Source organism: Micropterus salmoides, unplaced genomic scaffold (assembly GCF_014851395.1).
Source record: "Micropterus salmoides isolate LMB-PRFRI ecotype aquatic unplaced genomic scaffold, ASM1485139v1 Ms_hic_scaffold_6, whole genome shotgun sequence".
NCBI lineage: Eukaryota > Metazoa > Chordata > Actinopteri > Centrarchiformes > Centrarchidae > Micropterus > Micropterus salmoides.
In genome coordinates, this window is record NW_024044348.1 from 4440421 (window position 1) to 4584599 (window position 144179).

The 144179-nt window shown below is 40.1% G+C and overlaps 6 protein-coding genes and 2 long non-coding RNA genes across 14 annotated transcripts in view; 3 read left to right on the forward strand and 5 right to left on the reverse strand.

Moving 5' to 3' along the window:
- The window catches only part of LOC119889708 (potassium voltage-gated channel subfamily G member 4-like), a 14427-nt gene extending 7675 nt beyond the window's left edge, over positions 1-6752 (forward strand). The window contains exon 3 of the mRNA XM_038700503.1: positions 4988-6752. Coding sequence (XP_038556431.1) covers positions 4988-5830 — 843 coding nt within the window. The 3' untranslated portion in view covers positions 5831-6752. The remainder of the gene's footprint in view (positions 1-4987) is intronic.
- An 8307-nt stretch (positions 6753-15059) lies between these two features.
- On the reverse strand, positions 15060-33261 carry LOC119890662 (C-C motif chemokine 7-like). 3 transcript variants are annotated; one of them, XM_038702024.1, is made up of 4 exons: positions 32098-33261; positions 31881-32007; positions 31479-31620; positions 15060-15423 (listed from the first exon to the last, which is right to left on the reverse strand). In XM_038702024.1, exons 1-4 carry the CDS (start codon positions 32159-32161, stop codon positions 15418-15420), a joined length of 339 nt encoding a protein of 112 aa, XP_038557952.1. In that variant the 5' UTR covers positions 32162-33261; the 3' UTR covers positions 15060-15417. The 3 variants fall into 3 exon arrangements, with proteins under 3 accessions (XP_038557952.1, XP_038557951.1, XP_038557950.1); XM_038702023.1 differs by lacking the exon at positions 15060-15423 and adding an exon at positions 25199-25609 and having other exon boundaries at positions 32098-32638; XM_038702022.1 differs by lacking the exons at positions 15060-15423; positions 31479-31620 and adding an exon at positions 25199-25751 and having other exon boundaries at positions 32098-33255.
- On the reverse strand, positions 23243-24366 carry LOC119890663. The gene is made up of 3 exons (XR_005442270.1): positions 24178-24366; positions 23989-24095; positions 23243-23376 (listed from the first exon to the last, which is right to left on the reverse strand). It is a non-coding gene; the product is annotated as an uncharacterized LOC119890663 (long non-coding RNA).
- Positions 33262-46137: 12876 nt separating the features above from the next.
- On the reverse strand, positions 46138-58844 carry LOC119890309 (gamma-aminobutyric acid receptor-associated protein-like 2). Its single transcript, XM_038701507.1, has 4 exons — positions 58621-58844; positions 55972-56027; positions 55707-55879; positions 46138-46296 (listed from the first exon to the last, which is right to left on the reverse strand). Exons 1-4 carry the CDS (start codon positions 58652-58654, stop codon positions 46206-46208), a joined length of 354 nt encoding a protein of 117 aa, XP_038557435.1. The 5' UTR covers positions 58655-58844; the 3' UTR covers positions 46138-46205.
- A 3602-nt stretch (positions 58845-62446) lies between these two features.
- On the reverse strand, positions 62447-85819 carry nqo1 (NAD(P)H dehydrogenase, quinone 1). 3 transcript variants are annotated; one of them, XM_038701510.1, is made up of 8 exons: positions 85469-85810; positions 84345-84523; positions 68912-68993; positions 67093-67260; positions 65551-65681; positions 64782-64895; positions 63960-64061; positions 62447-62905 (listed from the first exon to the last, which is right to left on the reverse strand). In XM_038701510.1, the coding sequence occupies exons 3-8, from the start codon at positions 68922-68924 to the stop codon at positions 62585-62587; spliced, it is 849 nt and encodes a 282-aa protein (XP_038557438.1). In that variant the 5' UTR covers positions 68925-68993; positions 84345-84523; positions 85469-85810; the 3' UTR covers positions 62447-62584. The 3 variants fall into 3 exon arrangements, with proteins under 3 accessions (XP_038557438.1, XP_038557436.1, XP_038557439.1); XM_038701508.1 differs by lacking the exon at positions 84345-84523 and having other exon boundaries at positions 85668-85819; XM_038701511.1 differs by lacking the exon at positions 84345-84523.
- Positions 85820-97551: 11732 nt separating this feature from the next.
- On the forward strand, positions 97552-111557 carry LOC119890567 (beta-1,3-galactosyltransferase 2-like). Of its 3 annotated transcripts, XM_038701894.1 has the most exons (4): positions 97552-97599; positions 98077-98136; positions 99703-100796; positions 108758-111557. In XM_038701894.1, the coding sequence occupies exon 4, from the start codon at positions 108795-108797 to the stop codon at positions 109836-109838; it is 1044 nt and encodes a 347-aa protein (XP_038557822.1). In that variant the 5' UTR covers positions 97552-97599; positions 98077-98136; positions 99703-100796; positions 108758-108794; the 3' UTR covers positions 109839-111557. The 3 variants fall into 3 exon arrangements, with proteins under 3 accessions (XP_038557822.1, XP_038557820.1, XP_038557821.1); XM_038701892.1 differs by lacking the exon at positions 97552-97599 and having other exon boundaries at positions 97645-98136; XM_038701893.1 differs by lacking the exons at positions 97552-97599; positions 98077-98136; positions 99703-100796 and adding an exon at positions 104056-104311.
- A 13361-nt stretch (positions 111558-124918) lies between these two features.
- LOC119890787 lies at positions 124919-127970 on the reverse strand. Its single transcript, XR_005442305.1, has 3 exons — positions 127540-127970; positions 125968-126170; positions 124919-125860 (listed from the first exon to the last, which is right to left on the reverse strand). It is a non-coding gene; the product is annotated as an uncharacterized LOC119890787 (long non-coding RNA).
- Positions 127971-133462: 5492 nt separating this feature from the next.
- On the forward strand, positions 133463-140383 carry LOC119890596 (interleukin-17C-like). Its single transcript, XM_038701924.1, has 3 exons — positions 133463-133471; positions 133579-133832; positions 139342-140383. Exons 1-3 carry the CDS (start codon positions 133463-133465, stop codon positions 139577-139579), a joined length of 501 nt encoding a protein of 166 aa, XP_038557852.1. The 3' UTR covers positions 139580-140383.
- Positions 140384-144179: the final 3796 nt, after the last annotated feature.

Consider the following 144179-nt stretch of genomic DNA (forward strand, 5'->3'; position numbering starts at 1 on the left):
TTCCTTCTTAAGTTTAATGTGCTGATTGAAAATGCGCATATAAACAGTTGGATGGAAACCACATACACTTGGGAACTAGCTGGTGAAGAAAATGGCTCAGAGTCAGATATTTTTCTCAGGTGCTGGTGGAGACAAAAAGCTGTTGTTCCCCTGCAGTAATCTCATGTATGAATAGTATGAAAGAAGCTATAGTTGTCAGGGTTGGCTGAGTGCGTGTGCGGTGGAGCAGGTTCTTAGGACCCAAACGCAGGACAAAGGCAGGATCAGATTCGAATGCAGGTTTTATTACTCCAAAGCACACACACACACACACACACACACACACACACACACACACACAAGCACCCACACTGGCAGGGCCATTAACAGACAGAACACAGACATATAAAACCAGACGGAATAAACCAGAACCATGAACAGAGGCAGACAGATCACAACCAGATATACAAAAACACGAGTCCGGGCTAAAACTATCATATAAGATTAACCTACACAGAAAAGAACACAGGGAGACTGCACACAAGATGTCAGTGACAAAACAAACAGAAACTGGACTGAAAACCGAACGGTTAAAGCAGACTATAAAACTGAATAACACAGGTAACCTCCACAACAAGACACAGAACTGATAAGGAAGCCTGACTTCATACTACGGCTAAAATACAGCACTAAGAACTAAGACAAGATGAAAAAAAAGCAAAACAAGGCTGAACAGTGGAAACACAAGGCATGGAACAAGACAGGAAAACTGAACAACCATGAAACAAGAATCAGAACTCAACACAGACAAACTCAGGCCAGGATTACGGAACAGACTAACATCACACAACCAAACAGGGAGAGGTAAATAATCAAAGCAAGCAGGATTGCGACAATAATCACATAATAATGATTCAGTATAAACGTAAAAAGTTTACAAACAAGAGAAAGATGTTCAAAAATAATTTAGTAATCAGTAGAGAATCAAAAGCAATAAAAAAGTGACTCAATTATTGTAATTTAACAGTTTGCCTTGATAGCGATAATGATGTACCGTATATTGTTGGTTTTACAGCCTTTTCAAGGAAGAACAGTAAATAATCACAGCCATGAATTAAATGAACTCTTGCCTGTATAACATAGAATTAATAAATAATTATAAATAGATAAATATTATTCAAAATAGCTGAATTGATTGGAGACTGTCAATCACAGTGAAAAGACAGGGTTGATTTCAAAATAAAGTCAAAGCCAGGGTTATTGTAAACCAGCATGGGGTGAGGAATTGTTAACAAGATTGATTTGCCAATGTGAGTGTTAAATCATAGATTTCTGCAGGGATTCTTCAGGAGACGGGCTGTGGAATTGATTGTATAACTAATTGTCAGTGTGAAGAGTCTCAACTGGGCGATGTGTTTGTGTTTCTAAGCTGGAGATTTCTCCTTGATGTGCAGTCGATCGCTCTAATCAAGACAAGGGAAAAATCAAAGCATGGACGCGTTCAGCTTAGAAACTGAAGCGCACAAAACAATCTTTCATATGTTATTATATGTAATTTATGAGAGTTGAGACTGAACAAACATCTGGAGCTGTGTTTCTAAGTTTGGCTCTGAGGCAAAAGCAGAGCCAAGATTCCTTTTAATTTCTGGAAAGGGGTTTTGTTTGCAGTTTTGGCTTTCTGGCAGACGTGTAAAGTTAAATGTAGGCCAGCTTTTATTTTGCTTGACAGGCAAATAAGGCTGATAAAAATTAGATAAAGCTGAAAGTTGGCTTGTCAAAGAAAGCAAGTTTACAAAGGGACTAAAATTTGTGGTAAGTGACTTTCAGACAGAAGAAGACAAAAGCAGTTTTGCCAGCTGAAATAACTTCTGTCACTATCAGACTGTGGCTAGCTAGTTAATTAACAACACCCCTTGAGTTGGCATTAATGGCTCTTGTCTTAAATATGCATTTAATGTGACATAATTCTAATTCCACGCTGCTTAAGAAAAAATTAAGGAAAATTATTTATTTAGTTATTCTTGTATTTCAAGAAATAAATGTAAAAACCAAATTATTATTATGATTAAACATGTTTACTTTAGATTAGATAAGAGTTACTAACAACATTAACATTAACAAAAATAATAGATTTATGCTTTATTTTTAAACAATCTCTTTTAAACAAAGGGGATTTGAGGATGATGTGGATCATGGATCATGTCCTGTAAACGTCCCCAAATCCAGACATTGGCTTAAGCTCTGATATAGGGTTTAGCATTTTTGGTTGTAAAGTAACCAAAAAATTATTTCTTTTGCTAATGATTAAGCTAACTCTTTGCCTTAGAAGAAACGCTAGGTTACTACTGCAGGTGTGTTTGTATGTTGGAACAGAAAAAGCTATGTTTAATCCGTTCGTTGCACTTTCACGCTTGTATTTTTTTGGAGTGCTAAAAACCCTTGACCCTTGAGGCTAGGGGTGACCAGAGGAGAACAGGTGAAATTTGGGACAGTTTGGGGTAAGGCTGGGCGATAGGGCCAAAAATGTAATCACGATAACAAATCTCATTCAGTATCAATAATTATCAGGATAATTGTAAAATCATTATTTCGTTCAAGTTTAAAGGCAGATTTTTGCTCCCGAGTGAAAGTTTGAAGAAACCAGATGGTTAATTGTGGTTCTGGTCAGAATAAACACTTGATGGCAAACAGTGGATCACTTCACAAATCGGAGGCAAAACAATTATGATAAAATCTGTTTTCAGCAAATATGCATAAGTAAAATTAAATAAAGTATTTTTTCAGTCCCTTTTCCTCAACAAAATAAATATGATAATAGAAAAAATATTGAATTAACAATACAAATTTATTGAAAATTTGTTATATTGTTATAATATTGTTATATTGCGATGATTATCATTATTGTTTTATTGCCCAGTGTTAGTTGTTGGGGGTGGGCGTGGCCATTCAGTGTCAACGACATCAAAACTCAACGCTAAAATTAATTATTTTTGTTCATCAAGTCAACTGTCTGTCATTAGGAAAAAACAGAACGACGTGTTGTGTAAATCATGATCTGTTACATACAATTTATTTAATTAATTTCATCAGCGCTGTCACATCTTTCTGTGCAACAAATGTCAGATCTCTCCTTCTCTGTGGCTGCCTGCAGCTCCCCTGTCCTCCGTGACCGTAACTTTCATCTACACTAGAAAACAGAAAGAGGAAAAGAGCATCCATGTTACTTTAGCGCTATAACAACACTGAACACAATGTCCAGATACCCTGCAGTCCCTGCTGTAGATGGAGAGCTGAACATTGCCCATCTGTGGGAAACATTAAATAACCATAACCATGTAAAGTATCAGCAAGCCAACTAACCAGAGTATTGTGTTAATGTGTACTGTGTGTTATGTGCTTATTATGTTCCAGAATAGAAATAGTAAATTGTTGAAATTATGTAGTAAGTTAACTCCTTCACAAACACTTAATTATTTTCCCTCTGGTAACACAATATGCACACTTCTAGATTAAGTATTGATTTTAATACTGAATTGAGTGTGTAGGTTTTAGTGGCGTCTAGTGGTGAGGGTTGCGAATTGCAACAAACGTCTCACTGTGCATTCACGTGCTCCTCTGGACAGAATAAGAACGTTATTATAAATGTATTAATTCTAATGGCAATTGTAAATTCAGCAGAAAAAAAACCTAACTTTGTACTTTTTCTCCATGAGGTTGTACATTACATCAATTTAATTTCCAAATCCAACAACAAAAAGGCTGAAAACTTTCAACACATCTTATAATATCTGTATATAATATAGACTACACAGTAGTGTTGTAGTCTAGACCGCCCAAACCAAGACTAGAGTTTATCAAGACCGAGACAAGACCGAGACTTTTAGGGGCTGAGACCAAGTTCAGACTGAATGTGGAACGAGATCATAGATCTGAAAGATCCACATTCCCATTAAAACACCCACATACAAACACTAAGAGCTGAAATCAACGTAAGCATCTTTATTCAACACTCCTTTTGCATGCGGCCCATCACAGGGAGGGGGGACGGTCGTTACGGTAACAACACATTTTTAATTAGTTATTGGTTGCATTTGAAGCAATACGTTGTGCATCCAATCAAAGTTAAGACGTTAACAAATAAATCAGACAATGCAAAAGCAATTTATTGATATTCCCAAAGTTATGGTTTTGAAAGAATATTATAGCGTTTCTAAATAGCCGGCTACTTGAAATAGACCCGCGAGGAACCGCAACATGCACACAGCTGTCAGCAGCTAAACTCTACACCGGTGAATGAAAGGTGAGGGCGAGAGAGCGAGAGAGAGAGAGAGAGAGAAAACAGCCCTAGTTTATATTATTATTAAAATAAAAACATGAAAAATTCACAATACAAAATCATATCATGATAAATAATAAATATAAAAATATATATATAGCTTTATTCTAACCTTAAGGTCTCACGTCCAATGTAAAATAACCCTGATGACAATATCAAGAAGTATGTTCTCAGATGTTGAGGACAGTGAGGAAGTATTCGGATACTTCACTGGAGTAAAAGCTTGGTTGTTGTGTCCAACAGGTAACAGTTATTAACAAACATGACAATTATTGAAATCATTCAAAGGAAAAGCAGCAAATCTTGTTGGAACCATGTTGTGTTTTTACATGAAAAATTACTTCAAATCAAATTCAAGATAGTTGCCATTAAATTGGTTAATTATTACTGATAATCAATAATTGATTATTAATTATTATCAATACATTCTATTTTCATATGTTTTGTATAACTAAAGCTGTCAGATAAATATAGTGAAGTAAAAAGAACAATATTTACCTCTGAGATGTGGAAGTAGAAAGTACCTCAAATTTGTACTAAAGTACAGTACTTGACTAAATGTACCACCACTGCTCCTGCAGGAGACGTTACACTCTCACAGGCTGCTAACCATCGTGACGGTTGTGAAATTGGTGCAGTGACCCTTTAAAGGTCGTGTCTCTGTGTCTGCAGGGCGAGTGCTCCCAGAAGTGCCGCAGCATGTTTGTGGTGGAGTCCATCTGCGTGGCGTGGTTCACCTTGGAGTTTGTGCTGCGATTTGTCAACGCTCAGAGCAAGCTGGCCTTCGCTCGCGGCCCCCTCAACATCATCGACGCCATCGCCATCCTGCCGTACTACGTGTCCCTGGTCGTCGATGTGAGAGATGAGTCACAGGAGGATGTCATCATGGGCGCCGGCAGAGGCTATCTGGACAAACTGAGCCTGATCCTGCGCTTGCTGCGGGCCCTGCGGATCCTGTACGTGATGCGGCTGGCTCGCCACTCTCTGGGCCTGCAGACGTTGGGGCTCACCATGCAGCGCAGCATCAGGGAGTTCGGCCTGCTGCTGCTGTTTGTCTGCGTGGCCGTGACCCTGTTCTCACCTCTGGTCCATCTAGCGGAGAGTGAACTGGCGCCATTTGCCGCCACGCACCACCAGCACAGCTTCAGCAGCATCCCGGCCTCCTACTGGTGGGCCATCATCTCGATGACCACGGTGGGCTACGGCGACATGGTGCCGCGCAGCATCCCCGGACAGATAGTCGCACTGACCAGCATCCTGAGCGGCATCCTCATCATGGCGTTCCCCGCCACGTCCATCTTCCACACCTTCTCCCGCTCCTACCAGGAGCTCAAGCTGGAGTATGAGCGGCTGTGGAAGGAGGAGAGAGGCGAGGAAATAGCCGCGGAGTCGGAGGAGAGTTGGTCCAAAGTCGATCTGTCACCAGATGAGCTCACGTCTGTGTCCAAGGAACACAATGACGGGCGGATGTCCAGCAGGAATCATCCATCCACACTTCCATCTACAGCTTTCTGACGGACCAGGAAAAGCGCAGGCAGACACTTTCATCCACTCAGTACATGTTAAAAATGGTGACAACACACTCTCTCCTATATAAGCACATTTAGACTCTAAAGGACTGTTATATTGTGTTACACTTTATTTATATTTTGTGTTCTGGATTCATGCTTTAATAGCTTTCAACAAACTCTATCTAGCACTTATGAGGTTAAACTAAGCTTTTTTTCCCATTACGTGCATCACGACATAATAAACCTTTAATGACGATTTGAACAATAGGGGAGAGCGGGGTGATTTGAGCCTGCGGGGAAGTTGAGCCAGCCCTTGTTTCTCTGCAGCCATAGACAAAATTGGTCATCCAATTTACTGACCCTGTGAGGCCCGTGGAATAAGTGATCACATTTTATGTTCAAGGAGTCATGATTCTTGTGTCTGAACAATTACAGACAAGTTTGAAAAAATCTCACACGTGTTAGAGCTTTAGGAATATGAGGCTATACTGTTAGCATGACAAAAGACCGGGGGGAAGTTGAGCCAGCTATTTTACAGTGATTCCGCACTGCATTCTTACATTTTTATCACCGAAGTGAATTTTAGACCAGAAACCACCATGCCATGCTTCTGTAAATGGAGGACAGACAGAGCTTCAACTCCTCTTGTGGATTTGGACACAGCGGTTGGAGAGGTATAGAACGGGAAGTCCATACGTCAGGTGGGATAGGAGATCAACAGGATGACTTTAAAAAGTGATAAATTGATATAAACCAAATAGGAGACCCGTCAAAAAGTTCAGTGAAATGTTATGAACTAACATTTCAGTTTGCATGATGAAATTTCATTAGGGATGCACCGAATGTTCGGCCACCGAAATTAATTAGCTGAAAATAGAAAAAAAAAGTGCTTTCGGTGTTCGGCCTAATACATCAGAAGAAATTTTACCGAACAATTAGGCTGACATGTCGGCAGTGTGGAATTCTGCTGAATTGTCTCCGAGAACATCCACTCAATCTGTGGCTGACTTCTTAGAAAATAACTGCTTTGAGTGTCTCTGTCACTCGTTTGTGAGAAGGCAATTAAGCTAGCCGCACCTAAATTTGGAGTGCACACGTATTCAAGCCTTTATGGTAAAGTGAAGCGGCCCAGAGCGAGCTGACAGGCAGGTTAGAGACTTTATCCTGTCAGTTTGTCTCTTTACAAAGACAAGTGCAGCTACCTGAAGAGAGGCTGTGAAGTCTTCATGTTACGCCGCACGAGAACCACATACAATATTATTTGTCAAACTGGGTCGGACTGGGTGAATTTAGCGCGAGGAGGAAACACATGTGACAATGTCGGGTTTTCTAAATAAGGCGTCTGTAGAGGATGGAAATAGGATTAATTGGATTATATTCACAAAAAGTAAGTAAATGGACACATGTAATTTACTTTACCGGACCCTCTCGGGCCCCGGACCCCCCCACCATAGTCTCCCCACATCCTGTGGGAAACACTGAGGGGAAAGCTCATTTTGACTATTTAATTTATGCAGTGGTAAAAAAAAATAAATAGGCAAAATAAATGGGAATGAACTTGTTCGGTATTAAGTATTTGGCAAATTTTTTCATTGTATTCAGTTTCGGCTTTCAGTGCATCCCTAAATTACATTGACGTCCCTGACCCCCATGTGGCTCAACTTATCTTCTACCACTTTGTTTTGGAAGGTCATATTTTAAAAACTGTTTACTTTAGATCCAAAGTGATTATTCCCATCGATGCGCCACATCCTGAAATATTTGTAAATTTTTTTAGTTGGAGAAATTATTGTTGTCCTCACTTTAAAGACGCCTAAAGAAAAAAAAAACTGGCTCAACTCTGCCTGCTCTCCCCTGATGTTGCTGCAGCTATTGTGCACATTTTTCTACTTAAAAAAAAGCGGTTATATATATATATATATATACACACACACACAGTATATATCAGGCTAATATGTGCAATATATAAATATTGGATATATATATGGGTGTTTGCCAGCGTTGATAGGAGACTGTCATGCTGTTTAGCCTTCGGATGTTGATAAAAAGCTTTTTCAACAAGCTCACACAGCATAAGCTGTCAGCTGTTAGCGTTTTTATACATCTGTCCCTTTACAATTATCAAATATTTGGAGTATCGTGTTGTTATGTACGTGCCCCATTCAGCTTAGCCTAGCTTGATTGTGTTAACTTTTAGGTGTTTTCGTACATGTGTTCGTTCTGCTTTATAGAAAACGAGGGGTTCTAGCTAACGTTAGCTGTCTCTCTTTCACGGGTCCAGTTGTCGTGACGTTAAATAACCAGACTGTTAAAACTCTACGTTACTCTGCGATTCATGTCGGAGCAGCCGATATAAGGAGAGCTCAAATCACAGACAGGGCTAAGCATCAGGTGACGCTGCGGCTGAACTACCTGTTGCACGTTAAGTAAGATATTTTAGTTCGTAAGACACCAATCAAATGACGAAGGTATCAGTAGTCAGCCATCGACAGTATAAAACATTAATCTAAGGGCCGATGTTACTACAGATAAATAAATACAATTCTTCTTTGTATCAAGTCGACAAATAATAGGAGCACAGACGAGAGACGTTCACTTTATCCTGTCCATAGCTTCATTGTTTGCTTATTGTTTGTCCTGTGGTGTGTTCATGTAACCAACTCTCACATTTTGGATGTTGGAGTGACCTTAAATGCACCTTGAAGAAGAGCTTTAACTTGCAACTTGAGACCATAGCTGTGTCTCTATTCGCATACTTCCGTTAGTACACTAACATGCAATACACTGTGTACTTATTTGTGTAGTGCTACAGAGTGGTGTTGTCTCAAATCGAACACGGATGTGGTGCACTTAACAGAAATGACAATCGCAACATCTGACTGCTTCTTCTCCTTCTTTTTAGGGGTAAATTGTAACCAGGTGGCTCATTATCGCAAACATTTGCATGTGATTGTCGCCCCGGGTTGTTTGCTCAGTTGACTTCAATGCAATTATATTAGAAATTACTAAAAAAAAACTTTTATGACTGCAACCGTTGCAGCTTCCTCTGTCGCTATCTTGGCTTTCCACACTCTTTGACCATTATAAGTGCACCATCCGGGTTCTAATAGTGCACTGGAAGGGCACGAATTGAGACACAGCAAATAAAAAGTGACTAAATCTTCACTGTGGTAGATCACACAGCACATGTGTCATGTTGATTTTTTTAGTGGAAATTAGTGGCTGCCTGGACAGGAAGACAGATGATTTGTGAGCAGCTGTGTTGAACGCGTGTGTTTTTAACGGTCCTTTAATGTGCAAATTAATTTCATCCTCCACTCAAACATCTTGTAGCTCATCTAGTGTCGCTGTTTGTCAAACTTCCAGTCATTTTTAATATTAAATAAACTCTTTTATGCTTTTGCTTGTATTTTTAACTTCCTCAGGGGATACTTTGCATGAAAGTTTGTAAGTTGTCCTGACAAACAAAACCTCACACTCTGACCATATCAGACCATATGCTGCTATATTAATTATTTAAGGAACCCAAAAGGGAAAATACCGTAGAAAAGTAAAGGTTAATATACCGAGGGAGAAAGTTGGAAGAGCTTTCGAACCAGATGTTAGTGACTGCTGAGCTTTTGATTGAAGGACCTGGTGGGTTAGATGGTGTTCTTAGTTTTACACTACTAACTAGTGACAATCAGCCACTCAGAGCTGTTTATAAATTAGATCCTGTCAATGTTACTGCGTTTTCTTGTAAACAAACTAAAGTTGTGTTTTCATTCAGTGCTACTGACCAAAACTCACTCTGTTTCCTCGAGTTCTAACAGATGTGCTGAATGCATTTCCTTCTTAAAATGTTTGAAACTTACATTGTTTCCACGTTTTCTAGCGTGCACTCATCTTCTTCTTCACTGTCTTTGCATTACAAATACAAGGTACTTTACTTCCTTGAGTGTTTACATTTCATGCTACTTTATACTTCAAGACATTGTCACTCCCAACTCGTCACAAACTGTAAGTCTTGATCAAGACCCCTTTGGGTCATCCTGGGTTCCCCTTTAGCATAGTTTTTTCACGTGTAGGGCCCCTCGGTCAAGTTAGCAGTAATAAATATGCAACGTCCGGTTACACTTTCATCATAAAACTAGTGTTTACCGTCAAACGTTGCAGTTTGGTTAGGTTTAGGCACTAGAACCACTTTAGTTAATCTGTATAGCACATTTCAGCATCACGGCAATTCAAAGTGCTTTGCAGAAAACACCATCAGTTTATCTTGGTCTCATCAGACCACAGGACATGGTTCCAGTAATCCATGTCCTTAGTCTGCTTGTCTTCAGCAAAATGTTTGCAGGCTTTCTTGTGCAGCATCTTTAGAAGAGGCTTCCTTCTGGGGACAGCCATGCAGACCAGTTTGATGCAGTGTGCGGCGTCTGGTCTGACCCCTGACAGGCTGACCCCCCTCACCCCTTCAACCTCTGCAGCAACGCTGGCAGCACTCAGACGCCTATTTCCCAAAGACAACCTCTGGATATGACGCTGAGCACGTGCACTTTTTGGTCGACCATGGCGAGGCCTTTCTGAGTGGAACCTGTCCTGTTGAACCGCTGTATGGTCTCGGCCACCGTGCTGCAGCTCAGCTTCAGGGTCGTGGCAGTCTACTTACTGCCTCGGCCATCTTTATGTAGAGCAACTGTTCTTTTTTTCAGGTCCTCAGAGAGTTATTTTCCATGAGGTGCCATGTTGAACTTCCAGTGAGCAGCATGAGGGAGTGTGAGAGCGACGACACCAAATTTAACACACCTGCTCCCCGTTCACACCTGAGACCTTGTAACACCAACGAGTCACATGACACCAGGGAGGGAAAATGGCTGATTGGGCCCAATTTTGACATTTTCACTTAGGGGTGTCCTCACTTTTGTTGCCAGCGGTTTAGACATTAATGGCTGTGTGATGTGTTATTTTGAGGAGACAGCAAATTTACACTGTTACTGTACACTCACTACTTTACACTGGAGCAAAGAGTCATTTCTTCAGTGTCGTCACATGAAAAGATTTAATCACATATTTACAAAGATGTGAGGGGTGGATTCACTTTTGTGAGATACTGTATCTACTTCCACCACTGCAGTGTTTTCATACTATTATCTACGTCTTCAGATTATGGGACACCAATATCACTAATTAGTCTGTGTTTTCATTCATCTGGTATGATAATAATAAAAAACTAAATGTCGCCTTTCATTACATTTTTTATTATTTCATGCTAAATGGAACATTTATGAATTTGTTTGCAAGTTTGTCCACTGATGAATTTGAAACCGAGCAAACTCTCATCACACTGACATCTGTTGTTATGAAGACACAGATGGAGTGTTTTGAAGAGCCTCTATCTATTGTATCTCTGCTGAACTTATTAAACACTGTTGCTGGCACAATTACTTTCGCTCAAACCAGAAACAATGGAAACATTGATAAGTCCAACAATGACTTGTTCTTGTCCTACCACCTCTTCCTTCCCTCCCCATATTTTCTTCTTTCATTTTGTCTCTGTTGAACAAAAATTACTGTGATATTAGCGTTTAGACACAAAGCTGCATGGGGGGAATCTTACTGAAGCCAGACTGAGTGTCTTCTGTAGGCTGTGACTTAAATGTTACGCAGTTGCTCATGTAAATGTGTGATAAAGTAATACAATGTATAATTAATTTCTCTATTAGATAAGTTGCAGGTCCAAAGAAGGCTATTTAATTACGTTAATTACTGTTACTGCACAGTAGATTGGTTCAATCAGTGTGAGATTTTAACCGTTCTTTAACCTGCTACTTGTGATTGTGCTCAGCTTTCTTTGGAATGAAATTAGTTGGCAACTGTTTTCCTTCGCTTTGCTTTCTTTCTTTTCTTTTTTGGTACCTTGATTTCTCTTTCTTGGGGACAGACGTAACTGTCACGAGGCATGTTGATGCTCCAGCATCAGCCGTCACTCTGCTCGATTAGACCGTTTAGAGATGAATCCTAGTAGTAAGTGATGAGACGGGCCGCAGAGCCTCCACTATTTTTTATATTAAACAAAGTTCATTCTCTCAACCGATTTATTCAGCCAGTTTTAATGTACTTATGAAACTACGTGCTTAAAAATAAAAACGATGCGAACAAAAACAAACTTTTCATTCCAGGCTTTTCAAGGGACCTTCCCCCATTGGGGCCCTGGGTAATCAGTCCCACTTCTCCCCCAACTTCAACGCCCTCGGTGTTGACCATGACACTGTGGGCCTTTCTCATTTCCCAAATTTGTGCCTCCTCGCCTCCTCGATGGCTCGAGCCTGTGACCCAGAAATCAATCTCAGCGCGCCATCTTGAAGGACATCTCAAGCCCTAAAATGCACCTCGAGGATCGAGGAGGCACAAATTTGGGAAATGAGAAAGGCCCTGTGTCTCGCTCATATCAGGAGACGTGACGACGCACGAGAACGAGATGAGAAGATTTTTAACAGTATTTTGAAGAAATATGAAGTGCTGAAATATACGAGCGCAGGGTCTAGGGGAAAATCTTGAGCTTTAAACACTTCATTTTCTGCATTCTAGAGACATTTTCTGCTCCAATTTATTTATATAAAAGGAAAAAATCAGCTGGTAGGTGACAATTCAGAAATCTAAAAATATGTGGTGTAAATGACACCTATGGTCTCACTGTAGGCTTGAACATCTTTGCTTCTGCTGTCATGCTGCTGGACATCAAGTCGTGACTTGCCCTGCCCCCCTTCCCCCGTTAGAGCCTGGTGTTCCCCATCTTCAGGAAACTAACTGGCCCACGTGAGCAGGGGACTGGTGGAGAGCCAGATGACATGTCCCCAACAAGATCAAGATGAAGACCTTGAATACATTTACTCACAGTTCTGTGCGTCAGCCGGAAAACTTCCCTATGGCGATATTTCAAAATACCCAGCCCATCTGCTACCGCTGACCTTCCCTATACCGACGTGTTGATCCACGATGCTGTTGAACCGCTTTCCATGTTGGTTCAGGTCGAAATCCGTCTCTCCTACATCAGTTGCGATTGTCAAACGTCTGTCCCCTTGCTCATCATGGAAGGTCAATGTCACGACCTCATTCTTGGCAGCAATGAAATCAAGCATCTCATTTAAGTACTGACGTATTCAGGGGGTTTCTGGGAAAATGCGTCTCTTGCATGTCAGACTGCAGAGGAGAAGAATTTGTTGCAAATGTTGGCCTCTGTGGAGAAATGGGGCGGAAATGAGGTCACTTAAAAGGTGAGAACTGTTAAACTGAAGCATGCCGTGACTGTGGGGCTTATGAAAGAACACCTTGTTTGAGGTGTGATGGTGGGCCGTGTTGTGGGGCGACAGATGGGTTCCAGATGGGTGACTCTAAGACGCATGTGTTTCCATGTGTGCTTTCACACTACTTGTATGAAAATGACTCACCTGACAATGTGAAAACGGCCAACTTCAACAGCGAAGGCAGTGAGAAGAGTTTGATTCTGACTCTTGAGTGTTCTGCGCCAGGTAAGTTCTGACTTGGGCTTGCAGGACATTGACATTGACTGTTTCTCAATACCGAGTTCGCCAAGTTTGGGCTTCTGTACTTGGAAGCTCGGACTTGGCAAGCTCGGCTCGGGAGTACAAACTCCCATGAACAGGTGGCCACAGTCCGTCATACAGCAATTGGGACAGCAGCGGGATCTCCAAAAACGTCAAATCAATGTCAGTACAACATTATTTATCAAACTGGGTCGGACTTGATGAATTTAGCGCACCCGAGCACCATAGTCTCTGCAAATCCTGTGTGAAACACTGAGTAAAAAGCACATTTTGACCAAAGGGCAAAAATGTGAATGTACTTGTTGGGTATTCGGCAAATTCTTTCATTATATTTGGTTTCGGCTTCGGCCAAGAAATTTCATTTGGGTGCATCCCTAATACTTGGTCCACACAAGTCACCACCGATGCAGGCTCGGTAAAACGGGCAGAGCGAGAAAACATCCTGGTGTTTCACTATACTTGAGCTGCGACTGATGACGTTTCACAAGTCCAAAAGAACACAAGTACAGAACGCAGACCGAGAAACAGCTGTTGACTCGAGTCATCTGGTCTCCTTGTTGGCTGGGTCGATCTTCTCCCGCCGCACGCTGGACTGTTGCAAAGCCAAGGGTTTCGTCCTCCGCACGTCGCCGCCTGAGAAGTTGAATGGTGGAGCGTGACATCATAAGGAAGTCCACGAGTGAGTATCACCTTCACATTTACTCATTTAGCTTTTATCCAAAGCGGCTTACATTTGGAATTTAGGTCACACCGGGCCTAAGTGTCTGGCCAGAATGATAATGTGAGCAAACTTTATGACTAAGTTCAAACAATTTTTAACAATATTTTGTTTTTCTGTGTTTTTGGTTTTATCTACCAAAAAATCAATCAATGCATCTTTGAGACCTAAAGGTCCGTTAATTGACCTTGAAAGCTTAAATCGAATATCAAAACAAGTCAAATCACTCGTGGTGCAAACCTGCTGCAATCATTATACTTGTTGCACATTAAAATAAAAAAATAAAAACATGTGAAATATATCACAGCATCTCAGCAACTTTAACAGCAACACCCACTAATATTATTACCATTATTAGATGATTTTAATGCAACTATTTAAATACTACCAGAATGAACTAATGTTATATTTCTGCAAGCTCAACACAGAAGTTCACTTACATCAACATTCAAAAGTAAAAGTACTCATTGAGCAGACTGGCCCCTTTCAGACTAATGTATAAAATGTATTATCATATTGCTGATGTATAATTATTGTTGTGTTCTTCACTTAATGTTGCAGTTTTTAAAGGTGAAGATAATTTTAATTGCCTCTTTATATATTGCTGTGTAGCCTGGGAATCAATAAAGTCTAAACTTAACCAATGATTAAACATCATCATTTGATTGTTGGTTATATTTTATATTATTAATCTGAATCTGCAAAGTAACTTAAGTTATTAAATACATGTTGTGAAGTAAAAAGTACACAATGTCCATCTGAATTGTATTGGAATTGAAATATAAAGTAGCAGAAAATGGAAGTACTCAAGTGAAGTACCTCAAAATTGTCCTTAAGATAGACTTCCCACACTGGGGAATTCAACCTCAGACGTAATTCCCATTTTATACTATATATAGTTTATTGTAAATATTAACAGCCTTTATGCTCTTGACTCACGGCCTTCAAAATAAAGAGAGCAGAACACTAAATACAAAACTAAAGCTTTTATTTAGAAAGGGTCAGCACTTTGTGTAGCAAAAACAAACATTCATTTCAAATGTTCTCCTGTAATGACTGAAACATTAAGTTTGGATGACGCTGTACATATTTGAGTATAGAAAATCAATTCATATAAACTCAGGCAAACACAGTAATACATTAGTTCAGGCCTTTTAAGATGAGTTTTCACATTTTTACTTTAAACTTTCCAAGACCACAGTGTCAGTTAAAGATACTTCTGTTTATAGTCATCATTAATTAATCTGCTGTTGGCTGGCAGACATGTTTATAAAGAACATAATATACATGTAATTGTGACACTCAAAGGAACAACACCCTCACACTTTTTTAAACCTTCCATGTACACCGTGTGACATTGAAGGGGGCAGATGGTGGCGAGTTGTTGGCAGTTGATATCTCAAATTCTTTCAACAGATTCTTCGCCCAGGTCCAGTTGGGATCAATGCAAAACTTCTTATTGCACACAGTCGTGACTCTGTAAGAAACACACAGTTCATTTTACTCACTCACTACACGAGTCTACTACATGACGATACTTTGTGCTGCTACAGAAAGATTTATATACAAACCCTTAGAAAATATGAAGCGTTATTAAATAACCCCACAATATAAAGAAGTTTGATTTAATTTAAAACTATACAAGGAGCTAGATCCTTATAGAAAGTTGTTTTACTTTTACCCTAAAGGTGCCCTGTAGTTATTGCTTTAATTGCAACACACGTTGCACATCGTCAGAATCACAAATACACAATGTTAATCTGCAACGCATCATGTTTTAATATGAAAATTTAAATCTGCTAAGTAACTTTTGGAAACTTGAAGTTGAATTTGTTAGTGAATTAAGTTTTTTAAGTATTATAATAATAATATTATTAAATGTTTAGTTTTGGCTGTGAGCTTCGCACTGCAGTTTTTAAGGATGCTTATTTTATAAATACTTAAGAAAGTATTGAAGTACTGTCATTGTATTTGAGTACTTCCATTATCAGCAACCTTTTATTTCACTAAACGGAAATATTGTACTTTTTGCGCTCAGCTTTAGTCTGTAATGTTTAAAACGAAGCCAGATATCTCGACAATGCCAGCTGTCACCTGAAGAACATGTCAAGGGTTTAAGGACGCAGCTGATGCAGAACTTTGCTGCTTGAGTCCTCACTAAAACCAACAAAGTGGGTCATATCACTCCAGTTCTGAGGTCTTTAAACTGGCTTCCTGTCTGTTGTAGAATTGATTTGAAAATAATTATGATCTTTGTTTTTAAACTTTTGAAAACTCATCTTATAATCTGCTTCACAAGGGTAGAAAAAACAAAACAGACAGTCATAAAACCATCAGGTTAAAACAAGTTAACAACAGTTAAAAACCAAAGAATTAAAATACACTTAAAAGGAAAATTAAAGTCGAATTTAACCAGTAAAGGGTTACAGTTACTGCTGCTGGTTTGCTGAATGGTTTAGGGCCAATATGCATTTCTGATCTTCTGCTACGTTAAGAACCATCCAGACCTCTCAGGCCGTCTGGGATCAGGTCTGCTTCCTGTCCCAGAGTCAATACTAAACTTGCGTTCAGTTTTGATGCACTATATATCTGGAACAAACTCCCAGAAAACTGCAGGTCTGCTGAAACTCTCTAACTTTTCTTTTTACCGCTGCCTTTTTTGTTAAATTTAAAAACATATGTTAGGCGTTAATATCTCACACTGCAATCATTTTACTTTTTACTGCACTTCCACTTGTCTTGTTTTTGTTTTCTATTTAACACTTTTGAAATTTATTTAAATGTCTTTTTATATTACCCTGTGTTGCTTTTATTTTTTATGTAAAGCACTTTAAATTGCGTTGTTGTTGCTTTAGCAAACAAAGGGCTACATGTGAATAACATGAACAATCTAATTCAGCGTCTTTGTATACTTACACAATTGCTTGTTGTTCACAGTCACTCGGGGTCATCGCCACGTCTGTTATCTTTCCCTTAGGAATATACATCTGAGTGGAGTTTGGACAGCATATTTTCTTCATCAAGATACTTGCTGCAACTCCAACTGTGAACACAAACACAAACATTTAATAGTTTGTCTCCTAAACACAGTTTAGACCGACAGCTCACAGATAAATCCAGCAGAGTTACTGACCTGCAGAGCTGTAACTCAGGAAGCAGACGAGAGTCAGAAGTAGGATGGTCACCAGAGTCCTCATGTTTCCCCAACAGAGACAGACGAGATGAAAAGCCTTCAATGTTCAGGGCTGATCTGTGCTGGAGACCTGCTCTGTGCTGCCGTTATATACAGCTGAGATCACCATACTGTTCACAGTGAGTTCTGTTCTAAGGAACATCTGGTGGTTCCCCCTCTGTTTCCTCTGCTTCTCTTTTCTACGTCACTTGTTACACAAGCTATTTACTGCCCTTGAGCGCATTTTTGTCCCCCCCCCCCCCCCCCCCCCCGCATTCTTTCATACCTCCTGCAGATGGCAATGATGTGATGATAAGACATGATAAGATCTCCTATTTTTAGTAAGACGAGTTTAGTGACCTCATGGGTAATGGAAGATGCATTTCACTCTTTTGCATGTCTGTATAGGGACAATAAAAAAATATGTGTATGAACCTCTAAAGATGCTTATTCAATAGGTTTCTGAGAAAAAAACTACACACATATAGATACAGTATATATAATGATAAATATATATATATCAAATGTAGATTAAAATTTAAGGGCCTAGATTGAAGAAACTAATAGAGTTTCAAAAGGTTTCCTACCTTCCTTGGATAACTATAACCTGGATGACTGACAACCTTCACACACATACAGTATATATACAGGTGCATCCCAGAAACCACTGAGCAACGGTCCAGTTCTTTTAAGCCCAGGTGAGACGCTTCTGACGTTGTCTCTGGTTCAGGGGTGGCTTGACAATGTGACGCTTGGATTTCATGTCTGTGCCTGGTGGCTCTTGATGACTCCAGCCTCAGTCCACTTCTTGTGAAGCTTCTCAAAGTTCTTTGCTTGACAATCCTCTCAAGGCTGCGATCATCTCTGTTGCTTGTGCACCTTCTCCTACCACACTTTAACTTTCCAATAAAGTTTCCGTGAATATGCTTTGATCCAGCACTCTGTGAACAGCCGGCACTTTCAGCAGTGACCTTCTGTGGCTTCCCCTCCTTGTGGACGGGGGTCAGTAAATATATTCTGGACCGCTGTTAGGACAGGGGTCTTCGCCATGATTGTGGTTGTGTGCACTGAACCAGACTGAGAGATTGAAGGCTCTTCTCAGGTCGGCATTTCTGTTTTAGTCTTTATTGTAATATTTTGAGATATGGATTTTTGATTTCCACAAGCTGACGAGCAGAGTTGACATAAATAAATGTAGAAATATATAAATGTGGAACAGATAGATGATGTAAATATATAAATTGACAAAATATAAAAGAATAACGATTAACACTTAACACGCAACAAATATGTGCAATATACCAGGTATGTGCAATGATGTGAAATGAAATCATTTTTACATGTGCAAAGATATACAGTATTTGAGAGGGAAGGAGGGAGTGTCAGAGACGGACGGCCTTGTTAATGAGCCAGTGAGTAGTGTTGTAGTCAAGACCGCCCAAACCGAGACCAAGTCAAGACCAAGACCGAGGGAGGGCCAGACCGAGTCAAGTCCAAGACCAGTTCCCCACATTACATGACATACAATAAAATGTGGAACGAGATCACAGGTTCTTCTCAAATTGATCTTCTGTTCCCATTAAAACACCCACATACAAACACTAAGAGCTGAAATCAACGTAAGCACCGCAGGGAGGGGTGACAGTCGTTAATGGTAACAATATATGTTTAATTAGGGTTATTGGTTGCATTTGAAGCAATACGTTTTACATCCAGTCAAAGTTAGGATTTTAACAAATAAATCAGACAATGCAAAAGCAATTTATTGATATTCCCATATGGTCTTGAAATAAAATCCTGAGTCCTCAATGTCCGAGACCGAGACAAGACTGAGTACAAATGCGGTCGAGTCCGAGACGAGACCAAGACCATCAAAAAGTGGTCTTAAGACCAGTCTGGAGTACTACAACACTACCGGTGAATGAGTTAATAAGCCGTAATCAACTAAATTAAAACAAAGAAGATCTAGAACTATTTCACTTTGTATGTAATGAATCTAGAATATATGAAATTCTCACTTTTTGACTTAAATAACAACAAAAAAAAATGTTCTCACAATATTCTAATTTTCTTAGATGCCCCTGTACATACTGTGTTTCGAGAGGCTTCTTCAGTTCTGGATGAGAGGCGAAATGTCTTTGAGTATCTCAAAGTTGCCCTTGATTTTTAACCTTCCTTGGATAACTATGACCTGGATGACTGAGAACCTTAGGAAACTTTTATATATCCTATACATATTTAAATATCTCTGAGGTGAAGTTCCTGAGCAACAGTTTCATGAGTTCACAACGTTCCGTAACGAGATGATTAGTTTAGGTTATGCAAAGAAAACCTACAAAACAGCAGCAGGATCCTGGCAGAGGCATGGCGTGGTATATCCCTCATCATGGCGTATGTCATCCAAGGAAGAGGACTCTGTTGGACTGTGGTGTGAAATTCAAGGGAACATCACTGGGCCATAAACTTTAGCAAGGTCCCTACCTCACTTGAACTGAGGCGGTGAGTTCTGTTCTAAGAACAGTAGGTGGTTCCCCCGTTTCCTCTTCTTCCCTTTTCTCTGTCACTTGTCTCAAGGGCTATTTTTCGCACTACAGAGAAACTGCGAGGGTGGGTGAGAAAACATTTTTGCCCTCCACCCCCTCCTTCCATCCCCTCCAGCTCTTAAATGGCAGCATATTGTGATATGACCTCATTTCGGTAGGACGATGTAAGTGACCGCAACGCCTGAGTGGAAGGAAAGATATATTTAATTCTTTTGCATGTTTAAATAGAGATAACATCACAATTTAAAAATATGTACATGCGAACCTCTAAAGAAGGATATTCGACAGGCTGGTGGCCTCTAGACCTAACTCCAATGGAACCCATTCACCATCAGATAATGTACTGATTTAAACCCAACTAAACCTAACGAAAACCAGGATCTGTTCAAAAACCTAATAAAAATCATGATCCTTTCCTAAACCTAACCAAAACAATGATCCTTTCCTAAACCTAAAGGTGTTGCATACAGACGATGAAGGGCACCTTGTCAAATATAGACGCTTTGTCAGTTTTCTCAAAACGTCTATCTGAGATGAGAACATGTTGGCCAGGCTGGGCCAGGGATCCTCCAGGGGGACTGGTGGAGCTTTCACTATTTCTGGCTCTCCGATGGTGGTAGTGCCAAGCCAGGGGAGAGTGATGTAATTTTCAGCCAGCCTGGATGTTGCTAAGGCAACTATTGAGTCAGTGCGGTGCTCATCCTCGCAGCTCTGGTGCACGGTTGAAACTCGGCCCTCCAGCTCAGCGATCCTCTGACTCAGGTGGAGGCAGCTGTTGCATCCGGGTGGAGAGGTGAGCGGAGGCACGGTGCTTCTGTGTTTGTTCTTCTTACTCTGTTCCTTGTTTCCCCTCTGTGGCTCTCTGTTGCATGGTTAAACACCTCTCTCACGACTCTCTGATCAGACGAGCAGATTATGGTGTTTATTTAGCATGAAGCAAGATCCAGTTACAACAGAAATAAGGTCACATATCTATTTATTACTCCGGTTGTGCTGCCTTACAGTAAATGTCACAGCGATGAATCAGAACTGAATCAGATTTTTCTGAAATTTTTACAAAGAGAAATTCAAAATGAAAGTAATTCAGTACAAAACCATACATGTTCAATATACATACATGGATAGAAGAGCTACAAATATAGAAATACAACAGTGCTGGTCAACCCTGTCGTCTGCATGTGGCCACAAGTTCTCATCCACATCACACCTTCTACCCTCTCTTGTAAGGATCTTTTCTTTCATTTGATCCATCCCTGTCAGTCTGTCAGTGTCCAGACATCCAGCATTCATTGTGTCACAGAGCAAAGGCTCACAAAAAGTCTGTGACTGGAAGAGAGGGTGAAACACCATGTCGTCCTGTACAATTGCAAAACCTTTCGGATTCAGCCTCACCTGCCCGCCTTTCCTCTCCTGGAACAAGTCTTTTATAGAGGTAATCTGTGAAAGGATTAGGGCCTACACCTCTGTCACCCTCCATTTCCCTCTCTCACTGTGCTTAGTTACAGAAACACTCCTGTAACTAAGCACACTAAGAGAGAAGTGACTCCATCCTGGGCCGGACTGTTAACCACTTTGCGACTGGATGAAAATGAAAATGTTCTCGTCTCACCTGCCCCCTTTCCTGGCTCAAGTCTTTCATAGACGTCATCTGGGAATAAAATGAGGGGCTCGTCGTCCCAATTAAGTTTGAGGGAAAGACATGGTTGTTAAATACATTTTTCTGTGCGTAGAGTTTTGAAAAAGTGAACTTGTTTAGAGAAATGTGGCTTAGCAATTGTAAAAAAAAACAAAAAACTGTAATCTAAAGCTGAAGAGTAACGGGTCACTGTGCAAATGACCTGGTGTACTATGGGTCTGATTATTGGAAATGAGAACAGGCGAGCGAGGAAGGAGGGCCAGATGCAGGGCAGATGAGGGAAAGTCCGAGGGCATCTGGTGGATGGATGGAGAACAGCAAAGGTCTGCATGGGCATAGGAGAAGAGAAAAGTGGACCGGGAGGTGTAAAAAGCAGAGTATTTCCCTCTTACATGTAGTGAAGTAGAAATATCAAGTAGCAGAAAACGGTAATACTCAAGTAAAGTACCTTAAAATTGTACTTAAATACGGTACTTGAGTAAACTGGGTAGACTAGACAGTTGGTTGCAATTTCTAACCTCATTTCAAGGTGCCACTAAATCTTTCAACCTTTAAACAGCGTAAGCGGGTTGCCTGAAAGTGTCTCTCAGTGTCTCAACTCAGGACTCAAAGAGGAGTTTGGCTCTTAGAAGCCGCTGGTGTGTTTTGATATTTTAGAAGTTATTATTTAGGTCACGTTGTCAGTTAAAAGCAGCACCTTTAACCTACAAAGATATTTTTGTGTATAATCATCATTAATTAATCAGCTGCAGGGCTGACAGACAGTGACAGGCATGTTTATAAAGAACATAATCTACATGTAGTTATGATACTCAAAGGAACAACACCCTCACACATCCAAAATTTTCCATGTACGCCGTGCAACACTGGAGGGGGCAGATGGTGGCGAGTTGGCAGTTGACTTTTCAACAGATTCTTTGCCCAGGGCCATCTGGGATCAAGACAAATCTTTATATCACACACAGTCGTGACTCTGTAAGAAACACACAACACATGCTGAACATGTTAGAATCACAAGGGTCACTGACTCAAAGCAGCTAAAACTGAAACCGAAATGAAACCTGAGTCAACACCTCACGAAGGAGGATTGTTGCAGGACTGTTGAACTGAGTGTATATTAAATTATTAGATTATTACACTAACAATTGTTAAAAAGTCGTATTCTATTGTACTGCTGATGCATAAACATCTAAGATGTTTGTTTGTTGTTTTAGAGCTCTTTACTCTGTATAATGTAGTTTAATATAATCTGTAACTGAACCCTTTTTTTTTGAACTTCTGTATATTTATTTTCTTGTAAAATGTGAATCTGCAAAAAAACTTCTAACTACAGCTGTTACTGTAGTGGAGTAAGAAGTATAATATTTACCTCTGAGTTGTAATGAAGTATAAAGTCCTATAAGTAAAAGTACTATAAATTGTACCATTTACAGTAGCAGCCTTTTTTTTACCATCAGGTCAATTTGATTAGATTTTATTTATATAGCGCCAAATCACAGTTATCCCCATAAAAGAGCAGGTCTAGACTCTGTGATGTGTGTGATATTCAAAATAACTGAACAGCTCCCTCCTCTGTAGTCTTCAAATTGCTAAAGCAATTGTTAGTGAATTAATATATAACTGTTATAATAATATATTTAGCAAATGTTTGGTTTTGACTGTGAACTTCTCATTTGATGTTTTTTTAATGACATTAAATTTGATTGTTGATTATTTAATAAAATAATTAATGTTAAAAAGAGTTGCAACTTGAAGTACTTTCACTGTGTTTGAGTACTTCCATTATCAGATACTTTATATTTCACTAACAGGAAAAAAAAAGAGAGAGCTGTAACTCAGGAAGCAGACGAGAGTCAGAAGTAGGATGGTCACCAGAGTCCTCATGTTTCCCCGACAGAGACAGACGAGCTTCAGGTCGGATGAAAATCCTTTAAGAGCTGAAAAAGAAATTCTCTTCTTTGCGTTTCTTTTAGAAGATTCGAATAAATCTGAATCAATAAAATGAAGCAGACAGTTCTGAGCTTTTGAAGATCTTCGTTTTTATTAACTCACACAAAAAGACCTGAGTTAATTTCTGCAGAAAGAACTGAAGTAGTTTCAAAAATCCAAGCATTATATAGACAAACCCCGCCCGGTCCAGAGTCTCTCTTTTACCACATTAGGAGAGACTTCCACCAATATTCCACTAAATGTTTCCACAAGAACAATCAGTTTTGATCTTGGCGAGAATTCTGCTTTGCACAGTGTGAGCATCGCTGTGGTAGATCAGTTTGAAGGTTTTGGCTCAAATCAAACAAGTAGGAACAAGAAAACATCTGGTTTTCAGCTCTCTAATATCTAAGAAGTCTGTATTGTGTGTCAAACTTTTGGCTGGAGTCTATGGAGTATCTGCAAAGGCCTTTCAGAGTCACAGAGAGGCTAAACTGAGCCCTGAGATGCTTCATGTTTCCTGCGTCACTATGCATTATGCCATAAATTACATAGATGCATTGTAACAAATCAAAGATTATCCAGCACACTGCCTTTATAAACAGCTGAGGTCTCCATACCTTTCTGTTCTCAGTGAGTCCTGTTCTAAGAAACAGCTGGTGGTTCCCTCGGTGTGTCCTCCTTCCTCTTCTTCTCTTTTCTCTGTGACTTTTAACCAGGTTGTGCACTACAGAGAAACAGACTGTAAATCACTCTGTGGCTGGAAGAGACTGTGAAACTCCACGTCCTCCTTCTGGACTCGGCCTCACCTGCCTCCCTTTCCTCGGGTCCAGCTTCTGTAGTGGATTTTGTTCTTTGATGTTTGTCTAGTAATTCCTGTTCTTGGCCTGACTCCTGCCTCGTCCACCTTCTCCTTGTGTCCAAGAGGGAAATCTGATCATGTGGCTGCTGGTCAGAAACTTCCCACCTCCATGAGGACAAGATTTCCTCTGAGGGGTTGCTGAATGGAGAGTAGAGGTAAAAGGAAAAGTGACTCCACCCTGAGTCGGACTGCAAACCTCTCTGTGACTGGAAGAGACGGCGCCTCACCTGCCCCCCCTTGTGCCTCTTCATAGAGGTCAAATGTAAATAAAATGAGGCGCTCAGTGTCCCAGTTAGGAGTTGATGCATTTTTTTGTGTGTCAATACAGAGTTTTGGTTGAGTTTGAGTGACGAAACAGCTCATGAATTTTGAAAGGCGCTGTCATTGAATGCATTTCACATCCAAGCAACAGAAAGTGATCCACAGTTTAGTTTAGTTAGTTCATTGATTTCTGCTGAGCTGACTGTGTGAAGAATTTTGAAAAAGCTAACTTGTTTAGAGAAATTTGGCTTAGCAATTGTAAGAAACAAACCAACTGTAATGTGAAGCTGCAGAGTAACTGGTAACTGTCGAGGTGGAAATGACTGCTGGACTGATTGTTGGAAATGGGGGGCATCTGGTGGATAAATGGAGAACAACAAGGTCTGCGTGGGCACAGGAGCGAGAAAAATGGACCGCATTTCCCTCTGATATGTAGTAAGTAGAATTATCAAGTAGCAGAAAATGGAAATACTCAAGTAAAGTACCTTAAAATTGTACTTAAGTACAGTACTTGAGTTATTAGTCACTTTCCGTCAGTGTTGAATTCACACAAAAGTCGCAGTATTTTAAAAGGGGCCTTTTAAACAACATATTTCTGATTTATAAATATTGAACAGCGTGAAAGTTTCTCTCAGTGTCTCAACTCAGGACTCAAAGAGGAGTTTGGCTCTTGACTCACGGCCTCCAAAATAAAGAGAGCAGAACACTTAATACAAAATGAAAGCTTTAATTCAGAAACAGGCAGCACTTTGTGTAGCAATAATAAACACACATTTCAAATATCCTCCTGTAATCACTGAAAAACATTTAATTAGGACACAGCTGTAGAGATTTGAGTATAAAATATCACTTCATGTTGACTCAGTCATGCACACTAAACACTTGATAGTTTCTGATCTTAGAAGCCGCTGGTGTGTTTTGATATTTTAGAAGTTATTATTTAGGTCACGGTGTCAGTTAAAAGCAGCACCTTTAACCTACAAAGATATTTTTGTGTATAATCATCCTTAATTAATCAGCTGCAGGGCTGACAGACAGTGACAGGCATGTTTATAAAGAACATAATCTACATGTAGTTGTGATACTCAAAGGAACAACACCCTCACACTTTTTTAAACCTTCCATGTACACGGTGCGACATTGAAGGGGGCAGATGGTGGCGAGTTGTTGGCAGTTGATATCTCAAATTCTTTCAACAGATTCTTCGCCCAGGTCCAGTTGGGATCAATGCAAAGCTTCTTATTGCACACAGTCGTGACTCTGTAAGAAACACACAGTTCATTTTACTCACTCACTACACGAGTCTACTACATGACGATACTTTGTGCTGCTACAGAAAGATTTATATACAAACCCTTAGAAAATATGAAGCGTTGTATTAAATAACCCCACAATATAAAGAAGTTTGATTTAATTTAACACTATACAAGGAGCTAGATCCTTATAGAAAGTTGTTTTACTTTTACCCTAAAGGTGCCCTGTATTTATTGCTTTAATGCATTTTCTTTGTATACTTACACAATTGCTTGTTGTTCACAGTCACTCGGGTCATCGCCACGTCTGCTATCTTTCCCTTAGGAACCTGCATCTGAGTGGACTTTAGACAGCATACTTTCCTATTCGACATTCCTTGCAACTGGATCTGTGAACACAAACACAAACATTTAATAGTTTGTCTCCTAAACACAGTTTAGACCGACAGCTCACAGATAAATCCAGCAGAGTTACTGACTGCAGAGCTGTAACTCAGGAAGCAGACGAGAGTCAGAAGTAGGATGGTCACCAGAGTCCTCATGTTTCCCCGACAGAGACAGACGAGCTTCAGGTCGGATGAAAAGCCTTTAAGAGCTGAAAAAGAAATTCTCTTCTTTGCGTTTCTTTTGGAAGATTCGAATAAATCCGAATCAATAAAATGAAGCAGACAGTTCTGAGCTTTTGAAGATCTTCTTTTTTATTAACTCACACAAAAAGACCAGAGTTAATTTCTGCAGAAAGAACTGAAGTAGTTTCAAAAATCCAAGCATTATATAGACAAACCCCGCCCGGTCCAGAGTCTCTCTTTTACCACATTAGGAGAGACTTCCACCAATATTCCACTAAATGTTTCCACAAGAACAATCAATATTGATCTTGGCGAGAATTCTGCTTTGCACAGTGTGAGCATCGCTGTGGTTGATCAGTTTGAAGGTTTTGGCTCAAATCAAACAAGTAGCAACAAGAAAACATCTGGTTTTCAGCTCTCTAATATCTAAGAAGTCTGTATTGTGTGTCAAACTTTTGGCTGGAGTCTATGGAGTATCTGCAAAGGCCTTTCAGAGTCACAGAGAGGCTAAACTGAGCCTGAGATGCTTCATGTTTCCTGCGTCACTATGCATTATGCCATAAATTACATAGATGCATTGTAACAAATCAAAGATTATCCAGCACACTGCCTTTATAAACAGCTGAGGTCTCCATACCTTTCTGTTCTCAGTGAGTCCTGTTCTAAGAAACAGCTGGTGGTTCCCTCGGTGTGTCCTCCTTCCTCTTCTTCTCTTTTCTCTGTGACTTTTAACCAGGTTGTGCACTACAGAGAAACAGACTGTAAATCACTCTGTGGCTGGAAGAGACTGTGAAACTCCACGTCCTCCTTCTGGACTCGGCCTCACTGCCTCCCTTTCCTCGGGTCCAGCTTCTGTAGTGGATTTTGTTCTTTGATGTTTGTCTAGTAATTCCTGTGACTGGAAGAGACGGCGCCTCACTTGCCCCCCCTTTGCCTCACCTGGCACAAGTCTTCATAGAGGTCATCTGGGAATGAAATGAGGGGTTCGAGTTTTGGTTGAGTTTGAGTGAGAAAACAGCTCAGGGATTTTGAAATATTTGGTCTCTGAATGCATTTCGTATCCAAGCAATAAAAAGTCCATCTGGAGGATGGATGGAGAACAGCAACAACAAGCGTGGGCACAGGAGAGGAGAAAAGTGGACCGGGATCATTTCCCTCTGAGATGTAAGGCAAGGCAAGTTTATTTGTAAAGCACATTTCAACAACAAGGTAATTCAAAGTGCTTCACATAAAACATAAAAGCAACAGGGAAATATAAAAAAGTTTAAAAGCAACATAGGGAAATTGAAAAAATACAATTAAAATATAATAAAAGTTACAGTGCAGTGTAAGTTATCAATCTACTAGTTAAAGGCAGTGGTAAAAAGAAAAGTCTTCAGTCTTAATTTAAAAGAACTGACAGTTTCAGCAGACCTGCAGTTATCTGGGAGTTTGATCCAGATATACGGAGCATAATAACTGAACGCTGCTTCTCCTTGTTTAGTTTTGACTCTGGGGACAGAAAGCAGACCTGATCCCAGACGACCTGAGAGGTCTGGATGGTTCATAACAAAGCAGAAGATCAGAAATGTATTTTGGCCCTAAACCATTTAGTGCTTTATAAACTAACAGCAGGATTTTGAAATCAATTCTTTGACAGACAGGAAGCCAATGTAAAGACCTCAGGACTGGAGTGATGTGATCCACCTTTTTGGTCTTAGTGAGGACTGGAACAGCAGCGTTCTGAATCAGCTGCAGCTGTCTGATGGATTTCTTAGGGAGCCTGTAAGGACACTGTTACAGTAGTCAAGTCGACTGAAGATAAATAAGTTTTTCCAGGTCCTGCTGAGACATAAGTCCTTTAATCCTTGATATATTCTTCAGGTGAGAGTATGCTGACTTTCTAATTGTCTTAATGTGGCTCCTCAAATTCAGGTCTGAGTCCATGACTACACCATGTAGTGAAGTAGCATGAAAATGGAAACACTCAAGTACCTCAAAATTGTACGAAGTGCATTAAGTGGTGCTAATCAGCAGAGTTTCAGGAGCGGGACCACACATCAACCAGGTCATCGCCAGCATTTCCATAAATACCCACACGTCCCAACTCCTCCCCTTCCCTCTCGTATCCTGCATCCCCCCCCCCCCCACCCCTTTCTCTGTCCTGCCTCCTGATCTTCTTCCTCTTCATAGGATTATAATATAGGATTATATTATTTCGATCATCAATAAATCATTGAATCATACCTGTTGATTGTGCAGTCCTTGCTAGTGGATATATACATGCAAATTAAACACACGGAAAATGCACATCAGCACATGTATAACTGCTGCTAAAACTAGGCCTTCTGACCGTTTTCAGCTGCATGAGTCCAAATCATGGCTGGACAGGGACAAAAAATTGGCCCTGTCTATGGACACCCCTCACCAATACACCATTCTTCCATTTAAGGGCTCAGATAAGGAGTGTGACGAAACACTTAGCCCATGAGACGTAACATTGCACAAGATTGGGGCAATGACAACAAGACAATAATATATTTTAATAGGCTTACTAAAGCCGTCTGAAGAAATTTTGTTTGTGGGGGGACAGTGGATGATCGTCAGCAAAGTCTAACACAAAAAATCATCATCATCAGAATATGCTTTCCCTGATATGTTAAATAAAGATGGCCTAATATAGTATTTCAACATGCTCCACATCTCCTTACAGTACACATGGAGGAAGTAGTGGTGAAATATAAATTGTGTCTGTAGAGGGAGCATTATTTGATGGGGGATATTAGTCTCAGAATAGCTACCCCTGAAATGATGTCAGCCCACCGGGCATTTGAAGGTAGGCCAGATTACCAGTCCATCCTGGTCTAAATGTCTGGATAGGAAGAAGTAGATATTTGTTAAAGAGCAAAGAGCCTGGTTAGAGGGGTTTATATGTTAGTGAATGATTATTACAATATTGGAAAACATATTTGTATGTTTTAGGGCCTCATTAATTCTGCTAACTAAGAACATGCAGTGCAAAATGTACATCTTCTTAATGAAATGCATGCTAGTACATTTTCATTGTTGATATCTGAAATAATTGATTTCATATGAACGTTTTCATGCATTTTAAAATAAATGGGTTTCTATGGGACTTTCTTCCAACCTCCTCAACTTTCAAAGCTTACTGCTCCGGCATATGTGCAGCTGCATCTAAGCTTTAAACTACTGAAAAGATGTTGATCTTTCTAAGTTGTACCATGTTTTTGCTAAAGATGTTTAGTTTAGGAGATATTTATTTCCAAAGTTAAATGTCATTAGCCACAAGCCTTTTCTCTGTCAAAATACCTAATTTATCTTCCTCAATGGAGGTTTAGTTTTTAGATTGAAACCTACAGTCGAGATCTCATCCACTGCAACAGAAACTGCAGACTGACTTCTCCTTAACTTCCCAATTCTTTAACTTGCTTAATATTCCTTCCTGTTTGGGGTGTGAACATGTGATGTATATTTTATGCTTAGCTACTCAAGCTCTAACTAAAAATACTAAAATCACAGCGGAAGCAAATGCACTTTTTCATCAACAAAAAGTCAAAATGTTTCACCATAAACACTTTTTTATGGTCCCAGCTTTGAACAGCTTCAAAGATTAACACAGCTGTATGGTTTTTAAACTTAATGGCTTCTAACACAAGGTTCGGTTTCTACAGATGTTAGTGTTACATTTGCAAACTGTCTGTCTTTTTAATATGCAATTATTGATGATATGGACATCAGTGTTTCTTAGGAATAGTAAATGCTGTTTCTTTATTTAAGTCTCATACTGTGGACTAGACATCACAGAAAATATATTTACAAGCAAAACAGTCGTGTGCCAGGTATTAGTGGTGATCAGGTGCCCTCTATTGATGCTTTGGTGGCATTTGATGTCAATTCAACACGTCAGAACAAGCACAAAAGATAAAAACATTCTTTACAGTACACTTTCAGTATCTGAATAGTCTGGTGGTTAAAATCTTGGCATTCAAATCTCAAAGTTGAGAGTTCAAGTCCTGTTCTTGGCATGTTGACCAAATGCAAACCTGAACAGATGCGGTGGCAGCCACAGTACACACATTTTACCCATTCTAGTTGATTATATTAATGCATATTCTAAAACAAATTCAGAAGGGAAAGAATTACACTAGATCATTCCCACAGAAGTTGCAGTGGTTTAAAAGTGGCCCTTTTAAACAACAAACACTGATCAGCCATAACATTATGACCACCTGCCTAATATTGTGTAGGTCCCCCTTTTGCCCCCAAAACAGCCCTGACCCGTCGAGGCCTGGACTCCACTAGACCTCAGAAGGTGTGCTGCGGTACCTCGCAGTACGTTGAGAGGTGGGGCCTCCGTGGATCGGACTTGTTTGTCCAGCACATCCCACAGACGCTCGGTCGGACTGAGATCTGAATAATTTGGAGGTCAAGTCAACAGCTTGAACTAGATGTTATGTTCCTCAAATCATTCCTGAACCTTTTCCCATTTTCTATCAGAACCAGCATCAACTTTTTCAGCAGTTTGACCTACAGTAGCTCATCTGTTTGATCACACGGGCCAGCCTTCACCCCCCACCTGCATCCGTGAGCCTGTTGCTGGTTCATCACAAATTCTTTTACCGCCCATTTTTCCTGCTTCTAACACATCAGCAATCTTCACCTGCAGCCTGATATCTCCCACCCACTGCCTGGTGCCAGGGTAAAGAGATAATCAGTGTTATTGACTTCAGTGGTCATAAGGTAATGGCTGATCAGTGTATATTGTTATTTCTAAATATTAAACAGCCTGAAAGTGTCTCTCAGTGTCTCGACTCAGGACTCAAAGAGGAGTTTGGCTCTTGACTCACAGCCTCCAAAATAAAGAGAGCAGAATACTAAATACGAAATTAAAGCTTTTATTAAGAAAGGGGCAACACGTTGTGTAGCAATAATAAACATACATTTCAAATCCTGTAATCACTGAAAACATTAAATTAGGACACAGCTGTATATACACTGTCAGTTAAAGGCAGCAACTTTAACCTGCAAAAATACTTAGACCTATATATATATATATATATATATATATATATATATATATATAATAATCAGCTGAAGGGCCAATTTCATAATAATCTACATGCAATTATGATACTCAAAGGAACAACACCCTCACACTTTTAAACCTTCTCTGTACACCGTGTGACATTGAAGGGGGCAGATGGTGGCGAGTTGTTGGCAGTTGACTTCTCAAATTCTTTCAACAGATTCTTCGCCCAGATCCAGTTGGGGTCAATGCAAAACTTCTTATTGCACACAGTCGAGACTCTGTAAGAAACACACAGTTCATTTTACTCACTCACTACACGAGTCTACTACATGACGATACTTTGTGCTGCTACAGAAAGATTTATATACAAACCCTTAGAAAATATGAAGTGTTGTTATTAAATAACCCCACAATATAAAGAAGTTTGATTTAATTTAAAACTAAACAAGGAGCTAGATCCTTATAGAAAGTTGTTTTACTTTTACCCTAAAGGTGCCCTGTATTTATTGCTTTAATTGCATTTTCTTTGTATACTTACACAATTGCTTGTTGTTCACAGTCACTCGGGGTCATCGCCACGTCCGTTATCTTTCCCTTAGGAATATGCATCTGAGTGGACTTTAGACAGCATCCGTTCCTATTCGATATTCCTGGTGCAAGTGGAGCTGTGAACACAAACACAAACATTTAATAGTTTGTCTCCTAAACACAGTTTAGACCGACAGCTCACAGATAAATCCAGCAGAGTTACTGACCTGCAGAGCTGTAACTCAGGAAGCAGACGAGAGTCAGAAGTAGGATGGTCACCAGAGTCCTCATGTTTCCCCGACAGAGACAGACGAGCTTTGGGTCGGACGAAAAGCCTTCAATGTTCAGGGCTGATCTGTGATGGAGACCTGCTCTGTGCTGCCTTTATATACAGCTGAGGTACCAGACATTTCAGTTCACAGTGAGTTCTGTTCTAAGAAACATCTGGTGGTTCCCCCTCTGTTTCCTCTTTTTCCTTCTCTATCGCTTCTCACACGTGCTATTTTCTGCACTACATAGAAAATGTGAAGATAATGACACGTGAAAACAATTCTGCAAAAAGCCTCACAGAAAACATAATGTGTGCTTAGATTGAAATCAGGATGTTACTGATGCTGACTTTTATCTGCAATCACAGTATAAACCAGAGTCCCTGTCAAATGGTCCAAATATCTGTGTTTGTATCCCAGTATATTAGCAAATCAACATGTTGTTCTGAAAGCTGGTGTGTTAGAAGCAGGAAAAATGGGTAAGGGTGAGGATTTGAGACTGTGAGGGCTGGACAACTGAGTCACAACATCTCCAAAACTGCAGCTGGAATTTTTAGGTTTTCCTGTGTTTACTGTTTTGTATGCCTTACTATTATAGGTCTATGTTTCACTGTGTGGTGCTTAAAGGTTTACTATGTTGCAGCAATAGGTGAAAGCAGTTCTCATGGGAAAATATCTTGTTTCTTTTCTGACTGTCCTTCATAGGAAACAAAGGGCAGTTGGATTCTACTCTCTTCCGTTCTAAGAAAGCTGCATGATAAACATGAGTCACCTGCTTCTCCTCTGGCTCTTTGTCTTACACTCTGCAGGCTGGTTGCACCCTGTATGTATCCTTAAAGAAAACATTTCGGAAGACTCACTAAAGGGAAAGTTCCAGTACACCAGTCCGCAGTGTTCAGCCATGGCTCGCTGATGCATGTAAGGAGTGACGGCTGGTCCGTGTTGTCCGAGCCAACAGATGAGCTACTGTAGGTCAAACTGCTGAAAAGGTCACTGCTGGATCTGATAGAAAGGTGTCAGGACACACAGAGCATCGCAGTCTGTTGTCTGCATAGCCTCAGACCAGCCACGCTGACCCCTGTCCACTACCGAAAGTGTCTGCATGGGAGCATCAGAACTGGACCTTGGAGCAGTGGAAGAAGGTGACCTGGTCTGATGGATCACGTTTCTTCACATGGATGGCGAGCCGGCAGAGGCAGTGTGATGCTTTCAGCAATGTCCTGCTGGGGAACCTTTAGTCCTGCCGTTCATGTGGATGTTACTGTGATACATACCACCTTCCTAAGCTTTGTCGCAGATCATGTTGTTCACCCTGTGATGGAATATTCCCTGATGGCAGTGGCCTCTTCCAGCAGGACCACGCGCCCTGCCTCAAAACAAAACAGGCCTTCAAGGTGTTGACTTGGCCCCCAAGTCTGTGAGTGAACACACATGGAGCGAGGAGACAAAAGAGAAAAAAGACTTCACGTGGCTTTAATCAAGAATGTACAGATACTTACATGGACTTTCTTCCCACGGGCCGTTCAAAACCAGAATATCTCATATATTTCCAATCTCAGTGAACAAGAGAAAGTAGGGAAGTGATGTGAGAGGGAATGAAAAAAGAGAAGAGGAGTTATTAAAGGTGTTCATGTGTTAAGATGTGTTGAGTGTTTATTATAAAATTGGTTAAGACTAAACTTCAAGCTGCACTTTTCATTTTATTTTTTTCTGAAACTAAGCACTTTATTTTAAGATGCACATCTAAAAAACTCTTATGTATTTTTTAAATGCAGCCTTTGGTTTACTTAAATTTAGAATTTATTATTAGAGAAGTTAGTATTTACTATCCCTCCACATTGGTGTGAAAACTGACAGTAAATATTGATGAAATATTATTTGATTCAACAGTTTTTGACTAAAAACATATGTTGCTACAACTACACGTTATGGCACTGAATGATAACGCAAGTTAGTCGTTTTACTTCGGGAAATTTTCTCCATCTTTGAATTTTAATTGAATACCCCTGTATTGTGTGTGTATCGCAGCCTGATTTCTCTTCTCCCTCTGAGCCATAGAGCTCCATTGTTTGATTTAAAAAGCCATCAGTGAGCTCACTGCTGCACTGTTCCTTCATCACCATGAACACACACACTGTAGTTTGTTGTGACTCAGTCTCACATACACGGTCCTGCTGCCCCAAATACTCACCAGAGCACCAAACGTGGATTCATCCGCTGCTGAAAATAGTCCCCAACAAATGCACTATTTCCTCCTGTTTGATAAAAACTACAGTGAGCAGCTGTGAACTTAATTTGCGCCCTGTCAAAGTTGTTTTTAAGCAGTGACAGGCTCAGATTGTTATTACAAGAGTCTGACAACATTATGAAATCCTGATCCCCGCAGAGACAGATTTAAAAAAAGAAAAGTAAGATCCTTTTTGTCACTATAATCCCACAAGACTCCATTGATAAAAACAGCAATTTAGTGGGCACTCAGGATTACAGTGTCCTCGCTCAGTACCGGAGTAATTTAAAAAACATTGTCTCAGTTAGACACAAAAACATGGGAAAATAAAAATAATACTGAAGTTACCCTTCAAGTTAAATTAGTTGACAAAGATTATAATATATATTATTATAATATATTAAATATTGTGTGTGTGGCATGAAGGAACTACACATTTTGTTTCGTTATGCAGCCTTGTACTGTATAATGACAAATAAACAACCTTGTACCTTATATTATATTATATATAATATTTACACACCTCTCCCCCACTCCAACACTATCTTCAAACAGTCACCTTCCCCCTCTGACCTCTCACCTGCACTCCAGATCTGTGAAGAGGACGTGAGCCACCTCTTCCAAAGGCAGAAGATCAGAAAAGCTCCTGGACCTGACGGTGTCTCACCATCGCGCCTGAAAACCTGTGCGGACCAGCTGGCCCCCCATCTTCACTCATTTCAACTTCTGCTCTGCGTTCAACACCATCATCCCAGACATCCTCAGCACCAAACTCACCCAGCTCACTGTGCCAGCCTCCACCTGTCAGTGGATCACAGACTTCCTGACTGACAGGAGTCAGCAGGTGAGGCTGGAGAACATCGCATTCAAAACCAACAGACACAGGAACAGTTTCTTCTCACAAGCCATCACTCTGATGAACAGCTGATTTCTGACTCACAGTGTCAGGAACAATTCCTGTGCAATAACCCAGTAACTCTGTCTCTAATCAGCACCTGTTCACTGGTTTCCACTTATTATTTATTTATTCACCATTCTCTATTTCAGTGCTGTTCATACTATGTCATATTGTATATACTGTATACCAATAAACCTACCTCAGGTCATAAGGTCATAGGTCTCATTTATTTTCTCCAGCATCCTTTGCACTATGTTCCATCACACTGTGTACATGTATGCATGTGTATGTGTACCTGTATATCACATCCACCTTCAACATGTACATAATAAGAATAGTTTACTCTTGCATCCTTTGCACTCTGATCACTGCACTATTTGTCAATATGTCTATATTGTTTTGTTCATAGTGTGTATATTAGTGTTGTCTACTCTGTAGTTTGTGTCTGATTTTATTTTTATTATTATATTATTATTGTGTTATGGTATCTTTGTATGAGTAAGCACATCATGAGCAATGTACAATCCTGAGTCAAATTCCTCGTATGTGTACACATACCTGGCAATAAAGCTCTTTCTGATCATATTATATTATATTATATTCATGCAACTTTCAGTAGTAGTTGTTGGAATGAAAGTGTTAGCATTAGTAGGAGCACTTGCAGGACTGGTTGTGTTATTAGTGATGATGAGTTCATTGGTTGGAGTTGAATATGGTGATTGAATGTGCAGAGTGGTCAAAGTCTTTGCTGTATGTTTCACTTCCTCGTCTGTTTCCATGAATGATTCATGTGTGTCAAGTAGTTCTAAGACGTCAAAATACTTGCAAAGTATGCAGAGTTGCAAATACACTTCTGGTTTAGAGATAATTGACTTCCCATGATACTGATTTCAGAATAATCAAATGCCACTAAACTAAAATGTTTTCCAAGGGCTAATACCTCCTTTTTGTCATCGCTGATCTTCAAATTTTAAGTGTGTACTGCTTATACTGAGTGTACGTTTCAACTGTTCACTCACTAAATAATCAAAACCTGCCAAGAAGTATTGTGTGGAGTTTGAAACCAGGACTCTTTATTTCATTGATTTAGTTAACTGAAGTAGAAAAGCTGTTGTAGTAGAAACTATAGTAGAACAATTACTAGTTTTAAATGTAGTAGGTGTATACCAAGAGTATAAAGTATAAAGGCATAGTAGTAGCGTATGGTAGGCTATTAGAAGTAATAGTACTAGTATAATTATTAGTTTTAGTGGCAGTAGCTGTACATTAAGATGTACAATAGCAATGGTAATAGTATAAAGGCATAGTAGTAGAATAGCAGAAGTAGTGGTTACTACTATTAGTTTTAGTGGTAGTAGCTGTACATCTACACTTACAAAAGCAGTAGAAATAGTATTAAGGTATGATAGTGGCATAGTTGTAAGAGTACTAGTTGTACTACTAGTATTACAATTACTAGTTTTATTGGTAGCAGCTGTAAGGCTAGTGGCTTGGACAATAGCAGTACTAATACTATAAAGTCACAGTAGTAGCATACCAGTAGTTGTATTAGTAGTAGTACTAGAAGTAAAATTACTAGTGTTAGTGGTAGTAGCTGTACATCTAGACTTACAATAGCAGTAGTAATAGTATAAAGACATAGTAGTAGCATAGTAGAAAGAGTACTAGTTGTATTACTAGTAGTACAATTAATAGTTTTATTGGTAGTAGCTGTACATCTAGACTTACAATAGCAGTAGTAATACTATAAAGTCACAGTAGTAGCATGTAGTAGTTGTATTAGTAGTAGTACTAGAAGTAAAATTATTAGTGTTAGTGGTAGTAGCTGTACATCTAGACTTACAATAGTAACAGTAAAAGTATAAAGGCATAGCAGTAGCATAGTGGTAAGAGTACTAGTTGTACTACTAGTAGTACAATTACTAGTGTTAGTGGTAGTAACTGTACGTCTAGACTTACAATAGCAGTAATAGTATAAAGGTATAGTAGCAGTAGTACTGGTGGAAGTTTTAGTAGCCAAGCAGTAGTAATAGTACTCATAACATTAGAATAGTATACAGTGTTAGTAACAGTATTTTGGTAGCAGTAGTTTGTTGTTGTAATAGTAGTAGTCGTGTTAGTAGCAGTACTACTGGTAATATTAGCAGTATAAGCAGTAGTAGTATGAAGGTGTGAGTTGTTTATGTTTTATGTGATTTTCTCTTCCTTTGTCTGATCTACTTTTCACCTACCGCCCTGCACGGTCTCTCTGATCACCTGAACTTGGTTCATTGTCCATCCCTCGTTTCCTGTTGTCTACAGTAGGTGGAAGGTCATTTAGTGTTAATGCTCCAAAATTATGGAATTCACTGCCCCTTTCACTTAGAAATATTTCACCTGTGGCTACATTCAAGACACAGTTAAAAACATATCTATTTAACATGTATTTCGTTTAAATGTGACTATATGTATCCTATGTGATTGTAAGTTGTGTGTTAGTGTGTAAATGTACCATGTAAAGCGACCTTGAGCTCTGGAAAGGCGCTGTATAAATAAAACTTCTTCTTCTTCTTCTTCTTCTTCTTCTTGTTCCTCGTCTGTTTCCTGTCGTCCACCAGAAGCAGCGCTGCAGCTTTTCTGAGAACAAACTGAACCAGAAGAAGACACAACAATGTTTTTACTTCATCTTTCTTATTACAGAGAGAAGTGAAACCTCCTCTCTCAGAGACGACGTCATATTATTAAACCTGTTAATGCACGATTTACTTCTGAAAGGCATCTTTATGAGGGGGGAAGAACAAAATGACGTCTTCTTTGTTGGTGGAGTATTTACATAAGATGCATCCAAATTCCCTTATTTGTCATTTCGTCACTTGAACCGGAAGTCGGTCTGAAACAGAGTCAGATCAGAATCAGAATCAGAAGGAGCTTTATTGCCAAGTAGTGTTTTACTCATGCGAGGAATTTGCTTTGGTGATGAGGTGCTACACGTAGACAAACATACAGTCGACATATATAAATGTAGAAATATATAAATATGGAATAAACAAACGCAAGTAATGTAAGAATAATAAAAAGAATAGAGAAAAATAATATATTTGCAGAAAAAGAACAATGTAGCATGTGCATTACTGCGGTTTCTGTTGTGCAGACGTATTGCAGCAGAAGAGAATATTGTCTATATTAATATTTAAAAACAACAATGATTAACAATAAACAACAAATATGTGCAATATGCCAGGTTTGTGCATGATCCATCCATTCATCCATCGTCAAACGCTTATCCTGTGTACAGGGTCGCGGGGGGCTGGAGCCAATCCCAGCTGACATTGGGCGAAAGGCGGGGTACACCCTGGACAGGCCGCCAGTCCATCGCAGGGTTTGTGCATGATATGAAATGAAATAGTGTTTACATGTGCAGAGACATCTGTATTATTTGAAAGGTGGGAGCTGCAGAGAGACGTTTTGGTCCTGATAGACTGCAGCCTCCTGCCAGAAGGGAGAGTCTGAAACAGTTTGTGTCCGGGGTGGGAGGAGTCAGCTGCAATCTTTCCTGCTCACCTCAGAGTCCTCGAGGAGTCCAGGTCCTGAAGTGATGGAAGATTGCAGCCAATCAGCTTCTCTGCAGAGCGAATGATGCGCTGCAGCCTGCCCTTGTCCCTGGCAGTGGCAGCAGCGTACCAGATGGTGATGGAGGAGGTGAGGATGGACTCAATGATGGCGGTGTAGAAGTGCACCATCATTGTCTTTGGCAGGCTGAACTTCTTCAGCTGCCGCAGGAAGTTCATCCTCTGCTGGGCCTTCTTGGTGAGGGAGGTGATGTTCAGCTCAAACTTGAGGTCCAGGGAGATGATGGTGCCCAGGAAGCGGAAGGAGTCCACAGTGGTGACTGGGGAGTCACACAGGATGATGTGGGAGGGTGGGGCTGTGCTCTTCCTGAAGTCCACGACCATCTCCACTGTCTTCAGAGCGTTGAGCTCCAGACTGTTCTGGCTGCACCAGGTCACCAGATGGTCGATCTCCCACCTGTAGGCGGACTCATCCCCACCAGACCTGTTGGCTCTGTAGGCGAACTGCGGGGAGTCCAGGAGAGGGTCTGTGATGGACTTAAGATGGATAGATTTCTGGTCTGCCATCCTGCAAGCCTTCCCAAAGCTCTTATTTGCTTTCTAAATCTCCGAATAGCTGAAAACCTGTCTTTACTGCAGGTCTGACACACGTTTAGAAACAAATACTTTTTTTAGTACTTTTAATACTTTAAGTACATATTCCTGATTATACTCACAAACTTTTAATTAAGTAACATATTCAATGCAGAACATGTACTCCTAACAGAGTAGTTTTACAGCGAGTTATTGGTACTTTTACTTAAGTAAAGGATCCAAATACTTCATCCACCACTGGCACCAGCACTGTGGTAGAAGTATTGGTTTCAGGCACTAAACTTGGTTTTCCTGCAAGTGGACAGTCACTGTTTCCTGGTGCGGTGAAGTCTAGGACTTTTTATAGAGGAAAACTTGAGAGCAGAGGAGTCAGTCTTTTTCTGTATACGTGTGGAGAGGAAAGCTTTGGAAAGGCCTCTCTAGCTGCTCATGTGAGACGCCAAATTCATGCCTCACAGCTCTAATCACTCACGGAGACGCTCTCCCTCTCCGTGGGACACGTTTTTACCTCATGATGGTGCTTGATCAACATCTGGATAAGTCTGGATCAAATTTCACAACAACTCATCCAGTAGTAAAAAGAAACGTTCGTGGCAATCTGTCTGATGCACTTCAGCTGAGAAAACCTGATTCTTCTAAACCCTGCAGCGTTCATTTTATTAGAACTGCCAGATTGTTCGCACATCACTGCAGATTACAGCTAATGGTGAACAGGCCATCATTAGCTACGCAGAGACATTTGTGTATTTTTATCTAATATAAGCCACTCTTATGCAAATTACCACATTACATTAACCCCTTAACGCCAATTGTTGTGAATTTGCATCACCCGCTTCCATTCCGACTGCAGCCGAGATAGCGTATGTATTCCCAAGGTGTGTTTTTGCATATTTGATATGTGCATAGGAACCTTTTGCAAGCGCTGGTTTCTTGTTTCTGCCTGTTTCTGCCAATTTGCATTATACTTGCATTATAGCTGAATTTATATCTTTTCTGTGTTCTATAGACAAATTAACAATCTCCACTTAATCTAGCATCAGCTGGAAAGCACATGAAAACAGAAATAATACATTTTCTTATATAATTGTAAATAAATTCAGGCGTCAAGGGTCAGTAGCTTTGTTAGCTAGTATTGATCATACCTGGTCCAGCAGGATTCTGCTTTTAAAAGTTCCCAGGGTGACTTCAGTGTTGGTAAAGACCGTCTTCCTATGCTGCGAACCATCTACTTGGAACTCCTTGCAAAAGACCTCCGGTAGGAGGTGCTGGCGCCTTCAAATCTTCGACTACAGAGGTTTTTAAAAATGAATGTAAATGTATTTAAATAAGCAGGCATTCCTTTAGTGTACATCTGTTTGAAGACGTCTTAATGTACTGGTTTTTATAGTATGCTCTTACCGTTGCAGATGTATAAATGTTAAATGGTAGATGTTTTAATTATTTTGTTGTCATTCTATGTCTGTAATGTCAAATCTTTCTGTTGTGCTGCCTTTCTTGGCCAGGGCGCCTTTGAAAAAGAGATTTTTTTATCAACAGGTCTTCTCCTCAGATTAAATAAAGGTTAAAAAAATGCTATCCCTAGACAATGAGACTACTCATTATGCAAAATAATTTTGCATAATGAGTACTTTTCATATTTTAATCACATTTTGTTTGTGTACTTTAACTTAAGTAGACTTCAAATGCAGAACTCTTACCTGTGGCAAAGTATTTCTACAGTGGGTACTTGTACTGACATCTTTAAATAAAAGAGGAAAATTCAAATGACTTACGATTTATGAAGGAGAAGTTCATGATCAAAGAAATCAGACTCGATTTTAAATATGAGGAAGATAGCTTGTTCCTTCTTAATCTGACATGAGGGAAGTTTTGGCTGTTCACTACCAAGTATACAGCGTGTTCGTAGAAAGACTGTTGAGGGGATACGAGGAAGTGAAAATAGGAAAACTACTGAGATAGAAACTTTTGCAGTGATAGTGCATTTCATAAAGTTCTGAGCTGACAGATCTGTCAGGACCTATGGTCAGGACTCGATGCTGACCAGATCAGGTGACCAACTGGGTCTCATTCCCCTTTAATTCTCTTTAATAAAAAAAACCCCATCATTACTTCATGTTACTAAAAGAGGATTTAGGAAACACTGAATAGACTTTGAGGTTTAAACTTTTAGTTTGCATTCAGAAAAAAAACTAAACACATACGTATTCTGTAATGTATTTAGTGTTTCACAGTAGTTCCTCATTCACGCTCTGGAGAAAACTTCAGCGGCATCAAAAATAAACAGCAGATTGTTATTTACATTTCCCTGATCTTCTTCTTTGAACCTTGAAATGTGACGACTTCCAGTAATCGATGCCTTTAGTGTTATTACCCAGAAACTGTGATATATGCAGAATTTCAGATTTTAAACTAATAATAATATTATATATAATAATATAATATATACATTTATTTGTACAGCCCTTTAAAGTGCTTTACTTGTAAACAAAAACAGATGAGAAACAAGAAGCAGATGAAAAATGTGGAAAGATCAGTTAAATGCAAGCAAAACAAGAGAAAGTGCTAAAACCGATGTGGCCGCACAGAAGAAGAAAATAAAACATAAAATTTATGAGAATAAATAAATGGAATATATATATATAAATATAATGATATTAATAGCACCTGTCACATACAAAATGCAGCTCAAAGTGCTTCACATTCATGAGCACTTTCACAGAATGCACAAAAACAGGTATTAAACTGAAAAGAGAAATAGCAGACAGAGCTATAAAATCAAATAAATACAAAATTAAAAGTGTGTTTAATTAGTTAAAAGCAAAGCTTTAAAAGAAGCTGCTTCTTAAATCTATGTCGAGAGGAAGCCTCTCTTGTTTGTAAAGGAAGTCTGTTCCAAGACGTTGGTGCATAAAAACAGAACGCTGTTTGTGTTTTCTGTTTTCACACTTCGCACAGCAGTGTGCAATAAACATCTGACATCCTGTAGACTTCCCGTAGCAAGGAATGTAAAAAACCTGTCCGTCACTGTTTTGCATTAATATATATTTTTTTAAATAAAAAAAAGTTGACTAAATGTGACTTCAGTTGTAGTTTAGCAAACTTAAATTAATCTCATTTCATGAACAAATACTGTTTGTACTGTATGAGCAGAGGAGACCGGGTATTATAACAACACCAATTCCACCAATTAGAGATAAGATAGGAGCGAGGTGATCATTTCAGTATTTACCTACATCCTCCCCGTTCTGGCGTTTTGGTTATCAAGTCTGGAAAGAGGTGCATTCAGAATATATAGACAAAAAACTGATTTTGAGATCAGAGTATCAGTAAGTAAATTTTTTAACTAAGACTATTTTTGTTTAGTATCTATACTATTGTAGATAAAATTGTTTGACTTATATTAGATTGAAATGTAGTTTCTCAGGCAACAAAAGTGGAAAAAAAAAATGTGATGCATTTTTTCCTTTCTAATTTCAAACCACTATGTTAATAAAGCTAACTAAACATTGCCTGACAGGGGTGGGGTGGGTTGTAACAAGGGCACAGAATGCATTTGACATCAACTCATGAGGTCTGTGATATTCTTGTAGAGGATTGAATTGGTGCCATTTGTAGTGAACAAATTTGGGTACTTTGTATAAAATTTGAGAACTCTAGCTAAAAAATTCAGTGAGTTATAGTTACTGAAGCAAAAAGTGTTACAACCATACCCAGTCTCTGCAACCCTTCAGATCCTTTATTAAGCTACCACCTAGTGGCTGACTTCATTGCGGTGACAGGGAGAGATGGATGGCCAAAAGTATGTGGACACCCATCAGTAGAGGAACTAAGGTAAATAAAAGTCGAGATACAAAGAACAAAGCCCAACCATGTTTTCCATAACTTTAATATGTCTAATTGTTGTAATATTTTACTGCGAAGTAAGTTTATTTGGTTGATATTTGGATCCTCCACAAAAAACAAAAATGTAGGCTTCTTTTTAAAAGTGCTGATCTACTGGGATTTTCACCACAACCATCTCTAGGGTTTACAGAGAATGGTCTGAAAAAGAGAGAATATCCAGTGAGCTGCAGTTGTGTGGGCGAAAATGCCTTGTTGATGTCAGAGGTCAAAGGAGAAAGGGCCGACTGGTTCCAGATGACAGAAAGGCAACAGTAACTCAAATAACCACTCGTTACAACCAAGTGTGGCAGAAACGAGTGGTCTATAACACTCGGGAAGAGAGTGTCCGACAACGCCACTTGGGATAGGCCCAAGACCCTTAAAGCACACAGATCGTTTTATCAAAATTAGGGGGCAGAGACAATCAAGTAATTATAAAAAAAATATATATATACACACAATTTTATTTTTCCTTTTGTCATAATAAATAGCAACACCTGCTCTATTAAAAATATATGTAATGCTTATGAGAAAAAAAACAAAACACCAATCAAATCAACAAACCCGCATGCGTAATTAAAGGATCAAAATCAAACAAAGAAAAAAAAAAAAAACCCACATGCAATATACTCAATCACTCCAAACCAGTTCTGTGCATCCAGGGCAGTCATATATCCAAACACTGTATCAATACACAGCAAAGTTTTATACCGATATCCAGAACAGGGAGGAGAAACGCGCCGGGGAGTGTTAACCTCTTAGATAACTGTGGCATCCAGCAGCCTCGACAGCAGCATGCACACGGCTGGAACTCGGTCCCGCGCTTTACGGGACACGCCACCCTCAGACCCCGGCAGGGGGGCAAGCAATCCGCGCAACCACACAGCACCCAACGAGGCACCCAACGCCAGCAGCCCAGGTATTCATCTGTCCACACGGGAAATATCCAAGGCCGAAACAAAGTCTGCTCACTCCGCAGTAAACTAACAACCTTTGGCAACGGCATAAACGTGCAGCACGCCAGCCCAGACGCGTCCCCACACCCAACAGGAGAAGACAGAAAAACCACACAGGCTTACAAAAGGCAGCTCTCCACCTCTCCCAGTCAAGGGGATGAGCCCCAGGTGTGCTGGTGCACCTTCCCGTGCACAGGTAAGAGGGAGGGAAAAAAAAAACCTCATCCTGCCACACAAGGTATGCAGAACACCATCTCTGAACGCACAACACGTGGAACCTGGAAGCAGACGGGCTACAGCAGCAGAAGACCACACCGGGTGCCACTGCTGTCAGCTGGGAACAGGAAACTACAGTTCACTCAGACTCACCAACACTGGACAACAGAAGACTGGAAATGAAAGCACGGATCCATCCTGCCTTGTATCAACGGTTCAGGCTGCTGCTGGTGGTGTAATGGTGTGGGGGAGATTTTCTTGGCACAGTTTGGGCCCCTTAGTACCAACTGAGTATTGTTTTTAAACGCGACAGCCTACCTGAGTATTGTTTCTGACCATGTCCGTCCCTTTATGACCACAGTGTACCATCTTCTGATGGCCCCTTCCAGCAGGATAATGCACCATGTCACAAAGCTCAAATCACCTCAGACTGGTTTCTTGAACATGACAATGAGTTCACTGAACTCCAGCGGCCTCCACAGTCACCAGATCTCAATCCAACAGAGCACCTTTGGGACGCGGTGGAACGGGAGATTCGCATCATGGATGTGCAGCCGACAAATCTGCAGCAACTGCGTGATGCTATCACGTCAATATGGACCAAAGTCTCTGGGGAATGTTTCCAACACCTTGTTGAAAGTGTGCCATGAAGAATTAAGACAGTTCTGAAGGCAAAAAGGGGTCCAACCTGGTACTAGCAAGGTGTACCTAATAAAATGGCCGTCACCAAATGAAGGGGTTTTGTTTCACTGTATGATCAACCAATGCTGTCTTCTGTCATATTATATATAATCTTGTACAAATAAAGCTTCTGAGGGTGTACGAACACGCTGTTCCAAGCTGTTTACTGCAGAATTGTTTAGTTTTTTCATCAACTTTAAAGGCTTAAATTACTTCCACTGCTGCAGAATAACAAAAGGTAAAGACATAGTTTATTTGACATATTTTACTAATGTAAATTTCAGAGATATACAATTTTCAGGGATCAAGTGATGAGTTAACAACTTCACATTATTATATTTACCTCTAAGATATTAGTAGTAGAATATGGAAATACTGAGAACTGTACTCAAGTTCTTTTGTAATTTTGCTTAGTTTTTTTCTGCCGCTGCCAGTAAAGTTGTTCCACAGTAAACTGGGAAAGCAACAAATCAGCTGTTTTCTGTAAAATGTCACGTTGAAACTTATCAAACCCAAATGTACATTAAATATAGAGCTGAAACAAACAAACGACCAGGATTCATTTTAATCATTTTATTGGTTAGGTCATCCTAATTCAATTGAAATAATTAAATTAAAAGTCCTTTTAAATATCGTCTTCAAAGAGGAAAAGCATCAAGTAAAAGCAAAACTCATTCACGCAATATCATTTAAAATGTGGAGAAAACAAATCAATGTTCCGCCTAAATAAAATAAAAAAAAGATAAGAAAACTTAAATCACAACAAACAAACAAACAATAATAATAATAGAAATGTAACACACTATACACAACTTAATCTATGAATCTTTAGAGAACTGGTGCAACATGGGCCAGAACAAACACACCGGTGCACTCATTAATGTTTATCCCGTCAGGTGAGCCGTCAGTACATCTTCCTGTAACGTTCATGTCACTGTATCTCTCTGGGGCTTCCCGCGGTGTCTCCAGGGGCCGGGCGAGGGCTGTGATTAGATGTGGGTGGGCGTCAGTGTGGCTTTGCGGCGCCGCCAGGTAAGGCCGGTCACGACGGGCGGCTTCTTGTTTTAAAAACCAAAGGTGTTCTCCCCGCTGTAAGCCACGTATAAAAAGCCGTCCTCGTCCTTCTCCTTCTCGTACAGCTGCCCCATGGTGATGCTGAAACGGGAGTGAGGACGCAGCGTTATTATCGAGTCGGTGGATTCCTGGCGTTAGTTTTTAGCTATATCTGGTACATAATAAAACACAAGTAAAATAAAAAACAGACACCACATGTAGATTCATCCGCGGCTGACAATAGTCCCCAATAAATGCACTATTCCCTCCTGTTTGTTTAATGAAAACTAGAGTGAGCAGCTGTTTAAAGGAAATTACTGAGCCTTTAAAAAAACATTTTTAACTATATATTTGTGAGGTGTTTTTTTTAAAATAGATCTACGTCTTCAGTAGGAACCAATTGGCTCGGAGCTGAGAGCCACAGACAGGAAGTCAGACAGTGTTTGAGAGACGGACTGACATGTTAGCCAAGTATCAGCCTATATATTTAGTACGCAGTGCGCCAAAAATAGCCGCATCTTGTACAGACTCGGAAAGAAAACTTCAGTATTGGGATCAGTCTTGATCGTGCGTATTGTGTCCCATAATGCAAAGCACTAGAACGGTCACAACACGTGTCTTTATTTCAACAGGCAGCTTTAACAAGCGGTCAATGTTGAAATGCTGAACAAGGTTGACGTTGGTGTCTTTCTGATATTAAAACGTTAGCTTATGGATCAGGGATGCAAACTCATGAGGGGTGAAGGGGGCCCGACCCCGATCGGACAGGCGGCACAGATCGGGTAACCACAGAGGTAAAACCGTAATTGTGTGGCTCTTCTACACTTTTCAAATGTGATCAATAGAAGGGATCAAATTCTGATAGTGACACAAGTCATTTTCGAGGGGATTGTGACAGTTAAAAAAAAAATAGCTTGGATATATGATGCTGTCAAGCTAACCAATCACAGTTCTTGCGGCTACGGCGTAGATTAGATGTCATTATCTGATTATATTCTGTATCATCTTGTTTGTAAATGTAAAAATATTCTGGTTTCCTCACAGGTAAATTCATTTCTTTGGGTTGTGGACAAAAAGACATTCGTGGACGTCTTTTTGGGCATATTTTTTCTAATTTTATGACATTTTATAGACAACAACTAATTGATTAATCAAGATGAAAATAATTGTTAGTTGCAGCCCTACAGGAATATTAACAAACTGCTCATATTTACCTAAATAAAATCGTCTTCTCTAAATCTTGACGATTTTTTAAATAAATATGAGTGGGATCTTAAAGAATAATAATTTCTCCATGATGACAAATTCAACCAACTTTTTTTCCAGAAAAGCTGCAACAAATTCAGTCCGTTCAGACCAGAATAACTAACATGGTGGGTTGGGACTGCATGACGTGCTGACGTATTGCGGTAAGCGTGTCGACTCATTTCCGTTTCCGGTGCTTGTGTGTTGGTACCGTGTTGTTGCTCTCGCTAAATAACAGTTACATTTGTTTGATTACAGCGGCCAACTGTTCGCTAAACACTTATTCTTTACAGTAATTTTGCCTAAGCACTCACAGTTCTTTCCATCTTTTAGTGACTGCTGTTCAATCTCATAGTTGTTCTAAAGTTTTGGTAACTGACGCTACAGTACTTTAGCTTAGCCGTTAGCGACTTTAGCTTAGCAGCTAGCGATGGCTTCTCCTTCTCCCTCTCTCTCTCCTACTTTCTCCTGCTCGGTGTGTCAGATGTTTAGTTACTCCTCTGCCTCCTTTAGCGGTAATGGTACATGTAATAAGTGTAGTTTATTTATAGACATGGAGGCGAGGCTCAGTGAGTTAGAAGTCCGGCTCCGCACCCTGGTAGATCAGTCTTTAGCTACTGTAGCTAGCCAGTCCCCGGTAGTCGGTGCGGAACGGCCTGAGTTAGCCTCTGGTAGCCGTCCTCCGGCATCCCCTGTGCAGCCAGGAAAGGGGGGCTGGGTGACTGTCCGAAGGAGGAATAGTAAGCATTCAAAGTCCACGGGGCATCATCAACCTGTTCACGTTTCTAACAGATTTTCCCCACTCAGCGACACACCCGCTGAGAAACCAACTCTGATCATTGGCAGCTCCATTTTGAGAAACGTGAATTTAGCGAAGCCAGCGGCCATAGTTAAGTGCATCCCTGGGGCCAGAGCGGGCGACATTGAGTCTTATTTGAAACTGCTGGCTAAGGATAAACGTAAATACAGTAAGATTGTTATTCACGTCGGCGGTAATGACTCCCGGTTACGCCAATCGGAGGTCACTAAGATTAATGTTGAGTCGGTGTGTACATATGCAAAAACAATGTCGGACACCGTAGTTTTCTCTGGACCCCTGCCAAATCTGACCAGTGATGACATGTATAGCCGCATGTCGTCATTCCGCCGCTGGTTGTCGAGGTGGTGTCCAGCAAACGATGTGGGCTTTGTTGATCATTGGCAGACTTTCTGGGGAAGACCTGGTCTGATCCGGAGAGACGGCATCCATCCCACTTGGGAAGGAGCAGCTCTCATTTCTAGAAATCTGGCCAAGTTTATTAGTGGACCAAATCCATGACAACCCAGAGTTGAGACCAGGAGGCAGAGTCGCAGTTTAACACACTTCTCTGCCCTTCTTTTTCAGCAGTTACCCACCCAAAACCCTACGCAGAGTCGCAGTCTAACACACTTCTCTGCTCCTCCATTTCAGGAGTTACTTAGTGAAAATCCTATAGTGACGGTGTCTGTCCCCCGACCATCGAAATTATTTAAAAAGGTAAACAGAAGAGGAGCTGTGCATAAAAACCTTATAAAAATTAAAACCACAAGAGCAATAGTGCAAACAAATAGGAGAGTTAAATGTGGACTCTTAAACATCAGATCTCTCTCTTCTAAAGGTGTACTAGTAAATGAACTAATATCAGATTATGATATTGATTTATTTGGTCTTACTGAAACCTGGCTGGGTGATGGAGAATATGTTAGCCTAAATGAATCCACCCCTCCCAGTCATATTAATACTCACATTCCTCGAGGCACAGGCCGAGGAGGTGGAGTTGCAGCTATCTTCGACTCTAGCCTATTAATCAGCTCTAAACCTAAACTAAACTATAACTCATTTGAAAGTCTTGTTCTTAGTCTTTCGCACCCAAGTTGGAAATCACTGCAACCAATTCTTTTTGTTATAGTGTACCGAGCACCTGGCCCGTATTCTGAATTCTTATCTGAATTTGCAGAGTTTTTGTCAACTTTAGTCCTTAAAACGGACAAAGTTATTATTGTAGGGGATTTTAATATTCATGTAGATGTTGAGAATGACAGCTTCAGTACTGCGTTTATCTCTTTGTTAGATTCCATCGGCTTCTCTCAGAGTGTTCATGAACCGACTCACTGTTTTAACCACACCCTGACCTTGTTTTGGTGTATGGTATTGAAATTGAACATTTAGTGGTGTTCCCACAGAATCCCTCTTTATCCGACCACTGTTTGATAACTTTTGAGTTTGTATTGCTGAACTACTCGCCATTGGGCAAAAATTTCTATACAAGATGTCTGTCTGATAGTGCTATAGCTAAATTTAAGGATGCGATTCCATCAGCTCTAAATACATTATCTAGTCACAAAGTAACGGAGGACTCCTATGCTAATTTCAGTCCCTCCCAAATCGATCATCTTGTTGATAGTGCTGCTGGCTCGCTGCGAATGACACTCGACTCTGTAGCCCCTCTAAAAAAGAAAATACTAAAACAAAGACGGTTAGCTCCATGGTATAATACTGAAACTCGCAAATTAAAGCAAATATCACGGAAACTTGAGAGGAATTGGCGTTCCACCAAAGTGGAAAATTCTCGTTTAATTTGGCAAGATAGTCTTAAAACTTATAGGAAGGCCCTCCGTAATGCCAGAGCAGCGTACTACTCGTCATTAATAGAGGAAAATAGGAACAACCCCAGGTTTCTTTTCAGCACTGTAGCCAGGCTGACAGAGAGTCACAGCTCTATTGAGCCAAGTATTCCCATAGCTCTCAGTAGTTACGACTTCATGAGCTTCTTTAATGATAAAATTCTAGCTATTAGAGACAAAATTCACCAAGACCTGCCCTCAACTGGCACCAACTTATCTCTAACTCAGGAACCTTAGAAACAGCTGTAGAACCAGATACATGTTTAGACTGTTTTGCTTCCCTCAATCTTTACCAACTAACTTCAATAATTTCTTCATCTAAACCATCAACCTGCCTCTTAGACCCCATCCCGACTAGGCTGCTTAAAGATGTTTTACCCTTAGTCAGCACCTCTATACTAGATATGATCAATCTATCTTTATCAACAGGCTATGTACCACAGTACTTTAAAGTAGCTGTAATTAAACCTCTTCTGAAAAAGCCCAAACTTGATCCGGATGTTTTATCAAACTATAGACCTATATCTAACCTTCCATTTCTCTCTAAGGTTCTGGAGAAAGCAGTTGCTAAACAGCTGTGTGACTTTCTACAGAGCAATAGTTTATTTGAGGATTTTCAGTCAGGATTTAGAGCTCATCATAGCACAGAGACAGCACTGGTGAAAATTACTAATGACCTCCTTATTGCATCAGACAAAGGACTTGTCTCTGTACTGGTTTTATTAGATCTTAGTGCTGCATTTGATACCATTGACCATCAGATCCTATTGCAGAGACTGGAATATTTCATTGGCATTAAAGGAACCGCTCTAAGCTGGTTTAAGTCCTATTTATCAGATCGATTTCAGTTTGTACATGTTAACGATGAGTCCTCCATGCACGCCAAAGTTACTCATGGAGTTCCTCAAGGATCTGTCCTTGGACCAATCCTCTTCACTTTATATATGCTTCCTTTAGGCAATATTATCAGGAAACATTCCATAAGCTTTCATTGTTATGCAGATGATACTCAGTTATATCTATCGATCAAGCCAGATGAAACTCATCAGTTAGCTAAACTTCAAATGTGCCTTCAGGATGTTAAAACCTGGATGAGCTGTAATTTTCTTATGTTAAACTCAGATAAAACTGAAGTTATTGTTCTGGGGCCTAAGCACCTCCGTGACGCATTATCTAAAGATATAGTTTCCCTGGATGGCATCGCCTTGGCCTCCAGCACCACTGTGAGGAATCTTGGAGTTATCTTTGATCAGGACATGTCGTTTAAGTCCACATTAAGCAAATTTCAAGGACCGCCTTTTTTCACCTACGTAATATTGCGAAAATCAGGAACATCCTGTCTAAAAATGATGCAGAAAAACTAGTCCATGCATTTGTTACTTCTAGGCTGGATTACTGCAATTCCTTATTATCAGGCTGCTCGAAAAAGTCCATTAAGACTCTTCAGCTGATCCAGAATGCTGCAGCACGTGTTCTGACAGGAACCAGGAAAAGAGATCACATTTCTCCTGTTTTAGCTTCTTTGCATTGGCTTCCAGTAAAATCCAGAATAGAATTTAAAATCATTCTTCTTACCTACAAAGCTCTTAATGGTCAGGCACCATCTTATCTTAAAGAGCTCATAGTACCTTACTACCCCACCAGAGCACTGCGCTCCCAGAATGCAGGGTTACTTGTGGTTCCTAGAGTCTCCAAAAGTAGACTAGGAGCCAGAGCGTTCAGCTATCAAGCTCCTCTCCTGTGGAACCAGGTTCCAGTTTGGGTTCAGGAGGCAGACACCATCTCCACATTTAAGAGTAGGCTTAAGACTTTCCTCTTTGATAAAGCTTATAGTTAGGGCTGGCTCAGGTAGTCCTGAACCATCCCTTAGTTATGCTGCTATAGGCCTAGACTGCCGGGGGATTTCCCATGATGCACTGAGCTCCTCTCTCCTCTACTTTCTCTCCCTCTGTATGCAACCTTATCCCATTATTGCATGTTACTAACACAACTTCTCCCCTTTCTGGTAGTCTTGTGCTTTCTCGTCCCTCTCCTCTCTCCTCCTATCACTTCCTGCAGGTTTTCTGGCTCTGGAGCTGTGGAGTCTGGATCTGTGGCTGCGGGTCGCCTGCTGCCCCCGTGTTCCTGCTCGACACCCTCTACTGCAACGACTATTGTTGCTAGTCTTATTGTTATTATAATCATTAACATTACGATGGTTACCATTAACACTATTATAAATATCTGTACCATTTTTCATTTAGTTTATAGCAACATTACCTTCGCTGTCTGTACCTCTGTGTGTATATTGTGTAGGCTGCCTCCCTCCCCTCTCTCTCTCCTTACATCCCTCTCTCTCTCTCTCTCTCTCTCTCTTTCACTCTCTCTCTCTCTTTCTCTCTCTCTCTCTCTCTCACCCCAACCGGTCGAGGCAGATGGCCGCCCACCCTGAGCCATGGTTCTGCTCGAGGTTTCTGCCTCTTAAAAGGAAGTTTTTCCTTGCCTCTGTCGCCTAGTGCTTGCTCTTGGTGGGAACTGTTGGGCTTCTGTAAATATCATCACAGAGTACGGTCTAGACCTGCTCTTTTATGAAAAGCGCTGTGAGATAACTGTTGTTGTGATTTGGCGCTATATAAATAAAATTGAATTGAATTGAATTAATAACTATAAATATTATAAAGATAAAGAGCAGTAACATTTTGTTCAGACTGAACAGCATATATATATATATATATATATATATTCTGTATCATCTTGTTCCTGCTCTTCAATGCAGCATTTAAAAAGGGAGTTTTGTGCTCACTCACTGTGGGAATCATCAGGTCTCAGTAAATGATATTAAAAAGAGTACGGTCTGAAGAAGAGCGCAATGAGATTAGAAGATGATGAATTGAAAGTATTCAAATCGAACACTGCACGTTTTTACATCTGAATCATCCCCTCAAATGTAAAATATACTGGATGTCTTACTTTCTGGCACATTTCTGATCTCCACAAGACAGATTAGTGAGGTTATAAGAGGTAGAACGTGAGTAGAAAGTCGTTCAGCATGAAACGGTGACTTGAATTTGACAAAAATCGGATAATTCTCAGCTGTTTTCTTTAACTGACCGACTTGTTCTGTGACGGGGCTAAATAAACAGGCTGAAAGTGCTGAGTAATGTCTGTCTGGTCGGGGAGGAGTGTTGGGTGCAGCTCCTGCTCAGAATATGCAGCACTAACAAAACATTAACTCTTGTGTTGGGAGGTGTTTTCCATATCAATCTCTAGTTACTTTTTTACAAGCGTCTTCTCAGTCAAAACAAAACAAAAACTTTCTTACTCCTTTTGATCAACTTATTTTCTTTCAAATACGAGCAGGTTTTACCTTAAAAAAAATTAAAAATAAGGAGCACAGGCAATACAAACATAAGGAGCCGCACGGGAAATTAAAAAGAGCCACTTTATCCATCGACAACTGCAACAAGACATCCTGTTGATAAAAAGCCATAAATGTGATTTGACTGTAGTTTTATCTCAACTACCCTAAATGACCATGACGGACGCTGGACTGTCGGGACGGCAGATCGTTACAGAGCCAATTACAGGCACAAACAAACGAAGTTACTTCCTCAGTCCCGCTGTTTGATCTGGAGTCATTTTAGAGCTGCAACGATCAATCGATTAATCATTCCAAAAGGAAATTATACATTATTATTATTTTTCTTCAAGCAAAAATACCAACAATTTGCTGGTTCAAGCTTCTTAAATTTGCAGATTAACATCTTTTCTTTGTCATATATGATAGTAAATATAATATATTTGGGTTTTGGGCAGTTGTTTGGACAAACTGAAAACGTCACTTTGTGCTCAGTGTTTTCACTAATAATCAATATAGAACATTATCAGCAGATTAAATCGACAACATTTTATGATAGAGGAGGTTTAACATGGTGATAATCATCTTGTGCAGCGAATATGAGCAATAATGTTTTATAAAGACTTAATCTTTCAAACTCGTCAAAGAACCTGGTTTTTAATGAACCAGACTTTTCAAACACACACCTGACTGATATTTACACTTTAAACTACAGATCAAATTATACAGTTTAAAAACAGAGCAAGATATTTTAATCTGGTGTTAGTTTATGCTGAGCGCACACTAGAGGATAAACGGGCTGATTTTGGGTCCGATTCGCCCTCTCGGCATTTTCCAGGGCGTTCACGAGTCGAGGCTGGTCTGAACCGATTATCGGCCCAAATCATCCTGTAGTGTGGTTTACAGACATAATCTTAACGTCACCAAGTGGATCGGAGGCTCCCCAATTTCTAAAAGCAGCCTCCGATCAGAAACCCGCAACAGCCGATGAATGAATCTGTGGTATCCGATGTTTTTAAGATTTGAAAATCCTGTAGTGTGCGCCAGGCGTTAGAGAGAAAAGCTCATGATTAAATAACATTTTTTGCACCACGGACTGTTTAAAAAGGAAACGAACAAGGATGTAACAGCCAGATCTTCACTAGAGCTTCAACAAACTATTAATTAGTGCTGGGCAACGATTAAAATTCTTAAATCGCATTGTCATGCGCTAAATTGAATAATGAATTCTAAAGTGTATTGTGCACTTTTAATTTAAATGTACTGCTATATACACAAAAGTGCAATAACGTGGTTAAACAATTAAGGTGCTTTTTACCAGCAGTATTCCCTTTACGCAGTAGCAATAAAATATTTCTTTAAAGTCTCAATTTAAACATTAATGTAATCAAATCAAATATTAAACCAAAGCTATTTGCCGCTGCCAGGGCGTTACCTTTTATCTAGCTTGTTAAAAAACGTCCAAAGTCCAGTTTTCTTAGGGCAGGTATCAGCAGAAACACTTCTTTTATCAGGGAGCAGAATAATCTGTGTTCAGTAGCAAGTTTCTCTGTTACAGTGAGGTGAAGTGGTCGAGCACAAGGCGTAGAGACAAGTGGGCGTGTTCCCGTGAAACTGTCGCGGTTGTGCTCGCCTCACGCACACGCCCGCCGCCGAAGTTGAATTCTCTTGAACTTTTTGTACGCGACGCGCAGCACACTACTTTACTGTTTAACTAAATAGGACATCAACAGGAGGGAATTCGCACGGCAGAGTGTCCCCGCAAAACTAGATGAAGGCTAAATCAGGTAAAGTTATGTAGCCTATTATTTCAACTTAAGTTATATAGGCAACAACAGAGCGCCTGCCGTTTAGGCTACTCGCGGAGCGCTGTCTTACTTCTCCCACAAGTGCAATAAAATAATTATCGCCGTTAATTAATTCAAGCGATAACGTGTTAACGTGCCCAGCCCTACTCTGCTGATTAGATTCCTCAATAGATTTAATGATCTTTTGAGTATAAAATGTCAGACAATTGTAAAAAATCATTATTTCTCACACCGCAAGACACATTGCTTGTTTAATACGACCAAAGAAGCAGCAAATTGTACCTTTTAAGAACTGTTTTTTTTGTGTTGTTGCTATTTTATGCTTGAAAATGATCAAAATAGTTGGTAATTAATTATCTGTCGATTGGCCGCTTGTCTGTTTGTGGGTTCACATGCTTGTTTACAAATCATGTGAGTTTTTGTTTAGGCATCTGGACCCTGTGACATGACGAAACCCCCTCCCGTGTCCCGGCCCTGACCTGGACTGAGGCACCGTCTTATCCACAAACAGGAAGATAGCCTTCTCTGAGGGCAGCTGGATGCGTTTCCTGATGATCCACATGAACTGAGCCACTGTGATGTCGGAGGGGACCAGATACTTCCTCTTGTCGATGTCCACAATCTGTGATCCAGACACCTTCTCCACAATCACCTGATAACACACACACGTCGCAGACACGATTACAGCCAACACATCACAAAACCAACGTAAATCAGCTGCAGCATCTCAGAAGTTTTACTCACCGGGACCCTGTCAGGGTACTTGTTGCGGATTTTGGCTGATTCTACGCATCGATGTTCTGAAAGACAAAATTTGTGTTAATTATGCGATTGTTTTGCACCTGACAACATGAAGCACACGCTTCTTTGCACTTCCTCTTCTGTACAGGCACGAGGGGCAACCAGTGATGGACAGCGATCGATAGGTGACGGCTGAGCTGGGACACTCGCAGGCAGCTGCTGTAGATTAAGACACACTGAGACCAGCTGAATCCACAACACCCGCCAATCCAGCCACTAAAAGACGAGTGTGCAGCGTTTAACCATGAATAAAACATCACCACATCAACTGTGTGATACGTGTAATTATTATTGTACCGGCTGCCTCTACACGGAAACCATTATCAACCATTATTTGCTGACAAGAAACAGAATCGCTACCAATTGATAAAAATCATATCAACATCTATTCTTTGTGTTTAGTTTCTTTCTTCTATGCGTTATTAACAAAGCGTGGCTGAAAAACCGAAGCCACTGCAGTTCCTCAGATGGCCACTTGAGGCTCCATGAGTGAGTCAATGCAGAAATAAACACAGCCTGCCACTAAACACGGTTCTGGTCTCTAAAGCCAATTTCCCCAGTACAGGGGATGAATGTGTGTATGTATATATATATATATATATATATATATATATATATATCTCCCCCGTTTAAATTATATTAGGGCTTAAAGTTTGCTTAATTAACAGGTGTGTGATGGGACACTCAACTCACGAGACAAGACGAGATTTTAAAATTATGAGAATAAACACTTAATTTCTTGGTGAATGTTTCTGCACAAATTGTCGTTATTTATGTAAAGGGAAACACACTAGATCTCGATACAACCCCTAACTATTAAGGATGTGGCCTTGAATGACAGGTGGGCACTGTTGTGTGTAACTAGTAACACATAAATTACGCAATACAATTGCAAAATAAATGTTATCAGTTACAGTTACTGGGAAAAAAAAAGGTGAAATTAAATTACTGTTACTTATGAAAATGAAATTACTTCTACCTTCACTGAATTAAAACACAAACACTAGCGCAGATACATCTGTGCTGAACCCAAAAACAGAGACAAACTGATAGAAGACACATGAGTTTTATTTAAATTGAAAGCATAAAGTAAATGATTAAAATAAGATATCAACTGATTACTTGATAAAAGAAATACGATTAGCTAATTGACATTACAAGAATTGCCAATAATTTAAGTAATTTATCAATGGAAAATGTTAAACATTTGTGGATTTAAAAGAGTAAAAAGTGTTTTGTTTGACTGTAAATTGACTATATTTGGCTTTTGGACAGCTGGTTGGATAAAACAAGGTATATGAAGACGTCACCTTGAGCTCCGGGAAAATTGTGACGAGCATTTTTCACTATTAATCGTCTGATTGAAAAAAAATGATCGCCAGATGTGTAGAGAAAAGTAAGTGGTTGCAGTCTTGTGAATACTTTATACAGTTAGCAGTATGAAACTGGGACAGCCCTTTTTTTTCTACACATGAAGCAGAATGGATTATGGGTAATGTAGTTTTAACAGTGACACAAAACAATAACACTGTGGTGGAGCAAAGCCAACTGTCCCGTTTATTCAACACTTTTAATGTTTAAAAGCGCTCTAAACCTTAAAGAAGAATTTAATTCTTAATTAATTTAAACTGTGAACAATCAATGTAAACTAAATGTAATGTGAGATCATTAAAGACTTGTTTTAGCACTAGTTGCTACCATCAGCTAGCCTGTCAACAGTAAGTTAATTCAGGTTGTGAATTAATAAGTGATTTTACATGTTTAACCACCAGATATTTTGGTTTAAAATTCATAAATGTGAAGAGCGGTGTGCTTTCTTCTGTGTCTCAGGTTTATTCATAAATAAATGTTCCTTTTGGCTGTTTAAAAAGACTCAATTTGGCCTCTGACAACTTGTCAGGCCATTTGTCACTTTGGTGTAAACACTTGGTATGTTTACTGATATGAATCGTAGTTTGAAGCCACAGAATAAATAATATAAAACACTTAAAAGATGGTAAAACCAGCCTTCAGGCCTGCAATTATTCTGCCAGCAACTTTATTTTTCCCCTCATCCTGGTGACGCCTCTCAGGCCTCCAGTTTATAGCAGGTGGAGATAAAGAAAAACATCATGTTTAGCCACATGAACAAACAGATATCAGCTTTATTGACTGTAACTCAAAGTAGAACTGAGGCTTAGCAGCTTATTGTGTCAATATCCACCATCCCCACTGAAACAGGTCGTCGTCATTGGGTGGTAATATAGAACAAAGACACGATGATTTCTTTATCTACACCGATCCAACAGATCAAAGTAAAGTAAGAGACCAACTTAACAGCTTTTACATGAGCTGACATTAATATTTAACATCGATATTTAACATGTATGTCCTGTCAGCTAGCTTAAAAACAAAGCCTCCTTTCTCTAGCTAACAAAAGCCTGAAGGGCAGGCCAGTCGGTGTATCACACATATTCTGAAGTGACATTAAACCCTAATTTATTTACTCCTGGACTCAAATAAAAAAACAAACAAACATTTAATTTCCGAAGCAAATCTGCGTGGACATATTCTTTTTTTCCATCACTCCACCATTAAAAACACCTCCCTTACCCAAGGAGTGATCCTCTTTGAACATCCATTTCATGTTTCCGGGCTCTTTTCGCTCGATGCTGCGGGTTACGAAAACGACTCAGGGTTAATTAAAAGAGCGAAAATATCTTTCTTTAAGCTCTACTTTAACTTGTAAGTGTTAAATTAGTGTTTCTCACGACGCGGCAGCTCCAAACCAACCAAAACCTTCAGCAAAACAACAATCTCCCCTTCACTATCAGCCTGCCCAGGCGGTGACGTCACTCCAGGACTGTTCCATTCCGCCGCGCAGGGGAGGGGTGCGCGACGGGACAAAAACGGGACGAGCTGACCTTTTTTTATTTACTTTATTAAAACCAAACGCATTGATTTATCTGATTTAAAGCGGTTTGACGTTTTATTGTTCAAATTGTTCAACATTCACAGTGGATCTGTGCGTTTTATATGGCAACCTGTTAAGATAGTTCCCTGTTTTGTCATGTTTGGTGCTACCTGCTCCTTGAGGAACATAAACATGACCAAATCCAACAGTAGCGTGACATTGTTAAATGCTGCTGCAACCAACCGTTACTTTCATTATTATGTATTAATATGCAGATTATTTGTCTGATCATTCAATGAAAAATAAAAATAACTGTTTGGGTCATTTATTTTATTGTAAATTTGTTTGGGAATTAGCACCACTAAAATACAAAATCAACTAAGGCAAACGTTGCCTTGTCTTGCAGAGACTGCAGAAGTTAAATTTAAAGCGATTTTTGGTAATTTATACAGTAAATGCATTGATTTACAATATTTGTACAGCACACTGACACGTGTATGTAGATACATTACTATTTTTTTTTATTTTTTTTTTAAAGTAGCACATATATTTTTGACAATAACAGCTACAATCACCTACCTTGTGGACATTTTTTGGCTAACCTTACATTGGAAAGTGTGTTCCTCTTGAAACACGTTCATAATCAGATTTACCTTTCTAACATTCCTTTTAGTAATCCCATGGCTAATTGTAATGTAATCTTTATGACTTCAGGTAGAACAGACAGGTGACTATTAATGGTTGTCATGTATTAATGTAATAAATCTCCAATAAACTCAGAAAACAGCATGTTAAGTGGTGTGTACTGTCTTACAATAGTCTACAGCACGGTTTATTGTGCTGTGTGGAGATGAAAAGGAGAACGAATGTTTGGTTTCCCAGCTGACATGGAGAGGAGGAAAAAATGGTTGACTCATGTCAACAGGAGCAACCTTACAATCACTAAAGAATAAAAATATGATACAAAAAAATATGTGAGGTACTTTTTCAACAAGAAAGAACACATCACTCACTGGCCTTATGTTTGGTTTTTTAAAAACATCACTGCAGATCATCTTCAGGCTCCACCGAACCCCCCGTGATTCTTGCACTGAGAGAGGGAGACCAAGAGAAGGGGTTAGACAAACCTACACAGCTGTTCACACAGCCAGGTCATGGTTATCCAAGAAAAGTTGAAAATAAACCTGAATTGTTGTGTGGAAAATCAGCTCATAAGCTAAGAAGGGAAGAAAGAAGGGATGCAGACACTGAGAGAAGTTACTTCACTCCACTTACTCCCCCCCCAAAAAATACGTATTTTAAAATAAATGAATAGGCTGCCCCTGTTTATATTATGTGTTGCTAACTTTATCCAATGCCAGTATCATAATTTGTTTGTTAATAAGTTAACCGTTAATGTCCCTAAATCTTCTAATTTAGTGGGGGAAATCCACTAACATGCTTTAATGCACATGTTAACTTGATTCAGTTGTGCTTATAATATATAATCTCATTTTTTACAAGTCTTACCTTTTAAACGTGCATCCCAAATATCATTTTGTATTGCAGCTTGACACTAACTTCCTGGAACTATTCAGACGCTCCATGATCCGCCATTTCTGTGAAAAACTGGTCCATTGGAGTGAAGGGGGATGACTATCTCTTTAAAGGGCTCTGGTTTGAAGACCTTTATTGTAGGGCTGACCCCGAATAGTTGAAGATTCGATGCTTTGCCTGATTCGACTGTCAATCTCACAGTCAAAGCTACGCAGTGAAACGAGGATCATGTTTTAAATGAGGATCTCATTTTACAAAGAACTACCAGTTTTCTCCCAATGAGATACAGCCTATTACAATATTATGGGTTCAAATCCACTGTGAGACACCAATGTGTCCCTGAGCAAGACACTTAACCCCTCGTTGCTCCAGAGGCGTGCGACCTCTGACATATATAGCAATTAAAAATCGCTTTGGATAAAAGCGTCAGCTAAAAATGAATAAATGTACATGTAAATTTCAATATTTAATGCTGTAAATAAACATGTAAAATGAATAAAACTTTCAATAAATGCTTTTTAAAGTGCGTGAATAAATCGTAATCAAAATTGTAACCCTAACCCTGGGTCGTCAGTGCGCATGTGTAGGCGTAGCGTGTAGGTGTGAAGTGGCAGTGGAGGAAACTTGCTGAAGAGACGGAGCCCCAGCTTCACTGGTGTTGTGCCGAGTTGTCCGCACCTCGCGGGACTTTCGGATAATTTATCACCGTTGATGAACCACACCAAGAATATTATATCGTTTTACTTTAAATAGACCCAAGAGGAACCGCGACGTGCATGCAGTTGTCAGCAGCACGGCATGCACGCACGGCATGCACGCAAAACTCTGCACGAGACCGGTGAATGACAGGCGAGAAAGAGAGAGAGAGAGAAAAGGGTCATCAAAAAGCCTCAGTTTAACTGGAAATTTTGTGTAAGTTTAATGAATAGAGACTCACTTTTGTTGCCAGCGGTTTACACATTAATGGCTGTGTGATGTGTTATTTTGAGGGGACAGCAAATTTAGACTGTTATACAAGCTGCACACTCACTACTTTACACTGTAGCAAAGTGTCCTTTCTTCAGCCACATGAAAAGATATAATCCAATATTTACAAAAATGTGAGCGGTGTACTCACTTTTGTGAGATACTTCATATCTTATTGTCAATTTTATATATTTATTATTCTTGACCTGCAGTACTTGCTCTATGATTCTCATATTTTCTATGTTTGTTGTTATGCACCAAAAGCACATTCCTTATAGGTGTAGATCTACTTGGCAATAAAGCGGATTTGGATTTAATGGGAACTTGACAGGGTATAAAAGTTGCACAGAACGTGGTAGGAGGAGGCCCAGTATGTATTCCAGTTTTAAATATTTGTATATATGGTTTCTTTAAATTTAAACAGAGAAGCATCAAATGGTCACGTTGGAGAAGCTGAAACCAGAAACTGTTGCTTATGTATTTTTCATTGCTAAATGCCTGAAAAAAAGATCCTTCGATTATCAGAACTGTTGCTGATTTTGACTAATTGTTTAAATGTCATTTGAGCACTTCTCATGTCAGTTTAATTTACAAAGCCAATAAATTTGCCTCATAGCTCTTTGCAATCTGTAGAAACACTCTCTACCCTTAGACCTTCGGTTCAAATTAAGGAAGGAAGGAAAAACCTTTAGAAGGAAAACTTCAGGACAAGCAACAAAGCAGGAAGAACAATACATGTCATGTGTACAGAATACACAGAACTATAGGAAAGTACTTCTTCTAGTGGTCGAAGTAGTCAGATTCCTGTGTAATACCATGCAAAAATATGACTGAAGTAAAAGTACACAAGTATTATAAGCAAAAATGTACTTGAATATCAAACTTAAAAGTACTTAGGTACCTATAAAAGTATTTAGGTGCTTGAATAAATGTACTTTACACAACTTGCACACACAACTTTAGTCTCAGTTTGGTTTGCAAATGAAAAATATTTAGTTGCATCTAAATCAAAATAAGTTGAAGTCATTGTTATAAATAGTTTTATTTCAGCTTCAGTAAACAAAGTATTAATAAAATCCTGTATTTTGTTATTAAAGTGACCTTGTTACATATATGGATGAGTTTCAAGGTTCATTAGTGAAGAGAAGGTTTCCCGTCTGGTTAGGCACTTTCATCGGACGGGGGAGCTTTGATCTGGTTGTCAGGGGGCAGCGGCTTCCCCAGATGGTGTCCTGTGGTGAGGCCGTAGGGCTGCGACTCTTGCTGCTCCTTCACCTCGGGCCGCAGCGCAAACCCGCCCTGGAAGCTGAGGTCAAAGAGCTCAGTGCGGGCGAAGCTCAAAGGGTTTTCTGCCAACAGTCCTTTCAATCGAGCTCGCCACCCGTCCAGCATTGCGGTTCTCGCCGATGGGGGGGAGTGAGCCGGACTCCAGAATATCTGAGGAGCGAGAACCTGAAATCCACAGAAGTGCAGAGTGCCGTTCTGAAAGAAATACAAATGAACCAGAGAGAGACACGTTAACAACCGTCCACCAACACAGAATCATTATTTCTACAGCGTTTTGCCTTCATTAGATGGTGTACAGATGGCGACAGGCAGTGGTGGACAGTAACTGAGTACATTTACTCAAGTACTGTATTTAAGTACAAATTAGACGTATTTGTACTTTACTTGAGTATTTTATGTTCTTCCTTCTTCTACTTCACCACATCTCAGAGGGAGATATTGTGTTTTTGACTTCACTACATTTATCTGACAGCTTCGGTTACTTTACAAAGTAAGATTTTTGCACACAAAACATATAAAGAGTTTAAATAATATGACGTTTTGTTATAAATTTACAATTTTTCATGTAAAATCATTTTAGCTTCACAAATGTGAAGATTTGCTGCTTTTCCTTTTGATTAATTTAATATATGTTTAAAAATTATTTTGAGGTTTAGACAGAGACACTTTGGGCTCTGGGTAATTGACAACCTTTCTCACTATTTACAGAATGTTTACAATCGATTAATGGAGAAAATAATTAGTGGATCAATCCGTAATGAAAAAAGTAACAGTAAAATCCTGCTTTTACATTATTGCATGAGTAATATATATATGAATAAAGAACAACAGTCACAAGGATGTTTTTCTGCATTGAGTACCTTTCTTTTTAATACTTTAAGTCTTACTTTGTCCTGATTATACTTTTACTACCAGTTAAAAATTAATTGAAAAATTCAGATTCTGACTTTTAAAGCCTCCCACAGACAAACTCCTCCTTACATCGCTGACTTCATACAGCTTCATCCTCCCACCTGTAGTCTTAGGTCATCAGGTCAGAGGCTGTTAGTGTTTTTTTGTATTGTATCGCACTATATTGTGGGCCATGGTGATGAAATAATCAGTGTTATTCCCTTCACCTATCAGTGGTCATAATGTTATGGCTGATCGGTGTATTCTGTGGTCTATCCTTCTTGAAAAGTGCTCTATAAATAAATGATTAATAGTAATGATGGTGTTGTGTTTGCTATGATGCACATATGTCGCTCACCTGCAGAGGCCACAGCGTGACGTTGATGTCTCCGTTGATCCCGTCAGGCTTGAACATCGACTGTGTTGCTCCAGTAGTGAAGGACAACATTGCTTTCTTATCCTTCAAGGAAACACAAAAAGACACCTGTTATCCAACATGATGAGAGGAACCAGTGGAACAAAACTGTTGCACAGCCAGAATGCCGTGATACACAGATGTTGTGTTTTTCTTACTTGCTTCTAAATTCTAAAAGCAGTTTTTACAGGACTATGACATACTTTAAAACAGATGTCAGAAGGTCAGATACACTTTATAATTCAACTTTGACCAAATATGTAGGCTATTTACTGCGGTTTTGCCTTTGTGGAGCGGTTGCCTGCAGGATATCATGTCGTTAAAATGGAGAAAGGAGTTTTAATTAATCTCACATTTCTCACAATTTTACTTTAAGTGCTCCTATTTAGCGTTAATAAACAACATTTAATAACTACCGGTATACATTTAATAAAATAAACAACAGCAGATTCAAGTGTTTATTAATGTCTTTTATAATAATAATAATAATCCTGTGGACACCCATAAATAGAGGCTGCTACTACATTCTAATATGGTAAAAATAGAGGTGCAATAATATAAAGTATTTCTTTACAGGAGAAGATATAAGAAGACATATTTGCAGGGAGATACTCTACAGTAATAAACATGAACACAATACTAATATCAACTTTAATGTGTTATAAACTGTTGATTAAATCTTATATACTGCCTATAAATGCAAAATAAATGCTATTTAATAAATCGTTTTGTGCTGGTTAAAGACATTTATTTAGAGAGACTGACCTTGAATATACCATTATTGTACATGTTTTTCAGGGAGAACGCGAAGCCTTGTGTCAGAACCCGGTCTATCCAGCCCTTCAGGATGGCAGGAACGCTGAACCAGTACACAGGAAACTGCAAGAAGAGACACTTATGTTTATGCTTTTATTGTTTTATTTTATTTTAGTTTCTTTATTTGCCTTCACTTGTACACATCTCATACTCACTTAAATGTGTTTTATGTTTCCAACCCTTATTTATGCATGTGTGTGTTATGAATATTTTATTTTATGGCAGAATGAAAATAACCCGATTGATTGATTTAAATTATCCGAAAAACCACATGAATTTCACATGTAATCCTATAGGTTTAGCCAAGAAAAGCAAATTTGAATCTATCCTCTCTGGAATTAGAAGAAGGCATCCTAAAATCGTATTTATACATGACGTCACATATAGTTGGGTTTGTGGTCTTTGTAATTACGTATTTTCACAGTCTTATATTGACAGTTTTACGACAAGCTGCGACTTTCTTGACTTGCAAAAGTATTTTTAAAGTGACAAACGTCTATGTGTAATTCAGGTCACAATTCAAACAGGATCAAAAAAAAAATCAGCCGTCTCTCGCAGTTGACGACAAAACATATGTTTTCCAAAATTAGGTCCCATGGTGGTCCGACGTAAAGGGAGGGGACTTAGGCTCTCTGAAATGTCTGGATAACAACTGTCCCTCAGCTCTGTAGGAACTGAATGGACTTTGGTGACCAATCTGATGTGAGTGACCTCTGACCTGGAAGATGATTAACTCGGCCTCTTCTACTTTGCGCTGCTCGGCTACGATGTCGTCAGTGAGGCGGCCCTCCTGCCAGGCGCGCATCGTCTCGTCTCCATACTGGAAAAGCTCTGGCTTGTTCAGGTCGCCTGCACACAACACACAGAATCTAAACACAACTCTGGTGATATTCTATATTTATCTATAACTAATCTCATAAAAAGACCAACACTGAATATGTATCTGCTAACAAGTCCTGTGTGTCTCACAGCCTGATGTCTCCTCTTCCTCCTTTGTTGTCCAGAAATTATTAAAAGCACATCAGTGAGCCTCACTGCTGCACTGGCTGATATGGTCCTTCTTAATCTGACTCAATCCCACATACACCGTCCTGCTGCCTCAAAAACTCACCAGAGCATCACATGTAGATTCATTCGCCGCTGAAAATAGTCCCCAACAAATGCATCATTGACTTATGTTTGAGTAACTTTTTCTAAGAACTGCAGTGAGCAGCTGTTTTAGGAAATTACATAAAAATGAAAGCAATAAATATAGTAAGTATTATTGTGGCCGCGCCCTCAAGTGGCCGTACAACAGTTTTAGATAAGATATGATTTGCGCTGTGTTGAATGATGTTGAACTTTGACCTCAGTGTGTGCGCAAGATTGCTAAGCTGGAGGATGTGCATTCTGCGACGCAGCAAAAAAAATAAACGCCCTGGCATGAAAATAATGTTTCATAGTGCCGCGGTGTCGTCATCACCGTGAGTAGAGATGGGAGGTTGGATGGGGGAAATCCTGGACTTTCACTCAGGAGAATCCCGTTCGAGTTCCATGTGAAACGTAAATGTTGAGTTTTAACTTAAATGATGTTATTAACTTCTGTCACATGACTTACACAATCCACACCACAGTGTTTTCCTAACCACGTAGTTTTTATTGCCCAAACCGAACCAAACTGCAACCGTTTCACGTTAGCCACGTGTTTTATGTCATGTGCAAAGGTCACGTGACTTAGGTAACATAGTAAACACTCTGTCACGAGTTTGGATTGGATTAGCTTTACTTCCTGTTTTAGTTTGTAGTTAGTCTGCTCCTAGTGTTTCTTGCCATGTTTCACTTCCTGTGTTTGTTTCAGTTGTTGCCAGTTCATTGTGGATTTTGTTACTGTTGATTTTTTGTGTGTTTCTAGTGTTTCAGTGTTTCTTGTGTGGATTTATCACCTCTTTGAGTTTTGGTTTTTTCGTGCTTTGTGTTTTTTGGGACTGCTCACTCCACACCGCCTGCAAGTTTCACCGTTTGTGCAATAAACCTCACCAACTCACCAGTACCATCTCTGTGTCTGCGTTTGGGTCCAAAACCTGTGCCAACCTGTGCCAACCTGTGTCAACCTGTGTCAACCTGTGTCGTTAAACATGCATAAACAACCTATGTTGTCAAAACTTATTTTGATGTCGTGAAAACTTGAATCTGTCTCTCCAGGTTCTGAAATCCTGACGTATCAATTTTTCTGCTCACTGAATAACACATTTGTTAACAGAGAGGGAGTAAGAGAGCTCACCGATGATGTCGTCCTGTGTGGCGCTGGCTTTGAAGTTCATGGCGTACAGGTCGGACACGACAACCTTGTAGCCCTGCTCTGTCAGCTCCTGCACTGCTATGTCACGCGCCGCCGCATTAAATGAACCCGAACTCTGGTGGGCGAACACGATCAGAACAGTCTTCTGAGCTGTCACACACACACACACACACACAGTACAAGATGTATGTTAAAATAAAGCATTTGTTATTAAGGAAAAACTATTTTACAAGGTACCTTTTAATACTACTTTCTAATAAATCACCCTTTATAAAAGATTTGAAGCTAACGGCCATGCTAACAGCTCTGTAAGGCTGTACTTCTAGATACAGGGATGCTTTGATAATGCTAACGTCAGTATGCTAACAGTGACAATGCTAACATGCTGCTAACATAGCACGCATAGTATTTAGCATGTTTACTATCTTAGTTTGGAGTATTAGCATGATAGCATTTGCTAATTAGCACTAAGCACAAAGTACAGCTGAGGCTGAAATGTCTAGCTTTTCAGGCATTTGATCACAAACCAAAGTATTGAACACACTGAGGTGTTGACCTGTTGATGGCGCTACATGAAAAGGATCATTAAAGTTATTACAATTCATCGTGACCGTAACAAGTATATCTTCATAACCATCCAGTCCATCCAATCATTGTAGATATTTCAGTTTGGACCAGAGTGATGGATCGACCAACATTACACTGCTGCTATAATTAAAAATGAATTACTAATGCTTTATAGATTGGCTATAATCCATCTTATGTTGTAAAAACCTTCTTTTGACAATATAGTAGCAGTATAATAAAAATTGATTGCTTCAACTTTATAATAATTCTACAGATCAGCCAAAAGGTCTGCAGTTATAAATGTTAAGAAGTCCTTAAAAAAGCATAAGGAGCTGAACATTTCTAATAAACAATCAATTCTCCAGAATCAAATGTCATTCACAAAATGTAGTGAAATGTTTTTACAATTCATCATGCAGCAATTGTAAATTTAATATTAGTAAAATAAAAAAGAGAGTATTATATATAATGATGAAAGAATGATAAAAAACAATTCTACTTTGAACCTTGAATTAATGAATAATTTCGCTCCACATGCTGAAGGAGGATAAACACCAGCTTTACAAACAACCTGAAACACCAAGGCTGTTATGATGTAAAGTTTACAACTGATGTAAAAGCATTAATAAATGATAAAACCATTTGTTACAACTTCTTTTGGTTGTGCCATTTTGTGTTTTCATAATATTTTAGAGCCCAGTGAGAAACAACAAGTAGCATTTTTTTTTAAGACAAAAACAAGCCCTGACATCTGCAAATAAGATACCAATCAGCTACACAATGCTAAATGCTGAACTTTGAGTGCCAAAGCAGCAGCAGCAGCAGCAGCAGCAATGATATTATAGTTAATAAATAGTAATTAGTCCTAAATTGTGAAAGAAAAAAATACCCTGATAAAAACCCTGAAATTGAGGTGATTGGCTCCTGATAAAAGTGTGTGTATAGGTTTTAGCTGCGTTTGACATTTAATTTAAACAAAAAACAAATAAACTAGTTATACTTACTTACTTACTTGCTATTTGTTTACTATATTTGTGAAATTAAATGGCTCAAAAAAAAAAACACTTTGGTTTGTATGTCAAAGCAGCAGCTGCAATATTATAGTTTTAGAAAAGTTAATTTGCTACCAACTTCTATAGCAAAATCTGTGCAGACTTTGGTTTGTGTGCAGCAGCAGCAGCAGCAGTATAGAAACAGATTTATAGGTGAAAACAATAAATGAGTGTAGTTTTACCCATGATGTTCATCTGCTGGATCCGTCTGCACTGTAGAACTGGTTCCTGGCTGCACCGCGGGCTCTTATAGACTCGGATTTCCTTGCGTGAGAAACATGGTTAGATCAGATCTAGAAAATGTGTCTCAAAGGCATGCACAACACAACGGAGGAAGTAAAAAAAAAAAAGTTGCAGGACCGGTTTAAGAGTTTTGAGAGGGAGGAGTGTGTGTCAGTATGTGGACTCACTGGTGCAGGTGAATATAAAACTAATTTAATTTAGTCTGGAAAAGAATGTTTTGGTCACTTTCAAGGGATTATCCAACAAGGTCATGTGGTTTCATTAACTCTTTAATCCGACTTAATTTCACCTCGTTAGAAGAGAAGTGGAGGAAGGCGTCAGTTATAGTAAAGCCTGAGCTGTTGGGTCGTGTTTAAGGACACCTGTCACCAGTTTCTCTCCAAACATGCTTTTATGTCTGACTGGGTAGGCGAGAAAACCTTTAACACAGCTTACAGGCGATATGATCATTGTAATGTAATATAATACTGGTAATATCTTGAAGGGAAGTTGAGGAAAACTCTACTTGTGTGTCCAAATATTTAAAAATCAAAGAGCTTTGAGAGTGAGAGTTCATTCCCGAGTTCGGAAACCGCTTTGGACAAAGTCTATTTAGTAGCTGTTCTAGAGCTTTTAATCATTATCTTCCCTTCCTTATTTTCCACTTTTAAGTCAACACAGATGGTCAGAAAAATGGAAAATTGAACATCCAGAATTAGTGCAGTAGCACTCGAGACCGGGCTTAATACCACTTTTTGATAGGGTGACCAGATGTCCCCGTTTTTAACTGTGTGTTAATCATAGACTGTTTAAGGTGTTAACTGACCTGTAATCAGTTTTTTTACGTGGCCAGAAAGACTGGACAGCAGAGCACACAGGTGTCCTGCCGAAAAGTGACTGCCGTCTGCGGGAGCGTGATGATAGCAAAAGTATGTTTTTCTGATACTTTAACGTTTCTTTTAAGGGAAGAATCACAATTGTGGCCTGGCATGAAATTTACGTGATTGTAGGCAATAATAGAAGCCTGTTGTTGCCGATGGAATATGTTTGGTAGGCGTAAATGTCTAATATCCTTGTTTATATTTGGAAAACAGACTGTAGCCTATAATTAACATGACTTACTGCTGAGTTATATATAAAATAAAGACAAGATCTCTTTTGCAATGATCCTTATGACTCTACATTATTTAACTTGATGTGTACCAACCAATCCAGTCCTTTTTACCTGTTGAAATGGCCAATACAACTCTGACTGAAAGGTAGTTTCTGCCTCAAAATGAACTGATTTCATTCAGAAGAGTTACATTTAACAGACTATAAAACTGAAATTGTCCCCCCTTTTTTAATTTCATATATAATAACATTATATTTTTTAATGACTTACTGACTACCAAACCAAAAATGTCCCCGGTTTTCATTTTATTTCAAGACCAGTCAAGACCGTAACTTTGGGATTATCAATGGCTCCACAGGAGCTAGTAAATGGACTTTGTGGTGAGATTGTTTGGCAATTTTTGGCTAATGTAATCATCATTCTCACAAAAAAAAAACACGTTAAATTATTTACCATGTTAAATCTCAGAAAATACGCACGTGTTGCTTTCAATTGATTTCTTTAAAAAAATGTTTTCTGTTTCAGGCTTTCCAACATGTGAGGGTTACAATCTGATTCCATTTAGGTTGCTGACTATGCAGGACTTGTTCTTCTGCATTGAATCAGATGCACCATCAGTGTGGTGTTTTTCAGGTTTGGTTAGAATGTGGCTGGAATGTTACCTGAACTGAACTGTCACCTTTTGATCACCTGGGTGACACTCAGAGTTGAGACCTGCTCATCCTACATACCTGAAACGTTTGACTTGCCGACAGGTCAGAACTTGTGTGCGTCCAAAGACCGGCCAAGTAAGGCAAATAAATTTCTACAGCTAGTGGTGGAAGAAGTACTCAGATCTTAAAGAGGCCATATTATGCTCATTTTAAGGTTCATGGTTATGTTTAGAGGTTGAACCAGAACAGTTCTACATGGTTAAATCATGCTGCAGTACGTCTTTTCACTTTTTCACTAGGAGGAGAAGGCATTCAGGAGTCGGGACAGGGCCGGACAGGTTTAGCAAGTAGGTGTGAGAAGCTAAACGCCTGTACTCAGAGAGACTTAGGTCCCATCCACACTACTCCGTTTTAGTTTACAAACAGAGAATTAAAACGAATACGATCTCCGTCCACACCAGCTATGTTTTGGAGTTGATCTCTGTCTACATTAAAACGACTGAAAGAGCACAGCTAGGACCCGTTCAGGTACGCTGGGCACGCGTGTGCCGGTGTAAACATGAAGCAGATGGTCTCTTCTGTAGTTGCAGAAGATTTGGCGAACAAATAAATAAATACAGACTAAGCATCAGCCCAGTTTTTTTTGTTGTTGCATGCACCAATAACGAGCTGGGACTGTTACTGAATGTAACACGGGAGTGTGGCGGCGGAAAACAGACTGGGAATCATTGCAAAGTAAACGGCGACATGCACAGTACAAGTGTAGGCAGATGAGTGTTATTTGCACGGTACAGAATATTTTAATAAAAATACGATGTCAAAAACCCGGTCAGCAGCATCGTGTTTCTGCTTTGCAAGACCCAATCAGAGAGCAGAGCGTGAGCGGCTGTGTCATCATTTCTAAGGGCCGTATTACAGAAAGTTCCTAACCTATCCTATCCTAACTGCTTGGTAACCATGGTAATACGGGTTAGGATTCCCAAGTTAAGGGTTCCTGAGTCAATGTTCACTTCCTAACTTAAGATAGGAAAAGTGTATTAAAGAAGCATCCTAACTTCATAAGATCCAAAATAAGCTCTCCTAACTTTAGGATAACTGTAGCTGTCCTAACTTTTACTTTTCCACCAGGTAGTGTTTAATAACTTGTTTAATCCACATGGCTGCTCTTTAATTGCTTTTACAAAATCAACAAAATATCAACAGAACTTATTAATTGATGTGTGGGGGATGTAACGCTATATAATGTCTCATTATTATGTAACACGCTTGATGTACCAAAAGTAGCCCATCGTAATGCAAGTCTTTGATAGGAGATTGTTAAATTCAAGAAATACGATTAAAAGCTGTTTAGCTCGCGAGATGAGAAAAGTGGCATGGGTTGGTAGGTAACAGACATAAAAGTTGATAACCGATGTTGGTTTGAGTATTTAGGATTTCCAAACCTGAGATAAAATAGATAAGATAGGATTCCTAAAGTTAGTTAGGATTTGCTTCTGTAATACCAAATTGGGAAAAATCCTATCTTAGACTCTTCCTGTCTTAACATAAGATAGGAACTTTCTGTAATACGGCCCCAGTTCTCTGCAAATGACGCCACTTCTGGAGGGAGAGGGTGAAATGGTGGGAATGGTGGGTCAGGGCTGAATCCCCCATCTCTATCTCAGAGAGGGATGTCAACAGACTATTCAGGAGGCAGAAACCAGCTGGGCCGGACTCTGTCTCCCCACGCACTGTGCTGATCAGCTGTCTCCGGTGTTCACAGACATTTTTAACACCTCACTGGAGACATGCCATGTGCCGGCCCGCTTCAAAGCCTTCACCATCATCCCTATCCCCAAAAAACAAGAACCACAGGCCCGTCGCCCTGACCTCTGTGGTCTTTTGAGTTCCTTGTGTTGTCCCACCTCAAATCCATCACAGACCCACTCCTGGACCCCCTGCAGTTCGCCCACAGAGCCAACAGGTTTGTAGGCGATGCAGTAAACATGGTCCTTCACTACATCCTCCAGCACCTGGACTCACCAGGAACCTACGCCAGGATCCTGTTTGTGGATTTCAGCTCTGCTTTCAACACCATCATCCCGGCCCTGCTGCAGGACAAGTTGAGCAGTTGAGTTGAGCGTGCCTGACTCCACCTGCAGGTGGATCACTGACTTCCTGACTGACAGGAAGCAGCACGTGAAGCTGGGAAAACATCTCTCTGATTCCAGGACCATCAGCACCGGATCCCCTCAAGACTGCGTCCCCCCCCCCCCCCCACCTTCTCTTCTCCCTTTATAACAACAGCTGCACCTCCAGTCACCAGTCTGTCAAGCTCCTGAAGTTTGCCGACGACACCACGCCTCCAGGACTCTGAGGCGAGCAGGAAAGATTGCAGCTGACCCCTCCCACAAACTGTTTCAGACTCTCCCCTCTGGCAGGAGGCTGCGGTCCATCAGGACCAAAACCTCTCGCCACAAAAACAGTTTCTTCCTGTCTGCAGCCTCATTAACAAGCCCCTGGTCCCCCACTGACACTCCCCCCTTTTCAAATAATGCCCATGTCTCTGAACATGTAAATACTATTTCATTTCATATCATGCACCAACCTGGCACATTGAACATACAGTATTTGTTGTTAATAGTAGTTCTATATTTTTATATTGTCGATTTATATATGTATGTCCACAATATTCTCTTCCACTGCAATACGTCTGCACAACTGGACTAATGTACATTTAAATATCTGCCACATTGTTCTTCTCTGCAAATAGTTGTATTATATTTCTCTATTCTTTTATTATTCTTATATAACTTGCATTAAATTTTTCCTTATTAATATATTTCTACATTTATTTATGTCAACTTGTGTTTGTCTACGTGTAGCACCTCAACACCAAAGCAAATTCCTCGTATGTGTAAAACACTACTTGGCAATAAAGCTCCTTCTGATTCTGATTCTTTGTGTGCTGACTCTCTGTTTTAGAGTGAAGCATCTCACTTCTATTCATCTTTTTTGGGAGTTGCACATAACGCGGTGCTTATGGAATCATATCACCAGTTTAGTCAAACAAAACTCCTTAAATCAAACAATAAATGAGAATTTGAGAGAGAATAAAACTAACTGAAGAAAAAACTTTTATCTTAATTTACTTAATTAAGTAAATCATATAGCTTGCAAAAAAACTGTTGGTCTTTTTGCTTTTTTGATAATCAGTCATTTTGTTTACAGCTCCCTCTGCTGCTTTCTCTCTGATCAGTCTTTTGCTCACACCGTCAGCTTTGCGCTCACGCTGCCAGCTCTCTCTTTAGGTGTACTTGTGAACATTGTGATGCGTGTTACAAAGTGACACAGAAAGGTTACGGGGGAAAAATGGGCTGGATACAGTCAAGCTGTTTCAGGCAGTTCAGAGCAGTGTTTTCTGTGGGAGATGGGGACTTTTTCACAACATATTACATGCACAAAAAAGATATTTAACAAAAGGAGAGAGAGAAAAAAAAGCTTAATATGACCGTTTTACGTACCACTACACTAATGCAAGAATATTCAAAATCCTACTTAAAGTGATTTATTTTTATATATAACATTAGTTTAACTAGTTTATATACAGTTAGCTAGTTTAGTCCAATGGCCCCCAACCTAATGGGAAAGGAAAGAAAAGAAGGTTCTGATACACAAAAACAACAACTTTGGTTGTGAAATATTGGACACATTTATCTCGTTGTGCCTTAAACAATTATTTAAATGAAACCATCTGAGGAGATAAAATAAGTCACTGTTTAGAGGACCTGCTAATAAAGACATATGACATATGACAAGGAGAGCACTGCTTTTTTTTTTAAGAGGTCACAAGCCAAAAAGATTGTGAGCCACAGACATAATAGGCTCACATGGGATACAAAAAGGGATTTATTTCCTTATCTTATTAGATGTTTTTTTGTAAAATGTTGATTTGTAAAGTAACTACAAGAGAAAAATGTACACATATTTCCCTCTGAAATATAATAGAGTAGAAATGGAAAGTAACAGAAAAATAATTTTGATTTGACATCTGCACAGGTGATAAAAATAGGTGTTCTCAGGACTTGACTTATGTGCAGACTGAACTGCGTCCATGAGACTGCGGCTGAATATATGCCTCCTTCCTGCCTGTTTCCAGTTCATGCACAGTGGTTGTGACAGTTTTGTTTTTTCGTGTGCCCTGCAGGCCCAGCTGGTAATCCAGACCTGCAGCGGCCCGAGAGACACACCGGAGGGATTAAGACAATTTATCCCCCAGTACACAGCATAAAGTCTGATCCTGTCGTGTTACTGGGTCTCATTATTTCCCTGCAGCATCGTTAGCTTTTATTCAAAATGAAAACTGTGCCGGCGTCACAGTGAGTGTGTTTCTCAGGATCTCTGTCACCTGTCGCAGGAAAAGTACCTGCTGTAGCACAGTGTTCTGGTTCACTGCACTGTAAAGTAAAACCAGACACTAAATAACTGTAGAAACCTCCTGGTGCTCTTAATAAAATCATGCAAAGCATTTTGTTTTTTATCAAAAAGAGACACTAAATCAAAAACAGATTCTCAAGCTGTTTCAACAGCAGGTTCAGTGTGTAAGTTTTAGTGGCATCTATTGGTGAAGGTTACATAATGAAGCGAGGCCAATTCGGGAGTCCCTTAAACCTGCATTCTATCGAACAGCCAGCAGGGGGCGACTCCTCTGGTTGCAAAAAGAAATCCTGTTCCATTAGAAATAATCTCAGCTGATTTATTCCCTCAGTAAACACTTTCCTACTGAGTTTATGTTCTCAGTCGCTAGTTTCAAGTCTTCTTCAACACAGCATGATGTTCATTTTGTGAATTCTGGTCCCATTTAGAGGAACATAGACCAGAAAGCGGAGTATGCTTCAGGGCGGGATTATGTGTGATTGACAAGTCGTTACCATGGCGACCTGTCAATCAGGCTCGAGTGACTCGTACCCACGACGCTGTGTAAATTTAACCAGCACCGTTGAAAAAGCTTATTAGGAGTCGGCTGTTCACTTTCTCTGTTGTTCGCTAGACAAAATTGTCAGCCCTGTTAAAATGGTGACAGTTAATGTGAATTACAGATGCACCCGGCTAAGCAAGTCAGCTACATTTACATTTAGCTGACGCTTTTATCCAAAGCGACTTACAATTGCTATACATGTCAGAGGTCGCACGCCTCTGGAGCAACGAGGGGTTAAGTGTCTTGCTCAGGGACACATTGGTGGATGTGTCACACTGGGGAGTTGAACCCAGGTCTCTCACACCAAAGGCATGTATCTTATCCACTGTGTACAGGGTCGCGGGGGGGCTGGAGCCAATCCCAGCTGACATCGGGCGAAAGGCGGGGTACACCCTGGACAGGTCGCCAGTCCATCGCAGGGCCACACATAGACAGACAACCACTCACATCTAAGGACAATTTAGGGTCACCTAACACGGGGAGAACATGCAAACTCCACACAGAAAGGCCGTGGCAACCGGGGTTTGAACCCACGACAGTGCTAACCACTGTACCACCGCCCATTGTTTGTCATTGTTGTCATTATTTTTTCTATAATAATATTGTATAATGGCGGCACGGTGGTGCGGTGGTTAGCACTGTTGCCTCATAGCAAGAAGGTCGTGGGTTCAAACCCCGGTTGCCACGGCCTTTCTGTGTGGAGTTTGCATGTTCTCCCCGTGTCTGCGTGGGTTCTCTCCCGGTGCTCCAGCTTCCTCCCACCGTATCAAAGACATGCAGGCTAGGGTGATTGGTTACCTTAAACCAGGGGTATTCAATTAGATTTCATAGAGATCCAGTTAGAGAAAATTTCCTGAAGCAAAGGTCCGGAACATCAAAACGACAAACTTGCGTTATCATTCAGTACTATAACCTATAGTTGTATCAACACATGTTTTTAGTCAACAACGGACTGTCAAATCAAATAATATTTCAGTCAGTTTTCACATCAAACTGGAGGGATAATAAATAATAACTATTCAAATAATAAATTCTAAATTTAAGTAAACTAAAGTGCCTAATTTTTAGAAAAAATGTAATAAAAAGTGTAGCTTGAAGTGATGAAGTGCAGTCTTAACCAATTTTATAATAAACACACAAATGAACAGCTGTAATGCCTCCTCTACTCTTTCATTTCCTCTAACAGAGCTACCACTTTCCTACTTTCTGTTGTTCAGTGAGAAACGTGAGCTCCAGCTAGCATATTGGAGATCTATGAGATATTCTGGTTTTGAACTGCCCGTGGGAGGAATGTACATGTAAAAATCTGTACATTCTTGATTAAAAGTCATGTGAAATCTCTTTTATCTTTCGTCTCCTCAATTCGGGTGTGTTTCCAAAACGTCTCTGGTGAATCTCGCGGACTCGACTCGCAATCATCAGTATGCACAGATTTGATTGGCTGAGCAGCGTCACATGAGACGATTGGCGCACATGCGATTGGTCTGTGAGTTTCCTGGTCCTCTAAACCAGTACAGTAAATGCTAGAAATGCTGCGCGGGTTAAAATAGAAATGCTCCGTCACGAGGTAGTAAGTCTCAATAATAAATCGACTGTAGGTCGGCGGTCCGGAGAGGACGGCGGCTGGGTCCGGATCCGGACCGCGGTCCGCCTATTAGTGACCTCTGCCCTAAACTGTCCTTAGGTGTGACCGTGAGTGGTTGTTTGTCTATGTGTCCCTGCGAAGGACTGGCGACCTGGACTGCAGCCTCCTGAGGGGAGTGTCTGAAATAGTTTGGGTCCGGGAAAGGGAGGGGTCAGCCACAATCTTTCCTGCTCTCCTCAGAGTTGTACAGGTCCTGGTGGGATGGTGCAAATAATACGCTGCCTAAGTATTGCCTTTGTCTTTGGCAGTGGCAGCAGCGTACCAGATGGTGATGAAGGAGGAGACTCGATGATGGGGGTGTAGAAGTGCAGCATCATTGTCTTTGGCAGGTTGAACTTCTTCAACTCCTGCAGGATGGAAATACCCTATGCTTTAGGGTTCTTGAAGAGGCCCTGGGTGATGATGGTGTCCAGGAAGCCGAAGGACTCCACAGTGTCGACTGTGGAACCGGTGCTCATGGTCCAGGTGTCAGAGGCATGTGTTCCCAGCTTTACATGCAGCCTCCTGTCATATAGAAAGTCTGTGGAGTCAGGTGCACTCAGCTTGTTCTGCTGCAAAGCCAGGAGGATGGTGTGAAAGGTAGAGCTGAAATCCACATATATAACTCACAAATGTTCAGTGGTGTAAAAAGTATCCAGATCCTAATGCCGCACTGTGAGGCTGGGGCACATCACATCCAGCACCCGCACTGGTGCCCTCCAGGGGTGTGTTGCTGAGCTGCAGATCCATTTCTACACAACCATCATTCAGTCTGTTTTCTGCACGTCCTTCACTGTCTGGTTTGTATTGGCCACCAAACAGGACAGGAGCAGACTACAGCGAACAGTCAGGACTACAGGAAAGATAACTGGTGCCAACTTTCCCTCTATTCAGGACTTATACATGTCCAGAGTCAGGAAACAGGCAGGAAACATCACTGCAGATCCATCACATCCCGGATACAACCTGTTCCAGCTTCTCCCCTCTGGGAGGCGCTACAGAGCTCTGTATGCCAAAACAAGCAGACAGAGGAACACTTTCTCTCCACATACCGTCACTCTGATGAACAGGAAACATCTGACGCACAGTGGCAGGAACAATCACTGTGCAATAACCTGTGATTATGACATCTACATCTGTACAACATGTAAATCAAAACATGTACTCATGTACACAACTTCTGCACAAACATATTTCTTCCAACATCCTTTGCACTCTGCTAAATTACACTATGGTCTTGCTCTCTACAAATGTTGTTGTTTTTGTTTATGGTGTGTGTGTGTGTGTGTTTATACGCTGTTGCCTGTGTCTGTTTAATGCTTTTTTTTTTGCAGAGCTGTCACGTGTCCTTCAGTCTCCTCTCCCTGCACAGAGGAGAGTTGTTGTGTATTGTAATGGCAGTAGAAATACCGACACTGCACTTCACTCTGCTGCTGCAGCTGAGCTGTTTGGTCCAGCAGTAGTTTTGAATAGATGTAGAGAAAAGATTATTATCATAAAACCTCATCTAAGTATGTGAGTGCCTGAAATAGAAGCTTGTGTTCCACCCTACAGCAGTCTGTTTACCCTAACGCCCACCTTATCTGCTGATATTTCCGTCATGTGATTCAGTAAAAGGCTGGCTAACGCTTTAAAATCAGCGCCTTCTTTTTTTTTTTTGCTTTCTCTAACTTTTTCAGCAATGCCTTTCCCTTTATTCCCCTGCAGCAAAGTCGCAGTCATCAGCCTAAGGATCGGTACGTGATGTCACCGTCGGAAGCGCTTCCACCGGCTGCATCAGGCCTACAGGTCCGTGTGTGACGTCACTCACTGATCCTTCAGAAATGCTTGAAAAAACGTAGCGTGTGCGGAAGCTAGCGCGCTACTCGGTCAATTATTTGATTCAGAAAATAGCGACGCTACCACAAAGCTACTGAGAAATGTAGTTAAACTAGTAAAGGCGCTACTTGTACCGACGCTCCTGCCCAAATGATGAATGAAATGTCATCACGCCCCTAATCTGAGCCCACCACTTTTCAAGACAAAGTGACGCTCTTGACTGACTTTGCACCAGCTCCTCTCTAGGCATACTTATTCCCTCCACCAGTTAGTGAACACTTTTGCAAGGCATTGTATGCATCCTACATTCTCATTAGGGGCCGAGCAACCCTAAAGATCCTGATCCTAGAATCTCCCCTGTAACAAAGGAACACGATGTATGAGATGAACTCGTGAGGTCTGTGATATTCTGATTGAATTGGTGCCATTTGTAGTAAACAAATGTGGGTACTTTGTAGAAAAGTTTGAGAAGTCTAGCTTAAATATTTAGCAATGTATAGTTGCTGCAGTTAAATGTGTTAGAACCATACCGGTCTCCCCCTAGACCATCACTGTCCATGTGCTCCAGCCATAACAACGGGCTATTTAGCCTGGAATGTTCAAAATAGTCATTATCAAACAAATTGCAGGTAATACAATAGATATATAGGTAATATAACAGAAAAATACCTCAGTCAGATGTGAGTGTAAGCTCGGCTTCAGACAGCCATTCAAATGTTTGCAAAAGAAGCGTCCACATGTGAGGAGCTGGAGTGACAACGCGCTGGATCCCCTACAGAGGAATGAGCTGCTGGAATGCGCGAGTAGCCTAATGTTTTCCGAGCTGCAGTTTAAAAACTGATTTACTGCCCGTCTGCGGTTGAGAAACGTAGTAAATAGTTGTATGTCACTCTAACACTGGTCAGGGGGAAAAGGTCTGGCAAGAGAGGGACTCACTGGGAAGCACAAACTGAACATTTCTGTTATTTGCTGACATCAGATTTTGAGAGGAGGAGGAGGAGGAGGAGGGGTGAGCAACCGCAGTGAAGTTAGTTTAAATTTGGATATTGGCCAGACATTGACTCAGGATCCAGAGGCGTCTTCTTACTCAGTTTCACCCAGTGTTGGCAGTGTAACTCCGAGGACTCACTCTTAACCACCGGGGGTTGGTTTAGGGACCATCATTAAATTATGTGTTATGTGTTGTGGAAAAATCATAATTTTTTTCAATACCTTCAAACCAATGCCGAATTGTAGGACTATATTAGGCAAATTAGACTCACCCCTTCATAATAAATTTGAGTCATTTTTCTGTTTTCTATTAATAGTTATTAATATTTTATGGAAATGCTCCCCCCCCCCAATACCTTCCATGTTATGCGGGTGCAGAGCTAGACTCCCAGCACACTGGGTTCGGAGCTTCATCGTGTGGCCACCTGCTAAAAAGTCATATTAACCAAGTTTACATGACCCCAGACTCTCTCTGAAAGTCCACAGAGTCTGTCTGCTTCTCTGCTGACAGAGCTGATTGCAGCCTTTCTGCTAAATGTTTGTGCTCACACCAGAAGCGTCCCAGCGTGAAGCAGCACAGAGCGCATGAACCGAGCAGGAAGTCAGATACAGAAACGGCAGCGAATTCAGTCAATTTTCTAAATAAAATACCTGTTACAGACTTCTGATCGTTTATCAACAATAAACACAGCTAAATCAGACAAAAAAGAAACAGTTTAACTATGTAGCCTTCTTAATCATAGTAGAGGCACAAAAAGCAAGCACTAAATCACCAAATCACCAAAATCTAAACATGTCGGCAAAATCCGGCAGGCAAAACGCTCTTATTCTGAAATGCTCCCTGTGGTAGTTGCTTGATGCACCCGTCAAGACGAGATGTGACGATGCCCAATATATCACAAAAACAAGACGAGAAGATATTTAAACACCAGTTTTGAAGAAAAATTCAGTGCTGAAATATATGAGCGATGAGGATCTGTGGTCCTCCCCCAGAAAATAAATACTTAATTTCCTACATTCTGGAGACATTTCTGCACCAACTTATGGTGAAAATGTATTGATTTATATGAAGTGAAACACAAAATTCAGGGAGCAGGTGAAAATTCAAAATATAAAAAATATTATGTAATGTAATGCAGTAATCAGCAGCTTGTCTTTTACAGTGTTACAGTGGACATATAATTACAATACATTTAGTGTTTTCTTATTGTGGAATTAAACCTTTCTCAAGGTTTGTTATTTAACATTGTTGCAAGTTATTTTGGGGACATATAAATGGGGACATGTCCCCAGCGTCCCCAGTGTAAAAGACACCCATGCATTTGCACAGTGTTGTACTACATTTCGCCATTGGTTTGACGTCCCTGAATCACATGACACAGAAGCTATTGAAAAAAATGGGGATTTTTCCATAACACTATTATAACAATAACAACCCCCGGTGGCTAACAGCGAGCCCTCGGCGGTGAGCTAATCGCCCTTAACACTGCCAGCACTGGGTGAAACTGAGGAAGAACACGCCACTGGATCCTGAGTGAATGTGAGAGCGGTGAGAGACCACCAGTTTACCTGATTGCCGTTTCAGAAAGTCGCTCTGACTAAGTTTTTTCTCTTCTTGTGCCAAGAAGGATAGTACCTCTCAGGGCCGTGCAGAGACCTGTGGAAGTGCAGGTGCTCGAAAAGGACACATGGACCAAGGATTTAAATAGGACTCTTCTCATACTACTGACATAGAAATATATCGTTATGTATTCCTTGTTGAAACGCATATACAGATGCTTCTGTGTCGATACATCAGCAAATGCTGGGACGCAAAAAGAAACAGGGAATACTCAACTCCAGCTTTAAAACACTGTGGGATGACATAACTTACAGGGAACAGTTGCTGCTGCTGCTGCTATTGTGTTGTTGCTGATACTACTGGAGGTGATCTGTAACTACAGATATTAAAACAACTATAGGATATATATTAGCTGATTAAACAATTCTGTGACCATAATTGCAGCTCTTGGTGTGCAGCTCTGTGAGCGTCTCCTTAGCAGTCAGCCTTGGCAGATGCTGCAGTATTACAGCAGGTCAGTCACTGTGAGCCAGTCCCACACACTCAACAATCTTTACATCTTTTCATGGTCACATAATTGTTAAATCAGCTAATATATATCCTATGTTTGTTTTCAACAATTCATACATTTTTCTCAAATCTTATAGGGCCATTTCTTCTTCACTCTTTCCTTTGATGTCAGGAATATTATTTTTTTTTTACATTGGTACTGACATTTTTACATGTTCTTCCAGTTATTGAGTTTTTATTGTAGTTGAGCTGTTATAAACACTACTGTTTATTTATTTATTTGGATAAGGGCTGAAGTAGGCTATAAGTCGGAGGAATAGGCTTAGAATTTTACCAATGTTGTTATACTTATTTTTTATTTCAAGGCACAATGCTTTTATTAAGTCACTGTAATAATCCTAGTTCAAGTGCAAAGATTTTGGTCAAATTACAAATTACGCCCGTGAAACTTTTCTCCCCCAAACCGAACAAAGTGAACAGAGCACCTTTGTTTATAGTGTAGAAGTAATATCAGCTGTCAGCTCGTCACGGATGAGGTCATCAGGTGAAAAGTCATCAATTGGGTCATTTTATTTACTGCGAAATTATTATGAATTGATTTTACTGAAAGTTTGATCAGGCAGGCCTTCACAAAAGGGCCTTTACAACTTTTAAAATAAATAAAATGAAGGAAATTTTGCGTTTGAAAAAAGCAAAAGCAAAGGGCAAAAGGGCAGCTATTGCACCCCCCTCTGCACCTGCCTGGTACCTCTTCATCAGTGGGGGGTTGGCCATCTGGCAAATTCTGGCAAATTCCAGAAGGGCCAGACCATTTGTTTGGGGTAGACCGGTCAGATTTTTAAATATATATGTAAATAAATTGTTTTTACAGGCCCCGGCGCATCGGACAGTCAAAATCAAACACGTCATGAAAGAGAGTGCAACACAAGCTAATTGGAAGTAAAGCTTAGCTGCTATTGTCAGAACAGAAAAGAGCAAGATAATGTCTATGAATCCTCACTGGTCTCACGATTTGATTCAATATCCGTATGCATCTCGATGCATCACCTCAAGGGTGGGAATTTTTAGGCATCCTCATTACGATTATGAGGCTACGATGTGATTGTAAAACGAATAGGACAAAGATGTATTTTTCTCACTGTGTGACTACTAAGTATTTGTAACAATCCAAACAAGTAGGTAGTAATGAAAAGCAGCTATTTAATGATACATTGCATAGCATTATCACATTATTACAGCGTTATTACTGACCTCTGCTGCTGCTATTTTTATTTCTGATGCTGCTGTTATTAGTAGAGCTGCTAGATGCTAAAACCAGTTATTTTCCACACCCCTATTGGGTGTTTCAGACAAAACAAAGACAATCAGAAAGGGGTCTTAAGACCGGTCTCGAGACCAAGAACGGTCTCAAGTACTACAACACTACCTGACACAGATGCTGCCAGTTTCTTCTCTTTGTGGCTCCAATGAGCTATTATTAAAACTTAGGAGGAACCTGTGCATGTGTCTCACACACACATACACACACGTACACAACTATTACTGCTGCACTATTTATAGTTTTGCCATGTATGTATTCTGTTGCCTTTCATGCTGTTGTCATTACTTGTTTGTATTCAGTCAGAAAACATTTTGTTTACATCCTATACTGTGATCATGTTGCTGGAATCAGTACATATAATATACTTTGTGTTTGTAATTAAATCTACAGTGTAGTTTTTACTGTATGTGTAAATTTGTTATAAAAATGCTCTTTATTGTTTACCAGTCACATACATTAAATGTTAATCTGTTACATATGGTACTGCTTTCATGACATTAACTCATTTGACTTACATTTGAGTAACAACATACAAGCTTATATTATTTCTCACTACAAATGTAAGTAGTGAATGTGTGTGTTTGTGGGTGGGCATGCTTGGACGTGGTAATGTGGACACAGTCACTGTAAAACTATCCACATCCCACAAGCAGGTCCTTTTAGCATGCTCTCTAATTTATAAACAACATTTCTCACCACACAGGTATCTTAATTGGAATAACAGAGATATTTATGTAGGAACAAATTGCTTTTTTCTTTTTAGATTTTGTACACAATCAGATTTTACTGGTGAACCAGCTGTTCTCTCCATTTGTTATATGCAGCAGTTCCCCTCCTCTGTTTACCTATTGTTTTCTGTTGTTTCCCCATCCTATTGTCCCCGTTATCCCTGTGAGTCTGTCTGTCTGCAGGTGGGCGTGGTCTTCCTGGCTCCACTCTCACACACCTGCACCTCTTTTCGCAATCAGCCACCAGTTATCTACCCCGTTCCAGCATGCCAGTATTCGCCAGATCGTTTAAGTATCTTCCTTGGTACACAGAAAATTAATTATAACAGCAAAATTCCACATTCAGAAATGTAAAACCAGCAGTAAACTTTCTACTTCTACATTGGATCAATTTAATTTCTAAATCCAACAACAAACAGGCTGGAAAAACTGTCAACATGTGCCTCCTCTTTTAACATCTTTACATAATATAGAACACCCCTGGCAAGGTTTTTATTTGTATAATGGTCTGCATACTTCTCTATGTACTATGTACACTTTAGTCCTGTATTTGCAATATAAGTTTAAGGAAGAAGTAAAAAGACACCAAAGTCTGTGACTCAAATGGTTCCCTCAGGGTTTTCTAACACGTGGTTGGTTAGGTTTAGGGAAAGACTGTGGTTTCGTGGAGAAGAAACCACAAGTCAGCATAACAAGAATGTGATTTAAAAATAAACAGAAAACACATATGCTAAACTAGAATCGAAGCTGAACAAGGAGAAAAGAAGAGAAGTGAGTAACAGTAGACGTGCGTTGAGTAATAACTACAAATGCGTTGAGCTGTTTCCTCTTTTTTTATCTTACACTTCTCCATACTGAAATATCAAATGAAAATGCTCCGTATTTGTATAGCGCCTTTCTAGTCTTTGTAACCACTCAAAGTGCTTTTACACTACATCACAATACATTCACTCACATTCATACACTGAGCCTAAGCGCTCAAACAAAAACTAATATTCACACAGGAATGTGGAACAGCCACCAGGGGAACTTCAGGGTTCATCTTTCCCAAGGGCACTTTGACATACAGCCTGGAGGAGCCGGGGATTAACGGGCAACTCGCTCTGCCTCCTGAGCCACAGCCACCCCAATCTGAACACAGTTCACAGTTCTGAGCCTCAGATCCACAGTTATGATAGATCTACTACACAGACACATGTTATTTTACTACACCAGGTAAAACCCTTGGAAAGGATACTGACCACAGCAGGATAAAACAGTTGCTTTGTTGAAGGTCGCAACACGTTTATGCATCAAGAGAAAGTTTCCTTTATCAGGTTAAAATTAAATCATCCTGAGATTTCAAACTTTAGTCACGTTTGTCCAGTGGTGAACAGGTCTGCAGCCCTAAATGGCAGGTTCAGGTCCAAAGATGTACAAACAAAAAGCGAGCACACTTACAGAGCGTCCAAACAAATCCAAAAAGAAGAGGTAATGTCCGAACAGAAAATCCAAATGTTGTGACAAAGATAACAAGTCCATGAAGAAACTCTATATCCAAATGTAGGCTTAAACAACGGCAAGAGCGATCCAGGCGAGGTTGCAGGCAGGAACAACTAACACACTTGACAGGGGAGACAAAGTCCAAACCAAGCCAGAGTGGGCGGAGGGACGTCATGAGGAGGGCCAGAAAACAGGACTGAAACGCAAACAAGGTCCAGAACCATGAACACCAAAACAAAAGTCTCAAAAAGGGCAGAACAGGGGGCAGGGCACAGAATTCACCTCTTCTTATTTTTGGGGTCTAGCACTTTAAATGTTGATATACATCCACAACAGAAGCGCTTGTTGCTCTCCTGATTGTAGCCCGTCACCGTCCCCCTAAAACATGGATACAGAGATCAGGTGGAACAAAGTGGCTCCAAAGTAGGAATTTTGATGTAAGCAGAAACATTTGCTTAGTTCCTCCTTAATGAAAGGGATGCTGACAAATATTTCACCTTATTTGAGCGGGTGACTTCTACACTAAATGTGCACGTTGTTGTTGCAGCAATGGGTTCTGAGTGGTAAAGCGCAGACAGTTTACTCATCACTTCGGGCGGAAGACAGTCTTAATTTTGACAAAGAAAAAGCTGCTGTGCTTAGAGTGTGTGAGCTGGTGCCGGAGGCGTCCCATCAAAGGTTTCACCAGCTGAAAAAGTATGGCCATCAGACGTATTGTGCTCGGGAGAAGGAGACTTTTTTTTGGTTGCTGGTGTTCATCTAATGAGGTTGGTGATTTTGCACAGCTTAAATAGTTAGCATTAACGGAGAATTTTAAAAACAGTCTTCCAGAGAGGGTTTCAACTTACTTAAATGAACATAAGGTTTGTGATGTTTTTAACGTTGCTGTCTTAGTTGATGAATATGTTTTTGGGGATCTTCTTTTTTGTAATGTTGGTAAGTTGATAACCTGACTTCTATTGTGAGGGATAGGCCTAGTGGTGTCTCGAAGGGGTTGCAGAAATGCTGGTCCCTTGAAGCTTGATGTTAAGGCTGATAAGGATGATTTGAAGGGAAAAGACGTCAAGTGCTTCTATTATAAAAAAAGAGGACATATTGTGGCAGGCTGTCCTGTGTTGGAAAAAAGGCAAAATGTGAAGCATGTAGCTTTAATAAACAAACTTGATAAAAAGCATCCGATCTGCAACTTTTCAATGGTACTTGACCATTGAAAGGGAGGCCTTGGCACTAGTCATGGCTTTAGAACATTTTGATGTTTGTGTTCGCTCATCTGTTTTCCCTGTGGTGGTTTATACGGACCACAGTCCGCTGTTTTTTCTGCAAAGAATGTGGAACAAGAACAGATGATTAATGAAATTTTGAACTTATTTCATGTTTATTTCAATAAACATATGTTTTTAGCACATCTCCTGGACTCTTACTTATGTTCGACCCCCACTGGTAACGAGCTTTAAGTTTCACTTATTTGCGGTACGGACCAATACAGTAATGTGGGGTGTGTTAGCTGTTGAAGTAATGTGGAAAGCCATACAAGTTAACTAGTTTACATGCTTTTATGTTTTATCCATGCTCGTGTGTTATCTGCTTATGATTATGTGCGTATGTTATTAATGTTGTCTATATGCCATCAACCTGCCAGGATTAATGTCAGTTTTGTCTGTTCCAAAACAAATCAGCGGTGTCTCTGTGATGTTGACCGTATTTTCACCCGACATCCATTTCATTCTGTTGGCCTGACAGGCTCTAGAACATAAAACTTTGTTGTTGGATTTTATCCTGACATAAAGTTTATGTTGGAGTTTGTGTTGGAGTCTGTATTGTGCAGCCAGCCGGTCGTTTTGTTGCGTTAGTGGACCGGGCTTTGTTAGCTGTAGTCGCTTCATTTCTAAGTGAGGTTACAACCAGTTGATAAAAGGCTGTAAAAAAGTAACTTATTAATAGGTGATTTCATTGTATAACTAGATATAGCCCCTTTAATAGCTGTGACACGAACAGACGGGAGATTCAAAGATCAGCACGAGGTTGAAGATGTGCGATTGGTCGCGATAACAAGTAGTGGAATGGTTATCATTGATCGTGCGTCAAGGCGGCAGAGAGATAAAGCGCTGAAGATTAGAGAGTATGAAGATCACAGCTGTTTGACTTGCTTCCCACTCGGGTCAGTGGGTCAGGAAATGATGAGTGGTGTACCGCTGTCAGTGGAGGCCGAGCCATTTCGAAGTGTTTAAGATGTTTGTGTGGCAAAAACGCTAACAAGTTTCCGACAAGGGGAGAAGGGGGAAAGTAATGTCGGTGTGTCTGACTTTTGTGGGGGTTTTGCCAGGATATATAGAGATGTTTCTGCTGTCAGGAATATGGACATGTTGCTGAAGTATGTAGAGGAGTCAGAAGATGTGGGAAGAAGAACTGTGAAAGGGAGGCGTGTAAGGAAGAGCAGGTGCAAGTAAAGTGTCCACACTGTGCAGGAAATCATCATGCTGCGTACCACGATGTCCGAAAAGAATAAAGGAAATGGATGGTGATTCAGATCAGAGCGGTAGAGGGTCTGTCATACGCTGGAGCTACCAAAAGAATGGAAAGAAAGGATGAACAAGCGGCAGTGCAAAAAGAGCCGAAAAGGAGTGGAGACAATCAGAATATGATCTGTATGGACAAGAAGTGATGTTTGGCATTCATAGAGTTTATGTTCTCAATCACTAGTTTCATGTCTGTGTCGGTGAGTACATTTAGTTTTGTTCGCTAGACAAAATTGTCAGCCCTGTTAAAATGACAGTTAACGTGAATTACAGCTGCAGCTAGCTAAGCAAGCTACTAGCGCCGGCCGTTAGCTCAACCGTCTCGTCAAAAAATGGTCACGTCTGGTGCAGCTGGTTGCAAAAATTCAACACGGCGGCGCCCTATCGGCCACACCGCAGTCCACAAACCAACGGGTGACGTCACGATGTCTACGTCCAATTTTTATATACAGTCTATGGTAGAGAGTCTAAGTCCCTCCCCTTCCGGTGGACCACCATAGGATCTTACTTTGGGAAAAAATATGTACAGAAGTCAATGGCAAGGGACAACTAAGTATTTTGATCTCATATAATGATGGTCAATTAAAAATGTACTTTTAAAAGTCAAGAAAGTCGCAGTTTGATGTACAACAGTTAAGACTGTGAAAATACGTAATTACAAAGGCCACAAATTCAAAAAGTCATTGTGACGTAATTTTTTCTCTCAATGACTGAAGCTAACGTCAAAGAGCTCCCATGTGTAGATGATGTGATAAAAGGACAGAGCCGTTGAATGAAACACCTCAGGTGAGATATATTTCTGCACGGAACATAGCGAGTTATCTAGCTAGCAGTTGGTGACGTAAATTGAACAAGACGAGAGATGTAGTTTTCACACAAAACGAAATGTAACTTTACTGTTTCATGACAGACTGCAACTTTCTTGACGAACAAAATAATTTTTTAAATTGACAAACATCATGTGAAATTCAGGGCTCAGTTCAAACAGGTTCAAAAAATAAGCTGTCTCTCGCCGTTGACATATTTTTTCCCACGAAAAAAGGTCCCATGGGCCGGAGGGGAAGCGAGTTGCTTAGGCTTTCTATTTACCTCAGAAGTCGGAGGTCAGATCTGGGAATAACGTCACACTCGAGTTGACGGCGTTCCAGTAAAACAACAGATTTAAGCTGGAAAACCAAGTTTGATGCCTCTGGCCATTGTTAAGCAATATCAGCTGATGATAATGCATTATGCTCTATTTTGTACACTCAAACACCATAACACACCATAACAACATGTCTACAGAGATAAGTTGGACAGGACTGTGTGTATAACTGATTTAATGAGACACAATAAGACAGTGTGGTAAACATTAAAGTACCACAGCTTCCACTACTGTTGATTCCAGTAGCAGCCATCTTGGATTTTGAGGTCGGGGTTGGGGAGGTTCTCCCGACTTTCTGAGCCGGAAATCCAACCTACTTGGAACCAAAAAACACAAGACAAGAAGCAAACAGGAACTAAAATTTCTGGGTATTTTTAACTTTTTCCTGAATAACTGGGTAGAGAAGATGACTTTTACAGATAGTTTACTGTAACCAGCTACCTAATAACATTGACAAAACATTTTGTCACGAGGCCCCGGCTGTGAGCTTGGTGGGTGTGGTGTGGTGTGATGCACAGGTGCTGGTCACATAATTAGAATATCATCAAAAAGTTGATTTATTTCAGTAATTCCATTCAAAAAGTGAAACTTTGATATTATATTCATTCATTACACACAGACTGATATATTTCAAATGTTTATTTAATTTAATTGTGATGATTAAAACTGACAACTAACTTCGGCAATCAACCACAGCTTTAAGAGGGAGACTCAGACATCCAGTCCCCGCCGGATTGTTGAGTAATCACGCATATGTTGTGTCAGCTCCAGCCTGCTCTGAAACCTGTTTGCTTTTTCGAAGATTTGTTTAATCTAACCTGCTTCTCTGACCTGCCTGTTAAGTGTTCTGTCTGCTCCCCCAGTTATCACTCTGCCTGCCTCTCTGTTCCCCCCTGCTGTCTCTCTGCCTGCCTCGTTAACCTTGATCCCTGTCACCTGTGTTGCTCCCGCCCTGCTCGTTAGTCCCTGTGTATATATGCCTGGTGTTTCTGTTAAGTCTTTGTCTGGTTCCGGACGCCGAAGACTGGATGATTCACGGCTAGGAGGAGTTGTACGGTTTGGAGGGCGATTCAAATTACTTTGAGACTCATTAATCTTACAAGGGACAAGTAGTTGATATCTCAATTGGCATCTCCTGTGAGAGTTTGTGTTGTGAGCTGAAGCAGCAGGCAGCTCCCCAACGAGGGATGGGCTATGCCGCCGAAGGGGAAAACTAGTGATGGTGCTGGGAGTAATGACAAAAAGTCCAGACAATCTGAAAAAAGAGATAGATCTGACAATGGAAGTGGAAGTGAGAGTGACGAGTCCCAAAGCACAAGGAAAATGCCAAGATCTGAAGAGGAGGGTGAATTTAGGATGATAGTTAAATTCAAAGATAAAAGTGACAAAGCCTTAAACCCACTCAGACTATCGGAGGAGCTAAAAAACAAAATGGGAAAAGTTCTAAATGTGAAAATGATGATGAATGGGAATATACTTGTTTTTTGCAGAAATGATAATCAGAGGTTGAATGCCCTTAAAGTTCGGCATTTGCTTAACAGGCCTGTTGAATGTTTCGTTCCTGGTCAGGCTAAAAATGCTAAAGGAGTGATCTATGTAAGCCTTGAGATAGAAGAGAGTGACATCTTGAAGAATTTAAAGGGAGCTGAGGTTGTAGCTGTACGGAGATTCAAAGAAACCGGTAATGCTGTGCTATTAACATTCAAGCAAGATATTGTGCCAGCAAGGGTTAGCCTTGGATATATTAGCTTGCCAGTGAGACAGTATATTCGTCCCCCACTGCGTTGTTACAATTGTCAACGCTATGGCCATGTAGCAGCAGCATGCGGAGGGAAAAAAAGATGTGGGAAGTGTGGAGGAAGCCATGACTTTATTCAATGTAAAGCTGATATAGTCAAGTGCTGTAACTGTGGCGGAAATCATGTATCTTCATTTAGGGGGTGTGAGCATCATGTTAGAGCTGTGGGAGTAGAGAAATTGAGAGTTGAAGGCAAAATATCATATGCAGATGCCCTGAAGAAAGTGAGGGGAACGGGGGAACCTTCCAGACAAGTGGTAGTTGAAGTGCCTTCTGATTCCCAGCCTGATAGGGAGAAAGTGAGGCAGATTGTGGGAACCCAGTCATTCCTGGCATTCATGGTAGATGTTCTGTGGGCAGTTAGAGACCAAACCAGAAGATCTGACGTTATTAAAGTGGTGGTGGATGCTGCAGAGAGATTTCTGGAAGAGGCATGTATGGGTCCAGAAGAGTTGCACAAGTATATGAGACAGAAACTGGAAGTTTACGAAAGAGGTAGGGGAAAACAAAAGATCACTGACAGTAATGAGGAATGTACTGGGGAAGAAACATGGACATAAATGATGATAGGTAAATTGCTGATGTTTTACATCTTACAATGGAATGCACGGAGTTTGATGGCTAATGGACAGGAACTTAAGAGATTTGTTGATGAATTTAAGGATCTACCAGAGGTGATATGTATTCAGGAAACTTGGCTTAAACCATGCTTAGATTTTGTGATTCCTGGATATGAAAGTAACAGATATGATAGAAAAGGAAAGTCTGGGGGAGGGTGTGCAACATTTATAAGATCAGATGTACAGTATCAAAATGTAGAGATAATGTCTAAACTAGAATGTGTTATAGTAAGAGTCTGGGGACAGCACAGGTGGATTAACATAATAAACATGTATAATCCTTGTTTGCAAATAAATCTAAGCGAGTTGGAGTGGGTTATGGAACAAGTAGGGACACCGGTCATTTGGGTGGGGGATTTTAACTCTCACAACCCTCTTTGGGGTAGCAGAATAAAAGATAATAATGGGAGCACTATAGAGGAATTTATGGACAGGTGGAGATTAGTTTGTTTAAATGATGGCAGGCCAACTAGATTTGATATTAGAACAGGAAATGTTTCATATATAGATTTGGCATTAGCGTCCAGTGAACTAGCTAGGGTTGGAGAGTGGGATTCTTTGGACAGATATACAATAGGGAGTGATCATTACCCAATATTATTGAGGTTTGGGAAAACTTTATTGAGTGAAGAACAGGGTAACCAAAACTTATTTAATTATAGTAAGGCAGATTGGGCACTTTTTTCTGAAAAGTGTAACAAAACTATAGAGGAAGTAAATGAGGAAGGGACAATAGAGGAATGGAATAGCAGCTTATGTGAAATAATTATGAAAAGTGCAATTGAATCTATCCCGATAAAGAAGTGTTCTAAAAGGAAAATTAGTGTGCCATGGTGGAACAAGGACTGTGATAAAGCAGTAAGAGACAGGAATTGCGGGTATAGAGCATTGAGGAAACATCCAACAGAAGATAAAGCAGTAGAATATAAAAGACTGCGAGCCAAAGCACGCAGAGTGATTAAGACTGCAAAAAAAGAGTGCTGGAGAAAATACTGTGGAAAACTAGGGGCAGAGACTGCAGTAACAGAAATATGGCGGGCAGTACATCGTATGGCAGGAAGTAATAGGAAAAGGAAAATGCCAGTTTTAGAGGAGGGAGGATTGTTTGCTACAAGTGATTTGGATAAAGCAAAGCTATGTGAAAATAGCTTTAGAGCTGTTCACAGTGGAGCTAACATTGGTGAAGCAGGTATAAGGAAAAGAAATGAGATATTAGAGCAAAATCGATACAAACTTGAGATAAATAATGATAATTCTGATGTGGGTAATTTATTTTTCTCATTAGAAGAATTGCACAGGGCAATTGGAAAAGGAAGGAAAACAGCCCCGGGAAAGGATGGTGTTAGCTATGAGATTGTTAAGAATCTTAGTGACAAAGTTTTGGAGGAAATCTTGGCCTTAATGAATCACATATGGCAAGAGGGAAGTCTACCTAGCACATGGAAGCATGCACTGGTGGTTCCAATATTGAAACCAGGGAAAGACGCTTATAAGGCAGGATCATACAGGCCCATTGCACTGACATCAGTCCTATGTAAAATAATGGAAAGGATGGTTACAGACAGATTGGTTTATAAGTTAGAGAAGAAGGGATGGTTTACATCAGTACAAAGTGGATTCCGTAGAGGGAGAAGTACCATGGATGCCGTTACGTCCCTTGACAGTGATATAAAGAAAGCAATGGTGAATAGAGAAGTATTAATGGCGGTGTTTATTGATATTGAAAAGGCGTATGACATGCTATGGAAGGAGGGGCTTGTCATAAAACTATATGAGGCTGGAGTCAGAGGGAGGATGATTAACTGGATACAAGACTTCTTGAAGGACAGGAGAATTCAAGTTAGGGTTGCAAATGCTTTATCAGCTGGAACAGGTATCGATAACGGAACTCCTCAGGGTAGCGTGATAAGCCCAGTCCTTTTCAATATTATGATAAATGATATATTTGAAGAAATTGGGAATAGTTTTGGAAAATCTCTATTTGCTGATGATGGGGCCATCTGGAAAAGGGGCAGGAATGTCAAACAAATAACTGAGCAAATGCAAGTAGCTCTGAACAAAGTAACTAGTTGGGGTGAAAAGTGGGGGTTGAGGATATCAGTGGAGAAATCAAAGTATATAATATTTGGTAATAAGAAAACTGAATGTGGTGGTTTATTTTTGTATGAACAAGCAATTGAGAGGGTTAAAGAGTTCAAATTTTTGGGTGTGCATTTGGATGAGAAGCTAACATGGAAAAAGCAGATAGATAATGTTGTAAATAAGTGTGAAAAGGTATTAAATGTAATGCGTTCCCTCTCAGGTAGCACATGGGGTGCAGGCAGAGATACTCAACTAATGATCTACAGGGCAATGATAAGATCTAGGTTGGATTATGGATGTGTGTGTTATGGGACAGCCGCTGATACACATTTAAAGAGGCTGGAAGTAATACAAGCTAAGGCACTGAGACTATGTTGCGGGGCCCTCCGTACAACTCCAGTCCCAGCTTTGTTGGTAGAGATGGGGGAAATGCCATTGTCAATTAGACGGGAGAAATTGGCAATGCAGTATATTGTTAAATTATGGGCACATAAAGGAGAACACCCTACAAAAATAGTTCTAAGTAATGCGTGGGAGTGGGGATCAGGGAAAAGGAGGAAGGAATGTTTTATGTTTAACATCAGGAAAAAAATTGAGGAACTGGGACTGAAGGAGGAAGGGATGGCCCCGCAAGTGTACTGGTCAGTTGTACCACCGTGGTTGATGTCCATACCAGAAATAGATCTTAGTATAATGGATAACATCAAACATCATGAAGGCACAGAGTATCCCAATATGGTAAAGCGAAGACTGGAAAATCAGTGGGGAACTTACCTTCAGATATATACAGATGGATCCCAAGATCCACAAACTGGGAAGTCAGGCTTTGCTTTTTATATCCCACAATATGAATATGTAAAGCTTAAACGACTGTCTGAGGGGGTATCGGTGTATACAACAGAACTTCTAGCTATTATATGGGCACTAAAGTGGATAGAGGAAGTGCAACCAAGGAGAGCAGTAATATGCTCAGATTCGGCTTCAGTGTTAAAAACTCTGGGAGGAAGTAATATGGGAGCTCGGCCAGATCTGTTTATGGAGCTGATGGTTCTGTTGTATAAAATCGAAAAGGCTGGAGGGTCAGTGGGATTTCTCTGGGTCCCTGCACATGTTGGGGTAGAAGGGAATGAGGTGGCAGACAAGGTAGCAAAAATGACTCTGAAAAGAGATATTGATTTAGAAGTTTGTATTGGGGTCACCGAATGTAGATCTGTCATTAAGGAAAACACTATAGTAGTATGGCAGAGGCAGTGGGAAAAGGAAACAAAGGGCCGGCATTATTATGCAATACAAAACAAAGTAAAGACAGAGCAGAGTTGCTTGGGTAAATCCAGAAGACAAGCTGTAATTATGACAAGACTAAGGCTGGGACACTGGATTTGCATGGGATCTAGCGAAGATAGGCAAACATGAGGATGGGCTCTGTAGAACCTGCAATCAACAACAGACTGTTAATCATGTGTTTATGGAATGTCAACAGTATAAAAGGCAAAGAGAACAACTGTATTCTGAGGTAGCAGGAGATGGACTACAAGCAGTGACATTGAGAGATATTTTGAATCCTCATGAGAACCAATCAAGGATAGTGGAAGCAGTCATGGATTTTATATCTGCAACAGGATTAGCCCTCTGAGAATGAAGGTGCTATAAAGCGATACCGAGACTGAACTGTGGGTGGCAGCAATATGCCGTAAGGCATCTAGTCTGCCGGAAAGCCAGTAGAAGAAGAAGAAGAAGTCTTTGTCTGGTCATTGCGCAGTTGTAGTGTGTAGCCTGCCTAGCGCTGTCTCTTTGTGTATGCCTGTGGATCATTTATTTTGGATTCAGCCACTCTGAAGTAAGTGTGTTCGCCTCTTGTTGGTCAAATAAACCTTTTCTGAACTTGACCTGCTTCGTGTCCTGCGTTTGGGTCGTCCAACCTGCTCAACCCTACAACCCTGTGACAGCTTCCATGGGAGGTGCCGCTGTCGTGTGACTTCATTCGGGTGCTACTCGTGAAGTTGGCAGATATTTTTTTCTACGAGGTCACGAGTAGGAAATCTGACTTCAGGTGGCGTTCCATAGTACTTTTTCTTGTTGGAGGTTGGAAATTCCCCAGTTGTGAGTTGCCTGGAACGCAGCATAAATCATTGATGCAGGACAGCCCAAATAATCAAGCACAGGAGAACGAACCGTAACACTGACTTTAAAACAAGAATCAATACAAAGTGGGCCAAAATAATACAAAATACAAAAACCATGATCGTGACACTTTTATAATGTCTTGGTTGTTTGCTGCCTCAAATAAATAATAGATGCATCAAGGCTACGAATGTGTTGCAAGCTTTTGTCAGCAGGATCTTGCATATGTGGAAACGCATACGTTCAGCCAGTGAGGTGCATATAATCACAATGTTGTATCCAGTGGTCCCTCTCCCCTGTTTACCTTTTTGTTCTCTGCTGTTTTCCTCTTTGATAAAGCTTATAGTTAGGGCTGGCTCAGGTAGTCCTGAACCATCCCTTAGTTATGCTGCTATAGGCCTAGACTGCCGGGGGATTTCCCATGATGCACTGAGCTCCTCTCTCCTCTACTTTCTCTCCCTCTGTATGCAACCTTATCCCATTATTGCATGTTACTAACACAACTTCCCCTTTCTGGTAGTCTTGTGCTTCTCGTCCCTCTCCTCTCTCCTATCACTTCCTGCAGGTTTTCTGGCTCTGGAGCTGTGGAGTCTGGATCTGTGGTTGCGGGTCACCTGCTGCCCCCGTGTTCCTGCTCGACACCCTCTGCTGCAACGACTATTGTTGCTAGTCTTATTGTTATTATAATCATTAACATTACGATGGTTACCATTAACACTATTATAAATATCTGTACCATTTTTCATTTAGTCTATAGCAACATTACCTTCACTGTGTGTACCTCTGTGTGTATATTGTGTAGGCTGCCTCCCTCCCCTCTCTCTCTCCTTACATCCCTCTCTCTCTCTCTTTCACTCTCTTTCTCTCTCTCTCTCTCTCTCTCTCACCCCAACCGGTCGAGGCAGATGGTCGCCCACCCTGAGTCATGGTTCTGCTCGAGGTTTCTGCCTCTTAAAAGGAAGTTTTTCCTTGCCTCTGTCGCCTAGTGCTGCTCTTGGGGAACTGTTGGGCTTCTGTAAATAACATCACAGAGTACGGTCTAGACCTGCTCTTTTATGAAAAGCGCTGTGAGATAACTGTTGTTGTGATTTGGCGCTATATAAATAAAATTGAATTGAATTGCTGTTTACCCATCCTATTGTGCCTGTCTGTCTGTTTTCCCCTGTGAGTTGCTAGTTTGCAGATGGGCGTGCTTTTCCTCCTGGCTCCTGCACAGTGTCTCCACACACCTGCACCTCGTTCCAAATCAACCGCAGGTCCAGCACGCCAGTATTCGCCAGATCATCTTCCGTGGTACACACCTTGGCCTGCTCTCGTAATGAACCTGTTTGTGACCTCGCCTCTACTAATCCTTGTTAATTCTCCCTCGTTCTCACAGAACCACCCGAACCTGCCTGCCAGCTCACCTGCTGCACCCTCGCAGCTTCAGTCCAACCACTTCGCTTCGCTTTCCCTATCTGGACCTGGATCGACTCCCTCGCCCCCTGGGTCCAGCTTTTATGTACACTATTAACACCTAGCTGTTTAAGCAGGGAGCTGTTCTCAGGACTCCACTCTTCCCTCCTCCTTCCCTTTTCTCATTTCTCCCTTCTGAAGAAGATGGGCTCAGGTTAGGAATTCAATTATTTATTAAATCTAAGCTTGATGTAGTACACTTAAGTAGCACACAAAGAACCTTTTTAAAGGGATAGTTCAGGATTTAAAGTGGAGCTGTGTGAGGTAATTATCCACGGTCAGTGAGAGTGATCACCCAGGAACCCTCAAAAAGCCTGAAATTAAGTTTGTTTTTGTTTGCCATGTTTTATTTCTAAGCAAGTAGTCTCAAGTAGAGCCATGTCTTTAGAGTGTAGCAAAGCTTAACATCAGGAAGCAGATGGAACAGAACATATCCTTCAGTTACTGAGGATGTGAGCTCACACAGTGGCAAACAAATATTTTACTAAGCAATCATTTGAAGCTGAGAGGAGCTCAGCAGCAATTACAGCCTGTTTTATTGTAGGCTAATATCAATCCTGCATGTTTCAAATTGTTATTACTTGTTTAAATGTGGTATGAACAGTTAATTAGTGACTAATCTCCACTACAGATTTCAAAAGATATGTAAGAGACATGGGCCCAGAATTGTATGCTACGCTCCTGACTGCAGGTAATACACTGATTATACCTCATGCTGTCCCACTTAAAAAAAAAAAAAAAAAAAAAAAAAATCCAACTATTAGGGTTGGGTGTCGTTTAAAATTTTACACTACCAGTACACTTAAAGTGATAGACCACCAAGTACTTCATTCGATACCTAGCGTAAAGTGCCACCTGTTGAAGAGATAGTGGTTGATTGGTAGCCTATTATTATTTTTATTGTTGTTCAGACAAGCAAGGTTTTTCAAATAACGGTTACATAAAAATATATACAGATCCTCCTCACAGGTAGTATCATCAGAGACAGCTTGGAAGTTTTTTTTTGTATTTGAGTGAGAGAGGAGGAGTGAAATAGTTTAGCGACCAAATGAGTTTAGATAAATTTTTGATACGTTTGTGAAAGTAAACAGAGAGAATTATTTCTTTAGGAACGGGTAGCTCGATACATTTAAGCCCAGCATTGAGTAGTATCCAAACGTGTCCACTCAAACCAGTTCTTCAGTCAATACTTTTTGTATCCAAATTGCGGCAAAATGACTATTTTTATGGTTTTGCTTGCAGCCAAACACACAAGCAACACACTGAAAGAAAGAGAGAAGCATGCCTTTTTTTTTTTTTTTTTTTTTTTTTCCCGTACGTGCCTGCACCCGCTTGTCCATGTGTCTGAGATGTCTCATTTTATAACTGACTAAGAAGGTTGTCAGTTTTTTTTTTTTTTTATTCCTGGGAACACACCATTTCAAAAGCTCAGACTTAACTTCCTTAGGCAACCTGCTCAAGCATCAAGTCAGTACTCAGTACTAGTGTTACATTCAATTCTTAAGAATCTGTACATATGCAGGAACAAGTTAAACAAACCTTTCATTGTTTTCTGTTGTGAAACTTGAGTCTCGCCCTAATTCAAATGAGGTGGCTGCACTATAGTTGGCACAAAAGAGCAACAAAGACAGTGACACCTGACGAAAAATCAGTTTTTGCACTTTCATTCTCTAACTTTAATGGGGTTAGTTGGTAGGGATCACTAATAGCCCAGTATTGAGTAGTATCCAGATGTCTCCAGTCAAACCAGTACTTGATTCAATAGTATTTGTAACCAAATTGCGGCAAAATGACTATTTGTATGGTTTTGCTTGCAGCCAAAAACACAAGCAACACACTGAAATAAAGAGAAGGGCATGACTCTTTTTTATTTTTTTATTATTTTTTTTTTATCAGCCGCTCACCTTCGGCTGTAACACGTTCGTCACTGTTGCACATTTATCACCACAAGCTTGGCTTTCTATTGGTTCATCTTCTGGTATCATTTAAGAGTTCTCTGTACATTTGCATTTGCTGTTCTTTCTAAAAAAATAAAAGAGGCATGTCCTTCTTTCAGTGTGTTGCTTGCGTGTTTGGCTATAAACAAAACCATACAAATAGTCATTTTTTGCTGCGATCTGGTTACAGAAAGTATCGAATGAAGTACTGGTTTGACAGACGTTATTCGATACTGAGCTGTTAGCGATACCTATACCTACCAACTATCCCTTTTAAAGTTAGAGAATTAAAGTCATTGAGAGTTTTTTTTTTTTTTCAGGTTTGTTGACATTTCAGCTGATGAAAACAGATATAAATATAATTTTAGCTTTGCAAAATAGTGTTCTGACATGTCAGGCAAAGAGGAGAACAGGAATTTCTTTGAAAAATTGGGTTTTTTTTATTTTTTTTTTTATTTACCCCAAAAATACTGAACAACAGAAACCAAAAAACTTCACAACTAGGCCTATAAAAGAGGTCAACCAAATATCGCTATACTCAAAAAGGCATACAGCAAAACAGGATATAAACAGAACAAACTGGCCTAACTGAATGAGACACAAGGGCTTGGCCAAACCAATTTACACATAAGGGGAAACAAAATGGACACAACTACAAAGGCTTGATTGTCGGTTTGAGAAATGTTTTTACAGGGCTTCTCACTGCTGGTGAGCACTCAGCTGAAGAGACTCTCGAAGTTTATTTAGCCAATTTGTGTTTGCAGAAAAGTGAATGTGTCACTGGCCATTTGTTACACATTTAAATAGTGTTCTGCAGAGTTTTACTGATATCCACGGACAACTGCGTCATGTGCTTCCTCAATGTTTATCATCTTTTACAACACAAAAAGACTGAGTAAGCCGTCTCTGTTGGTCATGTTACTCTTCCTGGTCCAACTTTGAACCTCATGTCTGCGAGCCAATGGGGAGAGAGGAAGGTCCCCATACCTGAGATGTCATAAAATGTGTTAAAATAAAAATATCTTAATGTTAAATTGGCTTCTTTAGTAGGCAGTTTATTTCAGAAGCTTTTGTTATATTTATTGAAATTCTCTCTACGTTCTGATCAATACATAAAAAAATGCTCTGACACAAAAATTTAATTAATCTGTGGCTGTCGCAGAACAGTAAGTACTTCCTGAAAATACTGGCTGTCTTACCTGCCCACCACCTGTCCACATGCATGCACCTTCAGGGGAGTGGCTTTGGAGTGGGCACTGCGGGGAGGACTCTTTCAAAATCCAGCTGCCTCCTCTTAGTTCCTCCTACGTTGCCTGCCCCAGCTTTAGAAAATTAAAGCTCAGATATGAGAACACACCACATTTCATGGTCACGCCTCTGGCTGTGGATTCAGACATCGCTGCAGACTAACAAGGTAAGAAAACACTTAACTCCTGTTTCCACGTTCCTGCTGATATTCCCTTGATAATAAGGGTACAGAAGACACATGCTGAAGCAATGGTTAACTAATAAGTGATGTTTTAATGAGCGCTTGGGTGACTTCCTGTTCTAGCATTTCAGACAATAAAACGGTACCTGTTCTCATAGAAATATGAACTGTGGCTGCTGCATGACACCCTGAGTCAACAGAAACATATTTAGTTAAACTGAAAAGTACAAATCCTCCTCTTGACACAACATTTATCATGTCAGGTTATTCTCTTTTGTGCTACACTCACCTGCTATTTCCTACAACAAAAGCAAAATATTTAATAATTCATTCAAAGACTGTTTGATCATGCAGAAAAATGAACGCGTTTAAATTTGATAAAAAAATATATGAAAGTATTTTCAGTCAGGTGTCACTTTCTTTGGTGTGGAAGAATGTTTCCCACATTATTGCTCCTTTCTGCCCACTGTAGTGCAGCCACCTCATTTAGATAAGGGCGCGACTCAAGTTTCACAACAAAAAACAATGACAGGTTTGTTTAACTTGTTCCCGCATGTTTAGAGATTTGCATCAGCGCAACTCAAAAAGGCATCTTTACACCCATTTGACATGCTGAGTTCATCTGGTGGTTCAGAGCAACAAGGAGTTGATGCTTGAGCCGTTATTTTTAAAGTTGCCTGAGGAAGTTTAGCCTTTGTTGAGCTTTTGCAATGTTGTGTTCAATGTTAATTGACCCTTTCAGGTTATTGCTTATATGAGTTTGGTTTATTGACTTTGTTATTATTCAGTTATAAAATGCAACATCTCAGACTTTGTCATATATGCTGTACTTCTGGCCTTATTTCCATGTTTCCGTGCAATTTTGCCTTCAGTTCTCCAAAAAGTCCTCCAATCCTAAACACAGGTGGTCTTATCTCGACCTCCCAATATTACACATATGAAGTCCATTACGAGAGAGAGAGAGAGAGAGAGAGAATAAATGAGCCGTGGGTTGGATTTGAACCTGGTACATGGTGCATTTTGAAGTTTACGTTCTATATTCTTAGCATAAGTTGTTGTTTATGCCAAATGCTTATATGTTGTCACTGACAGGGTGTCTGAATTGTTGTGGTTTCTGTTTAGTTTTTTATACGACCGGTAGACTGAAACTGAAATGCCCTACCGGGATAGATAAATTTGAATTGAATTAAAACTGAAATCTTTGTGATTTAAACAAGTTACTTTGTGAACATACAAAAAAAAACACTCATTAAAATTTACCAGTGCTGGTGTTTAACGCCATATCAACTTGGTTTCATCCATAAAAATTCTCCCAACCTGCTGTTATTACAGAAATGTGAACTAATAGAAAAGGTCTATTCTGGGACTAGAAGCTCCCAGTGAGCGTACATGGCGGTCGCACCGGTACCGAACACAACAAGGAATACAGTACCGAGGTGGTTCTCTTGCTGGGTTTGGCTGAGTCAGCTAATAGGACCGCTAGCTGCACAACCTCCTTCTCATGGCGGTCCAAAGCTCCTGTGCTACACAGCTAAAACCATTAACTAGATGACGGCAGCTAGTTAGCAGCTAGGTTCGAATTACCGGAGGGATTGGGGGGGTATGACCCCCTTAAGACTTAGACCCACTACCCCCAAAAAGAGGGGGGAAAAAACGTTTGACCGTTAAGGCAGTGCTATGTTGATTTTTTGCTGTTGTATTAAAAAAGACATGAAACTAAATAGTAAAGTGTTTACTGAGGTAATAAATCAGCAGAGAAGTAGGGTCATTTTACTATTATTTCTAATGGAGCCGCTAAACTTTAAAAGTCAAAAACATCTCAAGAAAAATGAAGGCCAGTATGAACTGTTTCAGAATGATCAGGAGCTGTCTGACATTTGAATGTGCTCATGTCTTTCTGAACACTATGATCCTGTCGTACTGCACCACTGTTTGGTCCCAGACCAGCCAAACTACCATAAAGCCTATTGAGAGGCTTTAAAACCGCGCCCTAAAAATCTTAGATAAAAAGCTCATTCCATTCGATCACTGTTACATTTTAAGTAAACATAAAATCTTAAACTTGTTAATTTTGTTAATCTTAGACATATAAAGTTGTTTTTTAATAGTTTGTGTGTCTGTGGAACTGTCTTCCTACAAATATAAAGACTTTAACTAAACTGTCCACCTTCAAAAAACAAACAAAAGCCTGGCTCATACAGCAGCAGCAGTGTGATCATGACATATGAAATGTATATCTGTGTGTATGTGAGGTAAAGCATCTGTGTGAGTTCGAGTGAATGTGTTTATTTACTACACTAACTTTTATTGGTGCTAACTAGTCTCTGGACATTTTATTGTATTCACTGTAAAATTTTACTCCTTCATTATCTTAACTGTTAAAAGCCCTTCTAGGGCATCGGATTGTTTTTAATGTAATAATCTGTTTTTTTTTTTGTATCTGTCTCTACTCAAATAAACAACAAATAAACTTGGTGAAATTGAGGATTAGATATTGTAGTGATACATTTTGACACCAACGTAGTTTATGATTTCATTTTAAGAATTTTGTGAGCTTACAATAAGCAGTCATTTGTTTTCACTCTGGAATTCAGGAGTTTTACTTTGCTGGGTAATTGAAAAATGTTCAGGTGTGTTATTTCACTGCTTTAGTGAATGCAGGTTACATTTCATTCACCGTCAACATGAGCAAGAGTAAAGGAGATATATGCTGAAAGAGTAAATCATCTACAGACTGCATACACACATTAGTTAAACTAGCAAGGATATTGTAAGCATTGTAAGACTTTTATAAACTGATGCACGCACCTGCACTGTTCTGGGTTTCCTTTATGACCAGGAAAAATAGTTGACCCATCCAATTGTCTTTTTAATTGGCACCCTTAGCAGCAGTAAGCTATTACCTGATAAGCAACAAGTCAGTCAGGAAACTCTAAATCACAGGGCGTCGCTGAGGTCATCAGAGAGAAAACCAGAAAAGATTTTCTTCAAGTTGTCTTTTTGTGCAAGTTATAAAATTGTTTTTGAACAGTTATCAGTAAGGCCCCCAGAATACCTTCAAAATACGTGTAGGTCATATGAAGAAATAGAAAAACACTCAATTTGGTTGTCATGGGGACTTTAAGTTAAGGATCTGAATATTTCTTGCACCACAGTCAATAAAGACATTTGCTTGCTGTTCAAATAACAGGATGTAGTAATTATGACGGTCAGCAGCAAAGCAGGAAACAGTGAGAGCCTTTTGCACAGAGGAAGGAGGGGGTTATTAAAACACTGAACATTGCATTGTAATATCCCACCAATGATCATATCTCAGTCTTACAAAATATTTCACTCACGCCCTTCAGTCACAAATGTGGATCATCCAGACGGGGTCAGTTTACAGAAAGGTTTTTTTCAGTCAAAAGAAATAAGTTTTCAGTGCCTTGAACACCACAACTTTACTTGTATTGGCACGACAGAAGGAAGTCTCGCAGGGAAAAAGACCAAAACACCGGAGGGTAAGTGTCAAAATGTGTTGCTTTGTCTTTGGTGAGCTGACCCTTTAATCTTGTCTTGTGTTTTGTATGGTGTCGCATATTCCACTGTTTTGTTGGTAGGTTTAAAACTCAGACAAACAAGCGACATCTCTGGAATAAAACAAGACTTTAAGAAGATTTTTTTTTTATTTACAGTCCAGTGTATTTGGGTTATTTATTTTGGATAAATGTTAAATACCCCTGCAGTCACAGCTTTACCTAAAGGTCCAGTGTGTAGGATTTAGTGGCATGACGAAGTTACAGATTGCAACCAGCTGACTACCCTTCCTCTCACACTCCCCTTGTAGCAGAACTAGATACTGTATATACGCATTAGACCTTTAAGTTAAAGTAAAGTACCAGTATTTTATACATTTTATATGACTAGATAGCAGCATTTTAATAGCTGGTCAAGGTTTTTAATTTATAACAATGCATCATATTTTAAGACAATCGAATATTTTTCATGTAAAATCTGTAGTGGAGTAAAATGTACAGTGTTTGTCTCTGTAATGTTGTGAGAGTTTAAAACAGCATGTGTAAGTACCTTAAAGCAAAGCACTATAACGTTTCCAGTCAAACCAGGGCGTCGCATACAGAGGCCCTCGGGATTATTGTTCCCTGAATGGGTTTTCTCTACGTCACCAAGTAGTTTTGATGCCTAAGCTTAACAAAACTGTGATGTTTCACAATGTTAAAAGTCCGGTGTGTAATATTTAGGAGGATCTAATGACAGAAATGCAATATAATATCCATAACTATGTTTTCAGTGGTGTATAAAGACCTTACATAAAGAACCGTTACGCTTTTATTACCTTAGAATGAGCCATTATTTCTACATACACCGCTGGTCCTCTTACATGGACGTCACCATGTTGAACCACCATGTTTCTGCAGAAAGTGAAAGCAAAGAAGAAGGAACATTGCTCCAGTCCTGAGGTCTTTACATTGGCTTCCTGTATGTCAAAGAATTGATTTCAAAATCCTGCTGTTAGTTTATAAAGCACTAAATGGTTTAGGGCCAAAATACATTTCTGATCTTCTGCTTCGTTATGAACCATCCAGACCTCTCAGGTCGTCTGGGATCAGGTCTGGTTTCTGTCCCCAGCGTCAAAACTAAACAAGGAGAAGCAGCGTTCAGTTATTATGCTCCGTATATCTGGAACAAACTCCCAGATAACTGCAGGTCTGCTGAATATGTCAGTTCTTTTAAATTAAGACTGAAGACTTTTCTTTTTACCATTGCTTTTAATTAAATATTTAAGATTTTTCTTTTTACTGATAACTTACACTGCACTGTAACTTTTACTGTCCTGTTTTCTTTTTCTTTGTTTGTAGCTTTTTACCATTGCTTTTAATTAAATATTTACACGGTGAGAAATGAGTAGGTAATTGAGTGAAAAGATAATGAGAGTGAGATTGAACAGAGTGAAGGAAGTGGTCTTAAATCTCGCGCCTGAGTGATTTGCAGGAACCTCCGTCCACCTGTAAACGCACAGGTGGGTCCAGAGTATAACTGGATCAAAGCGGCCTGCGGACAGACATGTCCTGGTTTCTCTGTAGTGTCTGAAGGTTTCTGGAGTTTCAGTGGACCCAAAGATTGCTGTGGACCCGAGTACAGACTAGCTAGAGAGAACTTCTCTGTTTATTCTCTTTTCAAAATAATTGTAACTCAATTATTTGCTCAACCCCTCAGCCTGTTTTTATTTTCCATTTAACTCTTTTAACCCTGATTGTAACACTGTAACTTTTATTATTTTATGTTGCTTTTAAACTTTTTTATATTTCCCTGTTGCTTTTATGTTTTATGTAAAGCACTTTGAATTACCTTGTTGTTGAAACGTGCTATACAAATAAACTTGCCTTGACTTACAGTAGCCCAAATGAACAAACTGCTCTACAGAGCGCGTTTCGTCACTGGTGGTGTCGGAATAATCAGAATATTCTTTTTTCTTCTTAAATCTTTATTGCAAAAAGAGAAATAAAGTGTACATGGGACATAAAGAAGTATGCAGAACTTTGATTTGTGCAAAATCACGGATTGCATATACATATTTTGCAAACATGTAATTTGTAATATGGTTATGACGGTTAGTTTGCTGTCCATGTAGTAGTGAACTAGATGTCTGCGTGTTGTTTATATACTCTGATAATCTTTGGAGGGGCGTCTATGTTGATTCCACATTCAAAGCACATGAACACACATTTATGCATCTTTTTGGCAGCGTGAAGGCGTTTTGGCATTTTCTTGCCGATTTTGAAGACAACCAAGGCATTAAGCATACCTGCAAAATAATTTTAAGATAAGAACTAAACTGAATGTGTTTTTAAATTAAAACCCCCTAGATAACAAATAATTTAACCACATCATGCATTTAATCAACTCAATTTAGACTTGTGCAATGTTCCATCGTCAACCGCTTATCCTGCGTACAGGGGGGCTGGAGCCAATCCCACCCTGGACAGGTTGCCAGTCCATCGCAGGGCCACACATAGACAAGCAACCAGTCAATTTAGAGTCACCAGTTACAGGCCGCATGTCTTTGGACGGTGGGAGGAAGCCGGAGCACCTGGAGAGAACCCACGCAGATAACATGCAATCTCCACACGAAAAGGCTGTGCAATTGCACTTGTGCAATGTTGAAAGTGTTGAAATGTTACTTGTTCCCTAATTTGGCGTCGTGCCATGATGCCATCATGTTAAATTGTTCACACATGCTTCATTCACATCTGACATGCCTTGCTTGCTTTCTGGCTCTTTTCAGCATCCGTGTTGGGCCATGCATTAGTGCTCGGGAAAAATTAAGCAACAAATCTTTTCTAAGCTTACAAAACTAACTTCTTGCATTCAAATGGATGCATTCCAAACTTAAACTGTATCACAGCCCTGTGTGACAGAGTTTCAACAGTGCAGGTGGTGACTGACCAGTGCAGTGATGGGGACGCTGTGCTGTAGGAGATGTCCTTCAGATGAGAGGTTAAACCGAGGTCCTGACTCACTGTGGTCATTACCATGGCACTTATTTCAAAGAGTACCAGGTTCCCTGGTGTCCTAGAAAAAATTACCAACCCTGCTTTTTCCATCTGGCGCGTGAAATTGGCTCTATGTTTCCCTCCCTCTCCACCTCAAGCTGATGTGTGACGACCATTCTGCGGCAAATGGCTGCCTGCTTCACCCTTGTGGGTGCTACACATTGGTGGGGGTTGAGATGAGTAAAAGCGCAACATAAATGTAATGTGTTATTATTATTATTATTATTATTATCATCATCATGCCTTATCTACTAAAAACTAGTGATTGAGACCATTGAGACCAGAACTACGGGGGAGCCAGGGGGAGCTCAGCTCCCCTTAATAAGACATCAGGTCTCCTAAAAGCTGGGCTTGTGATATCTTGGGGGGTCTCTAAAATTTTGACAGCTTGCTACATTGCCATTAATTTCTATATTTCTCTATTATCATGGATCTTTCGTAAAATCAGGAGCGTCAGATTTCATCCAGCCAGAGGGAACGATCACAACCGACCGCAGCGAGCCGGTCGCTCCGATCTCCTGTCCCTGGTCTGCTCCACTCCCTCTCCGGTACGGGTTGTGTCGCTAGTGCGACCGACGCGCTGTGAACGGTTCATGATCGTCCCTCTGGCTGGATGAATATTACGCATGATGAATCCATGTAGGCCAGGCTTTCTGAGTCTCCCAGTCTGAGACCACCAACTGTCATGGAGTGTTGTTATTTCCGGTTTTATTTTGTTAAACTCTTCCTCTTTTCGTCCCTGTGTTTTCTCCTCTGTATTTGATTATGTTTTTCCTCTTCATATAGACTTCCTTACAATCTGATTTATTTTTGCAACAAGTGGAGTCGCCCCCTGCTGGCCATAAGAAAGAATGCAAGTTTAAGGCATTTACATTTATTAATTTATCTGATGCTTTTATCCAAAGTGACTTACAATTGCTATATATGTCAGAGGTCGCACGCCTCTGGAGCAGCTAGGGGTTAAGTGTCTTGCTCAGGGACACAATGGTGAATGGGTCACAGTGGGGGATTGAACCCGGGTCTCTCACACCTGATCTTATCCACGGCACCATCACCAAGGCGGTATTGTAATGCTTCACTTTCCAGACCCGGAGGTTGCTGCTTGCTTGGGGCTAACCGTAGCTGCATGAGCTCGCCGCAGAGACTGCTCAGTACTGTAGACTGTTAAACAACAAACAAACTCAAAAACAGTGGTTCCCCAGCAGAAAGGGAATCATTTGTTTTCACCATAATTCCGTCCATAAGTAACACAAAGGCAGAATCCCAAGATGTCGAAGTATTCTTTTAACAAATACTTCCCTGATTTGAAAAACTATATATTACTTGTTCCTTAACATTATGTTACTGTGGATATATTACTGTGATCACTGACTTGTTTTCTTTTTGTGTTTCCAGCCAGAGTGAAGACGTCCAGCAGGAGGCAAACAGAAGAATGTTCAAAAAGAGAATCACACTCTTGTTCTTCTTGATTGTCCTCATATTACTTACCTTGCATTGCCTTGATTTGAGGCACATCATCTTTATGTGGATTCCCAGGTTCCTTAGCAGTGGTATAGTTTTGTTCCAGAAGATCCTTTCACCGTTTCGTTATGTACCTCAGGGGCCGTACTTAGTGGAATACCCGTATAAGTACCACTTCGTTATAAATGAGCCTAACAGATGTGAGCAGAAGAAGCCCTACCTGGTTCTGATGGTTCCTGTGGCGCCCCACAACAGGGCCCAACGTGACATCGTCCGCAGCACTTGGGGAGGTGAAAGCCTGGTGCTGGACAAAGTGGTGACGCTGTTCTTCCTGCTGGGGCTGCACATTGGAGAGGGAGCAGAGCAGCTCCAAAAAGAGCTGCTGCAGGAGAGCACTGAACATCAAGACCTGATCCAGGGCAACTTCCTGGACTGCTACAAGAACCTGACCATCAAAACCATGATGATGCTGGAGTGGCTGGACGCCCACTGCTCCAGCGCCTCTTACGCCATGAAGATTGATTCAGACATGTTTCTAAATGTGGCCAAGCTCATAAACATGTTGTTAGACGCTCCGAAGACAAACTACATGAGCGGACATGTGGCAAGAGAAGCTGAAGTTCGGAGAGATACATTTTCTAAGTGGTACGTACCCGAGGAGATTTACCCTGGGTCTGTGTACCCAAATTATGTTTTAGGTCTGGGCTACGTTTTGTCTCTAGACCTCCCAAAAAAGCTTGTGGAGGCATCCAGACACGTTAAAGCTCTTTACATTGAAGACGTGTATTTGGGGTTGTGTATGCAGCACCTGGGTATCCCTCCCACCGACCCCCCAGACTCGGGTTATTTTAATTACGATCCTGTGCAGTACAGTCGCTGTGCTTACTCCAGGCTAATAGCAACCACTACATATGAAGACACAGATCTTTTATGGATTTGGGAAGACTTTATCAGACCTGGTCCTCAGTGTGATGAGAGTGGTTTCACACCTGGACTATTTGCTATGTTTTACTGAACTCTGGTGAGGACCAGAAAGTTTGTGACCACGATAAAAGGAGGATCTGTGGTGTGGTTTGGTAGCAGTGTGAAAGCAAAACGGACCAACAACAGGATTTCAGCATGAAACTGCTATTAAAATCTGCTGATTATGAACGGTGTTCTGTGAAGCTTAAAAGTGATCTACATGCAGCTTAGCTACAAAAGTCCCATTCATTTTTCTCATAATGTTAAGCTTTAGAAAATATTTGGTTCTTTAATGAAAAAATAAAAAAAAGGTACAAAGTTTTTTATGGACAACTATGACTCCATTTTGGAAAGACGCATCCAATCACAGAGTTTAATCCTATTACAAGCACAGGAAATCGGAGGGGGGGGGGGATATCTCCAAGAAAGGGAAATCAAGGTACCAAAAAAAGAAAAAAAGTAAAGAGCAAGAAAGCAAAGGGAAGGAAAACAGCTGCTAATTAATTTATTTTAAAAGAAATGTGAGTACAGTCACACTTAGCAGTTAAAGAATAGTTTAAGCTAATGTCAGCAGTTTAGATCGAAGGCTGGAATCTAGCTTGACGCATATTTGCACAGTAGGCTAGATCATAAATTATTATCATAAATTAAACTTACTAAAGTTTTAATTATTTTCCTTTTAGGCCGACATGCCTGTGAACCACTAACTTACACTGTGGGCTTGGACACAGTGTAGTACTGAAATGATGCAAATGGCAAGGCTGTTTATTTTATTTTTGTTTTGTTTCTGCAAATAAAACATGACTCTAGTGAAGTCTTGTTCAGGTGTCTTTCATTATGCAGTATAGAAAGCATTTTCTCAATGTAGGCCTATGGAACACAGAGACTTCTTGCATATAGGGCCCAGAATGTTGTGCTGTGGCCCTGGTCACAATACTATGTAATCCTTACATCTTTCAGGATAGTCCTGTGTTTTAATTTTACATATTGCATTCAGTGACCACGTCTTTCTAAACAGTTTTCTCCCTCAAACTCAACCACCACCAAACATCTGTATTTATATAACAAGAGAGTTAATTATGGGTCCTGGATGCAGTCACTTTTACTTCCACCTTTACTCTCCATTCTGGACGCATCTGCAGAAAATCGCCAGGGATGCATCAATCTGAAGCAAAGATCCGTTCCCAGGTGGATTACAGGAGAGGACAGAAGACGAGATGTGGATGAGAACTTGTGCCACTTTTATTTCTTTATCTATATCTCACCTTAAAAAAATGCATACAGTGAATATCTATCGTTTTTATATGGAATTACTGGAACTACTTTCATTTTGTGTACTTGCAATTACTTGATGCAAAAAGGGCAGAAAGCATCACTGCAACATTTACTGAAAGGCAGCATAAACCATGTAATAAACAGAGTTGTGACCTTATTTATGTTGTAATGGGATCTTGATCTATGCTAAATATATAAAACAGTTTTCTAAAGATAGTGATACATTTTGTAATTCCGCCTGTTCGGGTTTTTCCAGGTATATATATATAACACACACGAGAATGTAAAACTGTGTTTTTGTTGGCAGACAAATGTTTATGTTATAAGACTTGGTCCTGATGTGTGTTTTGGTTGCATCGGTGCACTTTTGGATGTGAGAAGAACTGTTGTGAAGAGTTGTGAAAAAGTGAAGCACTGTAGCATGTTTGTCCATGTGACACTGATGATGCTGAATGACATCACAAAATAAAATCTCCAATAAATGATTTGCATTTCAGTCCATGTGACTCCCCTTTATAAAAGTCAATGTGAACATGAACAGGACCAGAACTAAAAGGCAAATAATGCACATTCTTGGTGTGAAAGTGACCTTATAAGAGAGCAGATGATGCATTTCACATATACATTACCTGATCAAGGGCGTCACTTTGTGTTGAAAAGTAGAGTGGTGGGGACATAAGGTCTCAGATTAGGGGCGTCATGATACACGAGACCTGACAATGCTCAAAAACAAGATGGGAAAGATTTCAATTCAATTCAATTCAATTTTATTTATATAGCGCCAAATCACAACAACAGTTATCTCACAGCGCTTTTCATAAAAGAGCAGGTCTAGACCGTACTCTATGATGCTATTTACAGAAGCCCAACAGTTCCCACCAAGAGCAGCACTAGGCGACAGAGGCAAGGAAAAACTTCCTTTTAAGAGGCAGAAACCTCGAGCAGAACCATGGCTCAGGGTGGGCGGCCATCTGCCTCGACCGGTTGGGGTGAGAGAGAGAGAGAGAGAGAGATGTAAGGAGAGAGAGAGGGGAGGGAGGCAGCCTACACAATATACACACAGAGGTACACACAGTGAAGGTAATGTTGCTATAGACTAAATGAAAAATGGTACAGATATTTATAATAGTGTTAATGGTGACCATCGTAATGTTAATGATTATAATAACAATAATAACAATAAGACTAGCAACAATAGTCGTTGCAGCAGAGGGTGTCGAGCAGGAACACAGGGGCAGCAGGTGACCCGCAACCACAGATCCAGACTCCACAGCTCCAGAGCCAGAAAACCTGCAGGAAGTGATAGGAGGAGAGAGGAGAGAGACGAGAAAGCACAAGACTACCAGAAAGGGGAGAAGTTGTGTTAGTAACATGCAATAAAGGGATAAGGTTGCATACAGAGGGAGAGAAAGTAGAGGAGAGAGGAGCTCAGTGCATCATGGGAAATCCCCCGGCAGTCTAGGCCTATAGCAGCATAACTAAGGGATGGTTCAGGAGTCACCTGAGCCAGCCCTAACTATAAGCTTTATCAAAGAGGAAAGTCTTAAGCCTACTCTTAAATGTGGAGATGGTGTCTGCCTCCTGAACCCAAACTGGAACCTGGTTCCACAGGAGAGGAGCTTGATAGCTGAACGCTCTGGCTCCTAGTCTACTTTTGGAGACTCTAGGAACCACAAGTAACCCTGCATTCTGGGAGCGCAGTGCTCTGGTGGGGTAGTAAGGTACTATGAGCTCTTTAAGATAAGATGGTGCCTGATCATTAAGAGCTTTGTAGGTAAGAAGAATGATTTTAAATTCTATTCTGGATTTTACTGGAAGCCAATGCAAAGAAGCTAAAACAGGAGAAATGTGATCTCTTTTCCTGGTTCCTGTCAGAACACGTGCTGCAGCATTCTGGATCAGCTGAAGAGTCTTAATGTAACACTATTTTGAAGAAATGTTAAATGCTGAAATATATGGGTCTTGTGGTCGTCCCCTGGAAGATTTTGAGCATTAAATACACTTGTTTTCCTGCATTCTGGAGACATTTTCTGCTCCAATTTATGGTGGAAATTCAGCTGGCAGGTGACAATTCATAAATAAAAAAAATATATAACGCAGTCAACAGCAGCCTGTTATTGTTTTGGACAATGCACATTTGTTTCTTCTATATTTAAATTGCATGTTTTCTTATTAGCATTTATTAGTTAACATTTCTTGGTGCAAGCTATGTCTCAGAACATTTTTAACAAATCCTTTCAAACAGTCATGGGGACAAAATCAGCCATTTCAAAATGTGCTGGGAACATCAGCGTCCCCAGTGTAAATGACACCTATGCTTCTATGGAGACAGCTGGAAAAACAAAGAACAGTTGAGGACATTGCTTTTATGAAGACAAATACATTTTATTCTCTGTAGTTTTGTTAAAATAAGACTACAGCTGTCCTGTGGTCATTCCTACAGCTAAATGAGCTAAAAGCTAATTAGGATGCTAACATGCTCATAATGACAAAAGCTGCGTTCAAGCTGTGGTGTGTTGCCAGATCACCAAGTGTCATCGTCCTGGGTTGTTGGTGTTTGTAGTCTTTCTGCCCCTAGTGTCACGGTCTTGTTTAACTTTCTGTCCTTGTGTTTTTGGGTTGATTGTTTACACTCGCCCTAATATTTCTTTTTCTGGCTCTGGAGCTGTGGAGTCTGGATCTGTGGTTGCGGGTCACCTGCTGCCCCCGTGTTCCTGCTCGACACCCTCTGCTGCAACGACTATTGTTACTAGTCCTATTATTATTATAATCATTAACATTACGACTGTTATAAACACTACTATAAATATCTGTACCATTTTTCATTTAGTCCATAGCAACCTTTACTGTCTGTACCCCTCTGTGTGTATATTGTGTAGGCTTCTCTCTCTCTCTCTCTCTCTCTCTCTCTCTCTCTCTCTCACCCCAACCGGTCGAGGCAGATGGCCGCCCACCCTGAGCCATGGATCTGCTCGAGGTTTCTGCCTCTTAAAGGAAGTTTTTCCTTGCCTCTGTCTCCTAGTGCTGCTCTTGGTGGGAATTGTTGGGCTTCTGTAAATATCATCACAGAGTACGGTCTAGACCTGCTCTTTTATGAAAAGCGCTGTGAGATAACTGTTGTTGTGATTTGGCGCTATATAAATAAAATTGAGTTGAACTGATTTGAATTGAATTAATATGTTTCATCTGGTCTCGTTATCTCCACGTTCCTTATGTTATGGCGCCCTTTATAAAAGCATTTTCTAATACCTGAGGTACTGTTTGAATAAAAACCTCCTAAAACCTGAGGGTCTTCTCTATTCACCTCTACAGAAATCAATTAAGTTGAACACAGACGCCCCCTGTACAGGGGGGGCTGCACACGATCGTCAAAACTGCTGACTTACTTTTGCTGTTCCCACCGTTTTAAGTCCAAAAATAAGCTGATTTGTTGCTCTGAGTATCGGCGGGCGGCATCTTAATTATTGCGGAATACCTGGGAGCTCTGCCTGCCGTCTCGCCTTTTTCTGCAGAGCAGGAGAAGTGCCGCTTTGGGACACTCAGTCTTTTTAGTTGGCCGTTTGGTGGCCGACCCGTTGGAGGTACATTCTTTAGTGTGCTAAGTTTTTTTTAACAGTGACCTTTAATTGGTACTGTCTCTCCACTGTCAGTGTCTTAACAACTGTTCATTAATTGTTTTTGGTCAACCCGGTCTCACTCCCAAGTCGTCACATATGGACGCTTGGTCAAGAGCCATAATCGTCAGTTTGTGACGCACTAGGGATCCCTTTGACGTCATAGTTCGACGTGTTGAGGGAAGCCCTGTTGTGTCAGTTTTTGATGGTAAAGGCAAGTATGATATTTAAGAGAAAAGACGAAGTAAGGAGGTGATTGGGGTGGATAGAGGGCCAGAACCCGGACCTTGAAGCAGGAGAACAGGGTTTGTGTCCCGTGCGAAACAAAACATTAAATGTTTTTATTTAGGCGAGTGAGGTAAATTGACATTAACGTTAGTTAACTTAAGTCTTAAGTGACATACATAGCTATTTTAACCCAAACCATGATCTTTTCCTAACCTTAACCAAGTAGTTTTGTTGCCTAAACCCAACCAAGTACTTTCTGTGCCTAAACCTAACGAAACTGCAACGTTTCACGACTTTAATTATGCGCGTTTCAACATGGCAATGTATCGAAACGTTACGTTTTATCTTGAAAGTGTAACCGGATATTGCATATTTATTGTTGCAAAGCGTTGCTAACTTGACTGTGGGTCCCTAAACGTCAATAATTGATGCAAAAGGGCTACCCAAGTCTTTAAAAAGCGACGACAAAGGGCCTTGACCATGGGTCAGACATTTGACGAGTAGGGAGTGAGACTGTGTTGTTTTGGTTCATTAAACAAATATGAAAAACACTGTTTACAACCTTTACAATCATGTTTTGTAAAGTTATTTGGATGTTTACAGAATTCTTAGGAAAATAGCATCCTGAAAAAGGGATGTTTCTTCTTAATAAACAGTAAACAAGATTTAATAGATTCCTCTGGAGGTAATTAAGAAAGGAGTTTTATGTGACACATGCATTTCAGTTGAAATTTCCACCTGGGAATTCAGAAATTCCAGTTCAGAGTTCACGAGGAGGAATCCGATTTAAGTGGCCTTCCATGGTACTTTTTCTAATTGGAGGTCAGAAATTTTAGAGCTGCTTCTGAGAGGCAGGCGTGTGGTGAGAGCAGGGCAGGTAGCGGAAACACTGAGACAGGCTGGTAGAACAGGAAAACACTGTTAGGCTTAGCAACTCCAGGAAGCAGAAACAAGCACCTGGGGATGGGCCGTAGTACTGTACCGCATGAGTAAACTGATGAGGTAGTGAAGAACCAGGATTTAAATGCAGGAGGGCTTGATTACTTGGATGTGCCTCAGGTGCGCGGGTGATCACAGGTGAGATAAACCTGGCTGACCTGAGGAGAGTCGGAGAGCCACACCCAGAGGCCCAATCCCAGGGCCTTTCCCAAAGTACTTGCTCCCCTCTCGCCCTACCTATTTGTTTGCTCTTTCACATTGAGTGCTATTCGAAACCAGTTAGCGCGGAGTGGTTTTGATAAAAACCCTCCAATGCTGAGTGAGCATAGATACTGGCTCGTTGAATGTGTGTAACACCTGTCACGGTTTGGTGTGTAGGGAAGGTTGAGGACCCAAATGCAGGACTCAAAGCAGAGCAGGTGCAGGTCAGAGGTTTATTAAAGAAATTCAAGGCGTGCACACTTACTAGTGGTAGTATTCAAGAATCCAAGATAACCAAATGTCTAAACAAAACAGGTAACCAAAGGAAAGCCAAATCCACACGAAACAGCGACACACAACACGGAGCATGACAAGCAACAACGAAACACCAAACATATATACACCAGGGACTAACGAGCAGGCGGGAGCAACACAGGTGAAAGGGATCAGAGAGATAACTGGGGGGTTACTGAACACTAAACACAGGCCATATCAAAATAAGATGTAACAGATCAGAATAATATAAATAACAAACTAATCCAGACACAAGCAGACAAATCGCAAATAAACTACAACTAACAGGGAAAACAGACTGAAGCTAATGATAATACAGAACTCAGAGCAGACAACGCCAGAATAATGCAAACACAGAACTAGGAGTAAATACAAATGCAAAAGAAAATGCTCTTGTCTGACAATACAAATGTTTTTTATTGACTCTATACTAAAATCTTCAGCCAAAACAAAAGTACACGAAACGACAGAATAACAGAACAGGACATACAACTAATACTAAATACACAGAGGTATCAGTAGCAAGCAACAAAGGTATTAAAGAAAAATATTTAAATCTTTACACAATTTAACTGTTTTAATTACTTTACTAATCTTCAGTCCAGATAAATCAAAAATAATGTTTGATTTCTATTTTGAAATGTTGTATTTGTGGTTTCTTTTTAGACCAGTTGTATTTGTGAATTTAATATTTTCCACATAAGATATCAATGAATATCAATCTTATCATAAAATAATTGAATGTCTCCTTTTGATAAATTGACAGCTGAACCAGTCAAGGTCTTAAAGAGATATTTAAAATCTAACTAAAAACACAAAATAAATTAAATGAAATAAATTGTTATTGCAAAACACTTACCCTCAACATCAATCCTGAATCTTAACACAACTGTTGTTTGTTTGATAAACATGTGAGGGTGCCTCTGACACCCACGTCCACTCCGTGACGGGGTAGACTTGGGAAAACCAAAGACCGAGGAACCAGTCAAACCCAAGATAAACAATAAAAGCCCAGCGGAAACACAGGAAGTGGAAATCTACTGCTGACCTTAACAGCTCTCTACTGATGCGTCACTGTGGCAGACACTCGTATTTGATATTTTCACCTGGAAGTCTCCAGTCTATCTAACAATGGAAACATATTCACCACTTGTGCACCACTTATCCTCAGCCACTTCCCTTGCCTTCCTGTTTGAGAGAGTTTCTGGCTCCAGTGACATGGTGTTTGATTACATCTGGAATACAAATCTCAAGGAGCCTTACTCCAGACTATTTGGACCAAGTGTCATATAAAAATATGATGTAAGGTCTTGTTAACATGTGACAAGCCTTTGCCGAATAAACCGCATTGTGAATTCATCATATCTAAATGAGCTGGTGAAGCCGTCTAGCAGTGGTGGACAAAGTATTCAGATCCTTTACTTTCCCTTTAAAAGTACTAATAACTCAATGTAAAAGTACTGGGATTGAAAATGCTATTTAAGTAATATTATGTAAGTATAATGAAGAAAACGTACTTAAAGTATTAAAAGTAAAAGTACTCTGTGCAGTACAATGTCCTCTGTGACTGTATCATTTGATTATTATTCCTCGTGCAAAAGCAGAATTTTACTGTTGAAGTTGGAGCTCATTTTTACATTTATTCATTTAGCTGACGCTTTTATCCAAAGCAACTTACAATTGCTATACATGTCAGAGGTCGCACGCCTCTGGAGCAACTAGGGGTTAAGTGTCTTGCTCAGGGACACAATGGTGGATGTCACAGGGGAAACTGAACCCAGGTCTCCCACACCAAAGGCAAGCATCTTATCTATGCGCCATCACCACCCTTTTTAACTATTAATAAGTAATAACTAATAATTATATTCAGTATGAATTCATCTGCTGATTATTTTCTTCATTGACTGATGATAGTGAGAAATACCGTTACAGGAAAAGCTGCAAATCTTCACATTTGTGAAGCTGTAACCATGAAATGTTTATGTATGAAAATTTACTTAAACAATCAAAAACAGTAATTTTCTGTCAACTGACTGATCATTTCAGCTGTACTTGTATAAACTGTGTATAATACAGGGACGTCAAATTATTTGTACTTGAGTAAATGTACTTACTCAGCTACTAGTGGTAGAGCAAATGTTGTTTTTGTTTACGGTTGTGTGTATGTGTGTGCTGCACACAGGGGGGCCGCCAGGAATTTTGGGCCCCATGACAAAAAAAATCTAATTGGGCCCCCTCTGCTGTTGTCACCACATCTCTAGGACCTAACTGCCATCAAAAGCTTTACATAACTTTAATTAAAGGCTTGCAACTGTCTTGCTTCTTGTAGTTCAATACTAGTACTAGCACAATATTTACTGCTGGTGATTTGTACATGCAAATAAATTGCCCTTCATGACGGGAATGATAAAGTCTGTATCTATAGGTATCATTAGTGGCCATAACTCAATCTAAATGAACGTATCACACTGGAGTATTTTAATATAGTCTGTAACTTACATGCAGGCTGAGGTAAGCTGCTGTCCAGCATCCAGTACAGACAGGAAGGTGTTTTTTTATTTTATTTTCTATAAGGTGTTTTAATCATTATGTGAGAAAATGATCTGTGTTTGAATTTCTGTCATTAATAAACGTTTGTTTTTCTTTTTTGTCATGGTGAAAAGAGCAAGAGAGACAGAGAAATCCCCACAGACTCCCTGGAATGATGCTAAATGGCCTGCCATTAAAACAGTGTTACTCACCTTCTTCACTGGGACAAGGAGGCTACAGTTATGGGCTGCTGACTCATCTGATTTACTATCTTATCTTGCTGAACTTTCCCCTGCAGTGATTAAATGCTTATGAAATGTAGGTTAATACCAGTCTGTGGCTAGCTAGCTTATTTCATTGTGGACATTAAGCCAACAGGTTAACACCACTCACAGACTAAAGGCCTCCTGTCCTTTGTCTTTCCTTTTTCATGTTATTATTATATTTGAAATATATTTATACTCAATGATCATGGTCTATATGGTGTATAATATAATATGATATTAGTTTATAAGTATCTTTTGGGGCCCCTGTCAGTCAGGGGCCCTTGAAATTGTCCTAACTTTCCCCCCCTACACAGCGCCCATGGCTGTACACTGTAGTTTCTATCTGTTTTTGTTTAGCTTGTTGTCCTGTTTGTGTTTATGTTTGTTCTGTGTATGTACAGTGACGGCAATGTAAGACTGGAGTCAAATTCCACACATACTCGGCCAATTGAACATGATTCTGATATGATTGGGTGATGCAGATCGTGTTTAGTTTAACTGGAAGAGTAATCAAACAAAGTCAGCTGATTACATAGAGAGAGAAATGTGGATGAATGAGTATCACAGTTTCCTGATTCAAAGTAAGCTTCATTTATTGCTCCACCGTCACTTTTGGCGTTGCGATGAAAGTTGCATGTTTGGAACCCTGTAGACCCGGTTTGAATCCAGGTAGGATGACTTCACTACATGTGATGGCGGAGTACCGTCACTACGGATGAGTATGTGTTTGGACTATCACACCAACGTGCCTTTGGCTCTTTGGTTTTGCATGTTTAGTACCGTGTAGACCCGAGTTCACGGTACCTCCGGAGGGCTCTGCAGCGTGTGAATAAAACTGCTCAGAAGATCATTGGTACCCATCTCCCGAGCATCAGTGATATGAATGAGGTGAGGTGCCTATGCAGAGCCCAAAGGATACTGAAGGTTCACCCTGCTGCCTTCTGGGAAGAGATATAGAAGTTTCAGCTGCCGCACCACCAGACTGCAGAGCAGCTTTTTCCCCCAAGCTCGATTTCACTATATAACCTGTTATATTATGACAAATAAATATACCTATACCTTCCTAAACCTGGTTAGGGCAACCGCTCATGACCTTCCTTACAGTTTGCTTTCTTGTTTCTTCTTCTTTTTGCAGGAATTTCCTGATATTTTTATGTTGATTCACCATAGCAACCAATTTTCCCATTGCATTTTACGTGCATAGTTCTCACCCATTGAGTTACTTTCCTCTGACTCACTCTTTGGCAGAGTTTAATGGATTCACTCCTCACTATTTTCAGTTTCCCTTTCCCTTTAGGAATCACATTGTGAGTCACATCTGACCTTAAACTTCAAAATTCTTGATGGATTTCTCAGGATTAAGCAGCTGGCCTCTGTCTGGATCCTGGAGAAGAGAAACAAACGTGAGTCAAACATTTCAGCTTTACTTCCATTAACATGAAGCGACGTCACATTTGATTGTTTTGTGTTTTGGATGTAATGTGTGTGAAGAGATGAGTCAAACGTTAATTTTGCTGCTTGCTTAGAGGACAACAGCTCATTTTGCCCGGACCTAAACCTTTTTCCATCCATCATCAACCGCTTATCCTGCGTACAGGGTCGCGGGGGGCTGGAGCCAATCCCAGCTGACATCTGGCAAAAGGCGGAGTACACCCTGGACAGGTCGCCAGTCCATCGCAGCCTAAACCTTCTTGTTAGGTGTAAATATTGTGCCTCTCTACCTAGAGGTGGAAGGTAACTAAGTACATTTGTACATATTGTACTTTTACTTAAAAAACATCTGAGAGCTTTAGTTACTAGTCACTTTGTGCGACGAGTCAGGGAGTGAGAACGGGTTACTTTCTCACGTGTGAAGATTTGCAGCTTTTCCTTCTAATGATTGTAATAATTGTAATGTTTGTTAATAATGTTGAGGTTTGGACTGTTGGTAACTGCGACAGCATTTTTCACAAAGCGACACCAAGCGTCCGTTTGTGACAAGTAGGGAGTGAGAACGTGTTGGCCTCACTTGTTCTTTGTGTTTAATGCTAATTATCAAATGTTGGCATGCTAACGAGCTAATTTAGGGGGTCCATTTAGAGGTCAGAACTGGGAATGACCTCACACCAGAGTTGACGGCGTTCCAGTTACAAGTTGGAAAACCTCACTCGACCAGCCGTTGTTTACATCTAGCCATGTTAGCCGGTTGTTAAAAAAACGCATTGTGCGGTATTTACTCATACTCAACACGTTATGTACGAAAACTTCTATGAGACACAAGTACACAGAAGTGCTAGTAAACAGTATAAACTACAGCTTTCATTAACTGTTGATGCCATAGACTGTCTATAAGTAGTGGACGTAGACATCGTGACGTCACCCGTTGGTTTGTGGGCTGCCGTTTTGAAGCCTCCAGTTTGGTCGATAGGGCGCTGCCATGTTGATTTTTTTGCAACCAGCGGCACCGGATGCGACCATATTTGGACGAGACGGCGGAGCTAACGGCAGTGTGTGGAGCTAGCTAGCTTGCTTAGCTAGGTGCAACTTTAACTCAACGTTTACTGTCATTTTAACAGGACTGACAATTTTGTCTTGCGAACAACAGTCTTAAAGCTAAATGTACTCACCAGAGAAAGTGAACAGTCGACTCCTAATAAGCTTTTTCAACGGCGCCGGTTTAATTCACACAGTGCCGTGGGTACGAGTCACTCTAGCCTGATTGACAGGTTACTGACGTAATTCTTTCAGCTGAGAAGTAGAAACATTTTACATTTATTGCTAATGGAACAGGACTTCTTTTTGCAACCAGAAGAGTCGCCCCCTGCTGGCCGTTCAATAGAAGTCAGGTTTAAGGGACTTCCGTGTTCGCATTAGTTTGCTGACCGGAAGTTTCCCACTTTGTTGATATTCAGAGCAGCCATCACATTTGTGAAGCATTGTGAACCAAATGAATGATTAGATTTCTGTCAATCAACAAATGGTACTTGTATAAACTATTGGATAGTTTTATTTATGACAAAACATTATATTCTTTTTAAACTAATGTGTTTTGTTTGTAAAAATCTTACTTTTTAAAGTAACTGAAGCTGTCAGATAAATGTAGTGAAGTAAAAAGTACCATATTTCCCTCTGAGTTGTGGTGGAGTAGAAAGAAAAAGTGAGAGAAAGAAAATACCTCTAATATCTTCTCAATAAATGCAGTACCTGAGTGAATGTACTTACTGTCCACCTCTGGCTATGGGAATACCCTTCCCTTCAAATTCCAAGTTAAAACTATTTCCGTGTTACAGTTTCAGTGTTATTACAGCAACATCATAACATTATTTTATCAGAACTTCCTGAATTTTTATCTACTCTGGTTTTAAATTATGACAGAATTGTTCTTTGTGGCGATTTTAATATTCATGTTGATGACCCCAACAATGTTAATGCAACTAACTTTTTAAATATGGCCACTTCTTTTAACTTCAAACAACATGTCAAAGGGCAAACACATAACCGTGGTCATACACTGGACTTGGTTTTTACCCTGGGAATCAGCATTTCCTCTGTGGAATTAGTGGACATGACCACATCTGACCACAGATGTATTGTTTTTAGCTGCGATTCGCCTGTTACTCATGCCGCCTCACCAAGCTCCGTGTGTTCTCGCATCTTTAATGAACAAAGTGTTTCAAAGTTTTGCACATTCTTTCAGAGCCAAAGCCAACACCTGTCTGATTCCAACACCAACAATCTGGTCGATCACTTCAATCATATCTGCTTGTCGTCACTAAATATTATTGCTCCTCTAAAGGTTAGACCTACATCTAAAGCTAGTAAGCAACCCTGAATAAATGACAGCATTCGCAGCCTAAGAAGGGAATGCAGGAAAGCAGAGCGCAGATGGAAAAAATCCAGTCTCCAAGTCCATTACCTCAGTCTGAAGGATTTATTAATTAACTACAATAACATGGTTAAGGTTGCTACAAACACACTATTTTTCTGAACTCATTACTACACATAAACACAATCCCAGGTTTCTGTTTAAGACTGTGGATCAGCTGGTAAACCCAACCCCTCCTTGTGCCTCAGCTGGACGTAATGATGACTGTGAATTGTTTTTATATTATTTTATCAATAAGGAGGTGTCAGAGCCTCTATTACCCCCGTGGCCTCTTACTCAGAGGTTCCTCACCAGCAACAAGAGAGTTTTAACCAGTTTTATCCCATCGACTTGTCTGAGCTTTTAAAAACAGTATCACAAATGAGAGTGTCCTCCAGCCCACTTGACGTAATACCTACAAAGTTTTTTACTGAAAGTAATAGATTCTGTTGGGCCCCATTTGATCTCTGTTTTCAACAGCTCTCTATCTACTGGTTGTGTCCCTGATTATTTTAAAACGGCTTGCGTGAACCGACTTTTAAAGAAACCTGGTTTAGATACCCACATAATTTTAGACCAATTTCAAAACTGCCTTTTATTGCAAAGATTCTAGAAAGAATTGTGTCCAAACAGCTGCTCACTGTACTGAAAAATAACAAATTATTTGAAAAGTTTCAGTCTGGTTTCAGGAAGTACCACAGCACTGAGACTGCCCTGCTTAAAGTCACCAATGACCTTTTAATGTCTGCTGATGAAGGTATGTGCTCAGTCCTGGTACTCCTGGACCTTAGCGCTGCTTTTGACACCACTGATCACAACATCATGTTAGACAGACTGAGGCACTGGGTGGGGATCTCTGGTACTGCCTTAAAATGGTTTTCATCCTACCTGTCAAATAGGAAGTTTTGCGTGTCTGTAAACAACTATGTCTCCTCGTTCTGTCCAGTTAAATATGGTGTGCCTCAGGGGTCGGTCTTAGCACCCATTTTGTTTTCCTTGTATCTGCTTCCCCTTTGACATATTATCCATAAACATGGTATTTCTTTTCATATTTATGCTGATGACACACAAATATACTTGCCCGTCAGATCCACAGACCCTGGAATGCTGAGTTCACTTAACAACTGCCTTTGTGAAGTTAAAAAATGGATGTCAAATAATTTCCTCCAGCTGAACTCAGACAAAACAGAAATCCTGGTCATCGGGTCCCAGCAGATGGCAAATCAAATACTGCCATCTACTGGTTCCCTAGTAAATCACATTAAGCCTGTGGCAAAGAACCTTGGTGTTTGGTTTGATAGTAATTTAAATTTCGAGCAGCACACCACAAAGCTTGTTCAATCATGTTTTTATCAACTTAGAAATATAGCAAAAATTCGATCTATGTTAACTTTTAAGGACACCGAGACCATTTTACACGCCTTCATCTCATCACGCCTGGATTATTGCAACAGCCTTTTCACCTGTTTAACCCAAAAATCTACTTATCGACTCCAGACTGTCCAGAACTCAGCTGCCAGGCTTTTAACCAGAACAAAGAAATATGACCACATTACTCCTATTTTAGCTTCACTACACTGGCTCCCAGTATGTTTTAGAATTGACTTTAAAATTCTATTGATCACTTTTAAAGGTCTTCATGGCCTCTCGCCTTGTTATATTTCTGACCTTTTAGTCCTATACGCACCAGCACGTACCTTGAGATCCTCGGGCAGAGGTCTGTTGTCTGTTCCAGAGTCTCGACTGAAAACTAAAGGGGACAGAGCGTTTGCTGTCAGGGCCCCGAGGCTCTGGAACAGCCTGCCGAGGAAATCAGGTCGGCTGAGTCAGTGAACTCTTTTAAGTCCCTTCTTAAAACATACTTTTATAGGAGAGCCTTTCCCGATCTTATTTGACTTTATTTTATCCCTTTTATTTTATTGTATTTTACTAATTTTATATTTTTCATGCTCTTATCTTGTTTTGTTTTGTTTTTGTATTATTCTTTACACTTGTTAAAGCACTTTGTAACTTGTTTTTGAAAAATGCTCTACAAATAAGGATTATTATTATTATTATTTATGTCATGATAGTGTGAAACAGCTAGAGACAACTTTATGTGGTATAAGCATTGAATCTGATGATAAGTCTTGAACTTGAATAACTTGAAACTGTCAGACATATTAGGATGTTGACTCAACTAGTGAGTAAATGCCAGCCAGATTTGACAGTGAGTTCATTCTGTGTGTCTAAATACGGGTGACAAACATTTATACTGACTGGAAGAAGACTGCTGTGACGTTGCATCATCCCACTGACATGATTATTGTAAGAAGCACCTTTATGGTTGGCTGCTATGTGAGAGCCAATCAAGATCCGTGTCACTGTAATGTGTTGGGTAGAGATTTGTCTTCAGGTGCAGAGTCACATAATTCACTGAGACTGTATACTATTGTTGTCCAGCTCACTTTGAAAGTTTCACTTAGATTAATTCACTAAAAGATAAATAAACCTTGTCCTCTGACTGTCCAACAAGCTCAATAATAAAGAGGTTATGTTTTTAGGGTTTTTCCCTGTATTGTGTTTATATATCTTTTTTGTGCATGTAATAGGTTTGCAAAGTGAAAAAAGCCCAAAGTTCCCAATTTTAGTTTGATGATCCCTCCATAGTATGATCATCATGTCAGGATTTGTAGCTAAAACCCAGAAGCAGATGGAAACAGGCGGTTCAGTTTAAATATTGACACACAGTGTACAGAGTGGCAGGCCAGAGAGGGGGTTGTTTACGCAACGCATGGCTGACTGGCAGGTTGAGCAGAGTGTCCGGTAACAGGCAGACCTGAAGACTGAGGCAAAGGTTAGCAAACCCTCAGGCACCCAGATTCTCAGACAGGTACAGAGATACCTGTACAGAGAAAAAATAACAAAATATCACTCACTCTCATAACTAAAGCCTGTACAATGAAGCGAAGTTACAGGCTTATTCAGACCAGTATAAAAAAAAAAACCAACCTTGATGATCGTTAGGGGAAGATGCAACCTCAACAGATGCTGGCACCTTGGAGAGCAAGTTCACGAGGAATTTCCCCATCTTGTCTGGATTTTCGACAAAAGTCTGATGTCAGACACAAAGGATCCAGAAGTTACCGCAGCCTGTTTGACTTCTGTTTGAACCAGTAGATTGTTTACACTCCAGGTTTGTATCAGTGCGCGACCTAGATGAAAAATGTGTGCACATGCTTACGACAAACTGCATTCTGTCGTGGAAATAAATTGAGCCAGGTGTCAGGTGTTCTCGGAGACTCACGAAGACTTGACAGCATTGTTTAATGAGACTTGGCGGAGGACATTAAAGTGACAGCATTGCATGAACACATGCAATGCCAAAACTAAAATCTTCCCAAACCTCCTTCGTTCCAAAATATTTATTTCTCTGCCTTTCCCTTAGTGTCTATGTTCTTTCCCTACAAGGTTATTTTTAATTGGCCTAAAATCTGACCAGATCAATCTGCTGATGTTTACACTCCAATGCATTACCTACATCACATTTAAATCTAATGGTCCGATGTATTTGCACAATATTGGGTTCATGAGAACAGGGTGAGAAGACATTTTAACACTATTTTATTTATCACATTTATTCAATGATGAAATATGAGTATGTATGTATATATGGGTGTGGGTCTCCTCCCCCAGAAGATTTTGAGCATTAAACACTAAATTTCCTGCATTAATTTATGGTGGAAATGTCTTTATTGATAGAAAAGGAAACTTTAATTTAAAATATAAAAATTAATTTGTTATTTAACATTTCTTGTTGCAAGCCATTGTTCAGAAAATATTTAAGAAATGCTTTCAAATAGTTGTGGGGAAATGTCCCCAGCAGTGTAAATGACACCTATGCCAACGACAACCGACACCACATCTGAGACGCGACAGAAACACGAGGGTATCAGACTATTTTTGCCTTCACTTGTAGAGTTTAAGAAATTCCTTGATGTCTTGGTGACGTTAGGAAGACAATAGGAGTGTAGATATGAAGGTATTTTTGTGTCTTTTTAATGCAAGCAAAAAAAACTGTTTAGACAGTATATTTGTCACACTGTAATCAAGCACCCTTTTGGAGGCGGGCATAAATATTTTTTGCAGTTATTTTAAAACGTATTAGTGTTTTGTTGTGTACAGTGAATCTGATTATGCTGAAGGCACCTGCCTCTTCAGTTTGTAAGCAAGGCAGCTCTGCACTGAACAAGACCAGGTCAAGCAAGCCTGAGTCAGTCAGAGGGCTAAAATACTTAAATATACTTAAATATATAATGTAAACAATACATTCCCATAAAATACAGCAGTGTCTATGTGTGAGCATACAAATCAAATCTCTCATCTTAATCTCTGGGCAGGACTCTCCCTGGCTCAGCTTCCCTTGTGCTGGACACTCTGCTTTTCCTGATTGTACAGCCACACATGCACGAGAAGAACATCAGTAATAAATATGACTTAAGAATAATCCATTCTCTTATTCCAAAAACACACTGGCCCTGTACTGGCCCTGTATCTGTCACTGTTTTGTCTGGCTCCATTTACCTTCTCCTCCTCCTTGTCCTCCTGTCCCTTCTCTCACTCCTCTGTTGCACCTATCGCACAACCCAGTGCTGACCTCAGCCTCAACAAAACCTTTGGAGATTAAACTCACTCCAAATGGAAAGTAAACTTCTTTGATGGGCCCTGTTGAGCAAATCAGACAAAGATCAGTCTAAATTGGGAGGGGCCGCTCGTGCACCCCCCTCCATATTGAAAGTATTGGTTTGGCCCAGTCAGACACACAGACAACTAGAAAGTTTTGTAAACAGTCAAACAAGTCAAAGCAAGTTTTTATTGTCTTATTTACTTTCTATTGCTCCATGATTTAAAAGCCTCTATGTGTAGGATTTAAAAAATGTCTGATGACTTTGGAGCCTCCCTGTGGTACCACTGTAAAAGAGACACTGTGTTACGTTCACTGACACACAAGAGGCAGGAACCCACAAGCACAACTTTAAATCAGTTAAATATCCAAGTCCAAAAATCAAGATTAACCGACAAGGATTAGACAGAGAATCAGGAATCAAGTAATGAATGCTGATAAGCTTAGCGTAGTGCAAAAAACTGGGTAAAGGAAGGGGCGGGTATATAGGGGGCTGGACTAACAGAAGAAATGAGAAGCAGGTGGGTGATTGGTTTAGGAGGCCAGGTGAGGGAAAGCTGTTACTGGAAAGCAGGCGGAGTGGCAGAACATGTCATATTCTTAGCAAATGAAATGCAAGTACAATAATCAAAACAATGTTGCTGTGAAATATAATGTGCAATTGTTCACACTCATAACTGCATTACAAGATGATAATGTAACTGCGGAAAACCCCTCCGATGCCCAGCATTTTCTTACCTGGCTTCCTTGACACGTTACGGTAAAAAACAGGCCTGAAATCTAGACAGGAAATCACCTGTGATCTTGGCCACAGATCCAGAGGGACTCAGACAGGACCCCGGTTAATGATTTCTAAATAAGTATGCAATTGAAAATACTATTAATAGAAGCCAACTCCACTTTAAAAATAAATAAAGCTTTATAAATAGATTTTGGAACTGAGACAACGCATTATCCCATTTCCACACACCAAGCACTTAAGCACACCTTTTCCAATCACTTCCCTTGACTCAGTTTTCAAATCCCTCCGACCCAAACCTCCTCTTTCCCCTTTCCTTTCTCTCTCTCTCATACAGGAACCAGCAGCTCCGTACATCTCCCCACACAAAGTCTTAAATCTCACCTGTTTTTGCCCATCTTCCCGCCAGCAGATACCGACCTCCTCCTCCTCCATCAGCTACGGATCCGATTCCTCCCCTAGCCTCTTCATCCCTCGACCCTTTGTCCCATCCCTGCATCCTCAGTCCTCCCTCCGGACATCCAATCCATTCCTCTCGTATCATCTCAGCTCCATTACATGCTATAAACTATTCTTAATCTACATCTGCACTGGCGTGGTCTTTGTTTGTTGTCTTGATGGTTTTGTTTGTGTTGTCCTAAGCGTTTGTTAGCCTTTCCTGCTTCCAGGCGTAGCAGGGATAGACTAGCACGGGGTAGATTGTGTTTGTTTGTTTGTTTGTTCTGTTTGTCTGTCTGTCTGTTGTCCTCCAGAGGCCAGAGCCAAAGTTGACAGATGTTGCTGGAGGCATTATGGTGCTTTCAGCCCCAAAAGCGAAGCAAGAGTTTGGTAGCGGCGGTTTGCATAGCGAGAAAAATACTAAAAACTTTTAAAAATGCATATTTGTATTGTATGAATTTGGCTTGTTTGTCAATTTGCTGTTAGCTGCCACTGCCGCGCTGGTTTATGGATAATAGGCAGCATCAAGTCACCATCGATGCTGCCTTCAGAACCGGCTGTTACGGGGACAGTTTGAAGGCATCTTAGGAGACAGGAAGAGATTGTTCGAGCTGTTTCAACCGGCACTCGTTGCCTCTCTGTCCTGTTAAGACACCTTCTGAGACAGCAGTTTAGTCCGTTTCAAACCGAGCCTCTGTGTGTCACATCAATGATGCACAGTGCTCAAACGCAGTCAAGATGGACTCTTGTTTCCCAAATGTCAGACTGTTCATTGTGAAGATGAAACCTTCATATTATCATCTGGTTGCTGCTGTTGACATTCACACCAGATGCAAATTCTAAAAATTGAACTGTGACATGTTTGTGGTGTATAACACGTAATTATAGGCTATGTATTGTTTCTAATAATAAACAACCTTGTACCTTCCTTGGAAGTTGAAGCATGGACATAAACAACTAATTAAACACTGCAGATAAGTCATGAATTCAAATTCTAAATACAGTATTTTGTGGTAAACAAAAAAGGACTGTAGTGCAACCAGCGGAGGGGGTTGCGCTTTAGTCCTACTATAGTAAATCCTCTGAATGAAATGGAAAGTAGTATAAATGTGGTTAAGTTGTTTTAACTTGAAACTACTCCGTTAGACCAGTTAAGGGAAGTTTTCTTGAAGTAAAATAATTGTTTGTTTTAACTCAAAGTATGAAGTTTAAACGGTTAAAAAAAGTTCAGTCTACTATATTATAGTTATAGAGTTAAAATAAATGCAATCTTCAAGTTGAGTTAACTTGCATCTTTAAGGAAAGCAGGTGAACTTGCATTACTTGAAATGTCTTACAGTGCAGGTACAGTATCATTGTCTATATATATTAAAAATACACACATCAAGGAAGGAAGGAAGTTAAAATGTTAAATCTGCACACGAGAGGGATTCCTCTGAGTTTCTAAATACAGGCTGTCCAACATTTATATGTATCCACTTCAGAAGGGGGAGGAGATAATGACGTTGTCATTTCATCACTGCGCTGTGTGACCTACTCTGGCTGCGGGTCAAGGTTCACAGGGTGTTTCTTTTCTGTTGGATCCCAGGAAAGAAGAGGAATTAAAAACTCTGAAAGCGCTGTTAAATGTCATGTTGCAATAAAAAGAGGGGAAGTGGGGGAGAAACAGGAGGGTTTCACATTCCTAGGGAAGTTGTAATCACAAAATTTGAATACACTAGATACTTAACAGCAGTATCATGTGATAAAAACAGAAACCAGAAATGTGCTTACATCAACAAAATAATGAATCACTGTCCAAAAACAGACTCTCGAGGGGGTAGATGAGGAATAACATACACAGCGGTGATTGACACCGCGTTAGACACCTGCTCTGATTGGTTTGTTTTGACCCAGGAGCGGTGGATTCTTGCAAACAGCATTAGGGGCAGAAGGACAGAGGATCTGTCGATCAGAATCAGAAATACTTTATTGATCCCCGAGGGGAAATTCTTGTGTCACAGTTGCACACATGGCACATCAAAGCATAAAGGAATAGAAATAATAATAGAAAATTGGTAGATAAGGAAATATATAGATATTAGAGTATATATTTAAAGAAAAATAAAAGCTGCATCCATATATACAATATTTACATTATTAAGGAAGTGTTATGGTGAACAGTAGTAGTGAATAAATAGTTGCAGAATTGCAGCAGAGAATATTGCACATAAAGAATTAAACAGATAATTATTGCACAAAACAGATAATAAGGTCCAGTTTAATAACTAACTAAGGCCTGTATGTCAGACACTTAGAGGGAGGAGTGGAAGAGTTTGTGGGGGTTTGGGGAATGAGTCTTGCACTGAAAGTGCTCCTGTGTTTGAGCAGCATGTCATGGAGTGGGTAGGAGACACTGTCCAAGATGACATGTAGCTTGGACATCTTCCTCTCTGACACCACCGACAGAAAATCCAGTTCCACCCCCACAGCGTCACTGGCCTTAGATCAGTGTGATGAGCCTGTTAGCGTAAGCTACCCTCAGCCTGCTGCCAGTATGCAACAGCAAACAGGACAGCACTGGCCACCACAGACTCATAAAATAAAAATAAAACACATAAAACATCCTTAGGATCGTCCTGCAGATGTTGAAGGACCTCTGCCTCCGCAGAAAATAGAGGCAGCTTTGGCCCTTCCTGTAGAGGGCCTCATTCCTGAGTGTTCTTGGCCCAGTCCAGTTTATTTTCCACGTGCACTTCCAGGTACTTGTAATCCTCCATAATGTCCACACTGACCCCCTAAATGGAAACACCGGTCACCGGTGCCTTGGCTCTCCTTAGATCCACAACCAGCTCCTTAGTCTTTGTCATGTTGAGCTGCAGGTGGTTCTGCTCGCACCATGTGACAAAAACTTCTGAAGATGGCAGGACTCTGTGTGGTAGTTGAAGTCTGTGGTGTAGACGGTGAAGAGGAAGGGAGAAAGGACAGTCCCCTGTGGGGCCCCGGTGTTACTGACCACGCTGTCTGACACACAGTGTTGCAGGTGCACATACTGTGGTCTGCCAGTCAGGTATTCAACAATCCAGGACACGAGGGGGCATCCACCTGCATCGCTGTCAGCTTCTCACCCAGCAGGGCCGGCCGGATTGTGTTGAATGCACCGGAGAAGTAAAAAAACATGACCCTCACAGTGCTCGCCGGCTCAGCCAGGTGGGCGTAGGTGCGGTTGAGCAGGAAGATGATGGCGACCTCAACTCCCTGTCAGGGATGGAGCGGGTCCAGGTAGAAGTCTGACCAGCTCCAGGGTCTTCATAATGTGGGAGGTCAGTGCCACAGGTCTGTCGTCCTTGGAGCCACAGGGAAGTGGCGTCTTTTGCACAGGCACGAGGCAAGAAGTCTTCCGCAGCACAGGGAACCTTTGAAGAGTCAGTCGCTGGACTGATGCATAATATATAAATTCAATAAATGATGAGCTGCAACCTACAACTTGTGACTGTACTCCAACTGTACTTATCTATTCATTAGTATATATATTTTTTTTAAATTTCCACTCATTATATAACATTTTTAAAATCCCATCTTAACTGATTTCATTCTGGTTATTACTTATTGTTTAAATGTCATTCTTTGCCCCGTAATTCACTTTGAATTACCTCCGTGTGCTGTTAAATAAATAATTACCAAATAAACACAGAATCGCTGAGATAATGTCAGAAATAATAATAAACTTTAGCACCTTTCTTATATAAAATAAGCAGCCAACTGCACTTTACTACTTAATAGCTGACTTATTGCGTGCGAGACAGCGGTGGAGGAAGAATTCAGATCTTTACTTAAGTAAAAGTATTAACACCCCACTGTATAACAAATACTCTGGAACAAGTAAAAGTCCTGTATTTAAAATGTTACTTGTAGTAAAATGCCCCCTGTGCCTGTTGTACTATTATATATTTTTATCACTTTAGATTATTATTCCTTGTGTATTCATGCAAAAGCAGGATTTTACTGCTGTAGAACTATTTTCTTTTGGGCTGCACTAGTGATTATTTTCATTCTGGATCAATCTGCTGGTTGGTTGGTTTGTAAAGACACAGTTACCCAGAGGCCATCCGGACACCGTCACAAAGCTTGTTGTGTCCAAACCTCAACATTATATGAAAAGTTACTTAAACTATCGTCATTTAATTTTCTACGAATTGATTAATCGGCTATTAATTTCAGCTGTACTAAACATCGTATTTTATAAACTCTTCCTATGTTCTGAGTGTACAAATCATAACAATATTTTCCTCTGAGATGACTGGAGTGCAGGTGCCATCAAACATAAAAGCAGGCTACCTCCAATCTGTACTACTACTTCTTTAATTTGGAAGTCCAGTAAGCTACCCCTACTTGTGTAAATAGTCACAGTCAGGGGACATTGACCTAATATTTAATGTTTTTGGTTAAGTTTAGATGTTTTGATGTCAGTGATGCTCAGATTAAGCACACCGCCCAGCGCGGGCGGGCGGGGTCAGATGCTGATATTTCGTTCTCCCTCCCTCTGATTCAGTTAAAGGAAATACTGAGATTTAGGGGTTTCCAGCAGCAGGTTCTGAAGATGGATACTGTATATATACCGGGTCCGATGGAGCAGCTGGTCACAGTGAAAACTGCCCGGCTTCAGGATGGCATGGGTCAGTCTGCAAATGGTAAGCCGGAGGGAGCGCACTTTCAGTTTCATGCTTGAGTTGCTTTTTAAGGAGTTGTTTTACAATATTGTTTTTTTTTTTAATGTTAATAGATCTCCTTCGGCTTGCTGCTGATCTTCAGTGACCAGCCTTCTTCTGCTGCTGCTGCTGCTGCTGCGAGGTCCGGGTGCATCAGCGAGGACAAGTTGAATAATCGTACTGACAAGTTTCGGAGGAAACACTGGGACAATGTGGCTATTTCTAAAAACCCGGTTTTGGAGCCGGACGCGCTGGACTGCGCGCAGTTTGCCAAACAAACACACCGCGGCGAAATGAATAAACGCTCCCTGTCCCCGTGGACGTACAGGTACGTAACACAGCGTGCAGCTACGGAGACCGCAAGGGGACAAAAGCGCTCAGAAAATCACGGTGCTGTCCCTAGAGCTATCAAACCCGGACTACATTATTCCAGAGAGGCTAAAACAGTGTTTCAGATTTCTGAAAGCTTTTATTCTATTTGTGAAAATGCTAAAAGGAAGATTCATATGTTGTTTTGTTACATGCAGACCACATTAGACCAGGGTCCAGATTAAAAAAACAACAGCACTAGGCTATGCTGTCAAATCCGGACAACATTATTCCAGAGAGGATAAAGTTTCTTTAAAACACTGTTTTCCGATATGTGAAACCTTTATTCTACTTGTTAAAATTTACAAAAAGGATGATTTTTACGTTGTTTTGTTACATGCAGACCACATTAGACCAAGGTCCAAATCAAAAATCACGAAGCCTGCTGTCAAATCTGGACTAATGTGTCCCAGAGAGTATTTTTTAAACACTGAGAAACATTTTATTCTATTTGTAAATATTCACAAAAAGAAGAAAAAAATAAATAAGGATGATTTATATGTTTATGTATACTAGACCACATTAAACCAGGTCCAGATTAAAATCCACTATGCCTAGGGCTGTCAAGAGAGGCTAAAGTTTTTTAAACACAGTTTCAGATTTGTGAAACCTTTATTCTAGTTGTGAAAATACAATGGGGGTGGTGATGGAGCATAGATAAGATGCTTTGTCTTTGGTGTGGGAGACCCGGGTACGATTCCCACTGTGAGACATCCACTACTGTGTCCCTGAGCTGTCATTAGCATCTTCAGGTAATCTTGTAGACGATGGAATAGAGTTATCTATAACCCCAGACTCCAGTTGTTAAAAACGCAGTCTGGTTTTATCAGACAGAGTTTGTTTTCGAAACAGGAATCTATTTTTATCAGACGGAGAGCAGACTTAGAGAGTGAAGACCTGAGAAGCATCAGGCTTGCTGAGACATCTGGTGCGAGTCACTACTGCCCCTCTGGGTATTAGCTGGACAAAAGATCATCTCTTCTTGGTTAAATCAAACTTACTGAGACACCGGCATGACTAAATTTGATTCCTTTCAGTCTAGACTATTAGCTGGACAAAAGATCAACTCTTCCTGAGACATCTAGTGTGAGTAAAATCGACTACTGCCCCTCTGGGTATTAGCTGACCTTTAGACTCCCCACGCAGCAAAGCTCTGAGGGGGTTCGTATTTGTTTTTTTTTCTTACTTCTATAAAAACCAGAAATCCAGAGGGTACTATTCACACTACTGACCTGATACCACAGAGAGGGGACCGGAAGTAGCCGGAAGTAGCTGTCAAAATTAGTTTGATGGAATGTCACTTATATATCTCTCTAACCTGGCTCCACAGGAGAGGAGCTTGGTAGCTGAACGCTCTGGCTCCCATTCTACTTTTGGAGACTCTAGTAACCCACACAAAAGTAACAGCATCAAAATATACTTACAGTACCAAAAGTAAAAGTATATTTTATCTGCTGGGTAGGTTGATCTTATCTTATATAAACAGCAGTAAAAAGTACAATATTTCCCTGTGATATTTAGTGGAAATATAAGTATAAATCAGATGAAAATGGACATTTTTAAGTAAAGTACCTCAAAATAGTAATAATACTTGAGTGAATTTACTAAGCTGTTTTCCTCATTCCTTTCCTTCCTTTACTTACTGTAAGTAAAAGTAGTAATTATGGCTGCATTAATGATTGTTTTCATTACAGATTAATCTGCCGGCTAGTCTTTCGATTGCTCATTCATGAATTATAAGAATGAATTTTTGCACAGAACGAGTGTTGAGTAAATTGTATCTTCCTGGTGAGGGATTAAGCAAATAGTTGAGTAACAACCAGCCATTGTCTCTGAAGAATTTATTAAATTATTAAAAGAGAACAAACAGAGAAGTACTATAACACATATGCAGAGACCTGCTGCCTAGGGTAGCTTCGGGCGTCTGACCCAGAGCAAAGGGATGTATTTTATTATTTTATTTAACCTTTATTTAACCAGGTGAGTCTCATTGAGATTAAAATCTCTTTTGCAAGAGAGACCTGGCCAAGACGCAGCATATAAGAACACAAAGAACAGTTTCCAACATATAAAAAACATCAAGTACACATACATATAACACAAGCCTCTGTGTTGAATAAGTTAGAATACAACTTTATAAACAGCAACACTGACCAATGTTCACCTGCTCCATATCCTTCAGAGTTGAAACAAACTGTCTATAAGAAAATAAGGCCAGTCAGTTTCACCGAGTTCTGAAGAGGGTTCCAAGCAGAAGCTGCAGCAAACATGAAGTCTTTTTTACCTAATTCTGTTCGGACACGGGGGACCAACAAGTGTAGGACGTCCTTTGAATGTAATCCATAATGGCCGTGAGTACTTGTTAAAAACATACTCAAATAGGTAGGTGCTAGTCCAAGAAGTGCCTTACAGATGAAACACAGCTAGTGAGTGTACCTTCTTGAATAAAGAGAGGGCCATTTAGCTTTATAGTAAAGGGTACAATGATATGTCCTATAATTACAGCCAGTGAAAACACGCAATGCACAATGATACACAACATCCAATTTCTGTAGGCATTGGGCAGAAGCATTCATAAATATATATATAATTTAATATGGGAAGAAAAGTGGCCGTCACCAGGTATTTTCTAGCGTGAATGGATAAGCATGATTTTGATCTGTAGAGAAAGCCAAGCTTTGTCTTGAGCTTAGAAACCAGGTTGCTAATATGAGTTCTGAAACACAGTTTACAATCCATGATTATACCTAAATATTTAGAACTGTTAACCAACTCACTTTCATTTCCTTCAAAAGTTGAGATGCTTGAAGTATTAACTGGAAGTTGCTTTGGTCTTTTCTGCATTTAAGACCAACTTAAGCTGTTTTAAACGGTTCTGAACAATATTGAAAGCAGACTGCAAAAGATCAAGGGCTTGTGATGCAGTACAGTAAATAACAGTATCATCAGCATAAAAATGATACACAGCATTCGATAGATAATCACAAAGATTGTTTGTATAAATTGAAAACAATATGGGCCCAAGTACTGAGCTTTGAGGAATCCCCTTGGAAATGGGCAAAAAGGAAGAGAAAGAGCCAGCCATCTGAACACTTTGGGTTCTACCTGACAGATAATTTGCAAACCAATCTACTGAATGCCAATGCTCAGTTGTCTAAGTGCCAGAATGCAGTGATCAACTGTATCAAAAGCTTTTGAAAGATCTATGAACAGTGCAGCGGACATTTTCTTGCTATCCAGTGTCCCAACAATATCATTTATCACTTTCAATGCTGCAGATATGGTGCTGTGTTGTTTCCTAAAACCAGATTGAAAGGGGGATAAGACATCATTTGAATTTAAAGATTCCTTTAGCTGCTCACCAACCAAGGGTTCAAGGAGCTTGGCTAAAACACACAGTTTGGAAAAAGGCCTATAGTTGTTTAAAATAGAGGGATCGACCCCTTTTAATAGGGGTGTAACATGGGCTGACTTCCATACTTTAGGGATATCATTTTCAATAAATGTCACATTAAAGATATAAGATAGAGGCTCTGCAATAAAGTCAGCTGCTAACTTTAGAAAGAAGGGATCAAGTTTATCAGGACCAGCAGACTTTTTTGTGTTTAATTCCTGAAGAGCTCTATGGACTTTAGAAACTGATAGAGGAGAAATATAAAATTGTTTGTCAGGAGGTAAGCATGGGTTAGAGGGGTCTCTCTTCTGGCCCTGGGCAGGTGCCAGTTATGTGCAGGTTTTTATGATAAAAGATAATTAATCCAAACCTTTCACTTCAGAAAAGCCGACCAAATCAAACCACATGTAACAAACTAAGAAACAGACTCAACTAAACCAGTCTTCGCAAAACATTACATTCCCATATAAAACACATCAACAATATCAATGCAGAAATACACAATATTACAGAATATAAAACACAAATATTCTCAGGATTGTTCATCATTTCATTCAGTAAAGAGTTACCGAAGATGAAAGAAATTAGCTTATAATAAACTATTATTGGCTTCCTTCACGTTGGCCTCTCTGGTGGCCAACTTCCTGAAATGGAAATATGAAAACCCAGCGTTTTGTTTCCTGTTTTGTTTAGATATTATGTCACACCTGTGGTTTTCCCTTCCCCGGTCTGTCTGTGTCTGTGTAGGTGAGTTGTGGGCGTGGCGCCCGGTATCTGCTGATTACTTATACCTGCCTCTCAACAAGCTCATCATGTAGCAGTATAACCCCAGTTTTTTAGTCTTTCATTGCTAGATTGTTTTGTCAGCTACTGTGGTAGCTTTAATAATTTGGGATACAGTGGGGTCCTTGAGGGGGTTCCAGGGGAATAAAAATGTATTTTCACTATTATTCCATCCATAAGTAACACAATGACAGAATTCAATGCAGCAGAGTAGATTAAGTGGAAGCAGAAACCTGAGTGCAGAAGGTGAGGCTCTGTGCGTTGTGCTACTGACAGGGCAGAAAGTCAAAAGTAGTGTTTGATGACCCGTGTGTAGAAGCTGCTTCATTGTCTTTTTGTCCTCGATTTCACACTCCTGTAGCGTCTCCCTGACACTGAATGTCTGACTATTGACTGTATGACTCTAACTACATGACTGTTGTGGTCATGGGTTTTAGTCACTTTCTGTAAAGAAACACCTAAAGCCAAAAGATCGATGAGAAGGGGTTCCGTGGTCTAATTTGTGTTGTGGGTCCTTGGGCACATTTTCAAGTGGCCTTTTATTGTGGCCAGCTTAAAGCTCACCTGTGCAATACCCATGCTGTCTGATCAGCATCTTGATATGCCACACCTGTCAGGTGGGCAAAGGAGAAGTGCTCACTAACACAGATTCTGACAGATTTGTGAATAATATTTGAGAGAAATAGGCCTTTCGTGTACATAGAGAAAGTATTAGCTTTAAGCTCATGATGAATGGGGGCAAAAACAAAAGTGTTGCATTTATAATTTTGTTCAGTGCATTTTCTTAACACAATGCTGTCAACACGGCTATTTGTGAAACGGTTAAATTGTTGAATCTCAACTATTAAACTGTTTGAATATCTGTAGGCAGACTGTCCAAATAATGTGTGACCTGTAAATATATTAATATAATACTAACGTGATATAATACATACTTTGTATTTAATGTTATATTTACTAACAGTAATTTATACTAGTTTCTCCATGAGCTTGAGGATAGTATGGGGGGTTGGAAAATATTGGCACCAATTCTTTTGTACCTCAAGTACTGGAATATATGATATTAAAATAGAAAAGATTGCCCAAGCTTAATGGAAATGTGATTATAAGACTTGTAAATAATATAAATTAAAAGTTCAGTGTTTTATCATGATTTAGAGGAAATGTGCCCTGCAGCACGTATCACAGAAGATTAAATTATTATATACACAGCTTTAAGAAACAGTAGTCCAGAGCATCTTTATTGATTGGCATGGGAGTTGCTGATGTCTGTTCTGTCTGTTTCTTTTAGCCTAGACCAAGACCTGGACAGGATCCCACATGAGATCGTCGTTGCAAAGTGCCTTTGCCGAGGCTGCATCATCAACCATCGTGAAGATAATGACTACAACTCTGTGCCTGTGTATGCTTTGGTGAAGGTCCTGAAGAAGATTCAGTGCTCAGGTGAACCAAAAAAATATGCGGTGAAACATTATTATATGAAAGTCGCTGTGGCCTGCGTCTGTGTTGTGCCCAAGTACCATAAATGACCGCAACATCATCACATGCTCACATCGGTGCTGAGCTTTATTTTTTTCTCTTTATTTATCAAGTTAACCGTAACAAAAAAATCTATTTAGGGATAAATATTATTTCTGTGATCCATTACGCTGACTAGCGTGGCTCCTGGGCAAGCAGTGTCAGTCAGTCCACCACTTTGATCCCCAGAGGATGAATCCTACTGATTTTAGTGATCCATTGGCTTTTACACCAGCAGGTTGACATTTTTGCTTTTCAGTAACATTTCTAAACAACTGCTGGATGTATTGCCATGGAATTTGGTTCAAACATTTATATTCCCCTCAGGGTGAATTGCAATTACTTTGGTGATCTGCAGACTTTTCATCTAGCACCATCATCAGGTCAAAATTTTAATTTTACTTTGGTTTATGATCAAATTCCTGATCATCCTCAGCTATACTTTGTGTTTAGTGCTAATTCACATGTGTCAGCATGCTAACAGGCTAAACTAAAATTGTAAACTAGGCAAACTTTATTAAGAGCCTCCCTCCCCTTCCGGGAAAATATATTTATGGTAGTCAACGGTGAGAAACCACTAATTTTTTGATCCTATTTGAAATGTACCCTGAATTACACATTTCACAAGCAAGGACCACGATCAACAGGTATGATTAAATGATTTATTGAGTAACAAACAGAAGATGTATGAAGCTTGCAGTAGCTGAATAGACATTAGAAAGCGTTGTGGGGAAGCTACGATAGGGAAATCCGCCGTAACACCCGGGCACAACAGACCCCAATAAATATGGAGAGGAGGAAGGAGATCAGGAGGCAGGACAGAGAAAGGGGTGGGAGGGAGGGATGCAGGATACGAGGGCGAAGGGGAGGGAGGAAGGGATGCAGGATACGAGGGCGAAGGGGAGGGAGGAAGGGATGCAGGATATGTGGGCGAAGGGGAGGACTTAGGACGTGTGGGTATTTATGGAAATGCTAGCGATGACGCGCTTGATGTGTGGTCCCACTCCTGAAACTCTGCTAATTAGCACCAATTTAAAATATAATTACACATAAAACTCTTGAAGCACAAGACTGTGAAAATACAAAGACCACAAACCCAAAAGTTGAATATGTGAGGTCATAACGTTTTCTCTCAATGACTGAAGCTAACATCGCTGAAGCTAACGTCAAAGAATGAGTTGTTCGATTAAACACATCAGGTGAGAAACATTTATGCATGGAACATAGCTAAGTTACTTAGCAAGAAGCAACCAAGCAATAAGCATTAGCTTAGCATAACAGCATAAGCATGATGCCAGCATATATTGTGCAAGATAAAAGATGTAGTTCAATTAATGGTTTCACACAAAACTAAATGTTATCTCTCATTGACTACTGTACATATTTTGTCTAAAATAAGGAGGCGGAAAGAAGGGACTTGGGCTCTCAATACCTGCTAAAGATTACCATGTTTGCATTGTCACTATTAACTTTATTAAAACCATGATGGGTTTAACCTCTAATATCTAATTTTGTAATAGATACTAACAGAATATGCATAGTAAGAAGTACACTCAAGCAATACCCTTCTCTGCATTATATGACTGTATTGATCACAGCAGTAATGCTAGTTTTAAGTTTTTTACTAAGATAAACCAAAAGCTTTTATACAACAGCAACAAAATGGTCTTCACTACACTATATTATAGTATATATATTATATATTAAGAGTAGCAGTTTGCACTTGCCAATCAATGTGAAATATCACAAAAGCTAAGTATCATTATATGTTCATTTTATGCCACAACGGCTATCAGCTAGAAGTGAATAGGTAAAAGAATAGTTCCACTTTTCCCATTTTGGGAAATGCTGTTATTTGCTTTCATGTCGAGAGTTAGATAAGAAGATTGATACCACTCTCGTGTCTGTATGCTAAAAATTATGCTAATGCAGGCAGTCAGCTAGCTTAGTTTAGCATAAAAAGGGGGAAACAGCCTGGCTCTTTCTAAAGGTAACTTACTTGCTTTCAGAATCCTACTTTAAAAAAGAAAATATACAGTATGATGACAATATTAGATTGCTAATACTGATGCATCAATGTGTAAGAAGAACTTGTCACAATCTGAAGGGTCGTGAGATGATTAATTGGGAAAGGAAAGAAGAAAAAAACTAAACTCTGATACACATTGGATTTTTCTAATGTTTGAATTTTGTGTGAAATATTGGATCATTTTAAAACAATTACTCAAATAAAACCATGTGCAAAGTTTAGAAGGGAAATATGCTGCTAACCACTCATAGAAATCTGAAATGTTATTTATAATATATTTTACATGCAAAATATTTTTTGAAAATTAACCAGGTGTAACCGATAAATTTATATTTCTTTCTGATATGTAGTGGAGTAGAAGTATAAAGTAGCATAAAATGGAAATTTCCACTCTCCATGCTAATCTAAGTTAAGCTCCCCCGGCTGTTCAAATTTAACTGATGAACACAGTGTTATTGATCTTCTCATCTTACTCTTGGCAAGTGAATAAGCATATTTCTCAAAATGTCAAACTATTCCCTTTAAAATGGGACAGTATTAGGCACATGCACATTATGCACAAGCTATATACAGGTTAAATTAATCTTTAAAACACACTGACCCAACACTGTAAAGCATCAAACTTCTCATTGAGTATTTGTTAAAGTTATGTTATGTGCATGTGAAGTAAGCTAAATGTGAAGATTCCTACAGTGTTTTTTTTTGTTTTCAATATACATATTTTATATTTTTTTATTTATATTGTATTTTTAATCGTGATCAAAGGTAATGCAGATTTGATCACTGTGAGGGGGGCATTGAATTAAGCTGTGTGTGCTTAAAAACTCATTTGGCAGACCCTGAATGTTGATCTTTACTGGATAAATGGTGCTAGTTTAGATTAATTATTAGATTGCACTGTATCACCGGGCATTTGTGATGTATTGATGGAGCATTTTTATTTTGTAAGTCTGGTTTCGGAGGCGTAAACTCTGCAGGGATAAAGCCACTAACATCAGACAAATGAATGTTAAGTGCCTCTCAGATTTGTCATGATGCCCCTTCACTGTTCACATGAAGAAGTTGAATTTAGACTTATTATTTTGTCCTGTGTAAATTGTGAAAGCATGAACAATAGACTCCTATGTTGCTGCTCGTCTCATCTGAAACATTTGTTCAACCCTGTCCATGTTCTATTTCATTTTTAACTACGCACTTTTTTAAACACTATTTACCAAAAATAAAAGTGTTTCTTTGAGTCATTTGTCCTGTTATGTCTTTTGTACTGTATCTGTATTTCTCTATACCTGCATCTAAAATGTAGCGACGCAGCTGCATTAAATTCTGTGCCATGTAAAACCACAATCAGAAATTAATGTGATCCATAAATTTAAACCGCATATACATACTTATTTTATAAGACAGATAGAAAATCTCCCAAAAATGTATAATATGTCAATTTAGTATTTTATTATTCTTTGTCTTGGAGGAGAATCCTGCTCTAACTTCAGTGAGCTTTTAGCGGTGGGTTCAAATTTATGCATCATTTCTTTTACCCTATCTTTGTTCACAGTTTGGCAAGTTGGCACCATTAAAAGTGTGCCGAATTAGCTATCAGCACTTCCGTTTTGCACGGTGCCCATGGATGTACAGACATCTATACTCTGATACTGAAGAAAACCTGAAGACATGGTGATTCTCAGGTTCTGCAGCCTGTTTGTTTGTCTGTTTGATTTCTGAGGTGTCACTTTGGGCTCTGGGTGATTGTGACGGCATTTCTCACTATCATTACAAACCAAACAATCAATCAATTGAATTATAGAAAAAATAATCAGCAGGTTAATCCATAATGAAATTAATTATTAGTTGCAGTCTGTTACATATTGGTTGAAAATGTGCTGCAACAGCAATAAAATCCTGTTTTTACGTGAATGCATGAGCAATATTAATGTAATAACATGTCACAGGGGACAGTTTACTGCTTTGAGTACTTCTAACAGAGTTTTTTTTACAGTGTGGTATTAGCATTTTTACTAAAGTAAAGGACCTAAATACTTGCTCCACCACTGAGTGTGACTTGAATCCAATGTGGGACAGTACTAAAGTCTACCTGTACCTGGATTTCACAGGAGTACTTTCTTTTCATGCCCTTTTTTACTTCTACTCCACCACATCTCAGAGGGAAATGTACTTTTTTCGTCACTACATTTATCTGACAGCTTTAGTAACGAGTTATGTACAAATTAGGATTTTTACACACAAAACATATTGGGCCCTATCTTGCACCTGACGCAAAGCAGCTCAAACAAGTGTGTCACTTTGTGTTGAAAAGTGGTGGGAGCACTTGGATCAGGAGAAGTTGACAACGCATGATTTTTAACACTATTTTTAAGAGACAGGAAATGTTGAAATATATGAGCTGGGGATTCCCCTCCCCCATAAAATGGGAGCATTAAACACTTAATGACTTAATGTCCTGCATTCTGGAGACAATTTATGGTGGAAATGTCCCCATTTATATCTGGCAAATGACAATTCATCAATATAAAAATAGAACATGTGGGAGTAACATAATGTAGTAATCAGCTGCTTGGGGTTTTTTT

Bases quoted from the DNA above. Each gene is read 5' to 3' on its own strand.
- LOC119890596 (XM_038701924.1), top strand. The intron at 133,833-139,341 runs GTACGTAACACA...TGTTTCTTTTAG, and splicing joins CTGTCCCCGTGGACGTACAG to CCTAGACCAAGACCTGGACA.
- LOC119890309 (XM_038701507.1), bottom strand. From the start codon at position 58,654: ATGAAATGGATGTTCAAAGAGGATCACTCCTTGG. The intron at 56,028-58,620 runs GTAAGGGAGGTG...TTTGTCTTTCAG, and splicing joins CAAAGAGGATCACTCCTTGG to AACATCGATGCGTAGAATCA. The intron at 46,297-55,706 runs GTCAGGGCCGGG...CTCCCGTTTCAG, and splicing joins AAGACGGTGCCTCAGTCCAG to CATCACCATGGGGCAGCTGT.
- nqo1 (XM_038701508.1), bottom strand. From the start codon at position 85,748: ATGGACTTGTTATCTTTGTCACAACATTTGGATTTTCTGTTCGGACAT. The intron at 67,261-68,911 runs GTAAAACTACAC...TGTGTGTGACAG, and splicing joins CCAGCAGATGAACATCATGG to CTCAGAAGACTGTTCTGATC. The intron at 64,062-64,781 runs GTCAGTCTCTCT...GTTTCCTTGAAG, and splicing joins ACAATAATGGTATATTCAAG to GATAAGAAAGCAATGTTGTC.
- LOC119890567 (XM_038701894.1), top strand. From the start codon at position 108,795: ATGTTCAAAAAGAGAATCACACTCTTGTTCTTCTTGATTGTCCTCATA.
- LOC119890662 (XM_038702024.1), bottom strand. From the start codon at position 32,161: ATGAGGACTCTGGTGACCATCCTACTTCTGACTCTCGTCTGCTTCCTG. The intron at 32,008-32,097 runs GTCAGTAACTCT...TTGTGTTCACAG, and splicing joins CCTGAGTTACAGCTCTGCAG to CTCCACTTGCACCAGGAATA. The intron at 31,621-31,880 runs GTAAGTATACAA...TGTTTCTTACAG, and splicing joins TGTGAACAACAAGCAATTGT to AGTCTCGACTGTGTGCAATA.